Here is a 113,866-nt window from a genome sequence, read left to right on the forward strand (position 1 = left end):
GGAAAGGCTGACTCGGGGCGCATAGGCTCATGTCTCAGCACCTAGAGGCAGTGAAATCGAGGAACCAGAATGACGCAGGAGCGCAGGTCACTCATTTCAGTGGAAGCTGCAAGCAGACGCTCAGCATCTTTAAAATGATAAAATAGTTGTCCCAGATGATAAAATGATAAAATGTTTATCCCAGATATCCTCAGTTCCGACCTTTTGCTGTTGCCTTACTGCTCAGGTAACACAAGGTAACACGTTTTCTGTGAACCTGCATTGCCAAAACAGACTATTTTATTTGTTTAACATTGACAGTCTTAAAGAAGCTGGATTTGTGAGCAGTTATTTTTGTAAAACTAAGGTTGTGATTTAAAAACATACAGGGAAAGATTTTCGAAATGTTAAAACAAGTAGTAACACGCTAAACAGGTGGCAGTTGCAGCAAATGACAGAGATGGAAGCACAATGGGTTTCAAACAAATTCCTCCAATGACCATTTATAAATTGCTTTTAGGCAGTAAAAATCACATACACAGTTTCAGCTCCAGAGAGATTTATATTTTAAGGAGCAGCAGTGCATTTTAAGGAAAATGACAAATGCATTGCTCGCTCAGCTCTGCGAGCACCTACTCTGTTGTTCCAGCAGCACAGATCTCCCCCCACTGCAGTCTTTTAGTATGGTTAATTCCTTCAGCTGGTCAAGACTGAGTGCAAATGCCATCAGTCTAAGCAGTTTCAGATGGTATTTTTAAAATATATTTTTAATGTATTTTTTATGGTAGTTGGAAGTTTCTCCTACATGCATGGTGTCACAAACATGTGCCACCTCTTACAGTGGCTGAGGACAGCACAGCAGTGATACTCTCCTGGTTTGACAGGGAAGAGAAAAAACTGGCAGCCACTGCCTATCAAGAACATTTAAGGCACCTTAGGGGGTCCTTCCTTGAGGTAGTCTCGTAGTATGTGGTTCCTCATGTTCTCTCCCAACCCTGTGTTCATGGGACTGATGCCACCCTCCTCACTGTCAGACAGACAAGGATCCCACCACTAGTCCTGGAAGGTGCTAACGTATCTGTCAGGAAGCAGGTCTGTGAGGTACAGAAAGCTCTCTAGGTCATCGACGATTCCTTTTGATTCATTTAGAGGTTAGGTTCAAACCACAAAATAGTCTTTTTAAAAGCAGAAGTAGAAAAAAATCCATTTAAGTAAAGCACATTGACATTTATCTGTAATGTAGCTGATGCACAGCTAGCCTGGGAAGCAAAACTTGCCCTGCATTAACACTTCGTGTACACTTTTCTTCCGATACAGAAATTGCAATGCCGGTTCCCGAAGGGGCTTTCCTTTCTATAGCTTCCTTTGATGACACAATATTTATCTTCAAAGCTGAAATTACCTACAAACACAACATGTAGTGGCCAAAAGGCACTTAGCATCTCCCTAGACACTGCAGCCTCAGCCTCCCCAATGATCTCCGTGAACTGCACAGCCTCGTCCAGCCCAGCAAATGCCTTGGCCCCGCTGCCTGACACTCATCATCGCTGGCACGTGGAAAGCACTTACTTGATTTGGACTGAAATAAGCTTCCAAAACTAAAACGGTTTATTTTTCTTAACAACTAACATCCTGACTGCCATGTGTGTAGCTTGGTGATTTCCTTAACTACTGCTTTCCTGCCGCTCCATCCCAGTTGAGCACAAACACAAACATGTATTTGCAGAGCTCCAAATCTGCCACAAGACAAAAGTTTATGTCCTTGCAAAATAAAAGCCAATTCCAGAAACTCACATTTGATTTTTTTAAAATGTATTTTTATTGATACAAACTGCAACTTCACCAGCAAGATTCATGCTTTGGATAAATCATTTTTATTTTTTATTTTTTTTAGTTTTCCTAAATCAGCAGGAAACACAAATTTTAAATTCAAAACGTTCAAAGCCAAGTGCCTGAGAAAGTATACCAATAAGCCTGAGATGAAGTATGGCCCACCACCTGGAAAAAGAAATCAGCAATTTCCTAAGGCCCATTTTGTTCTCACCTGCATTTCACAAGCAGGAAAGCTAACATTTAGATGAGGTAGTTAAACATACACAGTCCCTCACTAGCACACATAGAGGTGTGCATAGTTCTTCAGATGAGGTCTGAATGGTTGTGATAACACCTTTAAGGTTTCAACTACTCACGGAAAACAAAAAAAAGTAAAAATGAAGAATGATTAATAAAAGCAGTAAGTCAGTCACCTAATTCATAAGCTGGTCCAAGCAGTAAAAACCTGATCCAAAGTGCACTGGAATCAGACCATCTCAGACCAAAGCTGAGTGGATAGTAAGATTTAGGGGGAAAATGGACAAAAACTAAACAATTTTTGGCTTTAAATGTAACTTCTCACAATTCAAGGCAGCAGGGTTTTTTTGATTATTTTTTTTTTTTTTTTAAGAGAAGTTCCCCTGAAGGCACATTTTTCTGCTTATGAAAGGAGGAATGAAAGCTTAAATTACTCATTCTGATTGAAACTATGAAGTGTTTTCCAAACAACAAACAAATTGTTTCCTGAGACAGTAAGTTGCTAGCAAGGGAAAGAGAGGAGGAGGAGACATGAGCTGATTAAGACAGACAATGGCTGTTAATTTGGCTGTTCACAGCCCACTGCATGAATATCCCCACGTCCTTCTCCACTCAACATGTAAGAGTTTATCCCAGAACTGGCACTCAGAGCAGTCAGTGGGAGCAGTTGGACAAGGCTCTTGCTTGCCCAGTTTCAAACCATCTGTAATTCCCAAATTTATGTCTACCCTTGTAAATTCCATTCCTTGCCTTTCAGTTAACTATTACTATGCATTAATTAACACATACAGGTACAATGGTGTTTTTAAGAACTTGACTGTAACTCATTTTTTTCATAAACATTTAATTTGTCAAAATTAAATTGATGAAAAATTCAAGGCCACAATGTCATTGCAAAGTACACAAGAGACTGGCATATGTTTACATCACAGTACCAAAACAAAAAAAAAAAAAAAGGGACTTACTGGAACAGAGATTACCAAAAGCTTTCAAGCCAACAGGTTTCAAGCAAGTTCTTACATAGCTCTTCCTCTTCCCTCTGTTGTCCTCTCATATTGCTCTCCATATTCTCTGAAGTAATCACCTTGCTCAAGACAGAGCGTGAAAAGTTCAGATTCAGCAAACCTGAATATAAACACTGCTTTTAACACATTAGAGCAAGATGAGGGAATGCCAGGAACTCTGTTGGGAAGAGAAGATGCACAAGAGTGTATGCAAATATAAGATTTCAGTGTTGGGTTTGGTTTGTTCCCAAAGGGTGAGAGGAGACTAGAAACAGAAAAGGCCACCTGGTGTCTTCAGAAAATACTCAACCATCAGGCACATCATCAAAGCTGAGAAAACTTTTCAACAGAGTTGGAATTTTAAGAGCCTAGGGACAACAAGCCTTGCCCGAGTCTTTCTGAAATGGCGTTGTCCTTTAAACCGCAAAGCCTTTCTGAAGAAGGGCTCCAGTGTGAATGAAGCCAAAGCTGGAAAACGAGGGGACTGCCCCAGCCATTTATTAATGTCAAATATGCTGTCTCATGAATCAGGGCAGTTTGTCTGTTTTGGAAGCCTTACAGAAAGCCCACTGCACCTGGCTTGTTGAGCTCAGCATCATGCTTTAGGCTGCTCCAAGAGGATAGCTGCATTCTGTGTTTTGAATAGTTTGTCCTGCAAACATTTTTTTTTTTTTAAAAAAAAAAAAAAAGCTTTTATTGAATAGCCATCAGCAAACAGATCATGCAGAATTTGAACAATACACAGAATGGGGGGGAGGGGGAAACCCACACAAGGCACAGCCCCAATTATTTGTCACTTCATAAGATCTGGCCAGCACAAGTGTCACATTTGATCTTCAAGAGAATAGCTTCAAAAGCTTCCTGATTTGAAAAAAGCTAAATGCTTGTGGGGGACACACATACAAAATACACAAAGTTTATTCTTTGGCAACTGTTATCACAGTGGCAGATATTCCAGGATTAGGATGAACTCCAAAGGAAGAAATAAAACCCTGATACAGACTGTGCAGGCTCAGCCAGTTAACGGCAGAGGGAGTCTGGGCCCAGCCCTGACCATTCAACACAGCACAGAATGGAAAAAGTCACCAAAGGCAGCTTTGATTAGTAAGCTGCCAGAAAATTAAAATGTTTCTTTTCCAGCACTGATTCCAAAGGGTAGGGGCTGTTCAGTTTCTTTACAAACTGCGCAGCCAGTTTTCATCCATGCCTTCGCTACCTCTCCAGCAAACATCACAGCAAGATATGACTTCTGTTCCCTCGTTCTCTCTGTGCCCCTGCCATGACAATTTACACCAGCAGAGGATGTCCAAAATTCAATACCACTGAATGCAGCGGGAGTTCGACCATCAGTGTAAACAGCACTGCCATTTAATCCATTGTATACACCAGCAGTCAGGACAGTAACCTAGCGAGCAAGGAAGGCATCAAGCCTAGAAGAGGCACTCTACCCTAAGATACAACATTTGGGAAGAGCAGAAGAGGAAAGCAAGGCACAGCAGGCAGCTCAATCCATGCGCTTTATCCACTACAGGTTGTTCTCTGATAACGCCCTCCCATCTGTCTACTGCCTGCTTCTCCCATGGGCACAAGCAATGGCCAGCGCTGCAGCACAGATGAGGAAGCAGGAGTGAAATGTTTGGAGTGTCTGCGATAAGGCCTGGCCCTGCCCCCAGCAAAGCCAGCAGAGGTATAAAGGCCACAGTTGTCACAGTACCACTTCAGTGCTCACGCCTGGCCTTTTCAATCCACTGCTTCATGTAGTGGACTTCCAAGACCCGAGCTTGCTTCACAGATTTGGGGTCACAAGGGTTGTGGCTGCGCAGGTCCAGGTGATGAGCTCCATCTGGGATCATGACAGCCACAAGGGAATCGCTGATGTTCTGGGTCACCCCACCTGCAGACCATGGATCCAGGCCACCGTTGCTGTAAGGAAACCATGCTTTATTAGGGTATATTTGCACAGAAGTCAGCAATCCATCCACGCTGACTTTCAACCATACATACTAACAGTAACAGACCTCAGCCTTGCCTCCAAGCCCCCTGCCCACCTCTCTTCAGAGAGGCCCTCTTGCCAGTTACACAGCTATGAGTAGCTTGAACAAGGCTATGCTGCCATCACCAGTCATCTGCTGATTCCAGTAATAACCTCTAATAGTGTCACAGCTTCTGGAGATATACATGTACACCTACAGCTACCAATCTTTGTCATGAAAAGGTCCAGGTCCCCTGTAGGAAGACATGCTCAGTTCCCAAATCAAAGCTTTTTGCTTTCCTTCTTCACAGTCTGCTGTAAGCTAATAACCAACCCTTCAGAGCAGAATTTTCAACTTTCAGGAAGTTCTACCTTTTGTTCTCAGCTAGGTACCAATCTCTTTCTATAGAGAAATTCTTGGACCTTTCATTACTCACTTTATTGCTAATAACCAAATTACTATATAACATTTATCCCACAAAATTCTGTCTCCAACAACTTTCTCTGTGACAGAAAGAATCTGATGCAATTTACTCCTCATCCCCAGGTCCATGAAAGCATTTCTGGCAGGGAAAACCTGGTTCCATATGGTGCCTGTTCTACGGAGCAAGCCAATGGCTGAACTGGGAATAGATTTGCATCTTTTTTTTTCCCCCCTACGTCTGGGCTTAACCCAGTAATCCCTACCACCTCTTATTTTCCTTTATTTCAATGTTCTTCCTCATGTGCAGTCCATCTTTCTGCACGAAGAAAGCAACTTATGTGTACTTACGAAACTATACACAAACCTAGATCGGTTCCTCGCATAACACACTGACCTGCTCACACAAGGAAACATTAAGTATAGGCTACTGTATGCCAGTTCCCAGAAGGATTTAAGAAATCAAAACACCCTGGGACACAGCTATACACAGCTAGAAAAAACACTACAGTGGTAGCACTGCAAATCACAGACAAAACAAGTGAAAAGTGTTTGTAGAAATACTAAGTAAAAGTCTGAGTTCGTTTGCTTCTCCAATGAAGCAAACAAGAAGCTTGAATCTGCATAGGTCTTATTTTTCAGTGGTTCTAAATATGGCTGCAAGTAAGAGAAACGTTTTGTAACTGCAAAACAAGAAGCATACACAGCTGCCCAATAACTATAAAGCATTTGATTTAAAAGGTCGTCTGAATCAGCAGAGCACCTTGGCAACAGGGGGATGAGTTGCTGAGAGACCCAAGATGTGCATGGACTTGGATCTTTTGGTCCCAGTCATGTGGAAACTGAGCATGCTGCAAGAAAACAATCTCTGGCTTTTTTAGGAGCTGCTGGCTGCATCCTCTGCAGCTCCTGCCAAACGATGGCTACAGAGGCACTGACGCACTTTGAAAAGTGATACTTGCTGAGGGGAGGGGGAATGCAGGGCTCACCCCAACATCATCCTGAGGCTTGAAGTCTTACAGGACAAGGTAATTCAGTACCAACTGGAATGGATTATTTATATGTTAAAGTTAAAAATGCAAGTGAGTAATCAGTTGCCCATCTCACAAGACAGAAGTTTCCTGATGTATTCAGAAGTAGAAAAAGAATTCGACATTTCCTTTCTAGCAGTGGTCAGGCAAGAACAGCTTCAGAATGATACATTTCAATGCAAAATATCAGCACACCGGTCCTGTTTTCAATTCATCATACTTTCCTGAGAGCATAAACAGGGTCCCACATATCCCCCAGCAAGAAGTCTCCTTTCTGATCATCTCTTTAGAGCCTCCTCAGCCCTCCAGCTCTACCCAGCACCAGAGAGGTATTGCACAATCAGCACTGTTTGTGCATTTCTTTAATTTGTACATCCACCATGGTTCTGTTTTCTGAACTTTTCTCACCTTTGTCTTCAGCCAGACATTGTTTTGCCTTTTTTTTTTTTTCTGATTTTTCCCCTCAAAAAAGTGCTTCTTCTGCAAACAGCTCTAGCATCTCTCAAAACAGAGACCTCACTTTCTGCCTTTCTCTCTCCAGTACAGAACTGGATAGGTGGGCATCTCAATTTCAACGTCTACAAGCCCAAGTATGATCTGCAGATTGAAAAAAAATGAGTTTTTAGACTGTACGTAAGTTTGTACTGTTTGATAAAAGTTGGGGTGTTTCTGAATGCAAGGTACAAGAAATGCAAGCCCAGTTCATCTAAATACATTCAACCTGTCACTTTCCAAGGCTATAGCACAGAAAATTTTCTAAACCTCCCTAAAAGAAAAAGTCCGTTTCTACCAGAGTTCGTGATCTCAAATCAAATTCCCATTCACACCTGGGCCAATTTTGACTACCACTGGTTATTAATGAGATGCTACCAACTGCTCCAAGCTCTCTGCCACTACAAGCACAGAGGGCATTAAAGCGTCATTTCCCCTGCTCTGCAGCATTTCCACACCAAGCATGTGCCGCTAAGAGCATCAGGAGTAGAAGCTGCTGGAGAAGAAATGGAAGTTCTGAAAATCCCATCTCCTCAAACCAATGTTTTAATAAAAATGTTCTGCCCAGGATAGGCAAGCAATATTTGTCTACAGCTTAATTAAGCACTCACATGCTAAGAAAAAGCTCAGTAAGGTGTCTCCAAGAAGGTACTGAAGAGGTGCAATACCTAGACCTCACCACGGGTCTGCAGAGAGATGCACTGCTCCTGGAAGGAGGAACAGCAACAAGAGCTGGAGTATCCTAAGCAAATGCCACTGCAGATAAATCCACCCCGGAGTGGTTCTGTTGAGATGCAGTATTCTTCCCTTCCTGTGTTAAACTGCTGTGCAGCAAGTTCCTCAACATTAATGCAATGCTTTTTACCCCACAAGGAGGCTCATCCTCTGGTAGACATAGGGTGTTTTTTTTTTTTTTTTGCCTTTTTTTTTTTTTTTTTGGTAAAGCACTCTGTGGTGTTTGGGGATAAAAGGCTCTTATATAAAATGTACTGTGCTGACAATGTATTTGGTTGAAGAGAAACAACCCAGCTTGAGATCCAAAGCTTTGTGTGTACAGCACTACTTTTTCATTCAGTTGGTTGTTTTCAAACTTCTCTCATTTCAACCTCCTTTGGCTAGCATAAATTCTTAACCACTAAATTTGTTTGCTTGTCTATCGCTTACAAAGCCAATTTCTGCTGTACAGATCTGTAAAGCCTAGGAAATAAACACTGCAAAAGTTAAATTAGTTAAAAATAAAGAAAAATGACCTAAAGAGAAATTCTACCCTTTTTGGCAATTTTTTTCCTCACTCTAGAGAATATATCCTGCTGGTACACAGTAACAGTAAGAATCAAATGAGAGGAAAGCAACAGGCTTTTGGAGCCAGACAGACCAACATTAACAGATCCAGAGAATAATACCTAATTCCACTGAGGACTCTTACTTTAAAATACACAGCTGTTTACCAAGTCCAACAGACTAATTCTGATTTTCTTTTTATGTGTTTTTCTCTGAAAAGGCTTTGCACAATGTGAGGCAGAGCACAGAGGAATATATCCAGGAGCTGCCTGCCATGGGCAATCAGTACAGAGTCAGAACTCCTGAGGGCACAGGCTTTGACTGCGTTTATTAAAAGTCTCTCTAGCACATAACAGCATCACAAACAGCCAGTCTTAAGCTGTTCAAAATAAGCATCGCCTCACAGCAGACGTATAACTGTATAAACCTTCCACTATAGAAAGCTGAGCAGAGTTTAACCTTAAAATAAGTAATGGTTTTGAGTAGACAGAAAACAGCATTGACTAGTTTTTGTACTAGACAAACATTTAATTTACATTTTGTCCATATAAAAACATTTTCAGACTTTCAGACAAACTTGAAGTCAAAGAGAAAGGGGAACATCACACCAGCCTTCCACAAGGCTATCACCCACAGCAACAATTTCAGTGACCAAGATCCTGTGTTATAGCTAGAGCTTGATTAGACTTTCCTTTTATGTGGAAGAGACAGTGCTTTGGCTTCTTAAAAGCTAGACAGATTTACCAGCATGGGAAACCTGGACTTTGGCCACAAGATAAGAAGAAATCAACAGGGGAAGAAAATTACATTTGGCAGAATCCCAGCCCAGACTCTTCTTTTAGAGTTCCCCAGGCAGTGACAGAACAGTTGGCTTCTTCAGCCACTGTAGATCAACCATTTTACTCTCAAGAGCAATACAAAGCACTCCCATCATTTATTCAGCTGGGAGGCTAGAGACAGATCCTTTTGCTACTCAGTAAGTGGGGGGAGGAATGGGTTAAAAAGTACCCAAATATGGCAAATTCCAAAATAGTAGAAATGAAAGTTTGGCAGGTCCCCCAGAATTGCCACCACTGTACCTTCCTAAGGTGAGGGGGACTGACACCCCTACATTCCTGCAACTATAAAGCAGTAGTCTTGAGGGATTTTGTGTGCATTAGCTCCGGTGGATAATGGAGCTGAAGTTACTTTAGTACACAGTAATGTGAGTTGTAAAGAAGCTACGTCACAGATCTGTGGATTGGAAGAAATCCCACCCCCACCATCCCAGCTAAGGTTAGTTTAACAGTAGGAAATTCCACCGTTTGCCACAACAGTGTTAACAGATATACTTGTGGTATTAATGTGTTGGCAGGACAAACAGTTGAAACTAAATGGTCATTTTTGCTTCGGGACACTGCAAGGGGGATTTATTATTTCATCTATAATAGCTTTGCATTGATTCCCAAAATGGGATCTTCTTGTGCTGCCCATGCCTACCAAGGTGGTAACTCTAAAACAGTATCACATTACTCAAGAATTACTCAAATTACTCAAACTATTCAGACACAAGAAGTGGGAATTGTTAAAGAAACCATGATTGCTTCTAATAGTCCTATTTTGCCTGTTCAAAAATCAGCACTTGGGGGGATGATTGCAGACTACAGAGAATTGAACGAAGTCACTCCCTCCACTTGCAGTTACGGTCTCCAGACACGATTACTCTCATAGACAAAATTAGTGAAAATTTACAGCCCTGGAATGTGGTGATAGATCTTGCTAATGCTTTCTTTTCAATAGCCATTGCTTCACAAAGCCAAGACCAGTTTGCCCTTACCTGGTAACAAAAGCAATATACTTTTCAAATATTGCCTCAGGGATATAAACACAGTCTCTATTTGCCACCAAATGATAGCAGGTGATATAGAGCCATGGTAAGGTACCATTGTTACTTATCATTATGTTAATCTGTTGATTACTGCAGCGTAACTACAAGGAATTAAAGTCCTGCTGGCCACACTTTCTGGTACCAGCCAGAATGCTGCTGCACCTGAGCACACTGCTGGCTCCTACTCAGCTGGCCATCAGCTACTACCCCCAGGTCCATTCCCAAAGGGCAGCTTTCCAGCCACCACTCCTCCCCCAGCCTCTGGTGCTGCATGTGGTTGTTGTGCCTCTAGTGCAGGACCCAGCACTTGGCCTTCTTCAACCTCATACAGTTGGCCTCAGCCCATCAATCCAGCCTATCCAGATCCCCCTGCAGAGCCCTCCTACCCTGAAGTAGATCCACACTTGCACCTCTTCTGCTCCCTGTCAATATCTATCAGCTCAGGGGGCTGAGTATCCAGAGAACTGGTCTTGCTGCTAAAGACTGAGGCAAGGAAGGCATTAAGTACCTCAGCCTTTTTCTTATCTCTTGTCACTATATATCCCCCCACATCCAATAAAGGATGCAGTTTCTCCATAGTCAGACATCTAGTAAGTTAAAGTCCTCCATGAGAACAAGGGCTAGCTATTGTGAAACTTCTCGCAGCTGTTGTAGAATGTTTTGTCTGCCTCTTTGGCTTGGTTAGGTGGCCTATAACAGACACCCACCAGGACATCTGCCTCACTGGCCTTCCCCCCGATTCTTACCCATAAACATTCAACCCTGTCATCACCATTATTACTCTCAAGGCAATCCAAACACTCCCAAACATCCAGTGCTACTGCGCCAGGTAGCACAACAGCATCCAGTTCCTTCTGTTTGTTGCCCATGCTGCATGCATTGATGTAGATGCACTTGAGCTGGGCTTACAACCCCAGCACCTCTTGGAAGGGGTGTGTGTGGAAGCCCTAATTCCTACAGAACCATTCTCAGGCACTTGTGATTTCTAACCCATCAATACCCCTTGTCTTTGCTGTGACATGGCTCTCCATCTCCTGTCTCCACTGGGAAAGGGGACCAAAGGACTTTGCTAGCACACTGTCCCACAAACATTGGTGTGTCACCTACCAGGTTTGTTTCTAGCAAGTCTGGATTTATCTCATTTTCCCCCTTCAAATCTCCCCTCTTTCTTCCCTCTTGGAGATAGGTCTATCCCATCTGCTGTCAGCAGGCCTGGTATCATGTAGAATGACCCATTGTCAAAAAAACCAAGTTCTGACAGTGACATCAGGCCTGGAACTAGGTATTGGTCTGCTGGCTCTTCCTGTTTCTCTCCTCATCACTTACTATAACTGGAGGAATGGAGGAGAACACTACTTGTGCTCCTGATCCCTTAAACCAGTTATATGAGGGCAATAGGGCCTTGGGACTCCATGTTGGAACTTCATTGCTACCTACCCAAAAAAATGGTAACAGATGGGCCTGCACCAGGGTAGGAAGCTTTCTCTTCATATCTTTAACCCCAGGGAGGCAGCAGAATTCCCTGTGAAGTGTGTTCAACCTGCATATCAGGCCTTCTGTTCCCTTCAGAAGGGAGTCTCCTATGATAACGACCTGTCTTTTTTAATTTGCTGAAGCTGTTTAACCTTTATAAGGCCTCCAAGCCTAGATGAACTGTCATCCTCAGTATTGTTCAGTTCCACTTACAGAGTCTCATACCTATTGCACATTGGCACCTGGGAAGGCAGGATAGTCACTGAGATGTGCCTGCTGCCCTGGGCAGGAACTTGTCACCATTGCCCCTTACCTTTTAGGTCACTGTGGTCAGCCATTTGTTTTCTTCAAGGTTTCCCTTTTTTTCCCCAGCTTTGGGACTACACTGGTCTTTTGGGCCTGCCTCAGGGAGTGAAGGAAGTGATTCTAGTAGTCTCTCCTTCTCGTGCTCCCTGATACTCCCCATCTTACCTCCTCCCAGAGCTGTCACTAAGCAGAGAAGTATCTCAGTGTACCTTCCATGTTTGGAAAGGTAACAAAAATAAATTTACTCTTCACATTTTAGCCATAGGTCTGTGGTTGTTCCTGCTGCCTGCACCGACCCACACAGTTAGTACTGACAGCCCAAACTGGAGGAAGACAACTCTGAAACAAGGCTCACCTGAAAATGATGTTGCTGTGTGAGCTGATGTTCTTCCCTCCGTACATAGAAAGAACCCAAGAGGGGCGAGGTCTCACTCCCCATAACCTGAAGCATTCTTCTGAAAGTGCATCAAAGTCCCATTTCTGAGGTTCAAACATATCATTGACACCATCTGTACACATGGGCATCACCATCTCGGTGCAAACCTGGAAGAGAGCAGGGCAACAAGATGCATCCATGAGACTGTCCCTTAACTATATGTGTAGCATTTAAAAAGCATAAACAACATGATTGGTAACTACCAAACTATCACAACACAGGTATCAAGCAAAAGCTTCATCTTCCATGCAAGAACCATTTCCTGACATTAGCAATACTAGAGAGGAAGAACAAAAAGTTGTAGCCTGGAAGCCACATAGATTAATTGCCATGGTGGGGATTAACTCAGTCTATTCCTACTTGTGTCTTTCCCTCCAAGCCTTCAGAAGCACGTCATCTGCAACAAGCTGCAGATTGGATGTATTTTTGAGTCCAGCTGCCATATTCTTTGTTACCCACATGGTGTCCCCCCTGCCTATCTCAAAGTAACTTCAGAGCCTGCACATCTGGTGCTGTCTGGAGCACAGGAGAAACAGTAGACAGTAGCCAAGAGCAGATGATGACAGCCTGAACACTGATTTTTATACCTTTTTTCTGGCATCACTAGCTCTTCTCAGCAGAGCAGCTGAACACTAAGTGCTACGTGTGCTTGCTTAGTAAATGAGACAGGAAGCGCAGAATGCCCTGGACACCTTAACAAAATTACAGATCCCTGTGGTATGTGAAGGGAAAGGTTGCATCTCGGTGAGCTACAGGATAAATAGCTTTAGTTGAAAGAAATCAGTATCAATATCTCCTGACATATTTGCACAGACAGTGGGCTTGAAGGGTGCAGTTCAAGGAGAATAGAAGACTAAAATGCTGCTTCTTCATGTTGACTAGAAAGGGATGTACAGAACTGAAACTCTGCAATCAAAGACAACCTAAACCTCCTGGGAAGGTAGCTTCTCTTTCATGCCTTGCCCTCCTCACTACAATCATACTTGCCTCAAGCTCTCTATCACCAGGAAATAAGTTGCTTTACTATAGTAGTACTTATTTCCTCCCCTCCACCCCCATGTTTTCTACAGAGCAAACATTAGTAGCAATATTTCAACCGGTTACCCTATTTTCCCCAGTGATTGCTTGTTTATAGGACTAACAATAAAAATCATGCATAAGAAAGAGTTCAAGTTCTAAACCAGACAGAAAAAGAGATACAGCTTGTGATTTTGTTTAGAGGACATCTGAAAACATAACTCATCCTTGATGTGTTGAAATGTTATTGTAATCCCATTAATTTTCAGTTCTAAATCCTACCCTTTTTTATTTTCAAAGACCTGGGTTCTGTTTAAAGCAGTGTATAAACAGGCAGAGTCCTTACCGATGCTTGTGCAGCACAGCCCCATCAATTTATATCTGGTCCAACGTATTGACATGGCAATTCCCATCACCTCTAGTCCAAAAAACCTCACTGAGTTACAAATGAAAGGATAGAGCACATACCTGATAGTACCAACCCAACTGACCAAGATTCTTTGTTGCAGTCTCAGACATGTCAAAGCATGAGGCTTCCCCTGAATAATTGTAGTAGACGTTCACTGCCTGGTAAACATTCTGCAGCAACAGTTTGTCAGAGAGACTGGGATCCTTCAAGAACTTGCAAACTTCCTACAATGAAGAGGAGAGATGGGGTCTCAGTCAGCAAGAAATACAGTTAAATACACAACACCTGACAGGACATCAGTTTCATCTTCAAAGTATATCCAAACCACCACCAGAAAGCATCTGTGATGACATACCCTGAGCATTATCATTAAGCCATATTCCATTTGTGCAGTGCATGTAATGCAAGCAAACCAACTTTACGTTTCCCAATTAAAATTCTTGGCTCTTGATACAACCTGTGGCAGTCAACAAACAGCTGATGCACAAGAATGATGCTCATTCCCCTTTTTCAGCCATGTTGGCTATACAGATCCAAAAATACAAGAAAAGAGTTAAACTAAGTGGAAAAGACTTCAACAGTCCAAGCTTTAATCAATCCTCCAAGACAGTCCTCAATTACCTGTATGGGCCAAGCTGGCAGAGGCTGTAAGAAGTCAGCTTTATAGGGATAGTCCACCATAGCCAAGTCTACCCATGTTTCACTCAGCCAGCTTTTCAACATAGAAGCATCCTGAAGATTTTTTAATGGGCTGCACAAATGAAATGTGTTGGAAAGCCATTGTAAACCTGCATCTTTAATATAAAAAAAAGTAATGTATTAATAGTAGCACAACTGACCTATGTTAGGTATTTTCACCAGATCAGTTATACTGAGTGAAGTTACCCCACATGCACACAAGCAGAGCAGATCAAAGTTTAGTCAGCATCTTTAAGCAAAGGGAAACATAACCTGAATGGACGTTAAGATAATGTTATCTAAAAAAAGGGATGTACAAGTCACTTGGCATCTTTTTGACAGGAAACATCAGGGCTCTCTTCTTCCAGAAAAATAAAAGCTTCTAACAAGCTAGCTCAGGAGTCTCCTTGCCTTTGCTGTCATTATATCATCTGATGTAGAACCGATCTAGAACCCCTCCAGTTCAGCTTCTCTGACTTGAATTGGTTAACTCAGCATACCAGGATCTCTGTAGGATGCTGAAGTGGCAAAGGTGTGGTTTTTTTGTTTGTTTTTTTTTTTTTTTTCCCATAAGCCAGAGACCTCATCTGAAATATTCACCTTAGCACTAAAACTAGTGCTATAAAGACTGTAGCAATTTCCTATACTTGATTGCCTCAGTTGGTTGTTAAGTTTTGTTTGTTTTATTATTTTTAGAAATAAAACATCTGTTCTACTTTGTCAGAAAGGAATACAAACATTGAGGTTCTAGCTTGTTAGATCTCAGGAGTGTTTGACCCTGGATTCCAAGACCTGCCACGTGTGAATAAAGCACATGATCCAACAAAACAGACATTCATAAAATAACACTGAACATAATTAACAGGTTTTATTACTGAGAATATGGTTAAACAAAAACTTATCACCACCACAAACACATCCACGCGCTACAGTTATGATGCAAACTCACTGATTTTATGAAGTCATAACATAATCCTGAACATTACGACCCTTTAAACATGTATTGGTGAGGTCTCACCTGTTGAGGAAAGGTGGTTAATTGCACTCCAGGAATTCCGGATACTTTCTGAGCAGCCAGTCCCACTCTTCTTGAAATCATTAGTTACTATAGTGAAGTAAGCACCACAGGGAACCAAATCACCAAACTGCCAGATTGGGGCAGAGGCTGCCAGAGCTCTACAAACATATAAAACAGGTATTTTTTTTTGAGAAACATACGCATCCTGAACCCCTGCAAAGTCAATTTCTATCCTCTGGGCAACACTTTCCCTACAGTCACTATTTAAGTAGCATTTATAATTCAGCCAGGTACTCACCCCTTCCTGAACTAATCAATGTTGCAAAATTCTTCTGTAGGCCTGTATGCAAAGGCTGTTGAAGGTTACAAGTTTTGGATAGTAGCACAAAGACTCAGTAAATATATTAAGTATAAGTTCAGACAGACATGATTGTTACATGAGAATAATAAAGTAAGCTTTCTCACTAGGCATTGTACTAACTCAACTGAAGACAGCCCTTGCCCACAAGTAACTGCTCTCTAGCAGAGAAAGGTGAGAAAATTACTATTTGTGTTTGCTAGAGAATAACTAAGGCACTCAAGAGATTACACACCTGCATCAAGTCACCAGGAATTCTGGTGACCCTAGAGAAATTAGGGCAAGAGTTAGTGTTCAGAATTATTACTTAAAGATCTTAATACACATCTCTGAAAGTACACAACATTCTGTACCTGCTGCCCTACAGCTATCTTTTTTTTTGGTAGATAGTACCTAGTCCCAAATTCAGAGTGACTTACCCTGTCCTCCCAAAAGTGAAAAATTCAAGCTGGTTTGAATTACAGTCCTTATCCCACTAACTCAAGTTCAATGGGATAAGGTTAGCACTTCAGTGCTAACACTTATAGCACTGAAGCAACAAATGCCTGCTGGGTGTTTGAGCAGAACAAGTACACTCACCCAACCACCACATGGGGGTATTTCATCCGAAACCAGGCTGCAAGCATCCCTCCATAAGATCCTCCAATAGCTATGACAGGACTGTAACGGGCTCCTGCAATGGTCTCCTTTAAGTATTCAATTAGTACTGCAAAGTCTGCCAGAGCTTGTTCTGATGTCAGGTAGTTCAGATGCTTGGAATCCTGAGGCAAAGAACACAGGTTACATACAGCATGGGAGCTATATCCAGCAGCAATCTTTCTCCCCCTGAACAGATGTTGAGTTGGAGAGCTGCCTGATAAATTAAACATTTGTTACAGGTGTCCTTTGAAGTGCTAAATTCTAGCTTGTTGTTTGTTCATTTAGAATTAGTAATAAAAATAGGATAGTTGTGTGCTTCTAGCACATCTTACTCAGGCAAGCAGTCATTGCACTGACAAGTATAACAGGTAGAATTATTTTGGTATAGAACATATGTAAAGAAGAAAGTAAAGACGACACTTACACTGAAAGATTCATTTCCAAATGGCAATGATTCTCCATAATATCTGTGTTCAGCAAATACTAACATGGCATTAAGTTCTTCAGCCACATCCCACATAAAACCCTGATTGGGGGAAAACACACATTTAAACATATTGAGTTAATCACTTGCAAAGTCTTTACTTTCAATCTACTGTACCTCAAATCTTATTCTTTGATTAGCAAAATATCACTATCAAAATACAACCAGAAAAGCAGACTGCAGTTTGGTTTTAAAGCATCTTTGCAGAAAGAAAATGTAGAAGACAAACCCTGAGCTAAGGCAAGTGTACCAAAAAATGCTGCAAAGTATTAAGCAACGTTGTTTTGTGAGTATACTTGGGCAATCCTGCCAGAACTCCTATGGAAGGATTAACAAGCTTAATCCACAGGACATCAAAAAACACAACAGGAAAAAAGCATGCATTTGAGTTAGGACTGTATTACACAAAGAAGCAGAAAGAAGTGTTTGGCAATAAACAATCTAGAGCACTGAAACAGTTATTTTCAACTAATAAATAATTAGGACAACTTATTATAACTTGTTGACAGAAGCATGTTATCACCCACCAGCTTTCACCTGCTGACAAAGCAGTGCGTAAGCAGCCCTCAACTTCCCTCAGGCCCAGGACATCACCTCTGTTGTGGTAGTGGACTTTGTATCGAAGTGGCTAAAAAAACTGCCCACACACTGCATCCTGCATTTGTCAGGAAAGCAAATTTTTTCTACGGATTTTGTGAGGGAACATGCATCATCTCATCTATCCTTGATGTCTGGCCAGATGAATCTCACTTCATACTTTTCTCAGATAAACACAAAACAGCCATCAAAACCTCTCATTTCATTCATTTCTGAAGTAATGGTATTAATGCAATGGGTCCAAACTTTTACATCCTTCGGTTGAGGCACCACAGAGTGTTTCCCCTAGAAGATTTCTTCACAGCTCAAGGAAGTGTTCCCCTTTGATTTCTGTGGAGTTCAAATAGGACCCCCAAATCCCCTAAAACTTGTCCTATACTTTTTTCAGCTTACTTTCTCCTGTAGCTGTCATAAAGCCATTGCAAACTTCTCTTTAAATAATGTTCTGATATTGTCTTTCTCCTCCTTCCTTATTTTTCCACTAGGCCACTGCTGGAAAAAAGGTCTCTTAATTCAAAAGTCAAGGATCTGTTTCATACATACTGTGTTGTTGCAGAACCACGTGATGTCTCCTTCATTGCCTGTATAGAACAGTATTGGTCCATTGTCTTTCTTCCAGTGCTGATCTGCTATCAGGTACCGCTGCTGGAACGTAAGGTTTTCATCAAAGCCAAAGTGATCAATCTGTCAAAAACAAGGAGTAACATCACACTCAGAAAGCTAGAAGTGATCACGGAGTCCACTGTAAGTGCTGACAGTCACTTTGCAGAGGGGAAAAAAATGTTTCAATAAGACGAAAAGTGACAGTAAATTCATTCATATTCTTAGATTCCTAATGCATCAAAACTCTTCAGCCTTATGAGGAAGCCAACAAAAATTACAGGTCTGTACAATGAAGGCAAAATTTAGAGATCAGAACATTTTTATAGTATCATTCTTAACATGATTTCCAAATATATTCAGGAGAACAAACAAATCATAACAGATCAAAGTCTGACTTAATAAAAGTTAACAAGCAAAAACAGTCATTGTCCTGCAGTGTTGAACGTCTTAGGAAAATTCATTAATAACCTTACCATTTATTTAAAAAACCTCCCCCTTTCAGGATAAGATTGAATTTTAAAAATATTCCTGTTAGAATGTGTCTTTATTATTCTTAGAAAAGCATTAATCCTCTGCAGATGATGTATAATTGACAGATTTTTCAGATTGTTTTTTCAAGTTCTTCTCCTTTTCTCCTTAGAATTTTCAGTAAGTCACATCACTTCTCCAACTCTCCTTCTTTCTACTACCCTAGAAATACTGGAAGAATATATACACGCAACTTGAGACGATAAAGCTAACACTGTGTTTTGACTTAGAAATTTATTCTCAATTCATAAGATCAGTTTTTTCAGTTTTATTCATATTGCTTTGTATGCACTACCCCCCTTGACTCTTCCCCAAGCATTCATCTGTACTGGAAAGTTTATCAAAATAGCTTTTACAAGTTAGCTCCCTGCACCAGCAGGTTCTTATCCTGCAACCAAAACACCCACACAAGCTTTTAATCAATAGACTAGCCCCCCCCAAGAGCTATGCTGCCTAATTTCCATGTATTCACAAGTCACCACTATTTTTACCCATCAGCTGAAGATGACCTGTACTTCCCCAACTTTGACTTCCATCAGCACAAAGCAGCACCTTTTCCTTTCGTGCTGCTTCCTGCAGATGTCAGGCTGTTGCCATCTGCTGGCTTGAGCATCTCTGCTCACCCAACTGCTTTTACACAGACAACTGCCAAACCTCTCAGATGATCCAGGAACCAGCCTGCCACATTCTGTTTTGAAAATACTTTCAAGTTAAGGTTAAGAAGCAGACCAGGAGCAAATCGAAGCACATGCTGCTAACACAGTGAACTAACTGCTGGGCAGATTTCTCCTGGCAACTCAGGAAAGACAGCCCAACTCCTGACCTGCAGGATCCAGCTAATCCATACCACGTATATACGCATTCTTTGCGACAGAGTGCAGAAACTTAAGATACACACTGCTGCAAAGTCTTACCAAACTCTCTCAAAGCTCACTCAGTCTTGGACCAAAGGATCAGACTTGTTGCTGAAGTGAGAGGGCAGCTGTGCTGTAACTCACTGAGCAGCTGAAGGTCTGTGCATTGTAATCCTGACATAAGACAGGGTCTTCATGCTGAATAAGCTCACTCCAGTGTCTGGTGCTGGACCTAAATAAAGCTATGTTCTACAGTTCTGCTTTGTGGGACAACTCACTACTTAAGCACATGGTGGTTATTTCACTGAATTCAAGTAATGACAACACACGCCAGGCTTATTTCACACAAATAACTTACCTGCTGCTTCTACGTTTGCACGTTACTGTTCATTTTAAGTTCACTTTCTATATCAACAATGATTTGTAGCAAGGCAGAACAAATGAAAGTCCTTGGTCCAATTAAAGAGAGATTAGATAAGGCTGAGCTAAAAAAAATACTGCAGTTATTAAACTCCAATACTATTAGGAAGTACAACTCAAGCATCTTTTGTTCCATGTCTGTCTGCAAGAGGGGAAAGCATCTTTTCCTATTTAACCTTTCTGATTAGTCTGCTGGTCAGAAATCGTTGAGAAAAACTACATAAGACACGTGCCTCATCTGTCTTTTATGGAAAAAATTAAACATCTAACATTGAAATTTGATTATTTTCCTGCAGAAAGCCAGAGTGCACAAGACTGCATGAAGCATTCAATTTTCCTAACCTACAAAGTTATATACCAAAATCTTCTCAGTGCAGACAGCTTAGTGCACAACAGACAAAAACATTGGGGGAAAAAGTACAATAGGTGAACACATCAGCAACCTTTGGTGAGGCAGGTTGAGGCTATCCAGTGGGCTACTGTGCAGAACTGATTCAAAAGCCCTTCAAATCATTCCCATTCCTCAGAAACTGGAAGATCTAGATAGTAATATTCAAATATAAATGTTTTCCTGAATGATAGATAATACTCTGTACATAAAGGATTTACAAGTTTACTTATGATGCAACCTGTTGGTCTGTTCCCACAAAACTGAGAAATATCCCAGTGCTTTAGGAAGTCTGCCTCTCAGTCATGAGAGGGAGAGAAGTACAGGAACTAAAGCTTCCCTCTGCCAGTTTTAGCGACCATGGTGACTGTAGTAGCACAATTCTCCACCGTGATTCTGAACTATGCTGCAGACCAACTCATTGGTCATCCCTTTTTCTCCTTCTTCCCTCCACCTATCAAACCTGGCTAACCTCTACAGGTAAACTGCCTTACTGTCCTGGTTTCAGTTTGGACAGAATTAATTTTCCTCCTAGTAGCCGGTAGAATGCTATGTTTTGGCTTCAGATGAGAAGAGTGCTAATAACACTCTGTTTTAATTGTTGCAGAGCAGTGCTTACACCAAGCCAAGGACGTTTCAGCTTCTCACTCTGTCCTGCCAACAGGCAGGCTAGGGGTGCAGCAAGAGCTCGGAGGGGACAGACCCAGAGCAGCTGACCCAAACTGGCCAAAGAGGTATTCCATCCCATCAGAGGTCATGCTAAACAATATATAATATATATATATACACACACACAATAAACAAACAATAGATAGGGGTGGCTAGCCAGGATAGGAGGGCTGGACTGTTCGGGGTTAGGCTGGGCATCAGTCAGCAGGTGGTGAGCAACTGCATTGTGCATCACTTGTTTCATGTACATTAGTAGTAGTACTATTATTGATATTATTTTCCTGTCTTAATAAACTGTTTTTATCTCAACTCACAGGCTGCACTTTCCCATTTTTCTCCCCCCTTCCAGAGAGGGAGGGGGGAGGGTTGGCGAGCGGCTGTGTGGTGTTCAGCTGCCAGCCAGGTTAAACCACAACACTTACGTTCATAAGAAGTCAAACCACAGACACATGCAAAATCCCAGACAGCACAGACAAGTCCAGACTTCTTCACAAAAATCATAAGTACCTATTACTCAACTGAACAGCAAAAACTCTTACTGCTAGATGATGGGGCTTCTTACCTTGTAGTAACTTGTCTTTGCATGAATAAGACATAACATGAATAGCAAAGAAAACCTCATGTTTGTAAAGCAAATGGATGTCACAGCTACCAGTTATTGCCAAGACATTTAAAGAACTTAGAAGAATCCAGTACTGCAAAATGAAAGTCAGGAACATCCCAAGCAATGCCTCCTCCCAAGAGTAAGGGCTGTCTGAAGATGTATGAAGTCGGAACGAAGAAGCACATGAACCACTATGAAATTGTGAAATGGGAGGTTCAAGCACAAAGGGAAAGTTGTAGCCCAGGAACAGCAGATGGAGCTGTCGTGTAGTCAAAGCACTACAGGATCGCACATGAGAGCTGCCTGGTCTCATTCAGCAGGTGGTTTCTTCCCCCGCCCTTTTTTTTTTTTTTTTTTTTTTAAAAAAAGGCAAGAACGTTAAAAAAGCTCCGTGTAAAGTGCACCTCTAACACACACTAACTCTGATCGCCCATTCAGATTTTATTAAGATGTTGAACCAGAAAAATTCTTTTCTACTCCTATGCCCAAAAGGAACAGGCATGACAAAAGCAATTTGACTTTCACAATCACACTCAATTGGACACAACAGACCATACCAGCAAAATAAAAGTTTAATATATGGGTACAATACCTTAATTGCTGGTTAACAGTAACATTAGTTATGGTACACCATCATACATGATTTTTTTTTTTTTTATTAGTTTTCATTATTACGATTACTGCCAGCAGGTCAGCAGCAACTACAAGGCCCAGAGCAGCCAATTTGGCCCTGATTTGAGCAGGTCGCAGGGCCAATCCATGCTGCATTCAGAGCTCCGTTCCAAACTACTCCAGGATTTATCCAAAGCAGTTACACAGCCTAAAATTTTAAGCTTCTGTAAATGCTACCTGGCAGATTTGGTTAGAATTAAGAAAATAGCCTTTAGCAACAACACAACAGCAGCCTCTTACAAATGGAGCTATGATGTACACACAACACCATCTCTGTCACAGAATCAGATGTTGTGATCAAAGGAAAGACTAAAATAGAAAGAGGAGGAGTGGAAGCAATAAGTTATAAGTTTAAGGCAAGGTTTTGTCACCTGAGGTAGGCAGGATGTGAAAACTTTGGAGAGCTACATCTCAGAGGCAAAGAAAGCAAAAGCAACATTTCAGTTCCACATACTGAAACAAGGTTGACAGGGGTTTTTGTAAGAAGTGGAATCTCCCTGTATTTCCCCCCACTTTGTCCTAGAGGCTGGTGAGAGCTTCAGACTGAAGCCTTGAGCCAGCAGCTTTCATTCTTCAGCACAGAGACTTTCTACAGTGCAGCTCAGGATGAAGAGCTCTCTCCGGACTGGCGTCTGCCTCTCTGCCTTCCGCTCCAAGCATGTGGCACAGTTTTGACCTTACCTTGTACAGGCACCTGTCATGTGCTTATGTTGACCTCTCAAAGATGACTTACCTCCTTTATGTGATTTTTTTTGTTGTTGTTTTATTTTAGATGTACTTCCCAAAACAAGCTGCCCTGCTATACACATCTCCCTCAGGGAGGAGACAAAAAAGGCACAGCAGCTGTTTTTTATTGTACAGCTGTTTGTCTGCTTAATGCTCTCCTGGAAATATTCTGAACCCATGGTACCAAGTGAAGTACAAAGACAAAACAGGACACGTGGGCTAAAACCCACTTCCTTCTCAGCAGCACCTTAAGATCATTAAGGACTACAGGGACAGGACAGCACCACTAAGTTTTTTCCAAAAGGAGCTGATTCATAGGGTAGCATCTAACAAAACACATTTAATGTCATCCAGGGTGGTAAATCTAACTGATGGCTTTATGCTTTTGAGATTCTGGAAAGACTGAAAGCATCAAAGCCTTCATAGAGTCACACAATGTTTTGGGCTGGAAGGGACCTGAAAGCCCATCCATTTCCAACCCCCTGCCATGGGCAGGGATTCCTCCCACCAGACCAGGCTGCCCAAAGCCCCCATCACCCTGGCCTTGAACACCTCCAGGGATGGGGCATCCACAGCTTCTCTGGGCAGCCTGTGCCAGGGCCTCACTGCCCTCTGAGTGAAGAATTTCCTCCTAACATTCAATCCCCATCTCCCTTCTTTTAGTTTAAAACCATTCCCCCTTGTCCTATCATTATCTGATTGAATAAAGAATTACTCTCCATCTTTTTTGTAAGATGCCTTTAAGTACTGAAAGGCTGCAATGAGGTCTCCCTGGAACCTTTGGCTCATGTTGATCAGTTCATCCACCAGAACCCCTAAGTCCTTCTCTGCAGGGCTGCTCTGAAAGGGTTCTTCTCCCAGTCTGTGCTTATGTCTGGGATTGCTGAACCCAGGTGCAGCACCCTGCATTTAGACTTGTTGAACCTTGTTAGATTCACATGGGCCCTGTCCAGGTCCCTTTGGATGGCATCCCTTCCTTCTGGCCTAACAACTGCACCACTCAGCTTGGCGTCACCTCATTTTAACATTGTTTCATAGCTTTTTCCCAAACTTGGTTATCCCATTTGAGATTGAGTCAGTTATTTTACTGGTGAAAAGCCAGAGGATTAAGAGGCATGCTCCACCCTCTAAGAATTCATGGAGTTGTTTTGAGTGCTCATCCTGTCTGAATTATTTCCTGAGGACAGGAAGATGCAGGATGGTCTGAGGATATCCTCCTGCATGAACGGCAGCATGGGCACTAGCCTCCCTGGGATTTCACTGGTGTGTTTCTATTCAAGGCTTTACTCCTGGCAGGCTGTGGGGCTCCTGTCCAGTTCGCTGGCCCTATTAGCTTTGTTTCCTCTTCTAATCTTTGCTTCCTCCATCTGAGTTGAATGTTCACAAGGGCAGAGACTGCCTTGCCATCTTTGTACGGCATCATATTCAAAGACACCCCAAATTTTCCTACAAGTGCTGCTTGTATACATAGTCAAGCTCAAAAACCATGGCAGCACAAGAGTACCACCAGAAATATGTGCTCACACACTACTTACCTCCCCATAGCAGTGGAGACATGGGAGCAGAAATGGAACTTAAATAAAACATCACTTAAAAACTACATCTCCCTAACATTATTCCCATTGCTTTGCTTCCTCCTGTTGTGCGTTTTCTCTATGACAGCCTTTGAGGCTTCATCTCATTCACTGCTGGGCAGATTCTCTCAACTCCCAACAGGCTTATTGACTTAAAACTACTAGCTTTATTTCCTTATCTTTTTCACCTTAAATGCATGGAATGAGGTATTCAACAGCTGAGTTCTGCATTCCTTGCTCAGCAGACTGATACTGGTGCAAGGGACAGCTGAGACTGAAGACTAGCACCAGTCCATCAAAACACCTAATCGTTGGACGCTCAGTGGAAGAGCATGCAGATTGGAACTGCATCTTCTTGCATCAGGCTACATTGACCCTTTAATCTGAAAGTCCTAAAAATAAACAAAATTGCATTTCAGAGACAGAATCTTGATGCCATTGTAATCTTTTGTATTCCCCATAATTCAGAAGTCTCATAGCAATTCAGAGGTTTTGGTCCATGGCTTTAGTTTTATCTCATTTATCACACTTAACATGACACAGACATAACACACAAGCTTTCTGATTATTAATTCCAGCTTCCATTTTACTAGTGGTGGTCTAGAAAACCACTTTGTGATTTTTCCATTGCTACAGTTAGCTCTCAGTCCAAGAAACTCCTCAAAAGCAGATCCAGACTTAAGATCCTTGGATTGGAAGGATCTCCATTGTGATTATGTCCTTGTGAACACATTACCCTTTGACTGTAATCATGAGTTGTGTATTTTGCTGAAGCTTCCTTTACACTGCAGGAACTGTCTCATCTGCTCTAGGGAGGCTGCAACTGTTTAAGGAAGTCTGCTTTTGGCACTCATTTATCACTTCAGTGATTAAAAAGAAGTGACAAGCAGAGTCTCAGACAGGAACTGTACCCCCTGCCCTGTGTTGCACAGCTTGGACGAAGCACTTAGATGAAACAGACCAAAGAACATTTAAACAGCTACAGGATATGCTGTAGGGAAGTACCAGGTTACTCAGGTCAGCCCTCATTAGAAATAAACAGTTCCCAAACGCTACATGATGAGGGGTTATTTTTATGTTAGAAACCAGAGCAACCAAAGAGAACACAAACAAATTGGTTTTGACTTCCACAAACCATTAGTAGCATCTTACCATAACCCAAACTCCAGATGCCCCAATCACGTAAAGAAGAACACCACAGTCACGCTTAGGCTTGGACTATTTGGGTGAGAAAACCTCCAGTAGTGAGTCAGGACATAATTTGTTCCCGTTTCTGAGAGGTCCCAGGCCCCCCCACAATTTTCTGCCCCAGACTCTACAATGGCAAAGCTCCAGCAGAAGGGAGAGGATGTGATGAGAACAGCTTGGTTCAGCTTTCCTGCTGAAGCCTTAACCAAGCTCTCAATTGCACCCACACCCCGCTCTTCTCAAAGCGGTGGGGGCTTGTGCTGCGGATAATCAGTCAGCTACGTGAATTTAAATAAGCTGGCGATAACACACTGATGCTTCCAGTTAAGGCACCAATATCCTAGAGAAATTCTTCCACAGGACAAGGGATGGAGCAAGGGGTAGGGAACAAACAGGTCAGGGCTATATTACCCAAAGCACGTGATTTCATAAAGCACTATGATGCACAACACCAGCACAAATGAAGTTACTCTGGTGAAAGATCTCTCAGACCCATAACAGGCAAAGGTCTCTCATTTTTTTCCCCCCATCTGCCTGCCAGATGATTACAAATCCATCACAGTTGGAGGACTGACTGCAGAGGGAAAGAAGTTGTACAGAGCCTCTCAATATGTCCCCGATTAAGCAGTACATGACACTGGATATCCAGTTTTGCTGAGAACACCCGATACCTTGAATACAGATAATCATTTAAACAAAGCCTTCCAAAAATAAATTCAAGACTATTTTGATTTGGTCAAACTAGAACACCTCTACCCCTCCTCCAAGAGAGCTAGAACTTTTAAAAAAAAAAAAAAAACTATTTGGCAGTTTATAAAGTTCAACTCAAGCTACAACTGTTTTACCTCCCAGACTTGCAGAGCAGCAAAGTGCCGCTCAGTCACTACTGAGTATCTTGAGCAGGGAAGGAAGAAGCATTTTGGAAAACAAAGCACGAAAGCCACAGTTAGTCATACAGCCCTTGTGCAATACCAAAATGCCACAAGCAATTGCTCCTCCGGCAAGCTTGCAACACATCTGGACAGAAGAAATGCCTATCTGCTGGGCTCCGATACACTGGTAGAGGGGCTGATGGGGAGATAGCTGCAGTCAGGGAATTCACACCTTTGGCTCTCTGCAGGTCAATAGGTTTCCTATAAACTGCTCTACTTCCGAGCAGAAACACACGGGTCTCTTGTTCCAGCTGTTACAGAAGTGCTCCAGTAGCTGAGAAGGTCTACCAAGCAGATGAATACTTACCAAGTCTCTACACCAGTAGAATTAACTCCCACAATTGACCTGGACTGATGCTTTTCTCATGGCAAAGACATGTCTTTCCCTTCTAAACAGATGCCCCCAGATTTTAGCTGAAAAATATTTTTCTATTTCCACTTTTATTTCTCAAAAAGAGGCAAACATCTTTTTACAAACTACTCCATTAAGAGCAGACCCTGAACCAGAGACATTTGCAAAAAGCAACTTGCCATCAGCCTGTAGGACAGGAGCCTCTGCTTATGAGTTGAAGGAACTCTGCATTTTACCCCGGTAACTGTGACTTGAAGGATTGAAAACTGTACATTTGTAGGTGGTCAGCTATTTATCACCGTGCAGGGAAGAGTGGAGAAAAGCCAGCATTTCCAGAGCAGCACGTGGTTTTGAAGAGCTTTTGTTCAAAGACTCCATTTTCGGGTAGCCAGGCAGTAAGGAGAAGCAAGCTGCTGGTTTGAGGCATAAATCAAACGTTTTGTTAATGCTAGTTTTGCTTTCACCCACTTCCTTTAATTCAGCCTAGCCTCAGTCCAAGTCCAGCTGAAGTCAAAGAGTTCAATACCCACCACTTTCTGTTCCTGTTGTCTCGATGGGAAGTTCCTGCATGCAAACTACCATCTCAGCCTACCTCCTACCTTCTCAGTTCCTTTGTTGATGCTTTTAGAAAGTTTTTGTTGCATCACTTTGAAGAAGAAAAAGACAAAGACAAATTTACTCTTTAGAAGTGGAATAAATTAACCAGAAATGAAAGGAGATGCACCAAGTGAGTCCATATCAGCAGTCAGAGGTAGAAGCTACAGCAGTGTACCACAGCTCCCTGCGAACTCACACCCCATGCAGGCAGGCCCTTTGCTGGCCACCCTCCTCTCCTCTGAAGCTATCTCTTTGATCTTGCTCCACCATCACCTTTTCCAGGTGAGGTGATCTTCACCTAAACCACTCTCAGCCAGGCTGATGCAAGGATGAGCTTGTATTTAAGGTTTATACTGTGACCAAGTAACTGAATAAAGGAAACATCTGTTAAGTCACTCTGACAATAGAAACAACAGCCCAGAAGAGTGCATGTTTTTTTGCTCACTGTATGCATTTAGAGAGCTGTCACCACAGTGCAGCACCACTTAGAGTACCAATGCCACTTGGCAGTAGCACTGAGGACCAGCTTTGCCACGTATGTTAGGGCTGAACCAAGCCTAGGGGTCAGTGCCGAAAAATTTAAAGAAAGAAAATTAACTCCTTACTCCACAGGCAAGGAAGACTGTCTACAAACTGTTCTGAAAAGAAACAGCATTCCCATTCTTCCATGCAGGTTTAATTCTGACTTCAAGGGCCTACAAAACAAAAAAGTTAATCATTTTACAAGTGTATGGAAGATCACTGACTGCAGCCTGGTTTTCCCATTAATTTCTCACCAACATTCACTGCCTTAGCTATAAAAACCTACGTATTCCAGAACATATGAAGTAAAGAAAGTTAAGGTGTTTCTTCAGTTTTTGAAGACTTAAAGAAATAATCTAATCTAGTGCCAGAAGTAATCTACTCTCTCACCTGTTTGGCATATGTTACAAATTATCTGTACTGTCTCTGACTATGCTTTTGGCTGTTTTGATGGCCTTGATCTCTTCAAAGTATCCATGCAGAACACATGAGCATTGAATTCTGCTTTGAACTTCATTTCCACCCCCCTCTCCCTCAAAAGCAAGAAACACAGCTGGCATCTCAGGCAATGGGTGCAAGTCAAAGTAACTTTAACAAAGCTAATAGAATTTCTTTCTGCTGCTTGCTACTTCAGCCAAGTGCCATTTTGTTTAGTCTTTAGTTCTTCGGATTTTATTTAATAAAAAGCCTTACGGAAGTATTTCAGCCTTTCTTACTGCAGCTTTTTAATGGTTAAAGCTAGAGATAAAAGTGCTTATTTTCAGAGAGAGCAGTGATTATTGATGCTTTTTGTAGCCTTCAGAATTAACTTCTCACTCAAAGGAAGAGACTGCAAGTTGTGAGGAAATTAAGTGTTTCCTGCTTAATTTGAGAAGCTGATGCCTGCATTGTGACCCACAGATAAGCAGTGCATAAAAATAAAAATGCACTGACGAGCTTTAACAAGTACTTCCCTGCTTTCCTGTCCACTGAATAAGAGCTATTGTTTTGCTTATAGAGCTGGTTTATAGCTTACAGCTGGTGTTTTAAATCACACTATGATATCACAGAGCAAGAGCTGCCAAGTACTCTTGAACTCCTTGATGAGTAAAACATATACGCCAAGTAATTCACCTCAAAGACAAACATCAGCATCACTTCTCTGACCACTAGACATAACTACTAATGGGTACCAAGGGGCCACGTAAAAAGCACTTTGTTTTTCCAGTCTGGCAACACAATGCAAGAGCACCTTCCACTTCTGGTGAAGGAAAAAACAAACCCTTCTTAACCATTCCTGCCACATGTTACTATTCTGAGACACCACCCTGAGTCACCATAAGCTGCCAAAAAATTTATTAACCACAATTAAAGCTGTTAAACCAGATTGAAATCAGCAGCTTTATAAGGAAATTTGAGGTCTAAAGTTAAAAATTACGCCATTAGCATTACAGCAACTTGTACAGCACCAGTGTATGTACATATGAATATACTTCGTGCCACTCATTTGCACACAATATTCAAAAAAAACTTTAAAAGACTGTATTAAACTGGATTAAAAGATAGCTTGTTCCTTAATTGTAAGCTTCCTTCTTGCGGATACAGCAGATGCAACATTCAATGCAAAACTGCACCTTTGGTTTGCATTCAATCAAGATAGCACTGTCAGAGAGGTGATCCAGTCTCTTGACCTCACTTCCCTTACACTGCTCATTCATACAGTTACCTGAAGGCCTTTTTTCTTTTTTTTGCTGTAGCACTGATATTCAGAGTAGAAAAATTCTAGGATTCACAGGTTTCCTCTACATTGATCCTTCCCATAAAACAGAAAGTACTGCATCAGTTCTTCTTCCTTCGCTGATAGGTGTTCTTTTGCCTGTTGCTGTCCTTCTCAACTTTTATTTTCTTACTTGAAAATTTGCATTCAAGTTTTCACACACTTTCTAAATTTGCTTCTGATTTTTGCACCTTCAGTCAAAGCTTTCATTTTCTATGCCTCAAAACTTCAGTCTGTAACACAAAATAGGGCATTAAAGAAACATGACAGAGCTAGAAGAGATCAAATTGCATTACTTCTCAAACTTTAGGAGCTTCCTTTTACATATACACAATGTGAAGCACGGTGCCTTCACAATGTGAAGTTTTAGAGCACAGAGACTTGCATATGAGTTTGCTAAGCTATGACATAGTGAGATGTGTATGACATCTACAAAGTGATTAAAAGCAACCAGAGCTCATCTTCTGGAAACGGCCACATCAGTAACGTGTTAGTTCCAAAGATAATCAGTTGAAGGACCAAGCTCAGTAACTCGCTGAACAAGAGTTTATTTGTACACGGTCACTGGTTCTTAGACCAATTCACAACTGTTTACAGAGTGAGTGACGTGCACACGAAGTGGGATTGTGCAGAAGAGCCCCACAACCACGTTAAGTCTTGCACAACCACCAATTATCATACAGAGTGAAGAGACATCACTGTTTTCTGAGGAGGCAGGCTATCACCGAGAAGCCTTTAACGCAGCTCTGCATTTAGAGCAACACAAACTTTTTGTTGTTGTTGTTTTCCCCCCAACACTAGTGATTGAAGACAGGAATGATGCAGATGCAAGACAAGGCTCCCTAAAGGTCAGAAAAAGCAGCCTGACTCCAGACACTCCCCACTGTGGGATTATTTCTACTTGGGTAAAGAGGAGACAGCCCTCAGGTGCCTCAAAGCCCTTTCTGTCAATTGTCATTGTGGTCACTGACACAGCTGCTTACAGAGGCCATTCAGAGCAGTCTTGTGCTTGCAGCTCCATACATCCTACACATCTCAGTGAAGGTCAGTTTTACATGGATTGATTTAACACACAAGCCTCAAGTCTGAGAGCAAGATACAAAAGCAGAAGCAAGCACGATCTTGTCTACAGAAGTCACACCAGGCGATCATGAGAGCTAAAAAAGGGACTAACTCCCCCACAACAGGTATGGTTTGCTGGTATAAGGATGTGGGTGATGGCAGTTCCTCCTACAAGGGCTGTGTACCAGCCCATGGCAGCATCAGGTACCTTTAGATCAGGTAATGTCACTTACGCATTAGAGAAGTAGAGAGCTTAAAGGCAACCTTTACTTACTGAAGGGGAAAAGAGTCACACCCCCAAGCCAAAATAATATGGAACACTAAGGACAAACAGTTCAGTACATCTGACACGCAAGCTGAGGTCCCAGTCACACTGACATGGGCATCATGTGACTTATTTCTCCAGTTCTAGACTTTAGTCCTGCTGTCAGGGGTGTCAGGCACTTAAAGTGGCAAACAGAAGGAAGCTTAACCTAAACTACTCTCAAGCTGAACTCTGACCCTGTTTCTCCCCCGTTTTTTCTGAAAGCAGACACATACCAGACTCATCACAGACTCAGACGTCAGTAAGTGCTGATGCTGACCCCTCAAGCAATGTTCTAGGTCTCCAGGCTTCCACGCCAAGCAGCTCTGCTTAGAGACTGTAACTCCACAAGGAAATTTCCAGCTTTTGCAATTCTGTTCTGTAATGTACAACGTTAATGAACTGTTCACTGTGCTTAAGAGATAACTTTCTAAGCAACGGGATTCATGCAAGCTATCTATCTAGATTATTCAAAATTGTCTTTCATGGAAGTATTGAATATTTAAAGACTATTCAAATAATTTTGCTTTTTAACAGAAGTGTGTTTCCTTTGTGACAGCATAATAGTTTGCCATATTGCAAAAACATTTTTATATTGTTATTTTTAATATAAAACAATAACAGAAAAGCTATAATCAAAACAGCAACTTTAACTATGAAAGAACAGAGGCTGATGATTCAAGCCCTAAGCAACTTTCATGTAAACAAACATCATCAGCCCTCAGAGGTGGCAAAGTATCACCACCCCTATTTAATATGGTAATCACAGTATTTATGTTCCACTACAGAATCATAATGTAATTACAAATTCCCAGACAGCTGTGCTCAGCACACGATTCATAAAGGCTGGAGAGCTGCCTGTTAGTTCTGCACACCATGCCACTGATAAACAAAAGTTTTACGCCTCTGTGTGATTAGACCTTTTATGCTAGCCCTACATCTTTCAGGTGACAGGCAACAACATCCAAATCTGATGATAGGAAAACACCCAAAAACCCAAAACGTGAATAGGCACACATCTCCCACCATGTACTGTGATATTTGTAAGCCTTTGGGCAGCAAAGGTGAGGATTTCAGAACCTGTCAGCAGGATCCAATTGCCACAGCAGGTACTCACAGCCAACAGGATTTGCTTGAGGTAATGGAAGAAGAAAAACAAGGATGAAGTTGAAGAGAATGAGATCTGGCATCACCTTTACAACAGTGCCACTGGGATTTCCCCTTCCCTCCTCTCAAAATTTATCTACCTCCCCAAATCCACAGATCCCAGGCACATGGCAGCTCCAAAAGGAGACAACTCCAAAATAGGATGAAGACAGAGGTGTGAACATGGTGACAGAGGGCGGATCAGGCCACAGGATGACTACCACTGATACGATGGCAGCAATGCATAACAGCCAGCGTGCTACAACTGGGTGTCACACAGCAAGATACACCACAGAGCTGATATCCTGGCCAACACCAACACGCACTGCAGAAGGCATCTGCAGTATGAGGTAAAGGGCTAGCAGGAAAGCTGGTGGAGGGACCCAAGCCTCCAATCACTCCCTGAGCAACTTGAAAGTGTTCATTAGGTGGAGATGTTCTCAACCCTCAGGAATTCCATAGATTTTACAGGCAAACCCCTGGAAGAAGACCACTCACAAGCAGAAACAGACCACAGCAGTATAATCTCAGTGCATGGATGCACGCTTAAATGCACCACACTCACCTCTCAACTCTAACAAGGAGAACTTTGACTCTAAAATTATCTTGTATCTAATTCAGGATGACCTTACGCAGCTTACCTGTTTTCTTCAACTCTGTTCTCTCTGAAAGCATACCCCTCCCATTTTCATCTTCCCATGAAGACTTCACCATCTCCAACACCGAGATGTTCAATCCCCACGCCACCACACAAGATGTGGTGCCTGTGCATTAAACATCTCCCTCCCACAGCTCTCCCATTTAGACCAAGGCATAAGACCCAGAACCAGGCTGCACGCTGCCTCCAGCCGGAGCCAGACAGTGCCAGAAATGTCTTCTCCTCTCACTACGCCTCCAGGCAAGAGGATCCATTACCTCCCCAGCAAAGTCTGGGATAGTGAAGGTCAAGATTCAAACCTTCCATGACACATCAGGAGAAACTGGTTACTGCTTTGGGAAAACTGAAGGGGAAAAAAAAATGATTTTGAGGCTTCTGCAAGGGGACTGCACCAGTGCTTATCAAAATCATGGTCTGCACACATGCTATGGATTTCACAAACACACTGAGAACTGTTAAAACCACCAACAAAATACAGCTAAGGTTAGTAACAGAAATCTGATTCCTATTTTAAAGAAACAAATAATCCAGGGGATGTATGCAGGTATCACTGGAGGTGCAGCTGACCAAGCCACAGCAAGGCAGGCACCTTGTGGCTGCAGCCAGCTGCTTCACCTACAGCAGGAGCACGGAAAAAGAGCCTTACCTGAGGAATTCAGCACCGCAGCACCCAGAAAGCTACAAAAACATGCTAATTAGCTAGATTAGGCACCGAAGAGCAGCAAACACCCCTCGATCCCCATGGAAACGACCCGCCTGAGGACCCAGCCCTCTGCCAAGCCCCGCCAGGCTTTCCCTCAGCCAGCACAGCACCCGGGCAGGGAGAGAATGGATATTTTACTGCAAAACCCGCAGCTCCTACCTGCTGCGAGAGGTAACGCGTCAGGTAAGGGGCTGGAGACGGCGGCGGGGCACCCCGGCGGCGGCGGGGCGCCAGTAAGGCACTGAGCTGGCCGAGAAGAAGGAGAAACAGCAGGAGGGGGAGGAGGAGGCGCGGCATGGCGAGGCCTTGGGGTGCTGCCCGCTGCCCCGCCGCTTTATGGCGGCCCCACCGCCCCCTCCCCGGCCGGTGCCGGCAGGAGCCGGCGAAGGGGTGTGTCCACGCCTGCGCCCCGCGCGGGGCGCTCTGAGGGACGGTGCCGGAAGGGGAGGAGTTTCCGCTTCTGTGGGCGGGCGCTGAGGGGGTTGGACGGTTGCGATTGGTTGAGATGAATGCGGACGGCGCGCGCGCCCTCTCGCGGTTGGCCGGCCGCAGTGGCGGGCGTGAAGTGGGAGGGGCTCGGTGGCGCGTGAGGCCGGCACCCTCGCATTTCATTGGGTGGAGCTGGGGGAGGTCTCACGCCGCGCTGCGTCGCCATTGGCTGAACGCCTCCTCGTCTCCGCCCTTAGCAACGGCCCTTGGCAACCACCCGCACTTCCGCCTTCTTCTCAGGGGCCGCGCCAGGCCCTGAGGCGGCGGGGACCGGGCCGAGGCCCCCGCGGCGGGGCGTAGGGGGCCTGGGGGGGGGGGGGGGGGGGGTGCGTGGAGCCCCGCGGCTCCCTCCGGCCCTCCGTGTCCTCTGGGAGCTGGAGGCGGCGGCTGCGCTGAGGTAAAAGCAGCGGTGCGAGCCCTGGGAGCCGCCAGGGGGCAGCGGGCGCCCGTGGAAAGCGGCGGTGAGGAGCGGCGGGGGGGGGAAGCAGGAGCTGGGGGTCCGGGCCCTGCCTCTGGGCTTAATGCCTTCGGTGGGGCCGCTGCGTTTGGTTTTGTGAGAAGCGAAGTCGTGTTTTTGCGGTAGAAAACTGACCGTCTGTGTGCAAAGGTGGTTGTGTGGTCACAACAAATAGAGGTGCTCAGTGGGTAAGTGGGCAATAGAAGGCCTCGCTGTTCCAAATGAGGTAGAAGCTAGAGGAAAACAGGGTTAGCAGCGTGAGGACAGTAAAAATAATGAAGATCACAAGTTCTCAAAAAATAAGAAATAAGAAATGAAAATAGGGAAAAAGGAGAAATTAAAGGCTTAATTTAAAAAAAAAAAAAGTACATATATGTTATAGATCAGGTGTTGGGTAATAGGAAATAAAAGGTTATGATTTGTTTGCATAAAATATGCTCCTGATTGACAGGACACTTGCCATTGCAATCACGAATAAAATAGCTTCACAGAAGATCCTGTCTGAAGAGAATTATTGAGAGTTTTCTCACAGTTTGAAAGGCTAGAAAACATGTGTTTGGGCTGTGTTCGCTTCCGGCCTTCTGGTGGACGTTATTTATACCATAGAAAGCGTTACTGGGATTGAGCCCCTTGCTCTTAAGGGGTCTCTTAACATAACCCATGGAAAAATACAAATTTTTCTATGCTTTAATTCTGAATTTTCAGCAGAATACTTAAAATATTTGCTGTACTTTCAGGAATCTCTTTAGTTCTTTCAATAAAAAGTTCAGATAGGTCACAGTATGCTTTGTTTATATAGTTCTGAGTTGAAAAGCAATTGAAATGTGGAGCACCTGCTGATTGCTCTAAGTCCACCTTTGGGGGTGCTTCTATTACTTCTTTTTATTACTTCTTTTTTCAGTGTTGCTGTGTTTTATTCATACTGTGTGGTGGTGTCTTGTACTGTAAGTAAAACAAAAGAGTTCTGTTTAAGCACAAATTGAAGGTGGGCACCACTTAATCAGTCAAATGAGTTCCTGCTAATTTATGTTCTGAAGCGAAATGTTTCATTTTGGTTGACCCTCCAGTAAAGCTTTTGCCTTTTATTGCATTTTATTTTTTTTTCTCCAGGCCTTTCTGGCATAGGGAATATTTGGTTATCTGATTTTTTTTTTTCCTCTGAACTACTCAGAATAATGACTTCAGTCACTCACGTTTTTCTAGTACATGTGTTACAGTTGTTTTTACCAGAATGCTGAGAACAGTGCCCCTAAGGGCCAAGGAATTGGCCAAGACTTGAACTATTTTGTAGCAAAGTATGAACACAATGTCAGTGTTGATTATAAAACGACTTTTAACTTACAAAAGCCATATTCAAGTCTCCTTTATCTCCTTAGCCCTCGACTTCCCTGAGGGAGTTATGGGGTGAAGAAGTGGAATTCACTTCCTATTCTGGGTTTGCTCTGCAGTATACATTGAAAGGAGATTTATAAATAACTATTACTGCAATAAATGTGCTTTTTCAAAGAAGGATTTATAAAGCCTTGTTTACATCAGCTGTAGAGAACATTTTGGTAGCTAACATTGGAACTCTCTGATTAACGTTTCATAAAACTAGAAGTCATTAAACATTTTGACTTGGTTGTTTCAGATGATTCTGTGAGCACATGAACAAAGTGAGAGGACTCCTGGCTGCCTCTGTAATTTCTGTCCAGAACTCCTGCTTCATTTATCCAGCTTGTCAGAGCTGCTTTTCTAGGCTGGTGCTGAACCCCAAGAGGTACGTGCTGTAAGCTGTTCCATCCCACTGGCTGTTTGCTGTCAGAGGCCTTGCAGGTCTCTGAGAGCTGAGCACAAAGTTACCACTAACTAATCAGAGAAATAAATGATAACTAACAAATACCTGAAATTAACACCATTTGGATTTCTTTAAAGTCCTGTAGCAGTTTGGAGATCATTAAGAATCAAGAGTTATATTGTGCCACATGAAGTCAAAGGACAGTTCAGGAGAATGCAGATGTGTGTTAATATCTTCCACCTGCGTCCATTGCACTTCGATTCTTCGGTGCTGTTCTGAAGTTAGAATGCATTAGTTAAAAGCCCCTGCAAATTAAACCATATATTTTCTTTATTTCTTCTTATTCTGTGTGTTCAATGCATGATGTAATTCAGTATGATTCTTCCACTTGCTGTGTGTCCAGGTAGATATGAGCTTTCCTTTTTTTTCCTCCCACTGTTAATGTTAAACAGATGACACATAAAAGAACAACAAATCTATGAGTATCAGCACAGAATGGAAGGAGCTGGCTTTGCAAAGGAAGGATATCTGTTGCTTCACATGCTGAAGTCAAAGATACAACAGTGCTGTTTCCTGATGATTTTTTTAATCTAGGTTTTATACTAAGCTTCAGAAAGAAAAATCCCAGAAGACAGCAAAACGCAAACAGACAGAGGTGCCAAGGAGTTCAGAATCCCCCAAAGGTCATTCAAAGCCCGCTGTGTCTCTCCAGCTTGACAACAGACTAGCATTTAATCAATCTACCAAAGAAGCCAGATTGATACAGGCCCCTTGCTGAGCTTATGTTAATATTCATGCCTCAGGGGGTAAAGACCAAGAAATAATCTTATAATTTGCAATGGAATATTAAATGCATTATTCTAGTGGCATTTAAACTGCAGGTAACTTCTTAGCTCCGCAGTGAAGTTCACGTGTTCAATTTGGTTTTTATTATTTTCCTGTCTTGTCAGGTTTAACTGTCCAAAGTGTGGCTGCACAGGTGAAGCTAAAGATGCAGGGTACAGATATAGATTGTCCCTGAAGATTGCTGACACAAATGATTTGTTTGACATTACTGTGTTTGGAAGTTGCTTAGATCCATTCTTTGGTGTCACTGCGGGAAATCTGCAAAGGTAAGGAATGCGTTGCTTCTGCCTATATAACTAATGCTTTTTTGTCAACCTCAAAAAAAAAAAATGAGATGAGCTTGGATTGTGGGGAGACAAATGGGGAAAAAAGCTGTTAAAACACTCCCTTCAAGCTTTTCCCTGGTACCCGTAACTTTGAGAAAATGGTTGAGTTTGGTTTCCTGCTGAAATATTGAAATTTTGATATGTATTACTTTTATGTAAGAAATCTCTGCTTTTCTGCTGAAGATATATTAGAGCAAGTCTGGAGGAGGCCACAAGGATGATCAGAGGGCTGGAGCACCTCTCCTGTGAAGACAGGCTGAGGGGGTTGGGGTTGTTCAGCCTGGAGAAGAGAAGGCTCAGGGAAGACCTCACAGCAGCCTGCCAGTACCTAAAGAGGGCTACAGGAAAGCTGGGGAGGGACTCTGTCAGGGGGTGCAGTGATAGGACAAGGGGGAATGGTTTAAAATTACAAGAGGGTAGGTTTAGATTAGATATAAGGAGGAAATTCTTCACTCAGAGGGTGGTGAGGCCCTGGCACAGGTTGCCCAGAGAAGCTGTAGATGCCCCATCCCTGGAGGTGTTCAAGGCCAGGCTGGATGGGGCTTTGGGCAGCCTGGCCTGGTGGGAGTTGTCCCTGCCCATGGCAGAGGGTTGGGACTTGGTGGGTTTTAAGGTCCCTTCCAACCCAAAGCATTCTGTGATTTCTGTGATTTCCATTACTAAGATGCTGCCAAGTGAGTTTCACCATTTAGTTGGGCCCTTGGGTGGATCCTTCCACCTAAATTTGAGATGATGTAATTTTCTTCATCTAATGGCAAATTACGAAGTAAGTTGACTTTTTCAGAAATGTAAACATATTTTCAAATCTTGTGGCAAAATTAAGTCTTAAGGTAAAAAGAGCCTGTCAGGTTTGTGGGGCTGTTCATTTGTTTTTGGTGTTCGGATTGGGGTTTTTGGTTGGTTTTTTTTGGTTAGTGTGTTTTTCTTGTCAAAATTTTTTTTGGTTTGGTGTTGAAAGGGATGGATTTTTGGTTGTGTTGTTGTTGTATTTTGTTGTTCTTATTGTTAGGATTAAGAAAGAAGTGTGCCTCTTACAGCTTTTTTTTTAATGGGACCAGATTTTCCTTTAGCATTGAGGGATTTCTAAGAAAGGCTGTTAATCATTAGAGCCTGACCACCCACATTAAAAGCTTCAGACTTTCTGATACGTCAAATTGCAATGATAAGATACTTAGATATGTTCCCTTTTTCTTTCTCTCTGTTTTTATTTTCCACTGATTCGTGTTATCATCGGGTCAAAGATAACTCTTTCTAAATCCCATATTAACAGCATTAAAAATACTCTTATGGGAGTCATTCTCCACTAGACCGCTGTACTACTGTGAACTGTGAAAAGCAAAACTAATTGCATGGCTTGATATGGATGCTGCCATTGCTGTAAAGATGCAGGCAGAAAGGATGTGTAAGTAACAGCAGCATACATGGCAGCATTATAATATGTAAATCATGGTGCTGATCCAAAAACTGGAGCCACGTAAGGAATACCCAAATGTTGTATGCATATTAAACCTATATGAAGTATTGTTTAGTTTTATTTCACTGTAACAAATTAAGTGAACTAAACAATTAATTTTAGAGGTTCACGATTTCCTGTGTTCTGTCTGTTTAGTTTAAGCTACCACAGTATCTTCTCTTTAGTCTGTTCTACCTACACTACAGCTGAACAGCTGTGTAAATCTTACTGCATCGATGCATTATTTCTGTATGTTTTTACTCCAGGTGTATTGAAGACTTTAATCAGCTGTCAGGAGAAACAAACAGAGATGCATCTCCAAGAGTGTTAGTTGAAGCAGTTGAAGCCTGTTTCATTGGAAAAAGATTTATATTTGGAGTGAAGGTAATTTTTAATCCATATTACACTCTTATAATGAGTTTTTTCATTAAGTTGTAGCCAGCTGGGGGTATAAACTTATCAAGACATTTTTTTCAGAATGTCAGTATCCTGAGGAGAAAATTTGGGGCTAGAATATGGGAATGATTCTGCTCCTCTTCCTCAAATTCTTCTGTTATTTTAAATGAGTCACATTCAAAAGCCATCTTGAATGGCAGTAGTCAGCTTGACAGCTCGTCAGGGCTGCTTTTCAGAGAGGCTGAGCAATGCCAGCTCCTGTGTGTGTCAGTAACAGCTTGGAATCTGTATTTAAAAAAAAAAAAAAGCATATACAGTTCAAGCATGAAACAGACTGCCTTTGCAAGCCTTGCCTTACCTTTCCCATGCTGCATAGTCTTCTGGTTTCTGAAATGTAGGGAGATGCACACATCCCCTTGCAACATTTTGACATTTCTGGATTTAAGAGTGTTTAAAAACGCTGATAAAGTACAGCTGCTGAACATACGCATCTGTGCTTTGCCTGTGTGCTTAACAGACTCTGAAATATTAGCTGTTTGTAATATTTCCATGCGAACTGTCTTTTAAGTTCTCTTAAAATGCTGCTTTTGAGGGTCATTCATATTTTGAAGTCTGCTGATGAAATCTTACCTGGCTCAGGTGTTTTTCCTCACCCACAAAACTTGTATCTGAGCCAAGATTTTCTTCATGTTGTGTCTTAAGCAATGGAAATTGGAGAACCTTGTGGATTAACTTTATTGAGCTAGAACCATTCACCAGCTCTCTAGGTTTAATACCTTTACAAATATGAGTAATCCTTTTGTATATCAACAGCCTTGTTGCTGCTTTTGCACACACAATGCCTGAACACGTATGCAAAGACCATTTGCTCAGCCTGTAGCTACAGACATTTCTATATCATTTTGTTCAGCTTTGCCTACAGTTGCACTCTCCCAGACATAATTCAAAATCAACACAATATACTTTTAAAAAATACAGAGAGGGATGTATAAACATACATATGTATTTTAAGACTTACATAGAAAGTCATTGTGCTTGGCTAACAGTCTTTGATTTCAATCTTTGCACCGTGCATGGATTCAGGGAATAGAAGGGTGGATGAATCTGAAGACAACTATATTTGCTTTTGTCCTCTTTGGTATTGTCAGACCTTCAGGGGGAGATAAAAGAAGGTTTATCCACTTCTCAAAACATCAGATACTCCCTCTGCTTTTAATATCATTTTCTACCCGCTGTTTCTTTGGAGAGTGGAGCAGGTGTTACAAGGAATTGCTGCTGAAACTCCTTTGAAATACTGCTCTCTAAATGTATCTGAGAAGATAACGCTTGTAAATTACTCCATGAAATGGAAATATTGCATAGAAAATAACATGCTGGCTTTGGTAGCTGAGCTGCCAAGTCAGGTAGCTGGTACCAGAGTGCTTCGCTTCAAGTATTACCCAGTGCCTCCTAGACAAAAGAAAAGCACTGGCATCAGGCAGCTCGCCAGTTGCACAGAACTGTACTGGAGGAAGCTGTGGAGCACCCAGTGCCCTAATGGGAGGAAGAAAATTTCTGTGAAGTTCTTGCTTAGAATTCTTGGTTGTTTTTCCAGCTCCAAAACTCTGCATAATTGCAGCAAGCAAAGTGCCTCTCACTGTGATGCCCTTTATAGCCCTTGCCAGTTCTTATTTCCCAGGGAGTGCTACTTTGTGTGACAGACTGTTTTGTCTTCTCTTTGCTGCAGATTCTGACCTAAAAGGGATACCTAAATTTAAGCCTAACTTAAACGGCATGCCTTAATTATTTTTTTGTCTTAAACCAAAGCATTATACTAATTTTTCCTTTCCCCCTTCAGGGTTGTGCAAGTGAGGATGGAGGGTGTTCTTTTGCCAGCAGCATCTTGCAAAACTGTTCCAGAATTAACAGAGGTACAAAAACCCTTACAGCTTGCCAGATCTTCCTGCCAAATGCTGCTGTTACTGGCTTTACTGTTATCACCTACTTCCATCGGCTCCTGCAGTCCAGGAAATTCAGGAACCATAATAACAGCTCACACTTACCTGATTCATTGTCACCTCCAATAGATGAACCTGTCAGCGAGCTCAGCAGCTTGTCTAGCTGGAACAGAAACTCCTGTTTTGTTCAGTCTAGTGGCGGAGAAAGTTTTTTAGGGTGCTGGCAGCAGTCCTTCAGCCTGACTTCATCTGTTGCTTGGGTAACAACGGAAGACTTTCCCACTCTGAAAGTGGGAAAGCTGGTGAGTGAACAGCATGAAGAAGAGGGGAGGCCTGTCTCTGCAGAATCGTGCAGTGTAAGCCTTAACAATCAAACTCTTTGGGAGTCACAGTGTTGCAGCTCTTCAGTGAGGGAAGAGAATAAAGAGGAGGAGGATGAATTAAATTCACAGCCTAGTCAGACTGACAGAATCTCTGCGACTGATAAATTAGAGAGAATTTCCTTCTCAGAGTCTAAGTGTTCACCTCCAAACCATTCCAGGTTGTTAAAAAATCCCTCAGAGTTTGGAGTAAAAAGCATTTACCCAAATACTAGTATTGGAAATGACTCTTACAAAGAAAAATCCCCAAACTCCCTTTTTTACAACAGACATACCTCAACTTCTAATTGTGTAAATGTTGTAACTAGAGTGTCTCAGACAGACTCTGTGCTTTGGGAAGAGCTCCCGTTCTCAGAAAGTCTGAATGAATTTTTAGCCAGAATAGAAGGTGAGAGTTTTGTAACGGCACCCAGTCTTGATGCAGGCCAACGTACCGCCCTTGAAAGCAGCAAGTTGAGTGTAGGTCTTAACAAATCATGTCCCAGGCAAGCCCCAGGAGTTGGTGGTTTACCTGAAGGGAGCATATCTGGGAGGTTCTTGCCACCAGCAGAGAAAGATAGTTGGGAGAGTATATCATTTGCTTGGCAGCAGTCAAATCCAAATCCTGTGAGTGATGAGGTGTCACAACGTGAGTCTTTCTGTAGCATTTCATCTTCAGCTGACAAGGAATGGGGAGCATCTTGTGTTATACCTAACCCTCGTCTACTTACTCCATCACAGTCCTTACTGGTTACATCAGAGTATTCTGCTTCCAGAAGAAACAGACAGCCCAAAGAAGCAGATACTGAAGTTTCAAAGTCAGCTTGTTCTTTTATCAGTCTGCAGCGTGCTGCTGAACGTGAAGAAAGCTTCTGTTTACAAAGGAGCAAGAGGGCTACCTGTGTGCAGTCTGTGCGTGATAGCTGTTTAGCTGGTAGTGGAAGTAAAGAAAATTCTTCTTATGAAGCAAACCAACGAAAAGGTCTTATATGCACAGGAACATGGGACTCTGATCCAGCAACTCCCAACAACACAAGGAGGATGTATGAAAGAGAATTAAAAACATCGACAGAACTGCAAGAAAATGCTTTCAAAAGTATAAATAAGAGAGAGGTGATACAGAACAGTAGCTGCCCTGAAGGCAGCTACAATGCTTCTGCTGATCTCTTTGATACAAGTGAGGTAGCAAAAACTGTAGAGTTCTTAAATAAGTCATCTAACTCTTTGATACAGGAAGGTAGGTTGACAGGAAAGGTCACAACTCCTGAACTGGGGCTTTTTCCTTTGGATGTTCCCTGTAACAGTTTAAAACAGACCCCTTCCCTACATAGGTCCCCTCTTGCTTTTCGTAAGCACAGTACACCAGTAGCGTACTCCTTTTATGATTCAGAATGCAATTCTGTTAGTGCTCAAGACTTTGTTCCTTATTCTGAGTCAACTCCTGTGGCAAAACCTGTCCAAAAACTGTGGCCTTTGGGGGAACAAAGCTCTCTTGTCACTATATTCACCCCTAAAAATCCTGCTAAAGTCCATTCCAAAAGCAAGCGATCAAGGTCTTCCTTTCAAAACACTCTGTTACAGCAGCTTACTGGCAGGTTAGTGAAACGTCAGAAGCTGTGTAATGGGGAAGAAAAAGAAAGTAATAGCTCTGTTTCACAGCTGTTCCAAAACAGCCAGTTGCCTGCCGACTTTGAAGAGTGGATCCCAATTTCTGGAAGCAAAGAGAACAGTGGAAAAGATGCATGCTTCAGAAGTGAGGGGTTAAACTCTGAGAATACGGCCGGGATTATAGCAACTCCTGTGTCTGCAGGTACCACCAAGGCCTTGTTTTTAAATGATTCAATCCTGGAAACTTGTTCCTCTTCAGAAGGAAAGAATCACCTCTCACGTGCAAATTATTCAGGGGTTATATTGGAAGGGGCAACAGGCTGGTCTCCTGAGTTGTTCTTCCAAGCAGAGCCCCTTTTTCTGTAAGCCAAAACAGTAAAAAATGATTTTATGCTGTGTTATTTTAAATTATTTTTAAGATTTTTTTTTTAGAATGACTCATATAAAGAAAAGAGATGTTTAAAAACCATTTTTATACACTTTTAGGCATATGTCTTCCTAAGATTATTTGCAGAACTTTGTACCATAGAGATGGGGAAAAGAGAATTCTGCTGTTAGTTTATTTTACTGTAAATTAAAACATGCAATAAACACTTATGTAAATGTGTGAGCGTTTAATAATCTCACTTTTACACATACAAATAGGTGAAGTATTCTCTGGTTCCCTATTGTCTCTTCCTCACTAGAAGAGCCCCTGAGTCCATGTCCCTTCCAGGTTCTTACTGGATGACTCTGGGGATCGATCTGAGATCGAACACACAGCTTCTGCAGTCGAGCAGGATATTGGTGAGCTGTGCCCCAAGAGCACAGGCATGCTGAGACTGCAGCATTCCTGCAGGCTGTGTGGAGACAACAGTTTCTCATGGCTACACAGTGAGTCTGCATAGGTAAATAGGCTACAAAAAAGTTCTTCCATAGCTGTTGGTGGTGGTTTTCTTCCTGTTGTTGTCCATGTCCCTCTTTGTTCTTTCCCCCCACCTTACAGTTCAGGAAATTGTGGCACAGGTTCTGATTTGTCCAGTATTAGCCTGAAGCCTAGTTCTGGATATAACTGAAAGACCCTAGGCAGCAAACCATTTTTTTTCCTCCTTGCTGTCCAAGATACTCGAGCACAGCCCAGAATTTCTTCCTGGTGTTTGAGGCTGCTGGAACAGTAGGTGGCAGTGCAAGAGGCTGGGCTCGGTACGGTCTTTCAGGCCAAAGCCCAGATCTCTGTAGTCCCTGGGTCCTAAACATAAATGGAAGAAAAGAAACATCCAATTGATGAAAATGATGAATATGATGGGGAAAAGAAAAAAAAAAAAAAAAAAAAAAAAAAAAAAACAGAATTAAAGGTAGTTAGATGAGATGACTAAAATAATGATGAATGTTGTACCTGTGAGTAGTCACAGTGACGTCAACCACGCAAACCACCGTGGCAGAGTGCAGCAGTGACGTGCTCTGACACACAGACCCCTGCGCAGGACTTTCTGACCCATCTGAAGGGGCATGCCAGTACCAGAAGAGGACAGATAGTTGTCATATGCTGGTGGTGAGTTGCCCAGCTGAGCTGCAGGCCTGCACTTTGCAGCAAGTCAGAGCCCCAGAACTGCTCTGTGGTTGCTCCAGGACAGTGCAGGGCTGTAGGGTGAGCCATCCTAGGTCTGTGTGTGCCTGCGTTTACTGATGTTCAAATAAAATCCTATACAATGAGTCTGTTAAGGGGAAGTGAAAAGGGAGTAAGAAATGCAGCCTACTTGGAGATGGTAAATCTGAATTTATGTCTTCTGTGGAAGAAATAAAGGGAAAGACAGCATTACCCACATTGACATCACTGAGTACAGGAAGGATCTGTTGAAGGGTTTTTAAGAGATTGGTGCCCTAACCAATAAAGCACATGATTAATTAAAACTACAGTCTCCTACATAAGATGAGACTGGTGCCACTGGCTCTTAAAGCACTCCCTTGAGATGAGCTGGACAAACACCCAGCTGGACAAAAACCCTACCGTGGGGGTTTGATCTGATCTGAATGATATGCCAGACCTGATGCATCTAGCACTAAAACACTGCCAGAACTTCTACGTTGTATACCTGACCATGCCTTGACATGAATGAAGTGTTTCATCCAAAGTAAGTGCTTTTTACATGATGCAATTATGTGTGTGTGTGTGTGGGGGGGAATAATTAAAAAAAAAAAAAAAAAAAAAACTAAAACACAGCATATTTAACACTGAAGGTAATTAACAGAACACTTGAAAAAACACCAAGTTTGTGGTTGATTCCCTAACCTTAGAAAGACATAAAGGGAGATTAGATTTTAAATTAGATGGGACTGTCTGTAAGATAGCATTGACATTCACACAGGGCAGTCAGAGCCCTCTGTTTTATGCAAGAGGACTGCACCAGTAAGACCAAAAAGTACTGGTGTGTGGCAGGTGCCAGTCAGTGAGCTGGCATCTGGGCAGAGTGCCCCAGGTGCTCTAAAGGAAGGCTTTGTACACCAGAGGATGGAGGCAGGCAGCAAGTTGTGTTGTTTTCACTCTTGCAGTCTGTGGGGCTTGCATTTCTCCCCCTGTGCAGGTTGTTCCCTTTTTGTCAGGAGCCTTTGTGCTCCTGCAGTGTTTCCAGCCCCATCTGCATGTAGCAAAGCCTGGCTCAAGCTTCCTTCTGTAGCGTAACCTTGCTGCTACACCTTCAATTTTAATCTATTCTGTTCTGTTCTACTTATCAAGGAGAAGGTTGCACATCCCAGAGGTTGTGTGGTTCTTGCAAGGAGGAGCAGCCCCTCCAGCCCAGGGAGCAGCACGTATGTCCCTGCAGTGCCAGGCTGGGCCAGTCGCACATCCTGCACACGCAGACTTTCTCCGCACCCCAGCTCATCTCTTACTCTCCCCAGGAGGAAGCTGGCCAGGCTTTTCCAGCCATCATCCCCACAGGGAGCACACTCCAGCCCTCACCTCGTTCAGTAAATGCTCGTTTCCCAAACTGTCTGAGCTTCAAGGATGTTTTTTTCCCCCTCCCTTTGCCCAGTTCCTGCTTAGAAGCACGCAGGGACCTTTCCCTCTGCAAATACCTTTTCCTGTTTTAGTGCTGACTCAGAGTGCCAGCTTCCTGGGGAAACGCAGAACAGATGGTCCAGCCCTCATGGCAGACATTTACCGAGGAAAGACTTTCAAGGTCGGTGGAAGAGGCAATAAAAGACACACGGTGTCTTCAAGCTTCACAGCTCATTTCTCACCGTAAGTGTTAGCAGAAGGGAGGAAATCTGATCTCCAGGATGTCAGAGCACAAACTTTATATATGGACCAAAAGGCTTAAAATGGGAGATCTCCTGTTTGGATCCCAACCCCAGAGAAAGGCAGATCATTAGGGAAGTCCAGCAGAAGAAGCTGTCTGCTGTGGGCATGAAGAGCATCTTGAATGCTGAAGAGAACTAGAATAAAAAAAAAAAAAAAAAAAAAAAAAAAAGACAAAAAAAGACAGTAGGGCAAAGAATATGAACCAACTCAAGCATCATCCAAACATCACCTTCATCCACACAGCCCCAGCATCCTGCTAGGACAAGAGTTTAACCAGCTACAGGTTTCAATACCCTGGAGTGAGGATGCTCCAGGATGCTCCCTCTGCCAAATACCACCCTCTGCTGACTGCAATTTGCATTTCTTTGGCATTTCCAACATGGCTATGAAGACTCTGGTTGTGATTTTTTTTTCTTTTGCTCTAGTGCAAATGGACAGTGCTCCCATGGACAACAGCTCTGCCTCTGCTCTTGCTACGCTGAACCCAAGCAGAAAGTCCTCAGCAGCCATCCAGCTGTAAGTCCGAATTAAATCACATCCTCCTAAAGGAATCAGTTTGTCTGATGTTAAAGGCAACTTTGCTTTGCAGATCAAATTGAAACAAAACTCAAACCTCACAATAAAGCAAATCAGACGCTTTAAACGCCAGCTGGAAAGGATGAAACATTTATTTACATACAGATACATATGTAAGCAATTTCTAAGTATAAAAAGGACATTACAAATGAACATGAAGCATCATACATTCACCATCCTGGTCATCCAAAATACATTCCTTTCGCAACCTCACTGTACCACACTTGACAACAGGAACTTAGAAAAAAAAACAAAACAAAACAAAACAAAACAAAAAAAACAGACAGGTCCAATGCTTCTGACAGTCTATGGTTCACAGGGTTCACAGTTTGGCGATTTGCTAACACCTACACCCTTTCCAAAGACAGCACTATCCCAGCAACTCGAGATAAATGGTCTGACCAAATGTAGGGCATTTTCTCCACTGAAACAGTTGTGCTTGATCATCACAAAACATGTCCGCTCCTCATCCTTTTGGCCATGTGTTTAGGACACTTAAGCAACCAGGGTTCTTGCTAGAATTCTGTACATTGTGCTAAATTCACAGTTGTTGGGGAAAATACAGCAGGTCTTTGCAAAACAGCTGAATGTGTGGGAAAAACTCCAGTCCAGGATATTCCTTTAATGCTGTGACTTCACTGGCATGGAAGTTGCAAACAAAATGCTGCTTTTAGTGCCTAAGCAGGCTTCTAAACTACAATTCAAGCTACAGATGATGGAATAAAATGTACTTTGTTTGTGGTGTAAAAAGAATTACGTGCTTCAGTATTGATTTGTTAGTAATCAAAGCTGAGAGTAATTCAGTTTCTCTTCTGTGGAAATGAAAACACCTTTATAACTTCTCTAAAAATTATCATAGCTTTTCAGGAAAGAGGAAACATTTTAGACCTGAAAAAAAAAAAAAAACTAAATGTAAGGCAGAGTATGGAGAACTTGTCAGTTAGATAACATTACAAAGGGAAACAAGCCAGTAAACATAAAATTAAAATGCCTACTCAATGTATTAATGAATTCAAATGGGATCTGGGCGAGTCTTTCTGTATAGATCAAAGGCAGTTGGGCAAAAAAAAAAAAAAAAAACAACTCATGATCTGAAAATTCACAGAAGAGCCAAATGTGTGCAGCAGAACAGAGTGAAGTGGAAATAAAAGAGGACCAGAAAGAGGCTTGTCCCATATTGACAGCTGAGTGACTGCAGCTGCTCCAGTCCCAGGGGGTTTATTTATTTATTTTTCTTTTGTAAACAGCTGTGGGGAGTGAAATGGATGTGACATATCTGCAGTGCATCTTGTTGTGCTAAAAAATATGGCACGTTTTAAACTATTCCTCTAAAACCCAGTGAGAGACTTGTCGCTCAAAGCCAGCATAGCACCAAGCAGTGGTGTTCCCCACTCCCCTCGTTAAATGGCCTTTTCTCCCCCAAAATATTGGCTTAGGAAGTTGTTATTTTTTTCCTTTAGTGCTATGTGGAGGCCCATGCTAAGGCTTTCTTCCAAACAGCTTGCAAGAGTGGAGGCAACAGCAGTGCCTGAAATCACCACTGCCCTCCCCGTCATAAACCAAACATTTCATCCTCACTCCATTAAAATGTCAAAACAATGTTCCCCGCTCCTCCACTCCCCTCTCCATAAAGGCTCGGCTGCTGGGGATGCTGTGGCTGCTGCATTTACTACAGCTCATGCCCACAGTGTAACCCAGAGCCTGGGTGATACCAGAGCACTCCCCAAGCAGAGCATCCCAATCCTGGAGCATCTCCCCATGAGGAGAGCAGCATCCGCCTGCGTGTTGGTGATGTACTCGCCTGCACCATCCACCACTGATTCTTCACACCTGAATCTCTTCTGTTGGTCCCACAAAAAGGGAAACTCCTCACAGGCTGCCCTGGCTGAGAATAGGCTTGTTGAACTAGTTAGGTTTATGCTTTCCCAATAAGAAAGTCAGGGTGGCCCAGATGACAAGCCATGGATGCTGATGTAAACTGCATCTTCTCAGAATCATGGGATCACAGAATATCCCAAGCTGGAAGGACCCTCAAGGATCAGCAAGTCCGACCCCAGGCTCCACACAGCACCACCGAAAAATCAGACCCTATGTCTCAGAGAATTGTCCAAACACTTCTTGAACTTGTGCAGGCTCGGCGCCATGACCACTGCCCTGGAGAACCTGTCCCAGTGCCCAACCACCCTAACCCTACTTCTAACAACCCATCTTCCCTGGAGAACCTTTTAGCACAGCTGAAAGTGTGACTCACACAAGCCATGTCATGTCCCTAGGCACCAAGGCTGGACTCCAGAAGATGCTCAGCAGGGACAACTCCGTGGTGCCCTCACAAGCATGCATGTCCTTGGGAGTGGTGTCCCAAGATAAGCAGTGGAAAAAGCATTGGCAAAGGTGGCATCTGCTGCTTCAGCTGAAGACTTGGTTATTTAATTATAGCACTAACCAGAGCTAAAATTATCTTCTGAACTTGCTGGAAAAGGAGAACGGCTTCAAAGAATGTGATCACATCCAGGAAGTGTTAATAGCTAGATATTAATGTGAAAACAGCATCAGAGAACAGCACGGCCAGCTCCTGTTTATCCACAGCCAGGAGAACTGAGCTCTTAACCCTGGCTGTACTCTTAAAACCAGAACAACCTTTCCCTGACAGCATTTACTCATTGTTGTCTCGGTTTCAGCTATATCTGGGTTTTCTTTGCCCAGTTACCCAGCTGACTGTGCTCAGAGGTGCACGTAACGGAGATGACATTTCCTCTGGATCTGTGACTCCCAGTTTGTAGGGGGGAAAAAAGAAAAAAAAAAACAACACAACCACACCCATAACTCCCATGGCATAGTTTTCACTTCTGCTTTAAGTTACAGCTCATTCACATGAGGGGAAAGGGTGCGATTGCATCCATGGGTGATGACAGCCAGCCACCTATCTGGGCTGGATATAGCGCAAAAGGCGGCTTTGGGTCAGTTCAGCTCGGTGGTGAGTGAGGCAGTAGGCTGATGTGGGAGTCTGGCATCTCAGCCAGCGCATTAACCCTGTCGTCTGTTCTTCCAGCCAAGATAAATCCTAAACGGAGGCAGATGGGAGATCTGTAACCTTTACAGGACATTCAGCTACATTTCAAGGGGGTGATTGCATTTCGAAGACACAACAGGTTCCAGTTTGGGCTGCTTTCTTCAGGATGCACTCATCACCCATGGGAGATCAAGCAAGCAGCTCCCCACCACTCGTTGTCACCAGAAATCAGGACTGTCCTTCAAAACGATGATCCTTTGTGGACAGTAACTAGAGCAATTATTACCCACAGCAACAAGAGGACAGACTCAGTTGATACGAGCAAAGAGAAACTGGCTTCAAGAGCCATGTTCATTCAAAAAGCTTATAAAAGATCTGAGGAAGAAAACATTTTGATATAACAGCTTTCACTGAGCTGTCACTATTAGAATTGCCCAGAGCATTTCCTTTGGCTCCAATGAGTTTTCTTGTGAGCCCTAATGTACATCAGTTTTTGGGAGAGTTCCCACGCTTGCTCACTGGGAATACAAAGTGTCCTCTAGAAACACATTTTCTAACTGAATAAACCCAAAAAGGTCTTCTGCTTGGTAGATGTTGGTAGGAGCAGCACGTGTAAGGGAATGGAGTACTTTGACACTGCAAGTGACAATACAGGAGTCTCAGGTAAGACCCAAATTCATAATTATTAAAATCCAGAGCAATCAAAAGCTAAGTCATAGATGCATTTTGTAAGAGGATGGGATTGAGGAAATCCCGAGAGAACATAACCATCTCTTTATGCTGCATCTTCAGCTCCACCCAGCCATCTTTCCCCTGGCACAAAGGGCTGTACACGGTACACACTGCTGGGATATGCTTTCTGGGACTGTGTCTCCAGTCCCATCTGACCACGATGGCACCACAGCCCCCCAAAGGGCAGCTCACCCCATATGTTTGCTTGGCATATTTTAATTGATGGAGAATTTCATCTGTTTTCCAAGTGAATTCAGTCTCTGACTACAGAAATTATGTAAGCTCAACATCTCAGCATGATTTACGGACAGTTCTTCAATGCTGAAAAGGCAAGACAAGCAGAAAAACAGCTGATACAAAACCCAGAGGGTCTGACCATAACCAATTGCATCCCTTGTAAGCAAAATCTCGGGCAAGCCTGTTGTCCCACGTGTGCGCACCGACAATGCTTCTGCATCACGAATTCCAACTTTCCCTCTTTTCAAATCACTGTCTGCTGCGTCAACCTCAGCCTGCTGCTATTATTACTGATGCTGAAGGAATTCAATAGCCATTAACCGCTAAACGTAGACTAGCAGGAGCCCGCTGTTACCGATACAGCTATTTCCAAAAAGACAAACAGCACCAGCAGGCTCACAGATTGTAACGGCTGTTTCACACGTTCTACAGCAAAGAACAAAGTGTCTTATCTGACAATTCATGACATGTGGTTTTCATTAAATAATGATCACAAAGCCACTTAGCATTCAGCACAAATATGTATCCAACTGCATACTCCAACTACTTACCTGTAGATCAAATTGAGATTTCAGTATTAGAGGTAAGAAGAGGCACCCAGTGTCCCCTTCTTCTATAGAGTTCATAATTTCACATTTTTCTATCATAATTCTCTTGGAGGAAAGTTTGGACTTCTTTTTTTTTTTTTTTTTTTTTTCCCAGCACTTGCTCTCTGATGTGGAACAGAAGGGAATTGCAGCTTGTGCCAGCAAACTTGCGTTGCAAACATCTAACACAAAATACTCCAGAAAGTACCTCACAAATAGTGAGCAGATGCATAGAACATTTAGTGTTTTACCCAAGATCATCTCAATCTATCAGTAAGAGCTTTGACAAATTAAATATGAGTAACATTGATTTTTAACTCAAGTGTTACCCTATGTGCAACGCCCCGAGTCTTGCTCCAAACAACCTCAAAGCTGTGCAGAACCAGCTGTGTCAGGGTCAGGTTGTCTTCACGAGCTCACATCAGGCTGCATTTGGCAATCTGGGGAATGCTCAAGGAAGACAACGCTCTCCAGCACAGGCTGTACCACACAATCCAGAACAGCAGAAGCCACCAAATCCCACACGTTTCTAAATCCTCTAGGTTACATCATGAGCAGAGACCAAAAAGGACCCTGACTGGCCAGTGCGTCAGATGACATTTCCCCAACATCTAACGCTTACAGCAGCACTTTGCAAAGTGTTACCTAAATGACAAGCAAGATTTGTACCACAATTTCTACATCTTCATTTTTAGCACTAGTCACAAAAGAAGTGACCTAAAAATAGCAAGAAAATATTAAAAATTGACATATGATACACCAGTCCCTCCTCTCTCAAAGACATGTAGAGTCAGCTCACCATTACAGATCAAAGGCACGCCATGATACAGCCCAAGGAAGTCTTTTCAGGAAAATGTGAAAAAGCATTTTAAAATGCTACTTTTTTATTATTATTATTGTTTTCAGGATGAACTTACTGGCAACTTTTATGTCAATACAAAAGTTCTGTTAATAATCTTCAGTAAATACCAAGTGATATTAAGGTGATTAACTTTAAATTACATTGTATCACAGTCACGTAACTGCCAGGAGAGATTTATCCAGATCAGCTAAACTGAACTCAAACTTCTAAAACTCATTTTCCATGAGTGCATTCACTATCTCTCAATTTTGCTATAATGTCAGTGTGTAAATTTACAATGCATTATTCGCATATGGCACTAGAGGTGTAGTAATAAATTCCATAATGCTTCCACTTCAGGGGTTTTGTAGAAAGAAATTGCCTAACAGTTACACATACACTGGAGTCTGAGATTAAGAGTACAAAGCATCGAGTAAATTAAATGACTCTACAGCCCTGAATGTGAAAGCTACTCAAGCAGAGAGGAGAGAGGCCAAGAAGATACCTTCAAGAGCTCCTCAGAGAACAGTTCCATAAGGTGATCGTTGGATGGGTCAGACACAAAATGATGCCACCTGCAACCTGCTGCTATTTCCACTTCACGTTAGAAAAAAGAAAAAAAAAAAAAAAAAAAAAAAACTTCTGCAAAATTGTATGCCTGCCTTTCAACAGGAACTGTATCTACAAGCTTTATTTTTATCCCAGACATATTGCAGGCTGCCACTTCAAACTGTGCTCTCTTTGAACCCTTAGGCACAATCAGTGCACACAAAAGATTTTGGTCGTGCCTGGTGCATTTTTTCAATTCCACCAATAACTTTTCCCAAGGCTAATTTTTCACTTTAGGACAATACTAATTAGAGGTGGGACAGTTCATTTTCTTATTTATTTATTTATTTATTTATTTTATTTCTGGGAAGTCCTTTCATCCTGTGTTGGATATCAAAGAAGCACAGTCCTTTCTCACTATGTTCAAGCCTAGAAAAAGAGGTAATGGGATTTTAATGAACAGTGCTTATTAGCGTTCTTTTTCTAATCAGTCTAAGTTACACATTCAGAGGACAGCAATGTAGTAAGACTACGCTTGGTCTATGGAATATTTGCTGAACTGCTAGCACCAAAGGAAGCAATGGAGCTGTAGCCTTGTCTTCTCAAATCCTTGTCTGAAAATGTTGACATATAACTTTTTTTTTTTTTTTTTTTTTTTTAATTCCATGTTTATGAAAGTGCCTATAGATGAGAGATGTAACACTATTTCAAACACCAGTCCTCCATGGAGACACGTGGGCAGACACTATGTACACGTCCTAAGAATTCACTTGGCTGGCAGTCCAGATGATTGCCAGTGTAGTCCAGGTTCAGTACGCATCGTTGTGTTGTTTTTTTTCTTTTACAAAGGACCAAACACATTGTTTTGTAAGAGAGATCTTGAACTCTTCAGTGTCTTCTCCAAGAGAGGTTGATCTCATCACCTGCAGAAGGAAATGCTCACATTCTGCATTACACGAACCACTTGTCCAACTCTCCTTTTTCCTTTCCCACTCCAGAAACTGCAAGAAAAAATTAAATTTAAACCATGTTATATTCTGCTACGTTGCCATGCAGCTGGAGCTGTCAGCCTGCCATGCTTCTAGGTCTGCAGCCTGACTCAGGGGAAGTCAGATGGGTCAAAGTGGCAGGAATTCCCTCCGAGGAGATAAATCCCGGCAAAAAATCCTGTGGGCCCATGGTGGATGGAAAATCACATGCCAGCTCTTTAATTAAAATTACAGCAAGTCAAATAGCTGATACTTTTCCCCTCTCCTGGTAAGGGGGATGAGACATTGTTCACAAGGGTGTTCTGCCGTGCCTCGCTGATCAGCCGGCAGGCTAAGTCCAGGAAGAGTTTTTCCACATTATCCGATTCTTTCGCTGAGGTTTCCAGATAGTACATGTCCTGTGCTTCGGAGAACTCTGCAGCTCTTTGCTGGGAGACTTCCCTCTTATCGGCTAAATCAATCTTATTACCTGCATTGAGGGAAAATTGTAGAAAGGGAATTAATGTGACTTCCAAAACAAAAGAAACAGAAGTTGATACAGGACGAAGGAGAGTTCGGTGCTGTATGTATGCATGGGTAGGGCTTTCGATGTGAAACTCAATGCTTGCTCTCCCCTCCAAATAATGGATTCCCTGATACACAGGCCAGGTTCATTTAATATCAGCTCACTTAACAGAACATGCCCTGTGAACATCCAAGTCCGTCAGCTTTAATTTAGTACCAGTGCATCTGTTTGCTGCTATCAACTGACATTAAAGAATTTCCATTTTAATATCTATTGAAAATTCTCCTGCTCTGGCTCTGAGGAGCACTTAAAATGTCAATTATAGCACGTGAGACACTAAGTGTGATATTTCTCATGTCGTTACAAGCTTTAAAGGCAGTCTGGTGCAGAAGGCTGCTTTCCTATCTTAATTAAATATCCCTGTGACTGATTTGGCTGCTGAGGCTGAAGCACAGACAGGCTCGGGGGCACTCACAGAGCGAGGTGGGGCAAGGAACCAGCCCCCTCCTTCAGAGAGCTCATTTTAGCAGGGAGTTGATTAATGCCTCCAGCAACCATCTGATATGATTACAGCCTATTACAGGCCACTTCACTTCAAACGTGATGTCTTTGCCATAAATTAATCTTACAAAGAAGGTAACAGAGCAGGGCCTGTGATAACAAGGGGCTGTGTCCAGGGACTTGTCAGGTTCAGGAGGAAACCCCTCCTGGCCTCGTGTCTGGAGCTGGCGTGAGAACCAGCAGGAGAAGACTGCACTAGCAAGCCATTTCCCATTGCCCTTCTTTCATCCAATATTCCTCTTCTTTCCCGATGAAGCAATTTCTTGGACCCACTGTATACACTGCAGTTACTCTTTCTAAACAAATTCTCACTCAACGTAAGCACTTTATAGGTGTTACCATGATTAAAGTGTGTGCTGTGGAAGTTATTTATATTTTATGCTGTAGATGCTAATAATTAACTTAATGTTCCCTAAAAAATCTTATGTACATTTGTTAAGTCATTTATTGTGTATTTCTGAGCCATTTGTACATGTGCCATACTCTTCTTCTGGAGTGTAGTGAGTTTCTTGTATGGCAGCTCCTTAAATCCCAAGACTCACCTGCAATACCACTGGGGCACGTAAAGCTCAAAAGACCTTTAAAGACACCTTAAACATATTTTGTAATCCTCTAGATTTTTCTTTTAAACAGCAAACTATTAAAGGAAATAATGACACTGCAATAGGAAACTTTCGAGCTTTCCCCAACTTATTTTTCTGTTGTTCTTTGTATATTCTTGGGCCTTTAAAAGCCAAGTCCTGACTATCAGATACTGAGAGCAGAGCACACAGAAGCACGGGTAAGCAAAATAACCTTCACCTCGCATATAGCAGACAGATGGCCTGGGGTCTGTTTTAGCTTGAGTTGAAGCTGCTAGATTAACATGGCATTCAGTATTTATTTTTAGGTTTCCTAAATCCAGGCAAAAATAACCAGTTTTCCAGCTCTGTCTTACCCATGAATGCTAAGATCCACAGAGCCATTGCATCCTGGTCTGCTTCCCACATCTTGTCCCACTTAAGCCAAGACTCCAGCTGTCCACAGCTATGGGGTGCATCAACCCACAGCCATCACCAGCTTGAGCAGATCCTCATATATTTGTGGAGATCTGAGCTGGGAGTCACAAGGGATAAGTCTGCATTCTTAGCTCTGCCATGATCAATGCTTCAGTCCCCTATGGGACCAACCCGAGGGAAGTATCCACCTCTGCACACAACAGCCTTGAGGCTTGAGACAGGACCACAATTTGAGAAGCAGCTAGGGTGCCCTGAACATCTCCACCAGCATGTTGGGGTTGTCTGCAGGAGGAATGGTCCAAGCGAGTGTGTTTAAGGCACCAGCTGCACCCACACACGGTTACAGCTCTGCTTTATTTGCACCAGTTTGAGCCTCCTGCACCTCCACAACACGCAGATCCGCTTCTTCCTCCCTCCAACACCTCCATCTGCCACCAAGTGCCCACCATCGCTGCACCACCCCGCCAGGGAGGCCCCTGACTTACCCACTAGCACGGTGATGACCTTATTGCTGGCATACTGCTCGATTTCTCTCAGCCACTCGGGGAGGCATCGGAAGGACTCCTCGCAGGTGATGTCGTAGGTGAGTATCAAGGCGTTGGCGCTGCGGTAGTAACTCTGCGTTATGGACCGGAACCGCTCCTGTCCTGCCGTGTCCCAGATCTGCAGCTTTTGGCACAAAAAGGGGGAGCAGGGAGAGGAGAAAAAAAAATCATTTTAAGTTTTTTTTTTTTTGCTTTGGTAGAAGCACTGTTTTGACCTAAATGCCTCCAGGGTACAACCACTGCTGGGAAAACACTTAGCTCTTCTCCCCATTGGCTTTCCATCCCCCAACCTTTTTTTGCTTGTTTGTTTCCATTTCTGCCTTTTCAAATTGAAATGCAAGGCACAAAGTCAGCTGGCATTGCTGCCGACTTCCCCAGCAAGCTGTAGGTCCATCAGTGTTCACAGGACTTGCAGCATCTCCCTTGGCCGGAGCTGTTGGCCTGGAATTACAACACAGGCACCAAAGGCAGGAGGTCTCCTCTCTCTTCCTTGCCCTGCAGTCAAACCCACAGCAAGGTCTGTTCCAGAAGGAATAAGGAAGCCACTCCTGTAGCTCCCAAGGTTAGTTAGTTATCCCGAGATGAAGCACTGAAGGGTGGAAACCACAGGAGTGGACAAAGCTCAGGTTTGCAGCTGAAGGCTCATCCAAGGACTCTGACATGTTTCCTCTACAAAACTTCAGACATCCCGCCCAGCTGCTTGCCGCCTTCCTTCCTGATGTGTAGAAGTGGCTGGCAGGTCCCTAACTATAGCTAAGAGGTCATGAGCTTAACCGCTGTTTGGCAAACTCCCTGGGTCCAGAAAAAACAACATTCATTTCCCAATATGAAACAAACATGTACCATTTTTGTAACAACCATCTGACAGCTTTTGGTGGCTCATCAAAACCACAACTTTTCAAAAAGCAGGCAAAGAAAAGCATCCCAAAAGAAAATATTTCAGCATAAAAGAGCATTTCTCTGCTTCAGCTTTTATTTTTTAAGCACCCCTCCCTGGAACTTAGTATGCAAAAGGCTGATTTCTAGCCAGAATCCTGTGTACTTTGGGAAGAACAAGTTAAAAGTATTTGAAATTTTTTCCATATTTACAGCTGCCCATAATAGAGCAAGCCTTGTTCTTGCCCAGTTCCAGTGTCAAACTATGTCAGCTACTCAAATATGTGAGATTGAAACAAGAGCCCCCATTAGCAGCTTTCAGATGTGGGGTATGATTCTGAAAAAGTACATTTTTGCAGAGGAAGGAATTTGCTGCTGGCTCACAGCTCCTGGCACCTTTGAGCTTAATTTCTCAGCATAGCTGTGTTTAAATAGCTGAATATGGCACCTGCAGTTAAGGGCCACACGAAACCATGTGTGACATTACTTGCATACAAAATTTAGATAACAAACAAGTTCTGTTTAAAACAAACCAACCTACAAACTTCAGTAGATAGAAAAAATACAGATAATTTTGCTGCTGTTGTTTTGCAGCTATTTCCCAGGAAAAATATATACAGCTTTGTCTAGTGGCTAACTCTAGTTTGCATTTCATTTATTGAAAAGATCTCTGTCAGATTAAGACTTGATGTGACCATGCTTTTCCACCGCTTTAATGTAAGGGACTTTGAAATCAAATGGGGGAGAGGGTTTGTTGCTGGCCAGGCCTGTGACTCTACCTGCAGAAAACAGTTACCTGGATGTTAATTTTCTAGGAGCCAGATGATACTTTCCTCTCCCCCAGCATTTTCAGGTATGTTCAGCTTTCTGCACATGGACATTTTCACCAAGTGCAGTAAGATCACAGGTACAATGCACTTAGTACATTTTTACCAAGTGCAGTAAGATCACAGGTACATCACAGGTACACAGCAGAGCCTTGTGTTTGTAGCAGTGAGGATGCTTATCTTTGACTGGCACTATAATTACTATCGAATGTGTGTAGCCTCTCAGTACATACATTGCACATATTTTTGGTTTTGTTAGAAATGATCACACACATATATATAAATAAAATAAAATGCAAAGGGCTGTCTTGGTTTATCTGCCAGCGAGTCTTAGTATCCACTCATATCTGAAATGGCTTGCACACAACTCTCATGCTAGCAAGGCTCTCTCCTCTGACTTTCAAATGCAATTTTAAAGCGAGAAAGTATTTTTCCCAGAAATTGATTCACACACACACACATGTATTTTTTTTTTAAGTCTTAAAACCTCCTTGGTGAATGGCTCTGCTCTGACCCTGGATCCCAATGCCATGCAGGAGATGCTGCCTGGCACTGAAGCAGTCACAGCTTGGCACTGTTCCATGAGCTGGTGCCTCGTTTGACTGAGATGTCATTTTTTCCCCTCTCAGCTCTGAGTCATCCCTGCTTTTCCCACTTATTAAATGTTTACTCTCACTGGCGCTGCTTGCTCAGAAAGTTTCAGCTACAAGCTCAGTCCTTGCCTGCACCAATGCAAGAGACAGAAAGGAATCATTTTGCCTTTCAGACTCTAAGACTTGTTCAAATACCAAAATGTGTCCTAGTAAGCTTCTTCCCACCCTGCTCTCATTGTGGCTCTCCAACTTACTCCAGTCGTGGGCATTGGGAGTGGGCTTTTTGGGCTGTCCTCCACCTGCTCAGGCTGCAAGGCCTTTTGGTCAAGGACCGTCACTTGCCATAGCAAACGTACAGCTCTTCACACAGCAACTTGTGCAGCAGGGTGGCAGCCTCTTGATATGCTTCTAAAATCTGATTTCCATCTGATTTTCTACTCAAAAAGCCTCTGCACTGAAACACAGGTGGAAAAAAAATACAGGGCTGAAAATCTGCGCAAGTCCACTGTTTCCATCCCATCACTTGCACACCCTTAAAAACGAGTCTCTGTTCACCCAGCCACTGTCACACTGCTGCCACTCTCCCACCTGCTCATCACTAGAGAAGATGAAGGTATCAAGGAAAAAAATGTTGTTTTTCACTTCAATGCCCATGGGTTTAGTGCAGGAAAAACAATTCCAGGTGTCAGGGACCCTGTACACCTTGACATCAGAGGCTCATTCTCTTCTCCCAACTCTCAAACGCCACAATAGCTCTGGTGAAAGCTCTGCTAATGACTTAAGTGGTGCCAGCCAACATCTCTGAGCACTAGAACTGAACCATGGATCCCATTAAAGCATTAACTTGGGCCCTGGTGTGTTTTAGCCCAGACAAACTAGCTCCCTGCCAAGCAATACCCAAGCTAGGTTCAGGAGGTAGCATGGGACAAGGAGTTTCCCAGTGATTATTTGGTTGCAACCACCCTATCTTGGAAGCTGAAAGAGTCAATAGTGAGACACTGCCCAACACAGGTTGAGTAAAACCTGTTGACCAAAGCACCAGCAAGCATAACATATATTCTTTCAGGTCTATAACTCAACAGAAGTAGGAAACAAGCCTTCATTCTGCAGAACTGCACCATCCCAGGAACCGGCCATCTCAGGAGCAGGAGAAAACCTTTATCAGGCACATCCCAGTGGGAACTCAACAGATTTCATCGTACCAGCAGTGCAGTAAATGGAAGCTGCATTGAAATGCTTCTCTGCGCTTTCTCAACCCCTGCCAGGCACCATCTCTGTGCCTTCTGAGCAAGAACAGAGCTTTGCAAGATCTCATAGAACCACAAAATGGTTTGGGTTGGAAGGGACTTTAAAGATCACCTAATTCCAACCCCCTGCCATGGACAAGGACACCCTCCCACCACACCAGGTTGATCCAAGCCCCATCCAACCTGGCCTTGAACACTTCCAGGGATGGGGCATCTCCCCTTTCCATGCTCCTGATGGTGCATTTTCAAAGACATGACAGGCAGCTCTGGACCTTCCAGCAGCAGGCATGCTGCAGCAAGAAACCCAAACTACAGTGCCACCGTATGAGTTTATACTGAAAACCATCAGGTTCCTACCTTTACTTTTTCACCATTTATCTCCACGGTTTTAATCATAAAGTCAACTCCAATCGTGGCACCTTGGCCTGGTGGGAAAAGCCCCTGAAAGAAAACACAGTTTTGTTTAACAAGTTGTGTAGCAAGGAAAACTTCCCTCTGGGTGCCCATCCTTACTTTTTCCCATCCCTACTCCTCCCTTGCTCCTTAGACAGGAGAACACCTCTAAAGGAACTGCACTGAAAGACGTGCCCGCTTCCTTCACCACACAAAGTAGGGGGGACAGAGTCCAGGGCAGGCTCTGCACACTGATCCATCTCCACAGCATCCATCAGAAGAAGCCACAAAATCCACTGCCATCTCCTCGTTATGAGAAAAGGAAAACGTATAAAGTGAAAACGGAGAGAGGAAAAACCCTTCTGCTTCTGTGCACTCAGAAGAGGCAGGGGAAAGGCAGGTTGGGTCCCTCTGACCCAATTCTCCATCGCCTTGAAAGAGATGAGAGCCTTCCCTCTGCCCTCTGCCACAGTGAGGAAAGGGATCCCCAGGGCACCCCCAGCAGCTCCTGAGTGGCCAGATCCTGCCCCCAGAGCACAGCCCATGGCAGGCAGTGCTTGATTTTGAGAAAGGAGCAACAGCCAACTGAACAAAAACAAGCAGAGCTTTCTGATTTCTGGTGTCCCAGCCTGCAAAGCCGTGTTGTTTTTGGGGCACATCCATCCCCTATAGCAGCAGCAGCATTGCCAAAGCACAGGCAGCAGTGGCGGCTGCAGACTTCGTGGTTAACCCTTTGGGACTAACCAGCTTCATTGCCAGCAGCTGGTACAGGCAGAGAGCATGTTTAACATCACTACAGTTTTAAAACTTAAACTGATGATTCCCAGTAGGGATTGCAACAACAGCAACAAAAGAAACATAACTTGCATTTTATAGTACACCGTGCAAACTCTTCTCTGAGCCCAAATCACAGGTGCCTAGTCCTCTTCCTGCTGTTCTGTTACACAGAAGAAGGGAAAACAGTCCTCAAACCTTTGGATTTGATTCATTTTCCCCAATCAGGCAGATATGAGCTCAGCTGGCCCCCACTGTTACTGCAAGCTTTTCAGGAGCTGCTGTACGTAAAGCCACAAACACAGGGAGCACAGATTTTTCCCAGGCAATGCAACATCTCATTTTGCTGCCAGAATCACACTCCACTGCTTCAAACCATCATTAAACGCCCCTGGTAACGTTTCAGGTGCAATCCCTGGCCTGATGTTTAACAGAAGACCCTGGGCTGACAGCCCAGGACCCAGATTATTTAATCATTTACTAATGGACAACACGAGAGAGAGTTCAGTACAGCAGCAGGCTGGTCCACCCTGGAGGGATGGGATGAGAGGTCCATAGGAAATGCAACAGGAGGTCCTAATAAACCAGAACCCCAGGAAAGCCACACACAGCACTAGTTACTGATGCAGTGCTCATGCTGGTACTTCAGTACAGATAACATGGATGCTGCAAGCATGGATAATAAAAGCCTGTGGAGCGGGGGTGCTGGTGGAGACCACCGTGCTCCCATGCAATGCCCCACGTCTGGCAGGTGCCCGACCTTACCTGCGTGAAGCGTCGGACCAAGCAGGTCTTCCCCACACCAGCGTTGCCAATTAAAACAATTTTGAAGAGGAAATCATAATCTTCCATACTCATTTACGCAGCTGCAAGAGAGAGAGGAGGTGAGACAGTGTGAACTAAGGGCAGCAGTGGCCAAAGCTGCGTCTCCCACGCTGAACGTCCAGCTCCGCCACAGGACGGCTCTGATTTTTGACTCCCTCCCGCTAGAGAAATGTCCTTTCATTCCCACTGAACTTTATTCCTCCAACTATCAGCACAAAGGTCTTCCCAGCACGCGTGTGGCTCCCCAGATAAGGGACAAGAGCCCTTCCCACCCCGCCCCAGTGGCAACACGCAGGCAGAGTCCACCTGGGCCAGCAACGTCAGCCACTGCACAGCCACGACCAGTTTTTGGCTTCTGTGACATCCCACGAGTCATCGATGCTGCATTTCAGCAGAGCAGGGATCGGGGAGGACACGGGTGTAGAACAAACAGAGCAATTGGTTAGAAATAAAAGCAGCGGTGTTTGCTGTAAAGAAAAGTTCATTTGCTACAATATTAGTAGGGAGCAGGGGTAACAGTTTGGCTGAAGTATATTAACAGAGGACTTTAAAAAAGGAAGAAATATTACTAATAATGTTGCAATTATGATGATTTATTTTTTTTTTATTTTGTGAGGATAGCTTGGTATAGAAGTATCAAATGGGAAGAGAAAACAGGAGGTTCAGGGGAACCCAACACACACACATCCTGTGCAACCCCCTTGCCAGGATGCATGGACTGGCTTTTTGGCAATGTGTCAGAATACAGGCAGCATTGCCTACGTGGGGGAAGACCTGTCAGGCTTCCTTCAGTCCCATAAAGCACAGAGAAGGCCAAGCAGACCCATGCAGCTTGCTGCAGCTGGGCAAGGAGCGAGGGATGCACCTCCATCTCCACAGCACCCAAGGGTGCTGCAGGCAGTGTGGCCAGAGGAGGGAGTTGTAGCCATCGAGACAGGCAAAAGAGATTCGGTCAGAGATTTGGGACAGACAGAAAACCCACAGTACTAAGGGATGTGGTTTTGGGATGGGACTCGGTAGGTCAGGTGGACAGTTGGACCTGATGATCTTGAAGGTCGTTTGCAACTGAGGTGATTCCATGATTCTGATTGTATGACAAGGGAGAAGAAGGGCAGTGTCCCAGAGCGGTTGTGTCCAAGAAAATACTGGTGTTAAAGACCTGTCCTCAGTCCTGGTCTGTAGTAATGGCATAGGACAGTAAAGAGACAGATCCATGAGCCATCAGTTGGGATATCTGAGCACGGTACCTAACCTACCAGCACATATAGATTATGGATGAGTAGACAGAGCCAAAGCTGGGAAGCACAGAAGATGGAGGGTGGTGAGGAAAAGGCAAAAATACGGGGAAAAATTGTATTAAGGAATTGCTATCCCCAGTCAAGCTCCAGATTGCTCACAGAGTTGGGTCAACCCAACAGAGCACACCGGAACAGCTCTCCAAGCACCACCATGCACCTGATGGACCTGAAGGCAACAGAGGGGTAACACTGATGCAACTGCTTGGTGTCTATGTGACCCTCGACCTCTCCAGGAGCCTAAAAAAAGGCTAACCTCACCAATCAGTGACTAATGACCTGCATCATGTTGGCAGGCGGTCAGAAGGGACGCAGCTGAGTCACTACAGGGATGCCTCATCGCTGAGCTGGAGATACAGTCACCTGCATGGTGCCACCACACAGCAACAGCTGGAGCAGCTCTGAGGATGCTCAAACCTCGCAGGAGCAGGACCCTAAAAGAGCAGGCTTTGAAAATGCTCTGGTTTGTTTTCTGGGACTGTTATGCTGTGTGATAGCTTTGTACTTCCCATGCCTGGCTTTCCCTGGATGATAAAGACAGTCTTAAGAACATGCTGATGGTACTTATAATCAAGGCTAAATGTTAATGCACGGCTTCAAGCTTTCAGACAAGCCAACATGAAGAAAAATGTGATCATCTACTAAAAGCTATTTCAAGACTAACGAGACTTGCTCAGCACTAGATAATTATCCCTGGGATTCTTCAAATCCCAGAGGGCATTGCTTCCCTGGAGCAATTTCATTTATATTACTTGTACCCTAAACAATCCAACATTCAAATTTATCTTCTCAGGAAGCCTAAAAATAAACTTCCTCTGCAGATCTTTGAGCTCAGAAACACTAAATGGCTCAGACATACCCTAGAGTTATGTCTGATCCCCTTCATTAGGCTCCAAGACTAATCGTATGTGATAACGACCCCAAACTGGAACTGAAAGAGAAGCCAGGGACATAAAGCAAACGGTGCAACGATGAGATTAAATGCCAGAGCTAAAGCAACAGAAAAAGGGTACAGTGGGAGTGGGGGCATGGGAGGGGAGGAAAGTACATGAGGGGTACTTTGGAGGGAGAGCAGGCAGCCAAAGCTGACCATCGCTGCCCTATCACCCCCAGCCACAAAAACTGCTGTTCCTCCCTCGTGCATGCCCACAGCCGCAGACAGGCAGCCCCGAACAGAAAGGCATTGCATCAGTTACCGTTACGAAATCGCCTCCTTCGCAACTCAGCCTTTCAGCCAAGTGACCTTTCCTGCTGACTCAGCCTCCCGCAGCCCTCCCGCTCCCCGGGGAAGATGTGTCTCAACCTCTGCCCGCTCTCTGCTCTCCTGCTGGGAATGCGGGTCTCAGCAATACATCACACATCACTTCTTTTTTTAAAAAGGATATTATTTTCTTCTTTTTCTTTTTATTTTTTCTCTCTTTTTTTCTCCTCTGTTTTTTTTTTTTTTTTTTGTGCTTCTAGGCACGGGGCTCTGCCTTGCATCAGGACACTGCTTTAGGGCACTGGGGCCGCAGCTGCCTGTCCCACCCCCTTTGGCACAGACAAAACCCTGCAGCAAGGGCAGGGAACAGGATGCCCACCCATGCCTCAGCAACCCTTCACCACCAGAACATTTGTTTAAACCACCACTCTCATCAGAAACTGGGCCAGCTATGGCACAGAGACATGCTCTAGCTTGCGGCAGGACAGAAAACCAAGTTTCATGTTTTTTTGTTTTGTTTTGTTTTGTTTTTTTTTTTACCCGGAGGCAGTTTGTACATCTCGCACCCCAGCCAAGCCCCAGCCGCTTGTGCCTGCCATGTGCTGCTCCCACCACTCACAGGTCAGGCACAGATCTCAAAATGAAGGAGTTTTGCAGGGTTTTATTTAACCGAGGTCACTGCTCTGCTCCATTTCAGCACTCAGCTCCTCATGTGGATTTCATGGGGCAGGAACAAGTGGCCAAGATGGATGACTCGAAGCTGGGTGACCACATATTTAATCCTAATTCAACCAAAAGGCTGTTGAGATCCCTCCGTAACGAAAGCGCACAGCAGGGATGGGTGCTTTCACCCCTTCTTCCCCCCTCTGCAAGTTCCCACAAGCAAGCTGACATGGAGACATTCAGAAAAAGACGCGCAGAAGCCACGGGCTGCCTACCCTGTGCAGTGAGCACCGGTGCAATCCAGCAGTCCTTCCCCCTTCACCCAGAGCCCCAGTGAGAGAAACTCTCCTGTAAGCGTGGTCAGCAGGACCTGGCCTTCTGCTTTACCTTGCTATGGGCTCTAAATGTGAAAGCACAGCTGATGGAGAAGGGAGATACACGCCCACCTGCTTCTGATCACCACATGCCACAAGGCAAGGAGCTTATCTGCAGACACGCTTTACAGAACACAGTTTCCAGGCTTGATTTAATTTATTCCCCACATGATGTCCTCTCCCTGCATTTGTTCTGTTCACCTATTAGTTCTTCCTGATCCAATTCAGTTTACTTCACAGTGTTTACCATTGCCCTCTCTACCATCTGAAGTATTTTTCTTCTTTTTGCAGTGATTTTTCACCCATTACCTCGGATGGGCACAGAGGGTTCCTCATCTCTGAATGGCTTTGACTGTGGCGTGCTCAATCTCTTTGAGGAACAAATAAGCGGCAAAAACATGAGGCAGAGGTTTAAAAACTATCTGGGAGATGCTAATGGCTTTAGAGTGATCAAGTTCTCCTTCAAATGGATGAAACTCCTACCCTGCCTGTCCCACACCATTTTTTTTACTGGTGAGTCTTTGTAGTCACTGCACAGAACACAAGTATGAATGAGGTTTTCAGTTGGTGAAGAAATCCCTGGCACTTTTCTCTCAACTCCTTTGCTTGAAGAAGAATTTTCACCTCTAGGCTTGATAAGAGCAGGTTCTAGGATGATGGTTTTGCCTCAGCTGTTTTGGCCCATGGAGCCAAAAGTGAAGTGGGAGACTTCAAAAGGGCAAGCCTGTCTTGGTCAGCCACAAGGTGTGCCAACCTCTGCCTGCAACCTCTGAAGATCACCAGATAACGCGTCCTCAGGAAACACGAACAGCCTTCATCTGAAGTCAAAAATCTTTTATGTCTTAGAGAATGTTTCAACACCTTTGTTTTAGAAAAGCAAAACAGAAATAACTTCTTGTTTCTTTATCCCCACAACATTTCAGTCCCTCCTGACTTGCAGAGGCTGGTGAGTCCGTGGAACCACAGTTCCAGCTCTGTAGGGCCAGGTGACAACCAGAGCAGGGAGCACATTGCAGAGCATGGCATCATCATCTCTCCCTACCACTTCCACTCGTGGATTTTCAGTTCCTGCAGCCTGCAGGAGTGTCAGAGACATGGGTATGTTCAGCAGCGGTCAGGGGACCACTGTCTCCAAATCCGAGCATGCTTAGTGCAGCCACCTGATTCAGATCCACGCATGGTGTTTGGTCATGCACGGCTATCCACAGCCTAGGGTTCAATCCCCACTGCAAGGGCTTCTCCCCATTTAGGGATAAAGAGTGAAACTGAGGCACTACATTAAGCCAGGCACTGCACTAATATGCATCCCAGCCTTATTCCACCTCAAATCCTCACAACACACATTTACCAATTAGACACAGAGAAGAATCTGCAGCCTCTTCCACCTGCTGTATCTATCTGGTAGGCCAGGGTGGGTTTTGATGTATTTACACAACTCAAAGAAGAAAGATTTTCTGCTCTTCATCGTCCAACAGCTATAAACAAAAATAAATTTACCTAAACAACTGAAGTTCAAACAGTAACTGTTTTGTATACAGATATTACATTGAAGGCACATGCCGTATGACCCAGAAAATTCATCACTAAAGCTAAGATTTCAAGCAGAAAATTATTCCTTGCAGGCCAGAAAATTGCAGGGGACTCAGTTCTGGACATGCTACTGCATTACGTAAGGCAGGATAAAATATTTTCATTTCCAGAGCACCTGCCAACCCAAGCAGCATGTGCCTGCCAAGCATGAGCCCAGCTCATGCCCCTCTGAGAAGCAGCAGCCTAGATTTCCTCCCACCCCTTGCCCAAGTTCCTCACTCCTTCTTTTCACAAAGTTTAATTTTTTTCCACCCAAACAGAAAGAATTAAGAGAGACTTCATCCCCATTAGAACCTGGATCAGCACAGCCCTACTCTATGCTCTCTCTGCAGAGGCAAAGCCACTTGCAGATGGGATCCATGCTCTCATTTAGGTAGGATATTAAAATTCCAGGGCCATTTTTCCTAATTCTATAGAAAGATTTATCGCTTACACATAGGGCTGCACGGTCTGGCATTTCTCATCTCCTCCCATCACACTTTCTGTTCCAGGGGAGCAGCACGCAGCTGCCTGCACACTGGCAACCCTAAAGGTGTCTCTTCATCAAGGCTAGTCCCTTGCAGGAAGGGAGAAGGTTTCAAATGAAGAAATGCCATACTTTTAAGTGTGATTTCCCATGCAGAAACACAGATTAATTTAGTCCATGAGCCACCTACTACACCCAGCACCTCCAGGGTGCGTGGGGCTTACAGTGCACTCACACCACCACTGACAAATTCAGGGTCAGTAAGTCCATCTCGCCCTTCCAGGAGACACTGAATTACCATAAAAGTAGTGCAGGGAAAATTGGGGGGTTGCTGCCCTGCATGCTGCACCCTCATCAGCATTGGCTGACATCTGCTAGCCCTCCAGAAGTCTAGACAAATATTGGGGAGAAAAAAAAAAAAAAAAAAAACGGCAAATTGCATCCAAGGCTTCCAGCTGGAAAAAGCAGTGTATTGTGAAAACCTCAGCCCTACACAAAGTTATTTGGACGGATTCCTGCCCTTAAGCCTCTGCTCAGGATATTTCTTTTGCAGAAACAAAGTGAGCTAAGTGGCACAGTGGCTAGTTCTTGCGTCTCACAGAGACGTTTCTATACATAATAGAAAAGCTAAAGCTGAGGGGCTTCCATCAATGACTGCACAGAGCACACAGGCTTTCCCCTTACTTCTTTTGCCACCAGATAAAATTTGGAGCTCAGTGAACTACTTCAGTCAGGTCATGGTTTATATGTTCCTTCTCCATAAGCTTCTCCATAAGCCAGCAGGTAAATCCAGCACCAGTGTCATTCATTCCCACAAACCCATTTCTAATGCTCTTCAGTACTGGGAATGGCCACAGAGGTGCAAGATACCACACACTGACAATAAGTTATATTCCATCAAATATATTTGAGGACCGAACTGTTAATCAGTGATTATGTTACTCACATAGATAGACAAACTCTCTAATTTCTGCATTACTTAGGAAAAATCTCGCATGCACATTACCTGAAAAAAATAACAAATAGAAAATCCATTTCTTTAGGACTGAAAAAAAAAAAAAAAGTGCTGACGTGCACATCCACCATTCCAAATACCAAGCTGTGTACTGCACAGCAACACATTTTTGCATGGAAGAGGTTAAAGAATCAACCAGCACAGCAGACAGGCTGACTTCCAAGTGTGGAAAACTGCACTGCCAGAAATACAGCCAAAAATGCTGCTTTATCCACTCAAAAACAACAGTCTTTTCCCAAAAGAAAAAAAAAATACAAAATGATTTTTATTTTTTCTAAGCTACAGCCAAGCACTAACTGAAATGTGCCTTGCATGGAAAAGCCAGAAAAGTTTTTTAGGTCCAGCTTGCTGTAACTGGGAGCTGTATTTTAAGCAGATGCCCCCCCACCACAGCTGAACCAGAGGGAGAAGCAGCAACACCAGCTACGTGTGGCAACTCCAAAGGAGGAATGATTCATCTTTGATGCCGAAGAAAAGTTTGTGTGTCAACTGGGTAAAATGCAAAGTCTCATGATGTGTGAGTTCGTGGGGTTGGCATGGTTTCAGTGGTGTCGTGGTTGTACGTGGAGATATCTTGGCGCTGGGTGACAGAGTTCTGATAAACATTTGCTAGATTAGACTGACACCACCATTTTTGATAAGATAAGGGAAAAGCTATCATAAATATAGGATTTGGATATTTACCAGAACATCATGACTCATATGAGGTTACAAATGCGGAAGTAGCATAGCTGTATGTCATTAACCAATGACATAAGATGCACCATGAAATATGAATGTGTACAATAGATGTTTGGGGTTATAAATGCTTGTCCAAGAAAACTTGAGTTTTAACTATAATGATGCATCTTACTGCTGTTGATCACTGGGCTTTGTTTTTGTCAGAGACCATGATATGAGATTTTCTTTTCAAAAAAATGCTAGTAAGATTTTGTTTTGTAAGAATGCTTTTTTAATTTAAAAAGAGGAGTTATTTCCACCTCTTGCTTTCTGCTCAAGTCAACTTGTGATTTACTGGCATTTACGTCACTTCATCAAACCTAGCAGAAGTATCAAGGAATTAAGCCTCATCTAATCTTGCTTTCATGTGGCTGAGATCAGCGTCCGCAGGGCTGTGCACCCTGTGGCACCCAGGCACCCTGGGGCCTGGACTGTGGGGTCCACATGGCACCAAGCTCCTGTGTTGTGCTGTTCCACGCTGTGCTATGTCATGCCACATAACTGGTGAGGACATGCTGGGCCAGCACAATGGCATCCCACGGTTTCAGGTCTTCTATACACCTACTGGCAATGCTTTGCCTAATGCAGCCCATTTCCACAGCCTGTCAAGGTCCCTCTGGAAGGTAGCACAACCCTCTGTCAGCCACTCATCCCAGTTTTGTGTCATTTGCAAACTTTTTGAGGGCACACTTTGCCCCATCATCTAGATCATCAATGAGGATGTTGAACATAACTGGATCCAGTACCAACCCCTTAGATACTCCACTTGTCACAGGCCTCACACTAGACTTTGCTCCACTGATGCCACCCTCTAGGCTTGGTCATCCAGCCAGTTTTCAATCCCTCAAGCTGTCTGCCCATCCAGCACATACATCAACAGCTTGTCTATGAGGATCTTATGGGGCACAATTTCAAAGACCCTACTGAAGTCTATGCAGACAATATCCACTGCTCCCCCATCACCTACCAGGCCAGCTATTTCAACACAGAAACTTATCAAGTTGATCGAGCATGACTTCCACCTGACAAATCCATGCTGACTATTATTGATAATTTTCTTGTCCTACATGTGCTCGGAAATGGTTTCTAACATCAGTGCTCCATCACCATCCCAAGGATCAAGGTGAGGCAGACCAGCCTGTCATTTCTTGGTTCCTCATTCTTGCCTTTCCTGAATGTAGAATTGTTTGTATTTCTCCTGTCCTCAGGCACTTCTCCAAGTCACCATGACCAACCAAAGATTATTGAGTAGCTCTGCAATGACATCTGCCAGCTCCCTCAGCACTCTTGGGTGCATCCCATCAGCATCCATGGACTTCTGTATGTCCACTTTGCTTATTATATTCCCTGCCCTGATCCTCTTCCACTAAGGGTACATATTCCTTATTCCAGACTTTCTCCTGGTCTTCCTGAAGGTGGTTCTGCTAGTAAAGACTGAGGCAAAAAAGACATTCAGCAGCTCAGCTCACATTTGGTTTTGTCATTAGAAGAAAGAAAAAAAAAAAGGAAAAAAAAAAGCTTTGTATATAGAGGAGGTGAAACGACTTTGGAAATAACTATTGAACATAGAATCACAGAATCATAGAATATCCTGAGTTGGAAGGGACCCAGGGTGCAGTTGGCTCTTTTGGCTGTCAGGGCACACTGCTGGCTCATGTTCAACTTGCTGGCAATTAGAACCCCCAGATTCCTTTCTGTGGGGCTGCTCTCCAGCCTCTCATCCCCTACTCTGTACATGCAGCCAGGGTTGTCCCTTCCCAGGTGCAGAATCCAGCACTTGCTCGTTAAACGTCATGTAGCTGGTGATTGCCCAGCCCTCTAGACTGTCAAGATCTCTCTGCAAGGACTCTACACCCATGTCTGAGGGCTTCACACCTTGAGCCCAAGTAACAGCACAGACAGCAAATCCTGTATTTATGGCAAACCAGGGTCTTCGAACAGTACAAGCACCTATGGTGAGAAATGCAGATTGACAGGGTGGTCATACACCAATAGGGGCTGCAGGCCCAGGATTATGTTGTGAGAACACTCCTCACCTGCTTCAGCACCAAGTCACTGCTCACACAAAATAATCGCTGAGCAATAAGGAACACATGGTGCTGCAAAACTTTCATGTGTATCACCACAAGCAAAAATGGGTAGAAATAAAGTATTTACACTGCTTACATGGTGTCTAGGCCCCAAGGTGATATGTCTGTGGACCAGACTGACAACTATATGCCACAGAGATGTCCACCTCAGGGTGGCAACAGGACCTTGATCTCTACTGAGAGTGAGCCCCAACATATCTCCGCTAATGGGGATGAAGTAACGGTTCAGCAACACTGACAGCAAGATCACAGAATCACAGAATGGTTTGGGTTGGAAGGGACCTTAAAGCCCATCAGTTCCAACCCCGCCATGGGCAGGGACACCTGCCACCAGACCAGGTTGCTCAAAGCCCCATCCAGCCTGGCCTTGAACACCTCCAGGGATGGGGCATCCACAGCTCTTCTAGGCAGCCTGTGCCAGGGCCTCACCACCCATTTTGGTGATGTGGCATCACTAAAAGGCTTTGGTAAGAAAAAGTGAAATTGAGGCTTATGATGGGGCAATAATTAATGTGGGTGAATGGTAAAGGATCTTTGCCTATTTGAGGCAATCAAAAAGCTAACTGTTATATTAAAATGAAAGTTTGCTGCTTGTTCAAAATGGACAACAGTATCCACAAATATATATATATGTATGTATATAGGCTTCTGGATTGGTGGCTTGGGGCAGATATATCAGACTTACAAGCAACATTTCCAAAATATGATAATAAATCAGCAATACCAGCAGTAAAGGGAAGAATTGATAAGCAAGATGAAAATCATTCTTGACATCATACTTCATCCATTAAGTTGATCTTATTAATATTCTGTCAGACTCACCTCCTGAGGAACAGACACAGTACCTGTTAATCATCTCTGCCAGGTTCAGTCTGCATCCTGTTTCACCGAATTTCCAAAGAGAAGATGCATGCCCTTCCACTACAGTTACATGCACTTGTGCTAGTTCTCTTAAAACAGTAAGAATCAAAGCCAAGACTGCAAAAAACAAGACACTGCAGCTGTTATGTGCATGCACTGTAGAAACTGATGAAGGGACAAAGGGAGGAAGATAGATCACAATCCTCTGGAAATAAATAAATCACATCCTTCTTATTTGGACAGATAATGTTTCAATGAGAGTCTCAATCCCTAAACAGCATCTCTCATATGTTTTAAATCACACTCTGAAGCACAGTAACGAAGTCTTCCCAAGCCAATTGAAGTTGTTTTTTTTTTCCAGGAAGAAGCACAAAATTATTAGGGCAGTTATTAGCAGCATGCAGGTAAGTTGCTTTAAGTGGGTCATCTGCATATGGATTTTGTGAGGCAGCATCTCCTTGAGGACCAAGGGAGAGGCTAGCATCTCCAGGGCTATGTGCTGCTCTGCTGCTGCCTTGGCACATGGCCTCAGGCAGGCCATTTAGCTGCCCAGCACTTCCATGTACCCAGAGGTAGGAGAGAACAAGGCAATTACAAAAAGGATTTCAGAAAGCAGTAGCATTTGCCACTTTGCAGCACTTTACCTTGAAGATGCAAGAGTCTCAGATGAGGTGTAAGAGCAGACAAGTCAAAAGGCACTTAAAAATAAACCGGCTGTGTTTGTTTCTGTCTCGTTTGTCCCAGCCCTCAGCATTTGTACAGAGCTAAGAGAAACCTCCTGAGTGCCATTGCCCGGCAAAGAGCAATTCAAGAGTACAGCCTATTATTGCAGAGCAGGGTTGTTAAAAAAGTTTTATTTTGTTTTGTGTTTAACAAACACTTGCATGAGGATACAAAGCAGTAATGTTTCAAGCAGAGGCTTCTTTCTCAGCCACACACTCGCCACAAGCCAGCCACGCTGTGTGTTACGCATCTGTGCAACCATAATGGGAAAGGTGGCAACTTGCAGCAGTGCGTTTGTCTTTAAGGAATTCTGCCTTTGTTATGCACTTTAAAGGAAAAATTCTCTTCCAGAAATTAATAGTTTTTGAAAATGAAGCGATGGAGGAGTACCATAAAACAGAGTTAAGAGCTACAGACCCCTGTGAAGATGGCAGAGGAAATGCCATAGCATCAGCTAACAGAGACAATTAATAAAATCCTATTATTTCCATAAAGAAAGCACCTTTTACCTGTAGCATCATATATGCTTGTGCGTTGGAAGACGCAGAAGGGCACACACAAACATTTCTTCCTCGTAACAAAACCATGCCACCAGTACAATTGTTTTCCCCTCTAAAAAATGCTGTCATTTGACAGCAAACCTTCAGCTGAGCTGACAGGGAATATGCAGGCAGCTGCACTTCTGCAAGGAAAGGCTCCAGAACATTTTTAACTGCAGGAATCTGCCAGAGCAGCAGATGTTTCATGAAAACAAATTGTTCAGAGGGAGGAAGAAAGGGGAAATAACAGAGAGACTTGGGTGTAGCTTCATGACTGGTTTAAGTTGATCTAAGCCCTGCTGCCTCCAAGGGAAGGTCCCCAGCTATTCCCAGCCCTGCCAGCTGGGACCCGTTCCAGATGGGAAAGAATTTGGGGATGGGAGAGCAGAATTAGATTTTACTTGGCTCAGATCTCGGGTGTAGGTGACTGCAGGGCCCCAGATGCAGGGGAGGCAGCAGGAGCGCAGGACAAAGGACAGGCAGCAGTTCCTGCTGGCCCAAATAGCCTGAAGCAAAGTGTAAAACTGCAACTTTAGTGAAAACCCAAAAAGCTCGGCTAGAAGAAGTGCAGTCCTGATCCCTATCCTGCAACGATGCACCTATATGCACAGCAAAGCAGGTAAAATATACTTTCCAAATGGAAAGTCATAGAATCAGAGTCATTTAGGTTGGAAAAGACCTTCAGGCTCATTAAGTTCAACCATCAACCTGCCACATCACTCAACTATGTCCCTTAGTGCCATGTTCACACGTCCCTTAAATACCTCCAGAGACGGGGACTCCACCATTTCTCTGAGCAGCCTGTTCCAATGCCTGAAGTAATGGCAGGTATGAACTATTGCATCTATTCATCATTTCAGGATTTGTTGCAAATTAACAACAAAGCCTGCTCCAATTATACTTGCAAGAATACAGTTTTGTTTTCAGTGGAGCAGCTTCCAGCTGGAACAGGGGGAACAAAACAGGACTGATGCCACAAAACCATCCCAACCCTGTAGGTGCTGGCCATACAGGCACCTCCCACAATTTCATTGCTATAGAAAAGTACTTTAATCATCACTACTATGTCTGTAATGGCAATTTCTCATCAAGATGGCTCCTGTGTAAGGGCTTTATAAGGATATCATCAGTCTCTTCAAAGAGTAAGGAATGGACTTTATGACGTTGAAGGTCTTTTCCAGACTAGACTACAATTCTGTATTCATGTTCTGGCAAAATTTTAGCTCACATGCTAACACGTGGCCAACTTTCAATTCCCCTTATAGTTGGTTAAAGTACTTTTCACATGTCCTAAACCACTGCCAAAGTACAGTTTCCCATCTAGGGTGGCTGGCTACAATTCAAGAGGCTATGTGGGTTAAAATTGACACTAAAAGAAATCCCCAAAAGCAAAAAAGCAGCTCTTGGTGGAAGCTTTCTGCTCAAGGTCTCCTACCTCTGCAGAGACATTACTCAAATAGCTTACCTAAGGGCCTGAAATCTGTGTAGGGATGACAGGGGGGGAGTGTTCCAGAGGCAAGGTCCTTTAGATTTATTATTTAGAGCTGGTACAGCAAGTGGTACCTTGAGGCCCACAAAAAAAAGCTTTGCATATGCATGATGTGCATGCACACATTAAACTACAGTGCTGGTCACAGCAGTCTCTAGCCCACATAAATCACGTCCTCACCTCTGCTCACATCTGCTCCCTGCTCAGCTTCTCCATGTCTCCAGCCACCCAGGTTAATAAATTATTGCAGAGATTTGCTGATAGAGATTTGCATTTGTAGAGAACAAGGAGCAACTGCAGCTTCTGCAGCACTGATATTCACCCTTCTGATGCTGTCCACATACAACAGCCCTATGACACAGCCCAAGATCTTCCAATGCCCAGCACACACACACCCTTTGCTCAGAAATATATTCCTATCACACACATAATCTCTCAGGGCTTTTCCAATATAGACATTGCTGGGCTACACATCAAAATTCAGAACTTGTCCTTTACTCATCCTGATCTGGCAGCGGCTGACTTGAGTTTTGACCTCTTCAGGGCTAATATTAGGAAGCAGGAAATTATTTCCTTTTGTTTACCTAGAGCAAACAGTAGCCAGCCCTCCTTAGGCACCGATGCCCACACGACGCGTGCAGTCTGGGAAGTGCTTGCTGTCACCCAGCTACAGAACTCACACGCATACAGCTTCATGGTCGTGGAGAAGCCGGATGCATGTCAGCTCTGTATTTGTGACCACTTATTTTTATTCCTTAGCAACAGAGCTTCTCTCAGTTTTCTTTTTTCTTTTATTTTTTTTTTTTCAGTGTCAAATCTATATTTGGCACCCTGGGGAAAGTCCTGACAGAAGACAGCAATTTTTAAAAGAGAGGATAAATGCTGGCACTCGAGCCTGCTGACAGTAACACCAGCCCCAGGCTTTAGGTTCACGTGAAGTGTTCAGAACTGGAGCCAGGGGATCCAAAGTCCAAACCTTGCATGGATTTCCGTGGCAGCAGGACTAGGCACCAAATCTTTATATTTTCAGAAACCTTTCCCCAGCATAAGAATGAGAAGATATTTATTGGGTCACAAAGTCTCTCTCTGATCTGTCTGTATCACACATAAACCAGCATCCCCAAGGTCTCTAAACCTCACCACTGTTCAGCAGCATTCCTAGGTCCCATGGTGGTTTTTGTCCTGCAGCAGCCAGGACACCATTAAGAATACCAGAGTGTCAGGAAAGAGCAAAAAAAATGATGCTTCAGTACAAAATAGTAATTCTGAACTAAGACACTGTTCATAACATGAATCATGGAAATATCAATATCCCCCGGCTCACTCAGGCTCCCAAGCAAACGTGCAAATTAAATCCTGCCTAATCTACATGAGAAAAACAAATAACACCTGATGTTTCCCAACTCTGCTGGCAACATGGCCCTTAAAAAAAAAAAAAAAAAAAAAAAAAAAAAAGATTTAATCATAGGAAGGATAGAGAAATCACATGGCTCTGCAGTTTCATTGGTTGTCATGGCAAAAGAAAATCCCTGACTCTCCAACTTGTGTGTTTTGGAGGAGAGGAGACAACAGAAATGCCTTTTTTCATGGCTAGAAGGGAATGTTTTCCTAATAACTGCTCGTGAACTCGAGACATTCAGTGAACCCTGCACCACCAGCAATGCACACATTTCATCAGAGCAGATTTACTGAATAGAGGCAGGAGCTAATTTGGCTGTAACTTCAGGAGCAGGCCCCCAGAGAGCCGGCTCCTTCCAGCCGTGCTCGCTGCCTTTTGTTCTTGGGCTGCACGCTACAGGCCTGGGAAGCGCAGGATGCCCACACAGGAGCTTTACGTCACCAATTTCACCACCATGGCTTCTTCTGCTGGTTTTATGTGCAGCCCTTCCCCTCCTGTGAGCCTTCCTCTGCACTCCCAGGCTCTGGCTCTTTTGTCTGGGAGGAACAACAGGACCCTAAGGAATCGTGTTTGTTATAAGCTGCTGGAAGCGATGCTCCTCTGTGGGTTAGGCTTTTTCCTGCCACATTTCCCACCCCCATCTGCCGGGATTGCAAAAGTTGCACAACCGCGCCCTGGAAAGCAGTCCCTTCGCTAATGAAAACCACAAGCGCCTGCGCTTAAACTCTCTGAAAAGCAGCTGGGGTACAACACTGCAGCATTGCACTCAAACTCACTGAGTACATACACTGAGGGCCACATCCGAACAAAGCGATGGGCACTGGGGGGTTGTTCACCCTGCGGATCCTTCACCGCTACAACAAACCACACCAGGCCATGCTTCAGCTTGACACTGAGCTGAGATCAGGGGTGCCCTAGCAAATTAGCCTAAGGCAATGGGATGTACAAGGGTAACTAGTTTGGATCCTTCATCTTTTATATATGTGGTAAAAGGAAGGCGTTCCCTCATCTTCCTTCTCCCTGACCAAGGACAGGCTGTGTTTGCAGAGCTGCAGATCAGACCCTGCAGCATGAACATACCAAAAAAAAAAAAAAATCATTTTGCATCCAGGATGGGATAAACAGATTTCCACAATATTTTTTCAGCTCAGAAACACTGGATTGTGTAACAAAAGACTCACACATTAACCCTTACCCACACCACAGTGCTGCAATTTTGAGGTTGCTAGAGTTATTGCAATTACAGCCACGACAAGGAGAATCAGCTCTTTCACCCAGAAAATAAGCCAAAAGCACAGGCAACAGGGCTTTCCAGGTCAGGGAGCTGCAGCCTGTGGAGAGGAGCCCACGCAGGAACAGGGGATCTAGGGGGAGCTGCCACCCACCCGTGGGGGACCCGTGCTGGAGCAGTTTGCTCCTGGGGGATGGACCCCATGGGACGGAGCCGTGTGGGACCAGTTCCCGAAGAGCTGCAGCCTGTGGGCAGCCCCCACAGGCTCAGTTTAGGAAGGATGGCATCCCGTGGGAGGGACCCCACAGGGAGCAGGGGCAGAGAGTGACCAGGAAGGAGCAGTGGAGATAAAGTGTCAGGGACGGACCACAGCCCCCATTGCCCTGCACTGCTCAGGAGGTGGAAGAGGATGTATATGAGGGAAGGTGTTTGTATTTTGCTTTTACTTCTCACATCCCTAGTCTGTTAGTAATAGGCACTAAATTGTATTAATCTACCTTATGCTGAGTTTGTTTTGCCTGTGACAGTAACTGGTCAGCAATTTCCCTGTCCTCACCTCAGCCATGGAGCCCTTTCTATTGTATTTTCTCCCCCTCTTCCTTTTGGGATGTGGAGTGGGAGAGTGGTGTGGTGGTGCTCAGCTGCCCTATGGTGTGAAACCACCACAAAGGGCTGCTGCCCTCTGGCCATCTGGGGTGCAGGGCTTTCCTGAACTGCTGTGTGAGGGGGTGGATACTGGGAGGGACAGGCAAAGGACAAAACACAGGCAAAATGGGAGTTAAAGGTAGGCTGAGAAGAAAAAAGGAAATAAAAGAAAACCAAAGCAAGTTAAAAGAACTGTCTGTAAGTTGCTGTGTTGCAGAGGGCTGACACTGGGACACCACCCAATTTTAGTCCTTTAAGGATGTTGCAGAGAAAATGTTTTTCATCCTGGCTAGGAGACTTTATCCTGACGCTAATACCAGCTAGTCACATTCAGGAGCTCAAGATCTTGACACACAATCCTGAAAGAAAAGTGTGGTTTAAATAAGTCACAGAAAAAAAAGGCTGCCATTATCAGCTTCTTAAATACACATACACTTTGACATTTTTCTTTAGGATATGGCTTATCAGAGGAAATGGCATGAGACAAACAGACTGTGCTTGTGCCTTTGTGTGGGTATGTAATATCTCGCATTGATTCCTTCTTTGACGTTCCCTAACTTGATACAAAATTATTTGGACTGCCACCATTTGTTCCTTAACAGAACAGGCTGTCTACCCAATAACAATAATTGTAACTCAAAGCTGAACATAAGGCATTTTCATTTAACAAAACACAGTTTTCCCTCTTAACGTTTCAATTTGCCATTTAATTCCACAAAACAGAAGGGCAGCCTCGCTGTCCCCAGCCCGCTCCCACGCAGTGTCAGGCCATGCACAAGCACCAGCTCGAGCTGCAGAGCAAGCTGCCATGAGCTGCGGACAGCTTTCATGTCTGATGCAGCATCCCTGAAGCAAAGAAAGAACTGCTCTGAAAGCATTGCCCTGAAGTGGCACTGTAAGACCAAACTCACCCACTCCGTAATGTTCTGTGTAAGGGACTTTTCCAGAAGTATCACCTTAAAAGTTAACTTTGAAAGCAGATTTACAAAGTCAGTGTTATTCTCCCCAACTTCTCTCTCTCAGTTATCAGGGAGTTTGCAAAGACTTGCACTAATTTATTGTAGTGAGGCAATTCTAGCAAAAACAAGCAAATTCCAGCTTTGAAACACCTTTTCAAATTCCTCTGCTTTTCCTTTTTGTAGCTGCTTTCCAAGGGATGACCCTAAATGCCAACTATTTTAATGACTGACATCTTTACCACTAATAGCTCCCTTTTAGCACAAATGCAATAGTCGCCTGCAGAACTGAAATGTAATCAGCTTGAGGAACTGGATAGACGCATGATAAAAAGCAAAAGTGGTAACAGAGCTAGAAAATTGTGTTCATCAAGACTGGGATATTTGCTTAGCTGGCAGTACCCAGAATTGCTAGAGATTATGGTTAAAAGAAACACGTTTTAACTCTAAAATATAAGTTCACAAGGGGGGAAAAAAAAAAAAAAAAAAAAAAAAAAAAAGTGGTGGAAATAAACTGTAAGGCAGTTTTGGTTATAGTTATATATATATATATATATATAAAAAAAAAAAAAAAAAAAGAAGGTTTCAGGGTGCAAAGACAGGATCTTGGATAAAGATGCCTCGCAGAGGCTGTTGGAGCACCGCAAGCATGGCTGGCACCTCTGCAGAGAGGAGCATCAGCACCTGGTGCAGCATGGCCAAAACAAGAGAAATGCAGCCAGGAGGGGGCAAGAATGAAATGGCAAAACGTGTCCCTAATCCTTGACAGACACAGCCAGATACCTACAGAGACAAGGTCAAGAGCCTTAGGGTCACCTCTGCCAAAAATTAGAAAATATTTCATTGTTAAAATTACAAAGGCCATGTATATTCTGGTGAAATTGTACATCAGACCCAGGAATCTGAATTCAACCGAGCATAAAACGGGTTAGAGTACAGATCTCCATGCCAATCCGAACAGGAGTCACCACTTCCCACAGCTGAGCCATGCATCTGTAATAAACCACACTCTTGTAAATTCCAAATAAGCTTTGGGTTTGCTGTCAAAAGCACAAAACAGCCCAAGGAAATTGTGGAAATTTAGGCATTAAGTGTCAAGTACCCCATTTGTGGTGCAACACAAGCAGACAGGTTTAAGCACCATTTTGGCATCGAGATGTAGGCTGGCTTGTGGCAAAAACAAATGCTCCACATCAAAAAAAAAAAAAAAAAAAAAAAGTCTTTTTGTAGCCTTTGCAGTGAAGAACTTTATTTCCAGCGAAGAAATCTGCGTTTTCACTGCGTGCTCACTAATCCGCTGCCTTGGTTGCTGGCTCTGTTTCTGCTGCTCTGCAGTGGCCTCACGCCCTGCATGGGGTGAAGGCTGGCAGCTCCACGTTCCCACTTAAATTGGTTCGAGTTTCTTCTCTTGGCATCCAACAGCCTCTCTTCCCCCTCCATGAAATTGGGTTTGCACAGAGGGAGGCTTCCCAGGTAGGACTACAGGAGTTGCAGATAATGAAAATCACAGAAAGCACCATTTGTATATTTATTAAACAGTCAGTGAAGACAGCACATGCTCTTTGGAGTAGGTCTGTGTCATCTTGTGTTTGCCCCAAAGGCAGCAAAATAAAGCCCAAGCATGGCTATGAACATCATCTTCTTCACACTTAGCACAAATGCATTTTTTGGACAATCCAGATCTGTCCTAAATGAGTGTTGTATGCTGTCATGAATGTGTAAGAAGCCACGATTAAAAATATAATATTGCACTGAGGTTAAATTATTCATTCATCATGTATTACAACAACCAGCAAGTCAAACATGAAAGTCACTCAAACATCAGCTTGGTTGTTTAAGAAAACAAGAGCAGTGCTACAGATCCCACACATGTGGCTTCCCTACCTCACACACTAAGCTTCTCCTTCTTGCTCCTGGTGTTTGCTGCTTGGTTCTATTTTGGCTTGCACAATGCGAGCTTTATATATACCAGGCTCTACAGAAGGTTGTACAGATTCCAACAACATAAAAATGAGTTCTGCTTTGAAATAATATATTATAATTTGGTGGGGGCTACCATGTTGAAAGAGGAAAGTCTGGGAAGTCTGACTTACGACTCAAAAAAATCACTCAGCATTTAACTCCTGTGAGGAGCATAAAAGCACGCTTTCCACCACGCACATGTGCCCACACGTACATCCTTTAGACTTCAAAGAAAGAACAAGTTGTGCACCAACAGTACGTGCATTTTTCCCGTTTCTTCGTTCTTAAAAGTAACTTCTAATCTGTGTAGGGGTAACACTCAAGCCAGGCTGATGACCTCACTGTACTCCTTACTACACAAAAATCCCTTAGTAAGCATTATTTTCCACCTCAGGGCTATCACTACACACAGGCAAGATGAGAAAAAAGTAACAGATGAAGGGACATCAGGAGAGCAGGGAGTTTGGAGGGATTTGAAGAAGCGTCATAACATGCATTTTTGATATTTACAGGGATTTCTGTAACTGTTCAGAGCGAGTCCTTCCCACGTGAAAGCAGGAGTGGTGGGGAGTACCATGGCTTTGCCAGCTATGGTCAAAACAACCATTAGGAGTTTGTCCCTTTTTAAGAAGAAAAATGACCTCAGCCACACAGTGAGGTAGGTAACACTGGGAACCATTTCAGGCTTAGGATAAAATACAAGATGTTCCTTTTTAAAATCATAAATTTGAGGGTAAAACATCTTAGACAAAGCCCTCTAAGCCAAACTAACTTCACAAAATAGCCTGTACACCAGCACTTCCCTGCAGTTACTGAGAATAACCCACATTTCCAGCAACATGCTCACCTTACACGAGAAACCCAGCTAGTTTCAGTGTGTAACATTTTCCAATGTGTCCTTCTGTGGCACATCACACATTAAGACCCAATTAATACATCCTCACTGTTGAAAGGGCATGCAAATTATGAGCTCTTCCTTCCTAGGAGGAGATAGATGCTGATTATGGGAAGGTGTTCTCCGGGATAATTCTCTTCCTAAATCACGCCGATTGCCTTGTCTATTTGAAAGGTGCATTTGAAATATCAGAAGAAAAAGGCCCTAATTATTAGCAATATCTGAACAGCTATCCATCAAAGTTGATTCCATACCGGACACGTTATCTTTTTCTGCACTGCACTGCTTGAATCCCCATTAACACCTTTCCAGACAAAGTGCCATTAACATGCAAATGAAAAGTTCACGCTCCTCCTTCGTTCAGAGCACAAACAGCAGGTCCTACTCGAGATGGTACACAATTAAAGTCATAAGCAGAGGTAATGAAAGGATCAAAATAAGACAGGTTGGTTATACATGTCACAGTAATGCTTGCAAATCAGCCTCTCCTCTAATTACCACAGTATTTCTAGGAGGGATCAATTGCAGCAATATAGATGAATGAGATCCTAAAGCTGAAAAATGTACTGGATTAAACATTAATGCAGTCATTGACTGTCATCACTACGTATATTCAATGGGGTCTGGGGTTTAGCAAAATATAGAATTTATTGGGTTTTAAATATCTAGAAAGACCAGAATCCATGACTCAGAGGCTTTCAGAGTCCCAGCAACACAATATACCAAAAATATAAACTCAGCCAGCAGGCTATAATTACTGTGTTTTGTTTTTATTGTAAAGATCAGTGTAAGCATATAACTGGGAGGCACAGGCAGGAAGCCAAGCCTCAAGCTCTGCTCTATCGACTAATGTGGTCTCCATTAGCCCATGGGTAATGGTGCTCCAAACAGAAATACTGGTTTGCCGGGACCAAGCCTAAAGATACAATGCAAGCTCTTCTCCATAACAAGGTGAGTTTTGGATGAACATTGCCAAACAAGCACCTGAAGTCAACAAGCTCCCCTTTCATTAGAAGTGTTATGCACACCTAATTCCATGTTGTAAGGAAAGCAGGCTTTAGCAATCACCTAACCTGGCTGGCCAGCAGGCTCAGAATTCCCTGAAGGAAAGACTGTTTCAGCAAAAATTACAAAAAGAATCCAATATCTATAAGTTTTTTGACCAACCAGCACCTAGGAGGAGGCCAAATGAGTGTTTGCACTGTAGTGAAGGTGCACAATCCCTTACCCTCACCATTTCTGTTTGGCTGCAGCTGCCTGGTTGCTCAGGACACTCATCCCTGTCCAACAAGAGCACACACAACAGCCACACATTTCTTCCCCACATATTCCCGTTGTAGCTCCTTCCAGACATCACTACTAATTTGCATTATGTACTTTCTGAACCTCTTTGGCTTGGTTTTTAGTGGTTCTGAGCCTTTGAAGCTACAGTACTTTCTGAAGTGCTCAAAACCTCTCTGAAAAGTGTTCTCACATGGCATCCACAGAAGCTGATGAATCTCTTGTTAATAAATCGTTTGACAGCTTGAATCTTTTGTCAAGTCTTTAAAAGCAGTAACACGTGATACAGGCATGGAAGACTACACTGTGGCACTGTTTCTTCTTACCTACCTTTGAGGAGCTTACTGAAATGTCCACGTTAGTCTTACAAAAGGTCTGGACTCCTTATCTCATCTGTGAATAAGACAAGCGTTTCAGAGCACTTCCAAATCTCTTTCCAGTAACAGTGTTTGGCATCTACAACAACATTTAACTTCAGATAACCCATCCTAGGTGTCTCCAACTCAGGGAAGAAGGCAAGGTTCCATCACTCAGGGAACAGACCTAACTGAACTTAACAAGCCCTTTAGCCAACATCTTTGCTAAGGGATTTGCACTTTGTAAAAGGTTTTAGGGTTAATGGGAACTTCAGTTAGAGTGTAAATTGCTTGGGTTTGGCTTTCAACTTTTTTAGATGAACAAACAGCAAGTGACTGTGCCTTCTGTCTCCATAAGAGGACATGATATGTGCAGTCATCCAGGCTGAGGAATCCCTGAAATCACACTGTTGTACCACAGTATTTGAATGCAGATCTCCAGAAAAGCACATGCTCTGCAAGAAGGAGCCCCCTGAGAGCAAACAGTGCTCTTTCTGCTTGAATGGGATTGAACCCAAATCACAGCACAGTGGGACTGCAACAAAAATGCCTCGTTTCGCATGACAGTCACTTGAGCTCTAGGAATCACAGATCATCTCAAAGCTACAATTCACAATTCGGGTAGTACTAGTTTGTCTCCTTATTTGCCTGCCTGCGCCATCCCCACCGCACGCAGCATTATTCCTCTTTTGCTCTCCTCTCACACACGGCTGCCAACTGTGTTACAATACCCATCACGCAGCACCTCGCCGAGAGCTGGTGGCTGCAAAGGCAATAGTTACACCATGGCTCGCATGACAGCTTATAAAATTCTTTGGAGTTCTTCCAAAGGAAAAGCCTTGCATAAATCGGAGTTATTATTGTCATCTACAGTCTGAGTCCAGTTAAGAATTTGCTAGTGCTCGGTGTGGAGACTGTGGATGTCTGAAATACTGATCAATGCTGAGCTATAAACTTCCTTAACATTGCCTGTAACACTTTTCATCAGCAGCAAACAATAAATCACTGATGAATATTCAAGGCATCCCTCTGAGGTTATCTCCATTTTACAGATGGAGGCAACCGAGAGACAGAAAGTTTGGGAGTGCCTTGCCTCTAACCATAAAGCAGTTGGATGCAGAATTCAACCATCTTGCCTTCAAAGTCCTTCTAGAGAAAGATGCAAATTATATACAGATCTCCTTGCAGTGAAACTAAAGAGACTGCATTCCCTAAATAACTAATGGTATTTATTCCCCATGCACTGGTTACCTTTGCTACTGTAGCACCTCCACGATACAGGTAATTCCATATTCTCACAGTATGAAATGGGGACTATCAGAAAAAATGCCCTATGTCAAAGACTTCACCACTGGTAACAAGATCTGAGTGATAAATAAAACACAAGAATGGCCAAAAAGAAATGAATGACTCAAACCCTGCATCAGAGGCAGAGCCAGGCATGGACAATCCCTCCAGACTACCAGACACAGACATTCATTAACTAAGCATCACCCAGCATCGCACAGGAGGTATTTACGGCATTCTGGCATCTCCGAGAACTGATGTCATCAAGCAAAACCAAGGAATATTGTGAAAGATGTGTTAACACGATGGAAAGAATTTTGTATGCAGTTTCACACATTTTTCAGCAAGGCGTTTGACATTGAAGCGGGATGCCCTGGTTAGATGGCTACTCTACGAGCTGATGCAGCACGCTCGCCGCCGCGATGACTGACAGCTGAAGTAAACAAACGATAATTCACGCCAGGTTTTTCCTCCCTGTGGCGACAGCTTTTGTAAAGCTGCACAACTTAATGAGACACGTTATTTAATATTTATTTCACAATCAGACTCCTTTACCCTAACAGAATTAGCCTCAGCCCACAGTGAATGTATTCCTTGGTTGTTTACTTGAACAAGTCAATACTCAATTAATTTTGAATTTCTTCAGTTCTGAGTTTCTAACTAGAGGGGATTTGTTTTAAAAACTTTTTTTTTTTTGTAATTAAATACCAGCTGTATTTAAATTAAATACCGTATGTATGGATGCAAAGTGAACTAGTTTGGGGGCACTGTCCCAAGAAAATTAACCTGGAAAAAGAAAATCACAGAATCATAGGGGTTGGAAGGAACCTCGAGAGATCATCGAGTCCATTCCCAAATCATAACATTAAGATTAGCTTTAAGCAGGTAGTTTCTTGATCTAGAGGCACACCAGGTTAGAGACAACACTGATATAAATGGGATGGCCACTGACAAAAGATTTTAGGTTTATGATGTATATGGCAAAATGATTAATGGTGGAAGCACAAATGTGTCTGACAGTGCAGCAACTCCATGAGGAGCTTTAAAAACTCCCTGGGCTTTTTTCATGGCTGCAGCAGAAAGTTCAGGTATGGCCACCACACAATAGGGCAGGGAAAAGCACAAACATCCCAGCAGACACTTGTCAGAGGCTGTGCATTCGAAGACACTTCAGTAACTGCTTTCTGGTGCCATGGGGGGACTGACTACCTGTGTAGTCAAGCGCAAATGCACCAAGACAATTTTTCTGCAGGACTGTGATAACAGAACTGCTACTTAAAATATATATATATGTATATATATATGTATATATATATGTATATATATATGTATATATACACACACATAAAGAGAAGAAATAAGAAACATAAAATGAGAAGAAAAAGATTTCCTAATATAGGACAACTCTATACATTAACAAAATTAGTTTCTGAGGTTTACAAACCTAATGAAAACATCAAGAATTACCTAAAGATCACAGTATTGATATACTTACAATTGTTTTCCGCTTTTGGGGGGAGGTAGAAGAGACCAGATGTGGGGTTACTGACTGTAAAAAGGCACAGCTTGATCCTGCACCAGGTACATGCTATATCCATAAAAGGGATGGTCAGTACATGGCAGCATCCAAGAACCCAAGAAGAAACCTCATTCCTACAGATACCACAGAGCAGTTTCCAACCAAGCCACACACTCACAGTTCTCCCTCATAAGTAGGTCGAGCACAAATCTGTTAGCCTGAATTTTAAGACCTCAACTCCAGAGTTCCCATTCAGCTGCTGAAATTAAAGAGTTAACAGAAATCTGGGTTTATTTGGGGGTTTCAACATGTGCACACACACATCCATCTCTCCGAGTAAAATGCTACTACCATATTTTTGAAATGCGAGTACTGGTAGCTGGAAGAAAATGGGCACGGTTCCCTTTTTAGAAGGAACAAATTGTTCAGAACAAGGACAAATGCAATAGAGAAATCAGGCACTGGCTTCACTTCTGATGTTTCAGGCTTCTAGTACATACAGCCTCTGCAGGATTTATCTTTATATGCACACCCCCAGGGTTGTTCAAGAATTGCCCCATAACAACATAATACTCTCAAGAGCAAGTATTTCCAGTGGGATTTGAATATTATCAGATGCATATGTAAGAAATTAGAGGGTACCACGATCTTGTTGGCTACAGTATGGGGAGACTCTGGAGGCCGCTATTGCCGCAGGGCTGGTGGAACCGAGGATGGCGCAGACATTGGCTTCACTCGAGCAGATTTTAGATAGAAGACATGGAATTAGCTGCAAGCTGTGTTAAAATGACCCCTTTCTAGTGAAATCTCTTTTCTGCAGTCATGACACAGAACCAGAGGGATTTCAGGGAAGAGGAGCAGAGCCCAAAGCCATCGTCACACAGGTTGAACTTTCAGCCTATAAAACTCATCCGTACCGTGGGGTGACAGGTCCTACGTGAAACCAAACGCTGGGAACAGCCCTCCCCCAGTGTCCTTGGGAGCCCAGAGATGTTTGTCAACCCCAAGCCTGCCCCTGCTGCCTTGTGAAAGCTACAGATCACTTCAGTCTTTGCTGAGATTTTAATTAAACTCATTACCACAGGTTTATCGAAGTTAATACCTTTTCTCCACAGGACATGATGCACCACAGACGTCAGAGAGGATGCACGAATAAAATGCCTGTTGTTTCTCTTAATCTCCCTCTCGATGCAAAGAAAATTAACCGATATCCCCACAGCAATTTCAGGATGAAGGACAGAGGCTACCTGATTCTCACATCCAAATATTTTATTCATCTCCGAATGGAATAATCTGATTTCTCTCGAGATTCTAAATAAGCCAGTAAAGCTTTCTCAACCCTAGGTTTATTTTTTCAGGTATTTGAATTAATAGCTATAGAGCAAGAACAAACAAAAGGATTATTTTCTTCAAGTGGTAGTCTCTACTTCTCTTTGTTGATCAGGTTCAGCAGCCATTGTAATAAATCCTGAAGCTCCTGAGCTAGAGAAGGTAAAAACTCCCTTTGTCATCAGAAAGCAACAGGAAAATAAGCCAACAAAGAGCTCTGTTTGCAGCGTGGAGACCCCTAACTGGATATCTTGAGGCTACTAACAGGAAATCAGGTTGTCCAAGAAATAAATTTATATACAAGTTTGTCTTACTGTGTTTTTAAGAAAGGATGTTCTTTGAAATAAATATCCTCAGTGCTGCATCCACAAGTGTCACAAGTACACCATGCATTAGACCTGGGAAGCAGAAAAGATAGCCCCACAGAGAACTTCTCACTAATTAGAAATGAAGCTGGCTCCCTTTATAAACTTGTTAGATAAAAAGCTTTGACTGATCTATTTTCCATTACTGAGTTCAGGCAATGAAATTTAAATCACAGTGAAGTGCTAATGATTATTTTTCAAGTCAGCTTTTTATTACTGAAAGCATTCTCTGCAACACAGCAAAACCAAAATCCGGGCGTCTAGAAACATGACTTCTTTTCTAATCTCAGCAACCCTTCCACTTGTTCTTTGACTGTAAATCTGAACGTCGGCATTCACCTCCAAAACGAAGGCACTGGTCTAAATCCTTAACAAGGATGGTCTCAGCTTCTACCGCAGTTCCCATCACTTTGGTATCTACGGGTGAATGGTTATTCAGAGCAGAAGAGCGATTGCTAGAAAGACAAGAGGGCTCAACAAGTTCCCGTGCCTTATGATTCACCCACCACAGGGCAGAGCGTAGGGGGACCAGTTTGCTAATCAGACACACATCCTTCTTTCCACCCAACATCTTTAGCAGCCCATTCCCTAGTTCCCTATTGGTGTCACGTTTTCTGCAGCTAAGAGTCACTGTTTCTGCCCATTCACAGCATTCCCCAGATTCATTTGTAGTCGGGGAGTACCCAAGCTCCCCAGGGCTATTGCTGAGCATAACTACATAGAAATGCAGTGGGAGGGTGGCTGCACTGGAGTGGGTGGCAAAGAAAGGCTCAGGCAGAGGAAAATCCTCCACTGGAGAAAGCAGATGGGCACAAGCACGTCAACAGTCCCCTTTGAGCCAGTGCCATCTCAGTAGGGCCAGCCCAGGTGAGACAGCCCTTACAACCAGCTGGCTGCTCTGAGAAGGGGCTGCATCCTTCCACAGCCAGGCAAAGGGGCAATCCCAGCTGCTCCTTTCCTTCCATGGGTGCACAGATCAGCCAAAAATACCTGAAAGCACATGGACTGATCACGTACAGGCTCTCACATCCCAACAAACCAGTGCCAAAGCTCAGCACCATCCTGCAGGACCGGGATCCATAACTCCCTTGTGAGAATAACAGGATGGATTTGTATCGGGAAATACTCCCACTTTAAATGCACACACACTGCCCTTCGACTAACTGACTTTTCGCTGAATGCACAATCAAAAAGCACAATTTTGGTTTCTGTGACTTTGTTGCAGATGAGGAGCAGCCCAGGGCAGCCGTGGGTCAGGCTGCTGGGGCCCTGCATCGTGTTCCTCTCTTCGTGAACAGCATCTCTAGCAGGCCTGAGTTACCCAGGCGCTGTTTGGCTTCTGTACACTTTGGCATTTCTAACATCTTTTTTTTTCCTCCTTCCTTTTCTAAACTCACCCTGCAGGATACAGTCTTTTGGGAAACCATGTGCAAGCTCATCTTTTTTCATGCCAGCACAGCTTTCCCTCTCCTTCCTCTTCTGTCTTTTCAAGGTCTAAAAGAAAACACCATTCAGATACTTAAAGGTTACAGTTAGCTTTTACTTCATCAGTGCCTTAAAAAGGAAGTATTTCTTCCAAAGGGAGAGTAAGTAAGTAGGGTATTCACAGATCTTGAACAGGACAGTAGCAAATTTCAGTGGAACTCCATACAGCTTGAGCAATATAAAAATCTTACTGAAGGTTTCTTCCTCTGTTTGTACAAGTATTCCCTAATTATCTCTGGAAAGTAATAGCTAGGTTAGTTTAAACAGGTGGTTTAAATTTTGCCTGAAGTACATCAGGGAACAGTGCACCTCTGCACAGAGAGAAGTGGGAGAGCACTAACTCCGGGCGAGACAGGATGACAAACAGCAATTAACTCTCGAGCTGTTTGCAGCCTCTATAACTATCTAGAGCTCAATGCAACAAAGCTCTCCAATGATTTTTATCTATGCAGGGCGAAGACAAGTAACACTACAACACACATCTCACTAATACCTTGCTTTTGCCCTATATTCAGGGCCAACCCTAAATAGCACGGATGAGTTATGAAACTACTATAACAGTGACATACTTTCACGGGGTCTTCATTCTGTCTAAATACTGACAAGGGACATGTTCATCCCTGTTCTGCCCTAATTAATTCAACATATTAGCACCTGAGAAATGTTTGACCCAACTCCCTCAATTGAAATTCATAATTTAAGCGGAAGCTGACCAAAAGGTACCGGGATTGCATGGCAAACAGGACAGGACTGTTGTCTCACACTGTAAGAGAGCCAATAAAAATAAAATGAAGATTTAGTCAGTTATTGACAGAATCAATGGGGGGGGCAGGAAGCTAAATGACTTGCTGCAAAATGAAATCACAGGAACTGAAGAGTAAATCAAAGCACTGCCTGAGGTCATGTAATCTGTCCTCCAGCCAGAGCTGGGCTGGTGCTGAGCATCTCTGCCCCAAGCCCTGTCCAAACAGGTGGATGTTTCTAGCATTGGAAACCCACCTGTAATACAAAAGATGATTTTATTGCCTACCAAGTCTCCTGCCCTGAAGTTTTGCAAGCATCCATGCAAGCCTTCTGGTTTAAACAGCCTCATCACTGCTAGGTACACCTACCCAGTGTGCTTCTGCCATGCCGGTCCCACTACTGCAATGAATCTCAAACTTTCCTATTGCCTGGGCAGTTGTTTAGCAAAGTGCACAAACCAGCCCATACCACACATTTTCTCATTCCTATCTTTGTACTTGCTGACAGCAAGGCTTGCACTCACGCTGCTGGTCCCGCCCTAAAAAAAAAAAAAAAAAAAAAACAACTTTTTTTTTTTAATTTAGAAAATGAATTTATCTAATTCCCAGCTGTAACAATTTCTTTCTTGGCTATATTCTGTGTAAAAATAAGAAAAGGGGGAAAAAAAAGCTGCTGGTGAAGCAACTGCTCAGCCCCTGCACCGGGCCCTCCTCACCCATCCACTGCTTCTCCAGGAACTCCAACTTCCTCACAAGGCCCTGACTCCCGGCTAGAAAATCCGCAGCCTCCCATTGTTCTGTAGCAAAGACTTAAAAAAGCCTTAAAAGACAGCAAATCTGCTGCACCTCTGGGTCTCAGCAAGTTCTTCGCATCTCCCCAGCCCTTGGGTCCTCCAAACATAAGGCTGGGAGACATCACAGCCTCCAGGGAGGCTCGCACGTCTTTGTGCAGCAGCTCTGGGCTGTGGATGATGTTAGTGATAAAGCCAGTTCTGCCTTTTACCAATACGCCAAACAATGACACCAAATGCAGTTTGATCCAGAAATGAACTAAAACCAACCAACCAAAAAAAAGCTGCATAGGGTATGGCCAAGAGAACAATCTTGCCCTGAAGCCCTTTTCAGATGCTGGACACAAATAAGAAATTAAGGGGGAAAAGAAAATAAAGGAAATTTTTAGTGCTGCCTTGCTGGAAGAGTCCCTCTGCTTCCAGCAATTGGCATCTTGGGGGCTTCCTGAATCACAGTGAATGTAAACACTGCATTTAGCTCCTTGCAGGATCAGGACACAAATTACTCAGGAGGAAGAGCCACTTTGCTCGTCTTTGTGCTGTCACTGGAATCACTCATCTCCTGAGCAATTTGCAGCTTTTGGTCCATTTTTTTTCCTCAAGTTCTGTCGCTGCAAAGCAAATTTTCATCTTATTAACAGTGTAGATTTCTGGACTACATCTTTAATCCACTTACTGCTGTAGTATCATATAGCTTGAAAATGCTAGCACACAAAACAACGCTGCTAGAAGTCTTTCTAAATTCAAGAGACCTAATAATTGGAGTAGTGATTAGACAAGCATAAATAGCAATACACATGTAATGACACACAGGTATATAAAGATGAAAGCAGAATGAAATGGCGACATCACAAAAATGTCACTGCTTTTAAACTACAAAAATCCCTGGCCACAGACATCCTGTTCCTTCTCCACACGGTCTGCATCACTATTTCCCAGCATAATTCCCAGGCAAATTATCACTTCATTTCCAGTGCCTTCACTTCACAGCTACCCAAATTGCTGCCATAAAACTTCTCCTTTTACAGCCAGGTAGGGAAACCCTGGATCAGATTGCCAGTTCCCTCCCTTATAAAATAAAGGGGAAAATGCTATTCCAGGAAATAAATACATTAAAAAAAATAGCTAAACAAAGGCACCTCCTGCACGCACTGGTGTTCTTCCCCTTTGAGTCTGTAACAGAGAGGAAGGAAAATGAAGCGATGAAAGGGATGCCAGGAGGTGGGGGGGATGCTGCGCGCGTCCCTCGGGAGCTCACTGCAAGAAGGGAGGCTACGAAGCGCTGCTCAGGGGCACCCCAAGCCCAGAGTGTTTACAAGCGGGTGCTGGACCCAAACAGGGAGGCTCATTGTCCCCGCTGCACTCATGTCACCCGTCCCCAGCGCTGCGGCTCAGGGACAGCCTGCCAGAGGACACCCAGTGCCAGCGACACGAAAGAAGGGCAAAAGCAAATAAGCAGGAGAAAGGAGGAAAAAAGTAAAATATTAAATACCCGCTCGGCTCTACGCTCTCTTCCTGCCCTCGGGACAGGCTCCAAGGAGGGTGGATTAAGTTTAAAGGGCACGGAGAGATGCTGAGAGATCTGCGAGGAGCAGCACCCCTCTGCCCTCGCCCCTTTTCCAGCCACCAGCTCCAAGGCAGAGGTCTGTGCTCCGCAAGGGGCTGCAGAAATACGAGAGGGGAAAGCACCCTGATGTCATGCTAGGGAAAATGCCTCGGATCTTGCACCAATATCGCAGCAGCGGTCACGCAAAGACCCCACAGAGGGCAAGGAGCAAGCAAAGCCGCACCACGGCAGAGATCTGCTGGGGCACAAAGTTTTTCAGAAGTTTAAAATATCTGCCCTTATCACATTTCTAAACAGAGGGGAAAAGAAAAAAACATCATTCGACAGTTTGTGAGTTGAAATAAAACATCAGGCTGTCCAACTGACAGCTTTGAAAATCTGCACTCCTGACACAGCTCAGAGAAAAAAAAAAAAAAAAAAAAAAAAAAAAACGAAAAAGCCACTCGCAGATGGATGCACAGCACCAACAGACCCCTCTTTATGGGAAGGACTTGGGAATGAGGGAGACAAACAGGAGAAACCCCAAGGCACTGCACACCAGCGACCACAAGCCCCATCCTTAATAAAAATAATAATAATAAAAAAAACTTATGTGACTTTTTGAAAAGCTTTTATTTTTTCCCCATCTCAGCAGCAAAGTACAGCGAAGAAAAGCCCACCCCATTTATTTTTCGCTGCTGCACCGTATGGGATGCAAGCAGGGCAGGGTCCCCCAGCATCCCGGTACCCGGCACGCACCATCCTGCATCGCCCCCAAAGGACCGGGGAGGGGTCCACTAATCAGTGCTCTAATTTATTTATTATTAAATAAATAAATAAATAAAATCTTTTTTTTTTTTTTTTTTTATTTAATAGCAGTAACCCGGGAGAGCCCGCACAGCACAGCCCCACGTTGGGAAACGCGCCGTGCGGGTAAATGTATTGGGGTGGGAATAGAAAAGGAGAAATGAAATAAAATAGAAGAGAATAACTAAAATAAAATAGAATAATTAAAAGAATAATTAAAATAAGATAGAATAATTAAAATAGAAGAGAATAAAATAGAAGAGAACCAGATAGAATAAAACAAGCGCAGAACTCACCTGGTTCGGGATTTTTCCTCCCCCTCCACGACCACAAAACCAGGCGGGAGCCGGGCGCTGCTCCCCGGCGGTGGGGGTTTTTTTTTTGGGGGGGGGGATGAGGTGCAGCCCCCCGGGGGTCGGTGCCGGGCACCCCCCGGTGCTGTGCTCCCCCCCCGGGGCTGGGGGCCGGGCTGCGAGCACCCCACAGGGCGCCGACCCCCCCGGGACCCCCCTGCGGTGCCCCGCGGCTCCCCGGGCTGGGCGCGCAGCCACCCCCGGGGCAGACCCCCGCTCTTATTATATATATATTTTTTTCCCCGTTATGCACGCAGCGAGGCACTGCCCCCCTCAAGGGCTCGGTGCGGGAGGACCCCCCCGAGGGGCTGGGCGCGAGGGAACCCCCCCGAGGGGCTCGGTGCGAGGCCGCCCCCGGTGCCGGGGCTGCAGGAGCGGAGCCCCCCCCCTTGGGCCCCCCCTCCCCTCCTGGCAGGGGGAGGCGGTGCCAGCGGAGCACAATGCCCGGGCGATGACATCACCCCTCTCCCCCATTGGCCGAAGCCGGCCCGCAGCGCAGGCTTCTGGGAGTTGTAGTCACTCTCGCCGTTCCGTCCTATAGGGAGAGGGGTGAAGGCGGACTCGCTTTCCCGGCAGGCCCCGCGCCGCGCAGCCGCATGGAGGAGGAGGAGGGGGGCGGTGGCGGGCGCCATGTTGGTGGCGTGAGGGTGGTGGCGGTGCGGGAGGGGAGCCGGGCTAAGATGTCGGAAAGGGGGGCGGAGGGGGGGCGCTGGGTGCCTCCTGAGCAGGGAGAGGCTCCGCGAGCCCTCGGCGGCGGGGCCCTGAGGAGCGACGCCCGCTGAGGTGGGTGTGAGGGGGGAGCCTGGGAGCTGGAGGCAGCTCGGTGAGGTGAGGTGGGGTTGGGGCATTTTTGGGGGGTTGGGAGGTGTTGGGGGGGGGGGGGGTGGAGGCCGCCTGGGGTTGTGCAGGAAGGCGGTGTGGCTCTGGGATAAGGGCTGTGTGCTGGGTTGTGGTGCAGGAGTCACGCCATCTGGCTTGGGGTGAAGCGCAGGGGGTGGTTTGAGGAGCCTCGGGGTGGGAGCAGGGGACGCGGCCTTGTCACGCAGCTGGCGATGGCCTGTGCTGCCGCCGCCGTCGGGCTCTTCCAGGGGTCGTGCTGGTGGTGGCCGTGCTGATGGTTTGGGGGGCGGAAATAAGTGGCAGAGTGTGCCCAGCAGGAGGAGCTGTGCCGCCTCCGAAGGACAGCGCTCCTCACTGCCTGTAGAGCCGTACGCATGGAATGGGTAAGGTGGTGTTAAGGCCTCTCGGTGTGGTCTGGAAGTAGCCCAGCTAATTTGTTTTCCTGTCTTCTTATCAGGGCTTAAGCAGCTGACCGGTTCCAGGTGCTGTCTTGGGTTCAACATACTTGCTGCCTGGCTTGGAGGATGCCAGCTAGATTTTTTTTAATGGCTGTAGAATTTCCTGTATTGACCATAAGCTCTGCTTGTGCTGTTCTTTGTGAGAGAATAGAAAATTAGCCATTTATCAAATGAGAGGCTCATCTCTGGTAAAAGGACTGGAGTTCTCTTGTTATTGCTGAAATAATTTTTTCTCTAAACTGGGAGGAAACGCAATGATGTATTCTATGGTTTGTGAAATAATATGGTTTTTAATTACAGCTCATTCCTGTGAAATAAAGTACTTTATTACTTCAAGAGGACACTCCATTGAAAGGAGTTGAAGAGTTTTGTAGGCTCCCTGCAAGTGTGGGCCTAAGTCCAATAATGGTGTAGGTCAGGAAAAAGGATTTAAAAGGTTTTATTTCTAAAATATTTTGGCTCCTCCTGGAGGTAAGTACAACGCATTTGCTTAGGGTAATACCTCACAGTAACTACACAGGTATGGAAGTTGTTTGCCCAAGGGTACATCCAGATGATGGAGGAAGGGTGTCATGAGATATTAATTCCTAACAACATCATTAAACCTAAATGTTGGAGTCTTTCAAGATTTGTTGATACTACAGCAATGCTTGCCATTCTTCCATCTCTTTAAATCCAGGTCCATCTAGTTAAAGAATCTGAACTAATTCCTAGCTTTTCCCATCCTCTTGCAAAAGACCAGGTGTCTTTGGAGGTGCACCTTACATAGTTCTCCCTACCCCAGTTTATCCATTTTGCCATCTTCATCACTGAAGGAAAGGAGAATATAATGCTCTGTTAGCGCTATAACTTTCAGTAATAGTTGTAAACATCTGAAGAATCCTGAATTACAAGCATCCCTGCCTTTCTCTTCTTTCTCTGTGCAGCTATGGCAGTTGTGCCATGGGAAAAAAAAAAGGCAGTGGCATGATGACATGTCACAACAGTTGCCCTCTTTAAACTTTAAACCTGTGCTTATATCTGTGTAGCTGATGGCCAAGTAATGATGGTAAGTATTGCAATGTCTTCTCTATAACTGGCAGAAAACATGGATGTGAAATCCTCATCCAAGGTTCAAATATATACTTTTAAACTGGTTTAGAAACAATACCACTGGCATTGGTCCTTCTCTTTCTGTCCTTCCTCTTTGATGCAATGCTGCTGCTCAGGGTAGAAAGCAAGGATGCATCCTGCTTTACAAGTAAAATTACTTCACTGTTTTACTATTCTTCGTTATCTGAAGGTGCTGCAGATGTCTCAGCTAGGAGTTGCTTTAGCAGGTTGAAATGTAGAAATAAAGAATTTATGTAAGAAAGTACCCAGATGAATACCCAATGCAGCAGACAAGTAAAATACTCCTGTGTTGTATGGTTTACTTTCATGATTCTGGGGTGATCTGATATTTGTCACCATGAATTTTACTGATCACAACTTGCAAGAGTTTTTAATAGTAAAACCTTTGTCTCAAATTTAGATACTTTTTGTACAGTGTTTGTTTGAAAATGATCATGTCTGCTTACCTTCTGACTCAACAGGTCCTAATTGCAAGATCTGCAACGAGCTTATAACCCTTATAGCCATGCTGTGGAAATAAGTGTTGTCGCTGTTGTCTCAGTGTTTCACACAAGAAGACTTAAGGTGACAATAGAATCAAATGCCTGCCTTTGCCATTTCTTAAATACATGGGTATACTCTGGTTTAATAGTTTATGAAAGCTTGTTCAAGTCTCTGTAAGGTGCTGAGCCTGCTAAGCTGCCATAGTTGTTTATACTTCAGTTATTTTGCCAAATTCTATGCGATAGGAGCTACAACTCCCATGTTAGAAAAATGATTTTGGTCGCAGTAGACTCAGGTAAGCAACTACTCAGTGCCCTGAAATAGGGAGAAGCAGTTGGAAGTCCCAGAAGATGGGTAAAGAAGACAAGGATAAGTAGGAATGTGTGATGCCTGTTTGCTGTTTTGCTTAAAGAAGAAATTAATGCATTTTCATACATGGAAACTTCATATCTCAGCTTTCATTCTGAAAGGTTCTCTTCCTTAAAACCTGAAGGATTTGCATACTGTCAAACCTGCTGGGTGGAAGCATTTTCATGTGCACTCAAACAGGAAGTGGAGGATGGTTTCTAAAGGTAACTGATAAAATCTGTACTAGTCTTGGCACTTAATCAATTTTCTTACTATCCCAGCTACAAAACTTAGTTGTCCACAGTTCCCCTGGGGAAAGGGGTTAAGCTGAAGAGTCACAGCCAGGTTACTTGCTTTAGAGCTTATGAAGAAAGGGGGTAAAGACTTTCAAATTACTGCTCTGATTTGGGGGTTTAAGGAGTTGCTGTGAGTTTTCTTGTTTGTAATGATCTCCAACAGAGGTGCATCCTGAAGAGTTTACAGCTGCAGGGTGAGAGTGGATTGAGCTGGGCATAGCAGGTAAAAACTGCTATATGGTGTTACTGTTTTCAAGAATCTTAATGGTAATTCAGGAAAATGATCTTAAATACATTATTTATTCTACTTTGTTCTTAAACAGAACTTGAAAAGGCACAGGTAAGAGCAGAAGGATTCTGTACCTCAAGTGTTCGTAAATTATGGGAACACAGTTAAATGTCCAGGAGACCCTAGAATTCCTGCATTAACTTTCTTTTATTTTTCAGTGCAAGAAGAGTGCTTTCAGAGCAGTTGAGAACCTCTTCAGGTGTCCTAAGTATGTTCTCCAACTGAAACGTGGCAGCAGTTCAGTAGCAGTTACACAACAGAAGGGGGTTTGCACAGTACTGCAAGTCCTGGATTCAATGGAACTGGTTTTAGTAGAGAGAAAACCTCAGGTTTCTCCAGAACTTTTAACTCCTGTGAATGTAAATGAGGACTCATCTGCAGTACTGAAGAGGAAATTTACTCCTACTGTTGACACTGGACAGGAGGATTAGGATAGGGGACTTATTTCATTCTAGGCAGAGCACTGCCTTTGAAAAACTGCAGGCTGTCCACATACAGGACATTCCAGTTGTGGGAAAATCCCCCTTGGGAAGGCACACTAACAATGGGGAGAACTTGGTAAACAAGGGAAACACAAATGTGCTGCTTCTCAGCTGAGTGCAGGCATTTCTCTTCAGGTGACATGAATTAAGGTGTCCTTTGAAGACCATAGAGTTACTGCCAGACCACATTCCCATTTCTCTTGAGATCATAAATGCACTTGCACAGTCCAGAGCCACCCAAGTAGCTTTAGTCTCGGTCAAGTGGGAGAATATTTCTTCATTTAAAAATAAGAGTACTTGGTCCCCTTGAGTCTTGCAGAGCTATTGGAGCGGTGCACTGAAGGTAAGCTTTCCCACCCACATGTTGCAAGAGACTGGCACATTGAGATCACTCAGGGGTCCAGGGCTGAACATAAAGCCTTTGGCTGGCTGTGATCTAGCCGTCATGTACCCAACAAGCACACCTCAGCAATTCCACGTGGAACAAGAAAGTTAACACTGGGGCTGCACTGGTTCAGATGTGCCCTGTGTGTGCACTGTGCTCATTGGCACAACGCTCAATTTCACGCCATGTTGCATAAAGCACGCAGGGTATCATGCTGAGGTTACACTGAGTACAGACCCTGCTCTCATGCCAGTAGTCCTGGGAAGGTCTATTTTTGTTGTGTAGTGGTAAACCTGGGTTTGTAAATGATACTGGCTCACTCAGGAGCCAGTGTGCCTGTCCATGCCAGAGCAGTACTCCATGAGCTGGCAAATCCTTAAGCATGGTACTAGTTTTCAGTTATTTAAAAAAAAATAAAAGGGAGGGGAGGTATGAGGGGGTTAGGCAGGGATTTTTTTCTGATGGGTGACACCAAATTTAAAAGCTGACTAAAAATATCTCTTTGGGAAAGTACATTTTAGGAAAATATAAATGCTGTGATTAGGGTAATGTGACCCATCAGTTATGGCCATTTTCCAGCACAGTTCCTCGTCCCTGGTTGTGTATAGTTTTTTGTTTTGTTTTGTGGTTTGCGTGAAAAAGCACGTTGGACATAGGGAGACTGTGAAAGCTATAACCATAGGTAAAAATGTCACAGCTGCTTTTTTGTTAAATCATGCACCATTTATTTTCTAAAATTCCTGCAACTAAATTGTCAGTGCTGGAGTCCCAGGTTATGCATGTGTTCCCACTTCTCTGGCTACTTAGGTGCAGTGGCACAAAATTGCTCCTTGCTTTCTACATGATTCAGTTTAAAATACAAACTTTGGCAGTGTGAGTACCCTGCAGCAGTATCGTTGGAGCATTCCTTAACATGCACAAGCTGTTTCCATGTTGGTAAGTAACACTGCAGTGTGAAAAAGCACCCAGCTGCAGGGATGGTGCCATTTGATAGTGTCTCCTGTGCTGGAATTCCCTGGTTTTACTCCCCTTGCCTTGGACTCTGGTGAGTGGTATTTTCCTGAGTTTTTTCTGTATGTTCTCACTCTATCATGTACCTGATTATTTTTTGTTTGTTTTTGCCATTTCTCTGCAAATACCTTTTCATGGAAAACGGGGAAGAACAGTAAGTACCTAGGTTCCTGGCCAAGTTTCCATTTGCATGGTTTCACTTGCTCTGTTCTGTCAAGTTACATGCAGTGTCCGAAGGATATAATTTAGCGGGCTGCTGGTAACAAGCTAACCTTTACATCTTGGCCCCAGCCCACGTAGGTCAAGTGTATACAAGCCTGCTTCCTTAGGATGAATCCAGTGGCTAGTCTTTTACAGCCTTTGGTTTCCTGTTCCACTGCTTTATGACAAAATAATGTTATGCTGCTCTTGCAGACCCTTAAAAAGGGGTAATGTTGGGGGTGATTGCTTTATATCTGCTGAGTTGCACAGCCCAGAATCTTCTGAACATTGCTCTTCTATTTACACAAGACCTCGGGCTCTCAAGTGTCCTAACTGCTCAGGTTCTGGGTTCATCTATACCAGGGTGGCTTTGTATCCAGGAGAGCCTTTTGTGGCATGCATTCCCAGAAGGTGCATAACCCAAGCTTTGCATTCTCAGAAAATGTAGCTGTGTGATGTGGGCTTGGTGGCGTGGCTCATTTAAGGAGCTTGCTGTTATCTTTTGCCCCTTGCACTCCTGTGCCACAGTACACGGTTCCCTGGCATGCCAACGCTGCCATCTGCAGCGGCACAGAGATTAGTCAGGGTGTTATGTGCCCTGCCCTATGTGCTTTTCTTTGGCCTGGAGTGGAAGCAGGAGGGGTTTGTAGTTCTGTGGCTCTTTTTTTTTTTTTTTTTTCTTTAAACCTGGATCACGTCAGTGAGGTGGTTGAGAGCATTTGAAACAGGGCAGTAAAAATCAGCGATCAGCTGCACAGCAGAAGTTGGCCTCTGGGATGGTTGCTGAAGCTTCTGTCTTGTTAAACCATACACTTAAGGATGCAGTTCATTTTGTAGGGGAGGAGCAGCACCGTGTCCCTTGTGTATGATTGCTATTGTTAACTGTGTTTTTTCTGCTTTAGGCCCCTGATACAGGACGCAGCCAAATGCTTTGCTGCATGTAGCCTTCTGACTAGGGAGTGGCAGCTTGAGAAACCCTGATGCCTGTAAGCACAGGGGGAGAAGAGATTTAGAGATGTTGGAGGAGTTTTCCCAAAGTGTTGCCTTTTATAACTGCTACGGAGAGTACTAACTTCTTACCTTATAATGTAAGTATCTCTCACGGTTAAGGAGTTCTGTCGCCCCTGCACACCTAGCTAAATACACCTTTTATATTTAATGACAGAGTAGATCTACACAAAGAATTAAGTACTGAAATGATTCACGTGATAGATGTTTTTCATGTCAATATTTTCCAGTGGTCCTGATAAAAGTGAATCAGTTTCATTACAGTGGACTTCCTTACTATGTAAATATGATTTACTGCCTCCGCTCTGGTAATGGTGAATCTTGTCCTCTGGTGAGCCTGTCTCTCAAAGTGAGCCTGGTGAGGATGACGCAGTGGCAGCCATTTCAGAATGAAATGTGTAGTGGTTTTACTGTTACAGTTCTGCTTTAGTCAATGTCAGCTATAATAGTAATTGTATCCCTAAAGAGATTATTGCTGCTGTTAAACTTTCTGGAAAAACAAATAGGTAGAGGCAGATGCAGTCCTCATGTGAATTGGCCAGAGGGTGTTGCACAGCCAAGTGGGTACTGCATCTCATGTGAGATGAAGGACATCGGTGCTTTATGAGTCTGTGGCAGTGAAGTCCATTGACCTTCCTGCAAATTCCTGCCTGCTGAAAGCTCCTCTTGCCTCTTGGTTTTGTGAGTGGAGCAACTACTGGCATAATGCTTCCGGCTGGAAACAAGCAGGTAAGGAAAGGGAGTTGATTTAGTGGGTACCCTGAACCAATGAAAATGAATTATTTTGTTTACTCTTAATTTATAAATATTACTCACATATTTATAAACCAATGCATCATATTGTAAATATTCATAAACGTGGACATAATAAATGTGTATGTATTTGTATAATATGTATCACCCATATTTATAGGTATATAAGATTGCAGTTTATACGTATATAAATCAATAAGCCAGGGGAATCAAGGAAAAATAGAGAAGTGTGTTGCCAACGGGATCCTGGGATGGAGCAGCTGTTCCCTGTTGAGAACAAGTCAAAGGTGACAGTCTGGTCCCAGGTAAGTATGGCTCGTGCAAATTTTCTTGTTTTGTTAAAATTTCTAATTATTTCTCTCTTTCCAGCTCTCATCCTTGAGCAGGTTCTTTGGCTGTGGGTTAACCTTGTCAGGAATATCAAGGCATGTGACATACTTGGCCACAGAAGTCGGTACGTGTGGGGTCTCTCACAAGTTCCTGTCAACACTTCAGCACTGCAGCTCTCCAGAATGGATAACGTTGCTGCCACTCATTCTGAGTGGCATCATGGTCTCCTTTACATGGGTTTTACACTATCTCAGTTATCTCAACCTTTTGCTACAGTCAGTTTTTCATTATCTGAAGGTAAATTTAGGTACAAGTCATGACAGGCAAGGTCCTGGCTTGGAATATGCCTGCCTTCCTGTAGCACTCAGTCACACTCTGGTATGGGTAGATTTTCCTCTTAGGTACAGTCAATTTGCCAGTCTTATTCCTCCCAAAGCCATTTGCAGCTGAATTTTCTATCTTTTCCAGTTCTTTACCTTCACGGCTTCCAGGTAATGTGTACCTTTGGGGCACAGTGGGATGGCTAGCCCAGGCTTCCCCAAAATTACTGCTCAGCAGTCAGGCATTGATATAAATACAACATATTATTTTGCTCGTGCCCACCAACCATGAATGGTTTTTTGATTTGTCACCACTTTCTTTCTAAGTAACACCCAGGTTATCCAAACTTTGTTCTCCCTGCCATATGCAGCACCATGCACTCTGTATTCACTCTGTAGGTTACACCCTGATACTGGTGATACTGGTGGCTACAGAATTCCAGCTATTACATCCCATCATTAGAAAAAAGGAGGGGAAAAATAAATCTTTTTTATTTTAGGATGCCCTGACTGGCTCCAGAGCTGGTGCAGGAGGTTGTGAGCAGCTGCTGCCCTCTGTCCTGTTTTCTCCTGCCCTGGATGGTGGGACAGCAGCACCCTATGGTGAGGGGGCACCACTCACAAGCTGCTCCCGTCTCTGTCTGAACAGGCATGGTGCTTCTGTCCCTGTCTGTTCCTAGGTCTGTGTCCCCCTTCCTGAAGCTCACTTCTTTTATTGTTTGAAAACAGCTCTTCTAACGAATATGACCCTTTTAGCACATGCAGTTCTTAGAGTCCTTAGGTACAGGAGGGCTTGGATGTGTCTTGGCATGCCACCAGAAGACTTTTTTTTCATGGGTGACTGAAGAAATCTGCTCTTCCATATATAGTTTGTAACAGAGGGGACATGAATGTGGACAAAACCAAAGAAATACCTTTGTAGAGACTTGATGAGCTTGCAACATGAAGATGGGCCTAACCTTTTTCAAAGGATCCTTCAGAGGAAGTGTTAGGTGGGGGGAGGGGAGAAACTTCTGACCTTTTTCTACTTTCTAGTGAAAGTTTGAGCTAAATAACAGCTAGAGAAGCCCTGCATGTTATGTGTAGTAATCAGTTAGAGCAAGGGTTGGATGCAGCTACAATGGGAGGGAACGGCAGGTTCCTTCATCACAGAACCACAGCACCCGTAACACTAATGGGCAGGGAGACAGGCTTGGTGCCTCCACCTCTCGCTCAGGTCACACATCTGAAGCCTTCAAATACTACATGGTGCTGCAAAATGCAAGTCAGAGGTGTTTTGAAGTTGGAGAGGCTGCTCTAGCTGCTGAGCTGTTGTACTGGTGGGTCTCCAGCAGAGGGGAGCTCTAAGAGTGTTCAGGCATTGCTTTAGTGTTTGCTTTTCCAGAATCACAGAATGGCTTGGGCTGGAAGGGACGTAAAGGATCACGTAGTTCCAAACCCCCTGCCATGAGCAGAGATGCCACCCACGAGATCAGATTGCCCCAGGCCATGTCCAACCTGGCCTCAAACACCTCCAGGGACGGGGCATCCACAACCTCTCTGGGCAGCCTGTGCCAGGGCCTCACCACCCTCTAAGTGAAGAATTTCCTCCTAATCTCTAATCTAAATCCCCCCTCTTTTAGTTTAAAGCTATCCCCCTTGTCCTATCATTATCTGCGTGAGCAAAGAGTCACTCCATCTTTTTTTTTTTTTTTTTTAAGCCCCCTATAAGTACTGAAAGGCTGCAATGAGATCTCCCTGGAGCCTTCTCTTCTCCAGGTTGAACAACCCCAGCTCTCTCAGCCTTCCTTCACAGGAGAGGTGCTCCAGCCCCTTGATCATCCTTGTGGCCCTCCTCTGGACCTGCTCTGACAGCCCCACATTCTTGTGCTGGAGGCCCCAGACCTGGATGCATTACTCCAGGTGGGGCCTCACAAGGGCAGAGCAGAGGGGGACAATCACCTCCCTCCACCTGCTGGCCACTCCTCTGTTGGTGCAGCCCAGAACACAGTTGGCTTTCCGGGCTGCAAGCATACACTGCCAGCTCATGTCAAGCTTTCTGTCCACCAGAACCCCAAGTCCTTCTCTGCAGGGCTGCTCTCAATGAGTTTTTCTCCCAGTCTGTACTCAGGGCCAGGATTGCCCTGTCCCAGGTGCAGCAGCCTGAATATGGAATCTCTGTTGTTATCATAGAATCATCTAAGTTGGAAAAAACCTTCAAGATCACCAAGTCCAACCATCAGCCTGACCTACCAAGTCCCATCACTAAACCACATCCCTTAATGCCACATCCACACATTTCCCAAATACCTCCAGGGTTGGGTATTCACATGGTCTCTGAGAAGAAATCATCACTAATGTCCAAACTAAGCCTCCCATTGAGAACTTCCAGTTGCATCCTATCGCTTGACATCTAACTAAGCAGCCCAAATTCCCCCAGCTGCTCCTCATAACTCTTATTTTCCAGTCCCTTCACCAGTTTCATTGCTCTCTCTGCACGTGCTCAATCTGTTCCACATCCTTGCAGGGCAGGCCCAAAACTGAGTACGAAATTTGAGGTGCAGTCTCACCAGGGCAGCATGCAAGGGGATGATCGCTTCCCTGGTCCTGCTGGCCACACTAGTTCTAATCCAGGCCAGAATGCCATTTGGCCTTCTTGGTCACCTGGGCATGCTGCTGGCTCGTGTTCATAGATGTTCTTCCAGACAAGAATAGCCAAATGTCATAATATAGGAAGAGAGATTTGAGATGTTACCATTGATTAGTAACTTCCAGTCCATGACCAAAATATATGGAAGAAATAACTGAATACGTTGTCTAGCGTTTATTATGGATTGAAACTAAAACACTTACTGAGTTTGTGTGTAGAGTGAAAGGGATTCATCTCACCAGAATTCAGGCATGCAACAGATGCCCAGCCCTTGCCTAGCCTTTGCTTACAATCCATGGAGGGGATTGCGTACATCACAAGGGTTATCCATCCAATCCCTCTTTTCTTGATTTGGGAATCTAAGTTTGCAGAACACAGGCTAGCCAGAGCCTGATCCCAAACATTATTTGTGCATATATAATTATTCTCATGTGTAGTCCCCTATTTTTGACAGTTAATGACTAGACAGTTAATTATGTGAGTAACTATTATGCAGGAATGGGCTCAATTCTCATTGCTTGTGTTACAGAGAGACTAATTTGTCTCTGGAGATGTCTGTTCCTCCTACAGAGGGACTACAGAGGGAGCAGAGGCTAGAGCAGTTCATAGGTAGACTTCTAACCTACACACGTAGCTTAGGTAAATCTCACCCATTGTGTCTACCACTAATGTTACTAATATTGGGTAATACCTGCTTCATCTCTAAAGGTCTGTAGGTACTTATCAGATTTTATGGGATCTGATTTCACAGCTGATGGCATAAGGTGTAACAATTACTTATGTAATTAGTAGGTAGTCATTAGCTTTTCTAAAATCAGAGGAATTCCACGTGGGAGCAATTGCATGTGTGTAGGTAGGTTAGGCTGTTGTTGGCTGGAGATCTGTTAGGAAGCAGTACATAAAAACAGTCACTGTAAGCGATGATGGAAAATGTATTGTGTTCTAATATATAGTGATTCCGTATTACATGTTCTGTTGGGAACTCTCCTACACAATAATTGTTTTTAACAAAAACTGAAAAAAAAAGTGTTTGAACAAAACATCAAAAATTCCTGTCCTTGACTTCAGAACAGTCATTTACTACTCAGGACCTGTATTTTCAAAACTGAAATTTTCAAAACTCCTATCAGTTTGCAGAAACAGAGCAAACTAGTGACCAGCTCAAGCAAAAGACTTCCATGGTCCAATCCAAGATTTCCATGGCATCTGCCATAAATGGCTACAAAGAGCAAATAATTTCTGTCTATCCTTTCCACAAAATATAGGCAATATCAAAAACACGAGTAGGATTTACATCCTCCTCTTCTGCAGGAATAAACCCTTTTGAACCAGTTTCCAAAACTGTGTCCACAGCACAAGAAGAGTGATTTATTTGAAGGCAGAGAAACACCACAAGAATTACTAAAGGATTAGAGGAACAAGGTTGGGAAGATAAGTCAAGGTTATTACAGGCATGGGGATATATTCATGGCATCAGCATATACTGTGGCTCTTTCAGAACAGTTTCCAGTCTACACAAGACCGTATAGAGCTATCTGCATGGTTTTAAGTATGATCAGCACTTGAGCTCTGTTTTGAGTTAATAATATGGAAAACCTGCTGTGTGATTCCTTGCCGTAATGACCTGTTAGTATACACATGGGCTTTCAGGCTATGAAAATGACCCATGATTTATAAAATATCCTCTTCCTGTTTGCAGTGATGCAGTAAAATACTGAGTCATCTCTAACCCTTTAGCTTTCCCTGTACAGGGTCGTTCTTGTTTGCTATGTCTCCTACTGTTTGGGTTGATGATAACGCACAGCAGTTTTCACTTGAGCTAGTTCCAGTGGTATCACTTCTGGATGAATTATTACCCTTTCTTAGGGAAAAGTTTTGAGTTACATCACAGTTGATTTGAATTACAATAAAATACAAAACAATGAGCAGTCTGTGTAGTTTTGATGAAATTATTGAGCTTTGACTTGGGGGATTAATTACCTGCATTCACTGCAAGCTCTATTTCTTGATTCCCTAAAGCAAGGTTAAATTATGTCAGTATTATACTCCTTATCTTTTCCACAGAGGAGGCTCTGATTTGCTTTTATTTTTCCCTGTGATGACCAATCCATGTATACAGATAGATAAGTACAGGAAGGTCAAGGTCTAGTCTCATCTTGATGAGAATGTTTCTTGCTTTGTTTAAACAAAGCCAAGCTGTAAAGAAAGTATGCCCTAGATCTCTGTTTCAGATCTACTGTTATCAAGACTTACATCAAGAATTCATTCCATTCTGAAATTATATCCCTTACTCTTACAATCTAGTTCAACTCCAAGAATGGTTTGGGTTCTATCTACTAAAATAGTTTTTTTGTTTGTTTGTTTTTCTAGTAACAAAACCCTGTCATCCAAAATTCTATTTGTCTATGAATTTGTCCATCACCTTACAGATCATGGTCCCTTATGAAGATCTTTTCAGCCATCTACACAAACGGCTCTGATTTTCTAGGACTTGCACTGATTTGTTTGTATGTCCTAACTCTATGCCTTAAGCATGTCATGGCAGCAACCACTCCTGTCCTCATCTTTTCCAACATAATATGGGCAACTTCCCATTTTGCATATCAACTTAAAGTGGCTTCTTGCCCAACAGATTGCTTTGCATGGCATGCCAAGGCACCTAATTCTCTTCCTACAGTGTAAGGAGCTCAGGGACCCAAGTTCTGGCTTTAGCTAGAATGTGGCTATGCAATGCTCCACCAGACTGTATTTCTGACGTTTGGAGCGAGTCCCTAATGCCACTGAAATCTCAGCAGTGTGCTATCTGACCCTTCAGTGGGTCAGATCTGACCCTATCTGACCCCTACTCCTTCAATGGAGTAGGTGTGTGAAAACTGAACGTAAATCCTTTCATCAGGCTGGCACAGTTGGGAATTGTATCCCTTGTCTACAGAGTATAGTGCAAGTTTGAATAAAGCATGATGGTAGCTCCCATTTCTCATTCAGAGCTTAGTTTAGTTTAGCTTTGTCTGAAAACTTTTACAGTGGCCGTGCTGTCTGGTGAGCATGCTGACAAAAAGCTGGAGACTGCAGATGTTTGTTGTTGTTGATTCCTTTCTGCCACCAAGACATTCCTGCTTATCTCTTGCCCGGTGTCACAAGCGACTTATTGGTCTTTCCTATCACTGGGTTCAGCTGCTTCAGAGCAAATTCCCATATGAGCTGTGCCACTGTAAAGTCATCACACCTTCCTACAAACAAGTCTTTTTCGGATATTTTCCCCCAGAGAAAGAGGAAAGAAGATGGAACAACCAAAATGACATTCTGAGGTAAAAGAGCCAGCAATTTTCCAGATTTGAAAGGCAGTGCCTCTGGATCCCCACAATTTGCAATTGCTTTGTCAAGACATAGAATTTTTCAAAACCTTTGGCAAGGGAAACATGCATGTGACATGTTGTTTCTCCTCGTGGAACATTTTAATGGCTATGTTCAGCTCTCCCAGTGGGATCGTACTTTCTTAGAGCAGGAATTTGTCACCACTTACTTGACTCGGATGAACTCTCTGCCAAAATCAACAAGGAAGGAATTGGCAGGACGGACGTTAGCAATAGGGAAATTGTGACATGTTTGAAGAGAACACATGCTCGGAGGAGGAGCTACTTCTGTTTCAAAATGCAACATCTTATCTTCAAAACAAGCTTTACTCTTTCCTGCAGATGTCTCGCCTCTGCCTTGCAGCAATGCTAAGATGTTTTATCTTGTGAAAAGCCAAGGGAAAGAGATCTTACTACAGTGAAAATACGTACTCACATGCTATTTAAACACCGGTCATTCTATTCAGCTGAACTAAAACAAGCATTACAGCCAGGTGGGACTGTGATGATTAGAAGTCTCAGCAGTTATTACAGGGTTTGTTTTTCTACTGAATCAACACATGCTGCAGACTCTAAGCTGAAGGGAGGGAGGACATACTTGTACAACAGCAGACAAAAATACCACTCATTATCCTTCTGCTTACTGGCCAGGGGTGACTTGGGACAGACAAGTTTGTCTTCCAGGAGAAATCAGCAGTGCAAAAACTGAGTGGATGAAAAATCCCAGTTTTTAACACACAAAGATCAAACTTAAAGCAGTAGAGATGCTAAGCAGTGTGCAGAGCACTGGTATTTCTCAGAAATTTAACTGAAGACAAGTGCCCAAGAGCCCAAGAGCTGACTTCAGGTGGCAGTGAAGCTGCAGTCTTCTTGTCAGTTGCCCCTGAAACATCCCAACCAAAATTAATAGTGTTCCATGTCTGTCCAAGGCTGAATAGTCACTCACACACAAAGAGGAATATGTAGGGGGCTTTTAAAAAAGCTGATAACTAGGAGAAGAAAACTTGAATTGTTGAGCTATGACTGGAATGTCCTCTTCTAAAATGCCAAACAGCCGTGTGTTTTTTAGGTCAAAAGCTAACCAGATGAGCTATGAGCTCTTGTTACTTCTTCTGTTCCTTCACAGTAAAAATCCAGAGTGCTTTTAAAATGCTGAGAACACAGCAGCAATTGAAAAGAAGGGGTGTGAGGAAAGGCTGTAGTGAGTAAATGTTAAATATTTTTATAAAGCCAAATGGATGCTGATGGTGGTCTTGCATTTGCAATCTCAGCCAAAAGCCAGTGGTAAGTTTTCTCAACCAAGACCTTTATACACTCTGCCTTTCAGACTGGTGAAAGAACACCTGGCCTGGTAAAATCCAAGAGTGGCTTTAAGGAGAGAGGGAGGAATAACTTAAACAGCTGCTTGAATGTCTTATTTTCAGCTTTGTTGCAGTGTAAGCATGTCTCACTGCCAGCGTGTGCAGTGCACGTGTACGTGTGAGGCTGTTCCTACCATTGCTGTTACTGGATCTGTGCACTACAGGATCACCAGGCACATGGGTTTTGTTCCAGTTAGGTGTGGGCACATGACTGCATTTCTCCTGAATCACTCCAAATCTCTGCTTTGGAGTTCAAAGGAGTTTTGCCACAGCTGGCACCTGATCTGACATAAAGTGACGGTGTCACAGAGAGACAGTTGCTGTAATTTCATTAAGTGTCTCGGTACAAAATTAAATTTAAAAACTTTTGAAATTTTAACTGCACAAATAAGGGCTGTGTCTGCACCTTGGGTGGCGGAGCTATGTGGTGTGGATTGTAACAAATCTGGTCTGGTAGAAGGGACCCCCATGTCACACTTATTGTGTTACCTAGCCATAGGCAGAGAAGAGGAGGGCGAGCCTTGTCTTTTATAGCTGCTGAGAATGGAAAGCCATCCCTGGTAGTGAAAAAGCCAGCACTATTTGAAAACTGCTGTTGGAGATTATTTAACCATCATCTGCATGTTAAATCTCTGTAAAGATCCTGCATTATTGCATGAAGTAATGACAAAGAGCAACATCAAACTGCTACCACGTATTAACAGTGAGATATAAACAAGATGTGGCACAGGCATTTGTATAACTGTACATTGCTGAGCTGAGCCAGGGTACAACTATTGTCTGCTCGGATCTTTTAACTGGCCCGAGACCAAAATCTACTCTTAATATCCAACAGACTCCAATGCCCAGTAATGACAGGGTTCTCCAGTGAAATGTTAACCACATCAGTAAACAATTAGCTAAATAGGTGCTGGGTTCTTCTGGTTAAAAGAAAACTAGACCTTCATTAAATTCTAAGATAAGGGTAGAAAAATAATTTTCTTTATGTAATCTGGTTATCTGCCATATCTGCTTGTAGACTGGACAATTCGGACCTGTTAATTTGTTGACATAACTGAAATTGCAGTCTATGTTATATAAAATACAGGTCATTGCTTTGTTTTTGTTTTTGTTTTAATCTGTTTGGTGAAATTAAAAGTAAATCAGGTAAGCAATGCACTTTGTGAGATCTCTGTTTGTGCACTCTCCCTTTGCGTGCAGTCCAAACAAGGAACACAAGATCTGTTTTACTTCATCATGTTGCAACCTGGGTCATGGACTCAGAAAGCAGACAGCAGCTCTGGTGTGAAATCACAAGCCTCTTCTTGCATCTGCCTCCAGAGCGACTGCCTACGTCCCTCACACTGTGCAGGCTGCAACATCCCCGAAACCAAAGATCAGCAGAGTTATCCATCTCACCATACTCAGAACGTAGCTCATTATCAATTATAAATATGCATATGTGGATGTGCTTGAACACCTTTATTCACCTGCATAAATCAACATAAGACACACAACTGCCAAATGTATTCACCTATAATGAACACCTACCTGGATACACAGCTGGTTTGAAACAAGACCAAGCAGGTGATTATGTAGAGCAATAACCAACCTGTGCAAAGCAGAACAGCCACAGTCATTTGGCCTACTTTTTCAACCTGCAGAAGTGGTACCTGTTCTGCTCATGTCTATACGTTTCCTCTACGTATTTCTGTTCATTGCTATGTATTGTGTTCCTTTGAAGATTTATTTAGAAACTTTGTGTTTCTGTTCTACCTCATTGGAAGGATTCTCTATTTAAAATAAAAGTATTTTTATGTTCTAATAAAAATCCACTTTCTGGAGTTAAAAGCTTTATGCTCTTGGACATTTGTTTCAAGAGGAAACTGGAGGCAAGTCCACCTCAGATATCTGCTGATTCTACCATGGTGCTAATATCATTACATATGTTTATTACCTCCAAAATAAACTTGCCTGCCTTTAGATGTCTTGCAGCATTATAATGTGAATTCATTACTTAAAAGCTGGAAACAGTGTCGTGCTGCCCAGTGCTTAGTGTATTGATTTGCACATTTATAAAGCAAGAGCAAATTGCACAATGTAGTGATTTGAATTTAAACCCATTGCTAAACTTTGGCCTGGAAGCATCAAATTGCACTTATGATCATTCATATTTACATAAGCTGAGTGCAGAGGTAAAGAGTACTATAAGGGCAAGGCAGAGGAGAAAGACTTAAAAGCACTTCCCTAGCGCTGGGTTGAATTTGTGTGCATTAATCAGTCTGATTTTTGCACTTGTAAATACTAGAGTTTTTGCAAAATTTGCTGCATGGGGCCCTTTACAACAGGTGCAGGGCTTGACCACAGCATATTTGCTTCCCCTATATCTATTAATGTGCCACTGTGTAATTTTTGCAGTGTTTCACATAGCGTGGATTAAACAAATAGGAACACGTGCCTCCCTATTCCTTCTGCAGAAGCAGCAAGGGGGGAGGAAGGGCAAAAGAAGAAGTGAGTATTTCTGCTGGCAGAAATTAAAAACAGCTACAGAACACCCAAAGAGCTTTTCTTTGAACAACATACTGATGTGTCTGTCTACTGCTGAGTCCCACTGCACTATAGCAACTCCTGTATGTATACACATAAGTACACACATACGTATATACAGAATATCTAGGCTAGGTTTTCTTATGAAGATAGTTTCTGTCTCCTTACACAGCACTGAAATAGTTAGTGACAGAATATATGCCTTTCACCCTTTGTCTACATGTATATACACAGCTATGCCAAACTCCCCAAACACTGTAAACCTTACTCAAGGCACGAACTGACTGCAACTGGGTGAGAAACCTGACCTGATTCTTGCCTCCCTGGGCACACCTCCACCAAGTGATCCTCATGGTATATCCCAACTTACCAGATGCTCCCAATGCAAAGAGAGCACCTCCTTAATTCATTACGGATTGTTTATGATTGGCAAGTTGAATAACACTTACTGGAAGCGTTTTATTGAACAAGCACAGTGCTGCAGACAGACAGGGATATTAGGCAGCTCTATGTTCCTTTCCTTCTATAGCACGTAGATAAACTGTTGGAATATTTTCCTTGCTCGCAACTCAGTCAAATGGATTGTAAAAGCACTTGGGAATTAGCCCAGGATTTTTTATGATGGTCTTGAAGAAGAACACTGTGAGTACTTCTTTAAACATCCCAGCTCAGGTCAGTGAGTGAATTGCTTTTCTTAGTGCCTATGGAGCCCTTAAAAAGATCACACTTCAGTTTGGCATTACTGGGGACTGGCTGGAGAGGCGCAGGCTTCAGGCACCACCGGCGTGTGAAGCAGACACTGTGCCTTTATTTGTCTCGTGGCCTTGGGGAGCAGGCTGTCAGGCACAGATCTGCTGCAAGACCCCTCTTTCAGGGCCATACGCCCTGTCCTCTCCATGTCCTGCACCAACATGCCAGTACGGCACTGGTGTGGTGCGTGGGGTCAGCAGTGAAGGTGCTGGTTCACGTCCCTGTGCAGGAGCCCTCAGGCAGGTAAGCTGGGCCTTGCCTTCACCTGCCCCATCCCTCCCACCCCCCAGGCACTCTGCATCTCCTCAAAACCTTTGCAGCACAGCCAGGGTGGCTCATCTTTGTATATTGCGATAACTACTCTACTAAAGCTAAACCAGGATTTTATTTATTTATTTATTTTTAACCCAAAGAGCTCTGGATGGTGGCATGTGAATGCAACCACAAAGCTTTGGAGATCCTCTGGAGGTGGATGCGGACAGGGCATTGCACCTTGGAAGTCCACAAGAGCAGCATAACAGGTGTGTAAGGATGTCCTTCTGCTCATTCTGGCCTTTTGTAAGATGAAGCT

General features: G+C 43.7%; 3 protein-coding genes across 8 annotated transcripts; 1 reads left to right on the plus strand and 2 right to left on the minus strand.

Annotated features, from left to right (window-relative positions):
- Positions 1 to 3,730: 3,730 nt before the first annotated feature.
- Positions 3,731 to 34,161, minus strand: PRCP (prolylcarboxypeptidase). The gene is made up of 9 exons (XM_032207455.1): positions 33,950 to 34,161; positions 18,076 to 18,216; positions 16,876 to 16,977; positions 16,392 to 16,573; positions 15,455 to 15,612; positions 14,380 to 14,552; positions 13,818 to 13,982; positions 12,252 to 12,439; positions 3,731 to 4,976 (listed from the first exon to the last, which is right to left on the minus strand). Exons 1-9 carry the CDS (start codon positions 34,085 to 34,087, stop codon positions 4,772 to 4,774), a joined length of 1,452 nt encoding a protein of 483 aa, XP_032063346.1. The 5' UTR covers positions 34,088 to 34,161; the 3' UTR covers positions 3,731 to 4,771.
- A 508-nt stretch (positions 34,162 to 34,669) lies between these two features.
- DDIAS (DNA damage induced apoptosis suppressor) lies at positions 34,670 to 43,857 on the plus strand. Of its 3 annotated transcripts, none has more exons than XM_032207827.1 (5): positions 34,670 to 34,740; positions 36,367 to 36,495; positions 37,464 to 37,625; positions 39,405 to 39,522; positions 41,372 to 43,857. In XM_032207827.1, exons 2-5 carry the CDS (start codon positions 36,383 to 36,385, stop codon positions 43,802 to 43,804), a joined length of 2,826 nt encoding a protein of 941 aa, XP_032063718.1. In that variant the 5' UTR covers positions 34,670 to 34,740; positions 36,367 to 36,382; the 3' UTR covers positions 43,805 to 43,857. The 3 variants fall into 3 exon arrangements, with proteins under 3 accessions (XP_032063718.1, XP_032063719.1, XP_032063720.1); XM_032207828.1 differs by lacking the exon at positions 34,670 to 34,740 and adding an exon at positions 34,809 to 34,924; XM_032207829.1 differs by lacking the exon at positions 34,670 to 34,740 and having other exon boundaries at positions 36,131 to 36,495.
- Positions 43,858 to 47,368: 3,511 nt separating this feature from the next.
- Positions 47,369 to 94,741, minus strand: RAB30 (RAB30, member RAS oncogene family). 4 transcript variants are annotated; one of them, XR_004253017.1, is made up of 6 exons: positions 94,303 to 94,741; positions 62,324 to 62,424; positions 60,749 to 60,832; positions 56,789 to 56,972; positions 53,207 to 54,708; positions 47,369 to 48,182 (listed from the first exon to the last, which is right to left on the minus strand). XR_004253017.1 is itself a non-coding variant. In XM_032183433.1 (5 exons), exons 2-5 carry the CDS (start codon positions 62,414 to 62,416, stop codon positions 54,458 to 54,460), a joined length of 612 nt encoding a protein of 203 aa, XP_032039324.1. In that variant the 5' UTR covers positions 62,417 to 62,424; positions 94,303 to 94,741; the 3' UTR covers positions 51,949 to 54,457. The 4 variants fall into 4 exon arrangements, 3 of the variants coding, with proteins under 3 accessions (XP_032039324.1, XP_032039332.1, XP_032039341.1); XM_032183433.1 differs by lacking the exon at positions 47,369 to 48,182 and having other exon boundaries at positions 51,949 to 54,708; XM_032183441.1 differs by lacking the exons at positions 47,369 to 48,182; positions 94,303 to 94,741 and adding an exon at positions 93,146 to 93,167 and having other exon boundaries at positions 51,949 to 54,708.
- Between the last annotated feature and the right edge of the window lie 19,125 nt (positions 94,742 to 113,866).

Source organism: Aythya fuligula, chromosome 1, assembly GCF_009819795.1.
Source record: "Aythya fuligula isolate bAytFul2 chromosome 1, bAytFul2.pri, whole genome shotgun sequence".
In the NCBI taxonomy this organism is placed as follows: domain Eukaryota; kingdom Metazoa; phylum Chordata; class Aves; order Anseriformes; family Anatidae; genus Aythya; species Aythya fuligula.

Bases quoted from the DNA above. Each gene is read 5' to 3' on its own strand.
- PRCP (XM_032207455.1), bottom strand. From the start codon at position 34,087: ATGCCGCGCCTCCTCCTCCCCCTCCTGCTGTTTCTCCTTCTTCTCGGC. The intron at 16,574-16,875 runs GTAAGTGTCGTC...TCTTTGCCTCAG, and splicing joins TTGGAAATGAATCTTTCAGT to GATTCCAAGCATCTGAACTA. The intron at 12,440-13,817 runs GTATGTGCTCTA...GCTCTCTTCCAG, and splicing joins AGTTGGGTTGGTACTATCAG to GTTTGCACCGAGATGGTGAT.
- DDIAS (XM_032207827.1), top strand. From the start codon at position 36,383: ATGAACAAAGTGAGAGGACTCCTGGCTGCCTCTGTAATTTCTGTCCAG. The intron at 37,626-39,404 runs GTAAGGAATGCG...TTTTTACTCCAG, and splicing joins ACTGCGGGAAATCTGCAAAG to GTGTATTGAAGACTTTAATC. The intron at 39,523-41,371 runs GTAATTTTTAAT...TTCCCCCTTCAG, and splicing joins GATTTATATTTGGAGTGAAG to GGTTGTGCAAGTGAGGATGG.
- RAB30 (XM_032183433.1), bottom strand. From the start codon at position 62,416: ATGAGTATGGAAGATTATGATTTCCTCTTCAAAATTGTTTTAATTGGC. The intron at 60,833-62,323 runs GTAAGGTCGGGC...GTTTTCTTTCAG, and splicing joins TGGTCCGACGCTTCACGCAG to GGGCTTTTCCCACCAGGCCA. The intron at 54,709-56,788 runs GTAAGTCAGGGG...CCCTCAATGCAG, and splicing joins GGTCATCACCGTGCTAGTGG to GTAATAAGATTGATTTAGCC.